We start from the raw sequence: 115,446 nt of genomic DNA, 5'->3' as shown, positions 1-115,446 counted from the left end.
AGGGGGTAATATAATAAGGAATATCATGCAAATAAGAAAAGATCCTAAAAATGAAAATATGCATGAAAATGTAGTGAATATCACACAAAGATGAATCTAGCGCAAGACGACCTAAAGGGTCTAGCGTTGGACTAGCCCATTTCTAAAAGTCCTTACTAGCGTTGGACTAGCAAGTAAGCGGAGGGAGAAACCACAACTAGCGTTGGACTAGTGTGGTGACGTCATGCATTAACAATTCATAGTGAAACAAATAAAACATAAATTAAAACAAATAAACACATAAGAGCACGTAGCACATAACACGTAAACATAATATCTAGATGCCAAAATCCTAAGAAAAGCGGATAAAACACATAACACATAAACCACATAAACACGCAACCTATCTATTACATCGGGGAGCGCCTAACTACAATCTAGAAGGGAAAAATATAATAAAACAAATCTAATTATCCTATCTATTACATTTTTGAGGTATTTAAATGCCTCTTGAATCATTGTAAAAATTAACTAAAACATATATAAGAAAATTTGAATGAATATTTAAATCAAATAAATAAAGCATATAAAAATATAAACACATAGGAACACATAAGAGCACATAAGAGCACGTAATTGACATTGAAATAATAAAAATAGGGGTACCTCCCGTTTGAAGTGGTGACTAAATGGAGTTAAATTGTCCTATTTATACTCACAATGAACAAAAGGATCATGGCACCAATTTAATAGAAAAAGAAAATAATAATACAAGTACTAAATTCACACTAATATATCAGACGTAAAGAAATTTAAGTAAATCTAAAAATTCCAAATTAAGTATATTCAAAAGTAGCATAATTAGCTATTAAAGAAAAGAAACAATCATAATAAAGAGAGTCAAAATTCATCAGGGACCGAATTGCAAAAATTGAAAACTTTTGGGGGACAAAAATTATATTTTTCAAAGCTCAGGGGTCAAAATTAAATGAAAGATAAAATTCAGGGACCAAAATTCAATTAATTTAAGGACCTAGGTGAAAGGAATTTAAAATGTTCTGGGCCACAATAAAACTACTCCAAAGATCAGGGGCCAAAGTGCAAATCGTAACCAGATCTGGGCAAGAAAAAGGGCATCGGGCTACTCTTTTTATTTTATTTGGGCCAAACCTACCTAAGCCCAACTGAAAACCCAAGCTAAAACACACAGGCCAGCTCGTCTTTTTTATCCCTCAAACCCAGCCAAAAAAACACATGGGCTCCAAGCTCCTAGCCTAACTGAAACCCAAAAGAAAACATAAACCAAAGCCCAGCCCCAAAACCTAACAAAACTAGCTCTTGGCCCAACCGAAAAATAAACATTAGCCCAATCCCCTTTTTTCTTTTCTTTTCTTTTTCTTCTTCTTCTACCCTTCCGGTTCTTCTTTTCCTTGCCTGGCCGGCTGAAGCTCCTCGCCACCGCCAACCATGGCTGACATGGCGGCTGCCGGCGCCGCCACCGCCGGTCGCCGGCCATTTTTCCGATCACAAAATTTCACCAAAATACACCCCCTCACTCGATTTTTCGCGTAGGTTCCATTTCCGGAGTTAGTTTTTACAAAAAGTGAGCCGAAAGTGGTCAAAATGCCAAGAAATCAGTTCAGTTTTTATTTTTTCAAAACACCATATCTTTCATCAAAAATCATGAAAATTATACTACAACACTCTTACAACTCCTACAATACAAATATGATTTTATTTTGACAAGAAAAACAACATAAAAGGACTAAAATAAATCAAAACAGTCCCCTAAGATTCTTTCTTTTCATTTTGGTATTTTTTCAAACGGTTAACATGCATGCATAAAAAACATTTCCTTTTCCTCAATCTAGTTCATGCCATTTCCCAATTTTCAGCAATACAACAACAACAATAAAAACCAGCAAAAGCAAGATAAATTAAAATCAAAATGCATCTAATATGCTTAAAAAAAAAAACTGGAAAATACCTCAATGAAAGTGGAATTGCCTTGGCTGAAATTTTTTTTGATGCCTTTCTTTCTTTTTTCGGTAGAGAGCCAAGAGAGAGAGCCGAGAGCCTCCCTTCTTTTTTCCTTGTTTCTGTTTTTGTTTCTTGTCCTCCGTCTGTGAGAGCCGAGAGAGTAGATTGAGGAAGTAGTTTTTTTCTTTTTTTTTTCTTCTTCTTTTCGGTCCAGCCCAGAGAGAGCCGAGAGCCTTTTTTTTTGTGTCATTTTTTTCCTCCTTTTTTCAAGAGAGAGCCCAGAGGGATGGAGATTTTCTTTTTTTTTTCTTTTTGGCTTCCCTGTTGTGTCCTCTGGGAGAGAGCTGAGAGAGGAGATCGAGGAAGTAAAAGGTGGGGAGTTTTGTGTGTTGGATTCCCCAAAATGATGGTTTCTGCGGATGAAAAGAAAGGTCCTTGGCAATTGAGTGTGAAATGGGTTAAATGTATTTGGTGGGGAAAAAAAATGATTAGGATGATTTGATTTCTTGATTTTCTCCTTTTTTCCTTTTTTTTTTGTTGCTAGTTTGCTTTGTTTTTTTTTTTGTTTTGTTTTGTTTTTGTTTTTTTTTTTCTTTTCCTAAAATAAACCTGTAAAAATGAGAAAATTACACATTAAAATGCTAGAAAATAAATAATTCATTAAATAGAAAAATCTTGAGAAGATATTAAAAATTGACAAAATTTGGTGTCTACACAAGTAACACAGTAAACAGTCATATGTAAGACATAAAGGGTGAGAGTGATCAAGTACACCCTCGTTTGAACCAATTTCAACGGTGCAAATAAGCATTCAAGGCATCAATTTCAAGTGTAACAAAGTCACATAGTAACAAGCAAGTGAGTGGTACACTCACCAAGCAAGCAAATGAAATTTCATACACTTCCGCTCAAAGAGCGTCTTGAATCACCGTCACGCCCTAAAACATTCAAACAAGCACAATAAGACTCGAATACGAGTCATAAACCGAATCCACATACTACTAAAATAAGGTTCCATTAGAACGTATAAGTACCAAAGTAAGTTAGGGAAAGTCCGGAAATGAAAGTTAAGCCCTAAAATCCAAAAACAGTTTTGACGTCGTTTAGCGTATTGGACACAACCGGCGCTACGATTATCGGATGGATGTGCAATTTATGCCGCTTCGAAGCTAAGACAGAGGGCTACAACTTTGATGAAAGCTACTCAGTCCAGTTTACAATGTATCTAGGTCAAATTTATCAAAATAACCCCAGATTTTCCAGTTCGAAGTTTACTGTGAAATTCAATTAGCAGTTCTGATTCATTCAATCATATCTCAGCACATACGACTCCAATTCTAGTGATTCCAAAGCCATCTGAAAGCTAAGATACAAGGCTATAATTCTTAAGAAGACATCGACAACCAAATCAGTAGTATTCTTGGTCAAACTAACCAATTACAGAAGCTGATTATCAGTTTTGGACAGAAACAGGGCAGCAGGGGTATTTTGGTCTTTTCACAGGCTACGTTGCTCCGATAGCCTAAATTTTGCAAGCAACCATAAAACATAATTCTCTACAACTTTCATGTTTTACATTAATGTCAATTCGGCCTCTAATTAGAAGAAACAGTACCGGGCAGAGCAGGGGAAATTAAAACCCTAATCTGGAATTTTCCGCAATTAACTACAATTTACGCACTATGGCTTCATTATAGACTATCCCAAGCCATCATCCATAGCCACACCATACTGAACATATAAAAACAGAAAAAATCAAGAATAAATATAAAATTCACCCATCTCTACCAAAAGTCAAGAATTCTTCCACAAAATCACTTATTCAACTACTATCAATCACTAATTGAACATTATCAAGATCAAAGGAAAGATTCCTTAACCACACATCTTGTAAACTCAAGAAAGGAAGCAACTTAGTCCCTTTGCTCCTCAAACCACTTCATCACTCATCTTAATCCTACCAAGGGAAAGGTTTTTATGGAGCAAATCAAAGTTTTAACGGTTGGTTTGTGAGATCAAGGCAAGAAATTGAAGAAAGAAGTTGGAAGTTTTCTCTTCTTTTTCCTCCAAGAAAGTCGGCCAAGAGAGGGAGAAATAAGATGATTTTTTGATCAATTTTTGGTTAATTAGTAAAGGTAAGTAAGATGTCAAAGTCAAGAATTAATCACAAGGTGACACTTGTCACCCTTATTTAATGCAACTCTATCCTTTTGTCTCTCCAATGATAATCCATTTAGGTAACTTCTAATTATCTCTTAACACTTGATAAATTAAACTCGGTATACACAACTTAATCTAATTGACCGAATTTTACCGAACTTTCCGCACTAGCGGGTCTCACGTCCGGTATACGCTCTTAATTTCTCAAAAACTAACCGATACTAGAAAAATCATTTAAAAACTATATTTACTCATAAAAATTATCTAGAAAATTTTCCTAATAAAGACAATGTAGAAAAGCATGCACTTAAATAGAATAAAACCTAGAAAATGAGAAAATTTACGGGTTCTCACATTTGATGTATATGTTTGATGATGTAACTTCTGCCATTAGTGTACATTTTAATGAAATTATGATATTTTATTAAAAAATGTTAAAATAAACAAAAAAAATCAAAGTTAAATATAAATATTTGATGGCCTATATTAAATATTTGGATACTTTATTATTTATACAATTTTATTTGCTTGTATCATAAATATATTTTTCAATCACTTTTTTTTTATTTCACATACATCACATGAAAAAAGGTGCTATAGTATTTTTTTCAAAAAATTATCCCAAAAAATCTCCTATCCAAACACAATTTATGATATCCTAAAACTTCTCTTACTATAAATAAAGATAGATTTTATAACTAAGGGTTGTCGTTTTTCATTTTTGATTCCTAGAATATAGGATTAAGGACCATTCTGATGGTAAAATCGAGGCATATTTTTTGCCCCTTAGTATAATTATAGAAGCTTGAAGTAATTCTATCCCATTCTTCAATGTTAATGATGCACCTCTAAGATAACTTTTTGTCTTAAACCCTTCTTAACAAGAATGGTTTAACCTTTCAACTTTCAGAGCCAATTGAGCGAAATTTCAAAATAAAGGAAAATTTGAGAGCAGGTATTTCAATTAAAAAGAATTAAGGGGTGGTTCCTTGAATTATAGTACAAATGTAAAATAGAGGTAGTTTCAAGTCCTAGTATTTTCTTCTCAGCAAGTTTCTCCCATTTCCTGAAAAACAGAAAGCTCACCCAGACAAGCAACATCAGCACTAGCACAAAGATTGACAAAAGACAGCATCTTTAATCTAGTTAAACCCCATTTTGTGACAGATGCAAGATGCCTTGTACAATTCTTCCCTAATATCCTATGTAAAATAACAATTGAAAAAAATTTCAGAAAGTAGGTGGAGAAGATTCCTCCTTCATCGCCTTGTCCTTTCCCTTTCTTTTTTATGTTTCTTTCTTTTAAAGATCGAATTTTTGGCATACCCCAGAATAAAAGCAAGTTATAGACTTGAAGAAACAATTGTAACCATTGAAGGATTTTCGCTGTTTTGGTTAAATTTAGTGTTTAGAGAAACAATGGATGATGAGGTGATGCTGAGAGTTTTTCAAGAAGGTGGAAGGGATTATTATCAGCAGGCACCGTCTACTTCATCTTCTTCTTCTTCCATTCTTCAATCTCTCCCTCTTCATGTGGTATGCATTCTTCCAGAATTGCTACGCTACTCTGGTTTTTTGTTTTTGTTTCGTGTTTTTCCTTTGTGGGTTTTGCGAATGCATTAACTTTTTTTTTTTGTGTTATAGATTTCTTGAACTGATACATTTTAGGCTGGCATGGTAATTTATGTTATCTAAGTTCATGCATGTTAAAAATCGATGAATGATCATGTTTTTAGTGAACCCGTTTAGGTTTTTTTTTGCTTTTTGTTGGTACATTACAAGTTAGAGTGCTTGGAAAGCCTGTGATTGATGAACTGAATTAATTTTAGCTTTTGGATCCTTTTGAATTTGATGTTGGAATTGGAACTGCGAATTGGATGGGTGCATTGTTCAGCGGTCTAAGGTTGGTTGGTTTTGAATTATTTGTAGTCATTTGATCATGGGTACTACTTGCTAGTAAAGTCCATTCAAGAGCTTAGATCAAAGAAAGATGGCCTGGTAACTGTTGGTATTGGTGGTCCTAGTGGCTCTGGTAAAACAAGGTACTTTCTTGTACTTTCATCTAGCAGTGCTCAATTTGCTTCACGGAAAGTAGTTCTTAGCAGGGTTTAAAGTTTTCTTCTGTTGAACATGTGAATCTGATGGTTTTTGAAGCTTAGCTGATAAAGTGGTATCTGTGATTGGTTGCACCATTATATCAATGGAGAACTATCGCACTGGATTAGATGATGGAAATGATTTGGATTTCATAGATTTTGATCTTCTCGTTCAGAATCTTGAGGTATGCTTTCCTCTCTCTCTCTTTCTCTGTCTGTCACTCACTCACTCACACACATGTACTGAACTTGTTTGGTTGTGTTTACCTGAGTTCTTTTTCCTTCTTGAAAACAAAATATTCACAGACATCAGAACTGATCGTATTTTGAAGTGTCTAAGAAATATTGTCTGCTGCATATTCAACCATCCTTTGCTCCTTATTTATGGTTATAACCATCGTTTACTCTGTAACCCAGATAATGTTCATTTCTATAAAAGCTACTTAATATAAATCAGGAAGATATTTCTTTTTAAGAAAGAATATAACTGAATAGAAGTAGTGAGCTTTATGGGAATAATACCAGATCTTAGGGCTGTTCCATTCATCCAGATGTGTTTCCTCAAAGTTTTGTCTGGACAAACTGTTTGCTGACTGATATCATGATAATGTTTTTTCAGGATAAATCAGCTATGTGTTTACAAGTACCTTTAGAACACAACTGGATAGATTATATGCTTGTTTTAAATGTATCGTGTTAAAACGCTTGACTCTTCTCAAGTATGAGAGCAAGGTACCTCTAATGAAATGTTTTGACTCTGTGGTCTTTACTATGTTCTTATGACAAGTTCAGGCAGTGGATGTTCCCTTGTATCATGATAATGCAGATTTAGATTTTACGTTGATCTCCTGAGCAGCTCATGAATGATTAAGATATTTAAACTTGTTAAATACAATTAGTTTCAATTTGCTTACAACACTCCAAACTTGCCTTTTTCAAATAGGATTTGATAAGTGGGCGAGATACATCAATTCCATTGTTTGGTTTCCAAGGAAGGAAACGAATTGGTTCTGAAAAGATAAAAAGTATTTCCTCAGGAGTTGTGAGTATCTTTGTACTATCTTCCCGCGTAAAGGATTAAACAGAGCATTCTGTCCTTATACTTGTGTTCGTTGCAGGTGATAGTTGATGGTACTTATGCACTACATTCAAGATTGCGCTCTTTGCTGGACATAAGAGTTGCAGTGGTAAAACTCATGATGCTTCAAAATTCATATTTTCTTGTTAATCGTGACATACTATTGCAACTTGTGCCTCTTCTTTTTATTTTTTTTATTTATGCCTTGTTGAAGATATAGTTTGATCAGTTTTGATGTGAACTCATCTGCTTCACATTCTTTAATTAGGTTGGTGGTGTCCACTTTAGTCTTCTTTCAAAGGTCCAATATGATATTGGGGAGTCTTGTTCACTAGACTACCTCATTGACAGCATATTTCCACAGTTCAGAAAACACATTGAGCCAGATCTTCATCATGCACAGGTTTGTTTCTTTGTGTCCTTAAGCTCAGCATTATCAGCTTATTCTTGACTTGCTCGATGATTCTGCAGATCAGAATTAACAACAGTTTCGTCTCATCATTTAGGGAGCCAATTTACAAACTCAAGTGCAAAAGTGAGGTAATGAACTACAATTTAAAGACAAGTAGTCACTGATAAAAAATTTGATATTGGTAAAACTGGTTTTGCATGGGGGATTTGTCTGTCTGTACAAGATTATGTTGCAAGTTTTAGCGTCAAATGGTCATTTTACTCCCTCAATATAGAATTTCAGGCTGTTGATTAGTGCTTTTTGGGACCTAGCTCAAAAAGGGTGCATCTGTTTACCTAAGACCTGGCCCTTGCCCTAATCTTCCTTCAAAAGAAAGAAAAGGAAAGAGATAAAGAAAAAAAAAAAGGCAAAACAAGGGGAGGAGTCTCATATACAGTTAAGTGGAATTATCTTTGCACTTCACTAAAGTGTTGGGTTTCATTGATTTGTTCTTGGGTGGCAGCTTTAGTGATGTCATATACTTTTTTTTTCGGCAGATTTTAGTGATGTCATTTACAAATTTCCTCAGATTGCCCTGATGCTTGCCACAGTTTTCTGTGTTCTAGCAGTTTATTGCAGATATCTTTTTGTTTTTCTCTGGTAATGGATAAATAATGTAAAAAGTAGTGGTTGATAACTTCTTAAATGTCTTTCACAGGTGCTCTTGAGGTTTGAGTTTTTTCCACACTCTTCTTGTATTTACCTTTATCTCCTGTTTCCAGTGCAATAGTGCAATGCCAAAGGACTTTCTTTCCTTATACTTGTTACCACATTTACTTCACCCTTCTTCACCAATACACTAATTTTGTATTTCAGTCTCAAAACGGACATGAAGATTACTTTTTTCATGGAAAGGAGAAAATACTGGATAAGTAAGTTCTAGAAAACCATTTTCCCTTCTCTAAAAATTGAATTTGTGCAGAATTAATCAATTATCTCAGGTTAGTTTTTCTTTCAGTTCTGATTCTCTTCTTTGTGGAACTTTGCTCTTAGTTTTATTGAGATGTATCTGAGACCTCCATCTGCCAGTGAAGAAGCACGAATAATTGATTGGATTAAGGTGCGGCAATCGGGTATCAAGTACTATCTCTCACTAGGCGACCAAAGGATTGTTGACAAATATTACATTATCCGGCCAAAAGCTGAATTTGAGGTTGGTTTTTTTTTTTTTGGGTTCATTTGGTATAAGTGGTCAAGGGCATTATTTCCAGAGTGTTTTTCCCTGGCATCTTCAAGGGAAAATATTTCTGGCAGCTCTTGGTTATTGGTTTAACATATTATCTAATAGCAGTCTTTGTACCTGAAGCTTTTATGTTAAAGATAAACCTCTTTGACTTGATTTCTGGTAGTTTCATCATGGAAAATTGAATAATTTTATCATTTTAGTTCCTTAATACTATACTGATTACCTTTGAGAAAAAGGTGTTTCTTATCTACCAGCATTGACAGCTTACCATAAGCCTTTGAGTTGTGAAAAGATATACTTTCATGTTGTTGAAGCAGTGGGGAGCTATTATGTCACTCTAAAATTTCTTTAGAAAATCTGCAATGCCTGTGAATGACTGCAGAAGTTTAGACTATGTTTGTGGGTACTAACGTATGCCAAAAAAATCAGTCTTCTTGTGACTTTTGAGCTCTGAGTAACATGAAAAATTCAAAATGTTCTAATTGGTCATTGACGTCTTCAAGGTATTAGCTTATGAATTTATAGTTCAGGTAATAAAATTTTTGACCATAGAGCTGGCAGTTTCAGAAAATTTACAGAGAAGAAAAACTCCCATGTAGGAAAAGCTAAGATTTTGGCAACACAGTTCCTGAATCAAAGTAGAAAAGGTTAACCATTTCTATAACCCTTAAATTTTTTAGTTGATTAGATTCGCATGTAGCATATTGTCTGCAAATTTTGTTTCTAAAGAAACTCACCTTATCTAACCTTAAAGGTTGGATGAAATTGATATGCAAAATTGTGGTTAAAGATTGTTTTTTCGATTATACACATCATTTCAGTTTGGAGTTTTTGATTATTGGTACGATAATGATATTTGACAACTGTTTTTCTTTTTGTCAATCATAATAGGTTGGAAGGATGACCCTGGGTGGACTTCTGGCCCTCGGTTATACTGTTGTAGCAAGTTATAAACGAGCATCGACCTCGGTCTTTGAGGGCAACCTTTCAGTTTCTCTTGAAACAATTGATACCCTTGGGGAGACTTATATGGTGCTGAGAGGCACAAATAGGAAAGTATGGATTCATCTTGGTTCAATTTCCTCTATGTTTTTGTTATTTACAAGCTGGGAGGTTGAATTGTTATTATGCTCTAGAAGTATGTTTGGATAGGAAATCTGGCCAAGATGATTTTTGATGAAATTTGAGTTGTATGAAATTCAATTCCATAGTTTATCAATAATTGAGTATGTTTGATTTGGAGAACAGGACCAAGGTTTCTTGTTAATCATATTTGAATTGTATGCAATCAAATTTCTACTCTATCATTAATAATAAGAAATAGTGCTATAGCTATTTGGTCTTGTTTATCAGTCTCAGTCTCAGTCTCAGTGTTGTTTGGTTGTTGATGTCTTGCTGAATAACAGTGCTCCTGTACTCGACTTATATTTCTTGAGTTAATTGTTTAAATAAGAACTAATACCTGTTACCTCTCTTTTACTTTCATTTTGTGTAGACTTATAAGTTATCTAGATCTCTTTCTTTTGCATCCCTGTTTCAAACCACTATTCTTGGTTGTAAATAAATTTGTCTTGGTATCTATGGTGTTTTGGAGAAATTTGTTGTAGTCGTAAAGTCTCATTCAATTGGACAGTTGTTGACCATTACTTACTTTGGCTAGAATGAAATGTTATAGATGGTTGGAGCTGAAGCTGCAAGGATGGGTGTCAGTGGGCCATGGATCACTAAATCTTATCTGGAAATGATACTTGAGAGAAAAGGTTGGTTTGGTTTTTGCTTCAATTAACTAAACAATTAATGTTTACGAGGAAGAACATCAGTTTTCTTGTTATAACTCTTTAATCTCTTACATGCTTGTGGGTAGAAATAATACCACTACCTATCATAAAACTTGTATTTGTCAAGCCCTGTCCAACTCAATATGTTGAACCGCTAACCTGTTAAGCCTGTGCATTATCCAGGCCTTTTTGATCTGGGAAAGCCAGATAATTGTGCATAATCAAATTAGGCCTATAAAGGGGCATTTGGATCCCTGAACCATTGATTGCTCTGTTAAGCAAAACAAGTTATTTGTCATCCACCAATTGCTTTTGGTAAAAGGCACATAGATTGTAAAATTTTGTAGACGCAATTACTTGCTATGACACTTGGATCAGCTATGCCAGACTCTCCATCAATGTATGAATTTTGATTGTATCACCTTAATAGTTTCTGCACTAGTCTGATGCTGGGAACACTTACATGTAATCCCAGGAAAGAAATAACAGGACTCCTTGTGTGCTTTCAACAGTAACTTAAGGCAGGATTTGTACTTTAAGAATATAAGGAACAAATCTGTTGATTGTTATAGGTTTTATTTACTGAAAGAGGACAATACTAGCTGTAATTTGGTAGGCATAAGTCAAAGATAACAGTGTTAAAGAAACAAAGAGTAACTTAAGGAAGGATTTGTACTTCAATAATATAAGCAACAGATCTTTGGACAATTACAGGTTTTATTTGGTGAAAGAGGACAATATGAGCTGTAATTTGATACGGATAAGGCAAGGATAACAGTTTTAAAGAAGAAACAGGATTTTTTTTTTTTCTAGCGGGAAAAGTAACTTCGGGTACTCTTTTTGATTTCAAGATTATTGGGAGCAATTTTGTTGAAAGATGTAGGTTTTATTCACTAAAAGGAGGACAATATCACCTGCAGTTTGATCAGAGTAAGGCTAAGATACTGTGGTATCATGCCTTTGGTGAGTGGGGAATACCAACTCAACTGGCATGGGACTACTTGAAAAGAAGCTTCAAATGCTTAAAAAATGATTTATGCTGTTGCTGTCAAAATAACTCATCAATGCTGCTGTACTCCTTGACCATTTGCTGCAACAATGAATACTGTACACCGTCTTCCAAAACTAATTCCACGACTTTGATTCTTAGTTCTTGCCATTAAAGTGCATGGCACCATGCTATAGTTGTAGTAATTGCAGTGATTGCTCATTAATAGGAATTCTCGTCTTTCCATCTTCTGTCCGTCAGTAGGAGATGAGATATGGATATAAGTTGGCTGATTTATGGTTTTGTACCTTCACACAGCTGACCCATAAATTTAGGGATGGCAATGGGGGTGGGGAATATAACTTGAAATAAATAATTTGGTATTTTGTTGTTCTGAAATGGTGTAATTTTTAAAGTCAATTTATTTTGGTAAAATGATTATTTTGTTCTGTTAGTTAATTTTTTTTCACCTATTGCGTGTTGTTTATAAAGAAAATGGCAACTGGTTTGATTCGATGTGGTATCAAAATAGAGAATTGAGTTCAAAACATCACAGTGGTTTTTAAACTTTATTTCATGTTCAATTTTTGGCTAAAAATTCAAAAGAACATTTAGTAAAGCTATTTGTGTTATACATATAGACAACAAAAAGGTCAAATAAAAAATAAAGGTGATAGTGGGGCAGGGCAGGGTTGGGGAAGGGGGGGGGATTTTGTAATGTGGGGCGGGGGACGGGAGGGCTCCCCCACCCCAATGCACCCTGTTGCGATCCCTAGACGCATTACTCCATCCTGCCATAAGTAAAAATTGGATACATATACTGCAGGATAATACATAGAAACAGCCAAAGTTGTTAGATCTGCATGATACCTCGATTAATTAGACAAGGGAACCAGAATAAAATCAAGAAAGTTCTTTTCTGTCAAAGTCAATACACAACTCAAAATTTCTGGTGGAAGCTCCTGACCTGGCTCAACTTGTAATTGAGCATAAGTTTTCAAGTATATGCCCATGTTGGAATTGGATTGGGTGGTCTCAAGTGGCTGCTCTCCTTTTTATTTTTTATATTTTAATTTTAAACGTGTACATGGTGACATATTTAGCAAGTAATACAAGTCACTGTAAAAGATTGGTGACGAGTTGTCAGAACAGTAAAGCTTGGTTTAGGAGAGTGGGTTAGAATCTCTACTCCAAAGTGATGTAAAGGAGAACTACAGAATTGTTCCTTTCTTTCCTGTAACAAAACTCTGAAACATTTGGCTTTGGGATATGAAAAGGATGGGGAATTGTTACCAAATGACAATATACAAATTTCGAGATCCCTCTACTAGATGATCTTCAAGCTTTACCTGTCTAATAGATGCATATGTTGGTGCCTCACCTCAACTATAGCCATTTTGTTTTGACTCTATAATTTCACTTGCAGGGGTTCCCCGTCTGAACACACCTCCTCCTTTATCTAGTGCACCATTGGATAGTTCTCAAGTGAGGTTGATTACAGCTCCAAAGCCTGTTCGTATCACTCCCAACCTGATTAACCGGCTTGAGGACTTATCTCAGCCATGGACTCGATCCCCAACGAAGTCCAAAATGGAACCTGTTACAGCAACGTGGCATTTCATCCCACGGGAAACTCCACTTGCTGAGGGCGCAATTGTTGGTACACTGCTTTTAAATCTTGAAAAAATTTGCCATTGTGTCGTCCAATTAGTAATTTTGGCATTTGCAAAGCTTCATTATCCGACTCCTTTCATGAAACAACCACAGATCCTTCTTCTTCCAGGGCACCTGTACAGCTTGCTCCGATCCCTGATATATTTGACTTGGATAGAGGATTGCTTCTTGCTGTTCAAGCGATTCAAGTTAGTACTGATACGTTCTGTGACAGAATATTTATTAGCTCATAGCATGCTGAGCTCTTCAACTTTGTATTTTATTAGTTTTGGCAAATATAGTTATATACAATATTTAATCTTACTGCAGGCTTTACTGGAGAACAATGGCCTCCCAGTTATAGTTGGAATTGGTATTGTATCTGACTCTGCCCATTTTACACATGAGATGCATAATTAGAATGGGTATTCAAGGAATTTACGTTGCATTAGAACATTATTCTTCTTGATGTGGAGTGATTAAATTGGATGCTTAAACAAGATAGATCTTTTTGTCACAAATAAGGCTGCCAAACTGGGTTTTTAACTTGCTTGTATGTTTTCACATCTGCATAAGCTGCTTTTCTTCCATTTCAACTGGCCAAGAACTCTTGATTGTAAAGTTCCTTCCATCTGCAGTCTTTTTGTATTCTTTTGCTTGGCTAAAGATCGATCCCTGCTACATGGATTTTATAAGTCTAGTACTCCATAATTCTTCTCACTTTCTTGGATAAGAGGGGACTGACAATAACGTTATATGAGGCAGAGATTATTCCTCTATATTGGTAATCTGCCAGACAGTTATAGTTTATTGCCATTGGGCCACTTGATTTTTTCTAGATATAGGGTCAACCAAGGTTTTTCTTGAAAGTATGCGGGTGATGAATAGTCGAGGACTTGAGGTATTCTAAGTTAGCATAGGACCTCTTATGGATTTTAGTGACTTTAATATGTATACATATGGAGAATGTGTTTGTATGACTTTCTTACATGGAGAAATTACTTTAATTTTTATAGAATACAATAGAGGATATTAATATCTAGTCGGTCTCTCTGCAATTGCTTTATTTATGTTGAGGATGAAAACTTGTTGCTTATATGCTCTTTTTGGCTTGTTCTTGATCTTGTAGGAGGTCCAAGTGGATCTGGAAAAACAAGTTTGGCTCGTAAGATGGCTAATATTGTTGGTTGTGAAGTGGTTTCCCTTGAAAGCTATTACAAATCTGAACACGTAAAGGATTTCAAGTATGATGATTTTTGCTCTGTTGATCTCGCTCTGCTTTCTAAGGTATGGGCATTTTGGTTTGTTTATCTGGTCCTTGCGCTTTATTTCTTGTCTTTGTTTAATGTACTAGTAGTTAAATTGTCTAGAAACTGGTGGATGAAAGTTTTTGGAACAACCAAGATGTGATAATTGCTTTACAAGATGAATTTGGGGCGCATAAGCCCCAAATATTCTTTTGTAATAGCTGCATATAATCTTGGAAAGAAAGAATTATAGCCTTCAAAAATTAATAGAGTCATTACATTGAAACCTGCATGGTCATCCCAGATTGCTTTTGGCATCATGTAAGCCAGTTGAACTACATGCCATCTTTTTCTAGATCAATTTTCTACAATTTCTCCTTTTCTGCTTGATAAATTGATTGCTATGACTGCATGCAGCTCATGTATTCTGCTTAATTTTGTATGTTTGCCTCCCCTGAAAGCAGTAAGACGCATTACAGAAGCTCATTATTGTCAGTTTCTTAGCCTTTTTAGTGTATTCTATTCGGTGTTAGTTTACAGCAAAACCCAGAGAGTCATCTCTGTTTGCATATTAGCAATATGTAACCTACCCAAACTACATTCCATCTGGCTTTGAGATCATTTTTCAACAATTTCTCCGCTTCTGCTTTGAGAAATTAAATTGCTATTTGAGTGCACTATTAAAATCTTTGGCTGTAACCTGAGACTGTTGCTTATATTCCATATTTCGAATGAATTATACGTGCATTTAGAAGTATTATTGTGAATGTCAAAAACTGTTGCTTCAAAGCAAGATGGCATGCAGTCCAATTAGTTATATAAGTGGCTGGCCCTTGAAGGCAGTAAATGGCATCATAGAAGCTCATTATTGTCATTTCTCAGCGTTTTTGCTTCGTTTAATACTGTGTTATTTCTACAACTAATGCATGGTTAGCCTTCTTATGAAACACAATAAAAAGCCTTTAAGAGTATTGCAAAATGTCATTGTCGAATATTTGCTTATCTTCTGAAGAGCATTTTCATCTCTTTTTTCCCCCCTTTCATTTCTCTGCTTTTGCAGAATATTGATGACATAAGAAGTCGACGAAGAACAAAAGTTCCGATGTTTGACCTTGAGAGTGGTGCTCGAACAGGCTTTAGGGAACTCGAGGTTTCTGAAGATTGTGGAGTGGTATGTCAAGGAATGTCTTTATTCTGACATAGGGGGCTAGCTTGCTTCCACTGGTGGTTGGTGTGAATGGTTTATTTTACAAATATTCAGAAGTATTAGAGCTAAATATGATGTATAGGAAAATTGAAGGGGTAAAAAATTCTAAAGAAAACAGGTGGTATATTTGTTTACATGTGGGAGAATTTCATGTATGCTTGCTAACCTTGCATGTTGAAGGGACAGAAGTACGGAAAATTTGTCCTTTCTTTTTGTTTAGTAAATTGGATGTTAATATAGAAGAACTGTCAAAAGTAAGGTAGTTTGTTTGATTTCAAGACTTTTCTACGTGGCCGGACTTATGTGAGTCCTGCTGCTTCATTTGGCTAGGTTATCTTTGAAGGTGTTTATGCTTTGCACCCAGATATCCGGAGATCACTGGACTTGTGGATTGCTGTTGTGAGTATAATTTGGCACATCATTTTCTATTTGTTTGTATTGTTAATTTGCTTGATTCTCAGCTCAATGCCACTTCCTTATTTTACAAGCTGGGAAGTAACTGCTTAGTTGGAAATAGGTTGGTGGTGTTCATTCCCATCTTATTTCCCGAGTCCAAAGAGACAAAAGTAAAGTGGGCTGCTTTATGTCTCATAATGAAATTATGACAACAGTGTTTCCAATCTTCCAGCAGCATATTGAGCCACATCTTGTTCATGCCCATGTAAGTTCATTTAAAGCAATTAAGAAATTTCTTCTTTTCTTTTTTTTCCCCTGTTGTTTTGTCTCATAAATGAGTGTGCTTTGAGTCGCATCATTTTCTCAGCAATGTAGGAATATTTAGACTGAGCAAAGACTCAGATCTTTATATTCCTGCCACAATACCATGAACTCTAGGTTTTGGGTTTAGAAAATCTTCTTAAAATTCATTATAAATTATCTCCCAAGTTTATCATGATGTCATAAACAGTTTAATATTAAAAAATAAAGTCTATTCACATTGTGTCTTCTTTGCATATGCTTGCTACTTGATGAAGGAAATTTGCTTTGTGGTTCTTTTCAGTGTTAGTTAAGTGAATGATCTTATATTTGTTGCTGCATTATCAACAAAGTGGTAATCAGAAAAAGCAATCATGCAATATGCATGAATTGATTGTGCATGAATTGATTGTGGATGAGAAAGCTTTGAGAATATTTAGGTATCAAACTATTAAGCATGAGACTACATGATATGTCAGTGTAAGATTCTTCAAGAAATTTCAAAAATCAAGAGGAGTGACTATTTCAGCAGTAGATTAAAGGGACACGACTTAGAAGCATTTCAATTTTTGTTCCATTCAACGTAATGGAGATACTAGTTTAACTTGTATGTATGTAGTTATATGTGAATTGAAATATGCAACAAACTTCTTCATCTTCAAATTGACGTAGATAAGGAAAGTATAAAAAAAAAAAGTTTGATTCATATAGATTTTTAACTTTTCAGAAGACTCTGATTGTAGAAAGTATTTTGTGGCCTAAAATGATGCCGTATTCTTGCAGCACTTTCCTAAACAGCATTGATTGAAATTCTGAAATTTCCCCATTATCATGGTGACTTAACAAATATTCTTATTCTTATTGTAGGCTACAACTTTTCCTGAAAAGGGGATAGGCTTAATGCATGACTTTGCTTGCATCAACAATTGCTTGGAAACAGCATAAACCTGTTTTTATTTGCTTACAAGTGCTTTGAATTTTGTATCTGATTTTTTTATATATATTCTTGCAGCTTAAAATTCGAAATGACTTCGATCCAGTGCTTTCCCCTGAGAGCTCGCTGTTTGTATTGAAAACTAATAAGCAAGTAAGATAAATCATTCTGATGCTTTTTAGACCTTTAAAAGTTAGTTCTTGTTTGATGGATTTCTGTTTAATTTGGTAGGTTGCTTATCAAGATATTCTGAAGATTCTTGATCCTAGCAAATTATGCAGTTCTGTTCAAAGTTTTATAGATATATATATAAGGCTTCCTGGATTACCTGCTAATGGCCATCTAAAAGAAAGTGATTGTATACGAGTTAGAATATGTGAAGGAAGATTTGCTCTGCTGATACGAGAGGTTTGTCATTTGCGTGCATTTGTCTTTCTTATCCTTCCTTTTGCTGAAAAATCGTCATGAATTGGCAGTTCTGATTGAATGCTTTTTCTTTCCATCTCAAGCCCATAAGAGAAGGAAATTTTATCATACAGCCAAAAGTTGACTTTGATATCAGCATTAGTACTGTTGCTGGGCTTCTCAACCTGGGGTATGTAACTGTTCCCCAACTATCACAAAAGACAATTGGATGTATATTGTGCTATTACTCTAATTGTTTCATTAGATATTGGATCTTTCAGTTTACTGAACTCATTTATATGATTAGAGGTGGATACGTACTCTTTTAGGTAGTTTTTCAAAACTTGTTCAATAGTCTAATGAAGATGCAAAAAAAGAAAAAAGAAAAAAAGGAAAAGCCCGTAGTTCTTTCTACAAGGATCATTACCTTTTGAACACTATTTTGGTGTTATAGGTGATGCTTTAGGATATTAATAATTAACTTCATCATTTGTCTGACTGCTGAGATCCATGTGAATTTAAGATTCTCCGTTTACTGGATACAATATTTTGATCATTAATGGACTTGTAAGGGCAGATACTTATATGACCTTCATGTTTTTTTGTCATTTATTTGCAATATATGATGGGTTGTCATTCTGTAGTACAATACCATATGTGATCTTGGCAACTGGATCTAAGTAGTTGCCTGCATAAAATTAACACTTCCATGGGGTCTAGCCTGGCTGTTTCTCCACTTTCTAAGTTTGAGTTTAAACTCAATATAGATCTGTGTGATGATAACAAAATTCAAGATCAACTTAATTGTGGCCTTAAATCAACAGTCAGTATAGCTCTCTGTACTTCTTGTCTCATAAATTTGGTTTATTCTGATTGTCATTTTCTGTTTGATTCCATTTCATTCAGATATCAGGCTGTTGCATTTATTGAAGCAACTGCATACATATACCAAGATGGAAAGGTATATCTCTCCCTTGAGAGCATTATTTAGCTCAAACCTAATTTCAGGTTTAGATAATATTTCAAAATACTTAAGTTTCTGATTAAATATTCAGTAAGCATGGAAGATCTTCTGTTACTTTTTTCCTTGTGTCCCTGGTTTTACTTATCTACCATGCAGATTAATTTTATTTGACATGGGCTGTTACATAGGATCTATATCTTGATCATAAGATTGATGTTTACATCCTATCCTACTGAATAAAGACTTAATTGTCACTTCTAGGAGGTATTGCTTCCTGTGTCTTGTGAGACATGACAAGCAAATTCATAGTCTATACTTCAATTTTATTCTGCACAGAAAGTGATGCAGCTCTTGGATATTAATCCCTAGTACTAATTGGTGTGAGCTTCTCCCCATTTGGTCAGGCCAGGCTAGGTATCCTGACACACTAAATGGTCAGAAAGGCATGTGAATGAATTTTAAAATACTCACAATTGATGGCTAGATCAACACGAAAAGAAATCCGATGAATACTATGGTTGATGATCTAGTGAGCTCAGCTTGGGCAAAACTTCTGACTTCCTTATACGTTGAAAGGAAGGACATTTTTAAACTAGCGCAAATTTCTTGGAAGTTATTACCAGGATTATTTTTCAAGGTTGGATTGTGAGCAAGCACTTCATTTTTAAGTTCCTACTTGACAGAGGAAGAATCCCATTAAGGTCGACTAGAATGTGTCAATGTGCTTTGAGCTGTTAAGTGTAGAAGTCTTGGGTTGTCCTAGTGGGTGGTTTTCGTCATTCGCCAACTATAGAGGTTAAATATAGAAATAAAGAATTAACATGGTATGGTTCGCATGCAATTAGGAACTTTTATGGTGGTTGTTAGTTGTCAATAGCGTTCGGTTTGTACCTAGGAAATCTTTTGCCCAGTAATAGATATTTGTATCACTTGGTTAAAGCCTGAAATGTCCAGAATTTGGGTGATAGTCTGTACTTGGGAAAATCTATGGCAGGCTGAAATAGCCGTCAACTTTTAATAGACTTTGTTCCCTTATGATTTAATTTTGTATTATATCTAAAGATTTTCAGTTTTAATTTGCTGATTTATGTCCTCAAATAATGTGAATTGACAAGCATGAGGAATTCTGAATTAAACTTGGGCGATGGAATTATGAGGTATCCAAAACTTTAGAGGCAACACGTGTGGGAAGTAAAACACAGGATGAAACTAGGAGTAGCTCCTATCGAGGGGGGTCTGTACTGCAACTTGACTTACCTCAGTATGGGAGATCATTTCCAATGCTAATGACGAGCAAAGGCTCTAATGGAGTTTTCGATGCTTAACATCTTCAGTATTTCGGCAACTATATTCCAAATCTCATTATTTTGAAACTAAGGAATTTGAGTGGAATTGAACAAAATTTGATGCTGATTTCATTTTGTATCTTTCGTTAACTATCTGCTATCTAATTCTGTATTCTCTGTTTCTGTCTTGGATTGATGTTTTCCTACCTTTGAGTTTGTTGGTGTGGAACAACTTTTGAAAGTAACAATTTGTTATCTAGATCCTTATTGAGGTTGATCATCTACAAGATGTCCCGAGTCCTTATATACAAGTAAAAGGTGTCAATAGAGATATTGTTGCTGCTGCTGGTTCTACCCTAAAGCTGGATGGTTCATATACCACAAAGGTTTGCTTCTTCAACTTCCCTCTCGTCTTAGTGTGATTCAATAACAGTATACATATGAATTATATAGAACATATGCCTCACACTGTCTGCAGTAATGATCATCCTTCTATGTTCCTTCTCAGAGTTATCTTGAAATAATTCTGGAAAGATTACCGGGAGGTTCAAGTGGGATACACTCTCAGCAGGCGGCAAAGCTGCAAGAACTTCTGGAATTTATACAGTCCCAGGTGCTTCATTTAAAAGTTGGCTAACGTGTATTGCCATGCAAATCTGGTTCAGTTAACAATTCCTTTGCAATTAATAATGTTACGCGTTCGTACTGGATGAAATAGGGTTGCAATTCAGTTTCTGAGTCTTCGCCAAGCAGAGAAGTTTCTCCATTAGAAGGCGTAATAGAAGATATGCAGTCAAGGATCAGAAGACTTGAACGATGGCATACAATCAACACTGTAGATTCATATCATGAGTGAACTTTCATTTCTTAAGAATGAGAGAAATCCCTTCTCCGTTTGTTAACGTATTCAATATCATGTTATTGCAGGTGCTGTGGACATTTCTATTGTCCGCTTTTGTAGGTTATTCCCTCTACCAAAGGAAACGTCAGTAGGTCTCTTGTCGAATTGATTACAGAGAGTGCCTTTTCTGACAGTAACTACTTCGAGACTGACAGACTCCTAAAATCTCCGGCTACTTTCGAAAATTATTTGAAGAGGCAGCAACTGCGATACAGCCTTTGGCTTACTGATTCAGATGGTACTGAGTTCATTATGGTTTAGCAAACTACCTTATCTGTATCTGTAAATCCAGTTTTTTTTTTTTTTTTAAAGATTTTTAACAGACAACCCAATAAATTTTTAGACACTAAATTTTATGTATTGTATTTAATCTTCTCCATTTAATTTTATAATATCTCATTTGTCAGCATCAACTGCACCTTAAAATCACTAGCATCAACTGCACTCTACAATTACTTCTATGATTGTAGAGAGGATCCGAATGCCCCTCATAATCTGGTTTTGTAAGGGAGGTGTAGACATGCAAAGGAGAACAAGGAAATAATGTGTTTCTTTTATGGAAAGGGAAAAAAATCATTGTTTGAACACGTTTAATTTTGGGGAAAAAAAAAAACAATTTCAATCTTTGTGGCAGTTAATGGAACATAATTAAGCTCACGTCCATAACCAAATATAACTTGTCAAATCTCTCTCGTTCCTAATGATTTTCTCTTAGCTTGGAGCTATGAATAAAGAGATTGAGATCAACAGATACGAAAAAGGGGAAAAAAAAAAACCAAAATTTCAGCATAGTTACTATAGATGACAAAATCATCCCACTACAATCACCATTCAAAACCACCTTGGCCATGCAAGAGGAACCCGTAAGGAGCCAGCCCTTGATAATTAGACAACTGGTACGTAGAATCAAGAATAAGAGAGATGCATGCAATGTAATGGGCTTTCAGTAGATTGCAGACAACACTATAAAAGCAGCATCATGTGTACTTTGACGTCTCAAAAGATCCTGCTATCGAAAGAAAAGATTGCAACTGTTTCGTGAATGAATGAATTTTTTTGTGAACCATGTTGGGATGAAGCAAAAAAGAATGTTCCTAGGGCTTTAAAAGAGCTTTTGTCAGGTTTTCGATTGGACGTAACTGGAATTGGGATGGCATAAATGGTTAGGAAGCATTTCTTCTTTGTGTGATTTGAACGGACGAATTTGAAATTTATTAAAACAAGTTAATTTGTTTATTTGCCGAATCAAGTCTGAACGAGTTTTTATCGAGTTTGAAAGTTATCAAAAATAAAATGTTATTTAATATTGTTTGACTAGTTAGCAAATCAAATACAAATAAACTTTTACTAAGTCGAACTTGATTTGAGTATCAAATAATTTAATTCATCTTTCAATTCTAATGAGGGAAGAATTCTATTGCAAGTAATCATTCGGAGGTTGGCAGGAAAGATTTTGGGTGGAAATTGGAATTCATGTTGACTAGTGAAAACATCTTTCGAAGACAAAAATAATCAATGAAGAAAAGCTCTTAGTAGTCTAATAATTGATGATATAGATAAATCTCTAATAGGGTTCAAAGTACTAGAATTTATATTGAGTATTGAAAACATCCTTATAAGACAAAACAATCAATAAAGAACAGCTCTTCCTAGTCTACTATTTGATATGGATGAATCTCTAATAGACTCAAATTTTTTTGGGGTTAAAAATACTAGAATCTATATTGACTATTGAAAACATCTTTCTAAGACAAAATAATCAATAAAGAATGGCTATTACTAGTCTACTATTTGATATAGATGAATCTCTAAAATACTCAATATTTTTTGGGTTAAAAAATACATTCATGCTGACTATTGAAAACATCTTTCTAAGACAAAATAATCAATAAAGAAAAGTTCTTTTATGTACGTCACAGTTTACACTTGAGACTCCCAAGTTAAGTTTACGGTTCAACAATGAGAGATCGAAAGGAGAGATCGAAAGGGTACGAGAAGAGATGGAAGAGTTTAAAAAAAAGAAAAGAAAATTGATACTCCATATTATTCTGCTATTATAGAAATATATTTTGATAATTTCCTTTAGTATTAGGAGATTGTAATGTTCTTGGTAAGTAACTTCCTAATCTCAATGTGCGCGGGATTCCTCCGCGCACATATCATGCTTGGGTCAGGTTGGGGCGCCTGGCCGGGCCACAGGGGATTAGTCGGACCCCATAAGGATTGATCCGGATACCCCTGTTTAGACCAAAAAAAAAAAAAAAAAAAAAAAACTTCCTAATCTCAATATGATTCTGAATCGCAAGTACTACCTAATTAAATCACTACACTATTTAATAACTTTCCCTCAGATGAGTTTCATTGGTTTCCTCCGCCCTTCCTGTTGAGTTTCTCTATTCTCCAGCCATTCATGGAAACAAAAATAGATATCAAAATTGAAAGAAATCAAGAAGACCAAAACTTCAGCACAATCACAATCGATGACAAAACTAACCCCATAATCACCGTCCAAACTACGTCGGTGGATTCGGAATGCCAAAGAGAGGATGACGTTTTGGTAATCAAGCAATGGGTACGTAAAATCAAGAACAATGGTGATGCATGCAACATTATTGGACTCTCAGTAGATTGCAGTCTACATTACAAGAATGGCACCAATATTTCCTTCTACTATCCTAAAAAAGAGGATCATCCCATCGAGATACTGCAATTATGTATTGGCAACCAATGTCTTATATATGAAGCAGTAGATAGCTACCATAGTTTCTTGTCCAAAAAAGATGTACCTAAGGCTTTGAAGGATCTTTTGTCGGACGCTCGTTTTGTTGTTGTTGGAGTTGGGATGGAAGAAGTTGCTAAGAAGCTCGAGAGTCAACTAGGGTTGAAGATTTCGCAGCCGAGGGAATTGAGGACAATGGCCGGGTTTCAGGCAAGAAGTGTAGTTTGGAGAAGCTGGCGAAGAGGGTTTTGGGTGGAGATTGGAAGAAGCCTAGTTCTATGAGTTGGTGGAAGGATGGAATAATTGGTGGTTTATCGGATGATAAGATCAAATATGGAACAGTTGAAGCTTTTCTGGCTTATGAGATGGGCAAGAAGTTACTCAAAAAATAGTTTTTTTTTTTTAGTCTGTTAGCTCTTTTCGTTCTTTTCTTTTTTTTTTTAAATTTTTTTTGGGAAATTTGATTTTCGCGTTCTTTGCACTTGGTTGATTGATACAATAATTGTAGTGATATAATCTATCTCCTGGATACAGTGAGAGGTAAAAACTGACTATGAGTCTCTCCCTGTCTGTGTTGTTAGTTCTCTTCTTTTGTGTGCGGATAGGCAGCAGTTTGACCATGTTTTTTGGTATTTTACTTGCTAAAGCATAGAAGTTAGTTCTATAATTTTTAGTTCTTGCTTAATTAATTAAGTTGTGTTTTGAGCAGTTTTATTTTATCCAAATTAGAGAGAGAGAGAGAGACTAATTTCCTTTGCAATAATCAATGCTTGAGTATCTCGAATTGATCCATAAGATACTAATCAAATTTCAACACATCATTCCTATGACTTGCATGGAATCCTAGTACTGATTGATCAAATTTCCAGCATAGCATTCTGTAAACTAGGCGCAAGATCAGTTAAATCAGGATTGCGATTTACATGAAAATGTTTCCTAATCACTTCCATTTCCCTCTTTTACTTCCACATGATCCAGTCAAGCTTATAGCCTTTTTCTTAGCCTTGGTTTTGCCACAATTTGTTGCAATTAAGCAAGAAAGCCATGGAGACTGAGATCAGGATTGAAATCAGCAGAGACGACAAAATCATCTCCACAGTTAGAATTCACGACACCGTTCCTGTCGAAACAATGTTAGCAGTACAACGTTCAGAGCAAGATGATCACTTGATCGTCAAGTAATGGGGTGAGCGAAATCAGAAGTTCTACAAACAAAAACCAAACTTATAGGGCTTGTGGCTGAATCCGGCCACCATTATCGCAATGGGAACTATATATCCCACCGGGACTCCAAGAAAAAGAAAAGTCCCTTTTGAGCTCTTGCAGCTCTATGTTGGCAACTACTGCTTAGTGTACCATATACGCTGGCATGGACCTGCAAAGAGTATCCCAAAGGCCTTGAGGGATCTTTTGTGGCATAATCGAAAGGTGGTTGCTGGTGTTGGAATGGAGGCAGTTGCCAAAAACTTGGAGGATCAACCGAAGTTGAAGATTTCGAGTCCAAAAGAAGTTGCTGAGTACCAGGTCATGGAGTTTGCCGATCAGGTTTTGGATGGAGATCTTCCATGGAAGAAGCCTGATTCCATGAGTTGGTGGGAGCCAAGGGAAATAAGTGTGGGAGGATAATGTTCTTTCCCGTTATAAGGTGAAATGTGGTGGAACTGTTGAAGCTTTTCTGGCTTATGAGATGGGCATGAAGTTGCTGGAATTTTAGTCGTCTGATCATTTAATTTAGTCTCTGTTTTCATTAGTTTTGATTGAATAACTGAAGTGTTTGTTCCTTTTCTTCAGTTTTGGAATAGAAAACTCATTGTTGTTCTCAGACATCAGTAGTAGCTGCAGTGATGAATTTGTAATTGATGGGTAATCCATGCGATTTTATGGATTTAAAGTTCTCCTTAAAAGGATTAACTTGAGGAACTTGAGACAGTAAAAGGCAGGGTCCAAGAGAGAGAATTCTCAACCAGGAAAAAAAAATAGAATCAATAAATAATCTTTCTTCACTTTATTTTCCCAAACAAGGCAGTATTACATGGCAAACTATAAACCACATCAAAAAGATATACTAATTACTTCGTAATAACAATTTCAATTTAGGTTGGTTGAATTTGTACACAAGACATTCTTTCAAAAGTCAATCCCAGCCGCCGAGGGCTGTTGCAAGCCGCTGTTTAACAGTAAGCCGTTGTGGACTATCATAGGTAATGTAACATCTCATACCCTCTCTGTAAGCATTACCTTCCAACAGTAATCTAGTCATACAAAATTTCATCCATGTACAGACTTCAACTCTCTAGTACACCAACAGTCATAATCTCTTCACAAAATCAAGTTGCTGGGGCAGCTTGCTGGGGCAGCAATTCTTTGTTTTTAACAAAATATGCCGCTATTGCAAGCAATATCATTAACAAAATGATCCACAACCTCAAACCTGCCAGGAAAAGAAAAACAAGAAAATGAGGATAAAGTCCAAGAAGTCATCATGCTAGCACATAGACATAGAGACATGACATTGATCATGAAGATTACAGCATTTTATTTAAATGTTAGGTAGCAGAACTCTCATGTGAGACTAGCACTGATATGATTCTGTTGATGGGATGACTTGGCCCTCCACTATACACAGATGAGTACACACACAGGGGGGTACATATATATACACACACACTAATGTTACTTATACATGCATATATACCATTTTTCTCCTCATCCTTTATTTGCGTCACCCTAGCACTTGAATCCATGGATGCAGAGAGCAAATATCTGTTCAAAAAAGAAAAAAATTAGTTGTTTTTGTTAAAAGAGTAAAGGATGTCACTAGAAGAATAACATATATAAGAGATTCAACCTTGAATCCTTTGAGAACCTCAATGCTGTTACAAGGCCTAGATGTGCCTTCTTTACCACAGTTTGCACACTCATGCTGTTGGAACTTAGAACCCAAATGTTTCCTTCGATTGTTCCTCTAAATATTGAATTTGTGTCAGAGACAAGTAAAACAATGAAATTACATTTGGAGGAACACAAGAAAATGACTAAATTTCTACTACTTTCATCATAATAAGTCCTGAAGTAAGTAAACTTATGCATCAAGGGCAAGTAATCGCAAGCCTTGCCTAATCGCGAAAAGGTTACTCTTATTGCCAGACATCTTAAAGAGTAGACTGGAAACTGATCATTATAAGAATGTAATACTGAAGCATCTACTATTACCTTCCATCATCACAAGAGGAGGAAGTGATGATGCAAATCTACCCATTCAAATTGAAATTCGTGAGTTATTATATTTGAAGACACAGTTGATATTTCAGGTGATAAAACCACAAGATGAGCAGCAAATCTTTCCATCCAAACAAATCACCATATCTTGAGTTTGGAACAAATTTTTATGGTTAAGCAAGCAGTAAAAACAAATACAGAGTGCTTACACTGCTAGGAGTTTGCCATCAATGGAAACATCGAAAGCAGAAACTGCATCCCGGACAATGCGTTTTGAGCTCATCTTCCTCCATGTAGTAGTGTTCCACTTCAAAATACAAGCACCCCGATCTGGAGAATTCAATAAAATGCATTATGGATATCCATTTGCTTTGTTGGAACCCTTGTTGAAATTAAAAGCACAATTACAAAAATCAAGGAATACCTTTCATTGCTATGATGTATAAAACTTGATTACCATCTCTGCCTGGAGAAAACTTGCAAAAGCAAAACTGCTCATCCTGGAATGTTACGAAATGATCTCATCAAAACAGAGTCCGCTAGTAGAAATGGTATAACAGGGTCCTAGGCCAATGAAAACTCGAAAGTTTTAGCTCCATCGGATGCAGATCACTACATGCAGTATTTTAAAAAGTGAAGATGTCCATCCTCTCTGCTCTAACGCACTTTTAAATAAAGCACGTACTTTAAACACCCAGTCAAAGAGCTTAAAGAAAATAATCCACCGACTATAGTTCTACTTCACCTACAATTGGGGACCAACGAGTGGGGAGTACAAAAAAAAAAAAGAAGAAAAAAAATTCCACAGTAATGATGACAACAAACACATAACTACAAGAAATTGACACAACAAAAAGTCAAATAATATATCTTTACCCCTTTTGAAAAATGAATTATGTGCATCCATCTCAATGCATGGGGAGGTCCTCAATTTTTGGCCCACACCTGTCATATTTATTATTTTTAATTTTTTTTGGGGGTCACAGTTTACCAGCAACTCATTCTAGTGGCTATCGTAACCATATTGTACAACAAGGCCCATTTACATATTTCATTCCTTCTTCAAATCAGACTAGGAACAATAGTTTAAATCAGGAGGCTTAAAATTCTGATTCATATATTTTCGAATTTGGCCTTGGGCCCATAAAGAAGGCTTGTCTCATGTTTGGCAAATCAACTAAAACATTTATTAGGGAAATCAATTTTGTTAACTTTGCTTTTACTATGAATGGTACTTTACATGATTAAGAAGTCACATGCAGAACTTAAGCTGATATTTGTTTAACCTTTTCCAACTTTTCCTTTGGATAGAGCAATTTAATTACATAAAAGAAAAATAATGGAAAGATAGATTAATCTTACATTTTCCTTTTGTAAAGCGGCTATAGCAATTGAGTTAGTGACATCCCAAACCCTAGCAGGTCCACTTCCAACAGATACCAGAAGCTTCCCATCCGGGCTGCATAAAAGTAACCAAGACATCTGTCAAGGTTCTTTTGATGAATTAATGAAAGCCTTCTCCCGTGCTCATGCCAAAAAATTAATTTTTAGCAAGCTTTCATTACACATGGGTGAAACTAAGGTGCAACAATTGATACGAACCTGAAATGTAAGTCCTTTACAGAAGCATGCGCGTTGGCTTCGTTGAGTGTAAGTTCCATGGCTGGCCACTGGAAAATGCGTAATTTACCATCCTGCAATGCATCCCATTTGGATATTAGAAAGGCAAAATAATAATTCTGTTACTGCACAAAGTGTACGGTCCTTTCACAAGTTGTCTAATTCAACAAACTCATCATCTTACTCTCAACAGCTCATTCAGCATTTTTTTTTTTTTTTAAAAAAGCCAGAGAGTACAGAAGGAAATAGAGTTCAATAGACTTGAGTAAAATGTGCTTAAAAGAAAATCATGTTCCTTTACAGGACTAACCATACATGATATACCCAATCAAACAAGAGACATATCGCTATGGGCCCAGAACATGATTAGTACTTCAATAGTTGCCAGAATTTCATTTCTGACAATGCATTGTCAGTTAATCTTGGAGGAATAGAACAAGTATTGCCAATGCCAATCCAGACTTTCTAATCGAGGAAAATTCTGGACCTCCAACTTGCCAGAACGTTTACCACTGAAGACTGAATATTTTCCTAAAAGATGATCAAAGACAACTAAAAGATCGATTACTTATCCTAAGATGCAATTTCATTCTACTGGAAATTGGTTTAAAAAGAACAACCGTTGGTTATCAAAAGCATAAAATACTAAACAAGCATTGGACTATGCATCATTAAAAGCATGTGTCAATGAAATACGACATATAATGCACTTTCTTTCTCCTAATGCATCATCCGTTTCCATTAATTTTCCACAAAAAGAGTCCAAAAAATGCTAACTACCTCACCACCAGTGGCGAGTAATGTACCCTCATTATTAAATGCCAGAGATAATTGTTGACCAACATCTTCCAAATGCTCAAGAGCTCTCTCAGACGATCTAAGATCTAAAGTAGAGTCATCTGCCTTCTCAACTGCAGCCCATTCATACAACCTATATTAAAAGCAACAAAAAAAAAAAATCTTTAAGCAAATTCTCAAAAGCACAATAATAATTCAATCATTTGAAAGTTATAAATAAGAATCTGAATGCACCAAGAAGAAGTACAACTTTCATCCCACAAAGTAAACTAAATACAAAATTTACTCCATTGTTACACCGCTGCATCAAAAGTGACTTTTCCACCACAACTGAATATCAAGTTTGCAAGTTTGAGGAATAAGTAATCAAAGGCCAACATGGATAAGCATGCTACAGTGTATTATCGCCAAGTCAGTGAATTTCACTGGAACGATTTCAGCCAATACATGCAAAATGATAGTAAAATTTACCTGCAACTTTTGGGCAATGAACATATCACACCTTCCCCTCCTGGGTGAACAGCAATCCTATAAGGTAAATCTTCTCCAGTTGACAATCTCGCAACCTATCAATAGTAAAACATTAAAAAATAAAAACTCATAAGAATTTGATCAAAAAAGACTTCTTACTTTAAAACCTCTAAATTGAACAAATAATTAAACTTTTTTTTTTAATCAAATTTACCAAATTTACACCAAATATATAAAATTGGACAAATTTCACACTGACGAAAAAACTAAAATCCTACTAAGTGATCTTACAGGTCGATCGGAGAGAGAATTGGCTTCAAAATCGAACTTTGCAACTAGGAGAGCATTAGGTATACCGCTGCTTCCTTCTCCACCTCCTCCGGCAAGGACAACATGGTTTTCTTCGGCGGCAGGCGGAGGCGCCTTTGAGTCGTCGCCGGAGTCGGCGTCTTCTTTGGAGAAAATGGATCTAATAGCACTCGGTGGAACCCAGCCGGCCCCATAAAGGGGAACTCCATACTTCTGGGAATTGGAAATTTCTCCCATTCGAAATTTTTTTCCGATCTGAATCTCTGGTCAACGAATTTTTTTCAGCTAATCTTAGCTTGGTGGCGTTGGCATGTTGCAGAATATTTATGGGTAATTTTCATTTTTGGAGCCCCTAAGGTTTGGTAAAATAGCTAGTAGCCGCCAAGCATTTTAAAGCATTGGCAAAGAGACCCATCTGTAATTTTATTTTTTAAACAAAAAAAGGGAAAAAGGAAAAAACCAAGTTGAAAAAACTCAAAAATAGTTTTAGCAGAATAGGAAAAAGGAAAATGTGAAAGATCTTATCTGATCATCAGTGTTTGGATTGATCATTTTTTGAATTCAAAAATATCAAAAACAATATCAAAAACACAAAAAATAACCTAAAAAACAACTTCATTTACAGTAAAAGTTTTTCACCTGCGTTGCTACAATAAAATATGTCAAAAACACTCCTACATATAGGTAATTCAAATGGAGTGCTATTTTTCAAAAACTTTTATAGTAGAATATTTCAAAAACACTCTAAAAAAAACTAATCCAAACAGAAGTGTGAAAGTACTAATTAAGTGAGAGTAGAGATTTAAAATAATCTTGAATAAGGATTGACCCGGACATCCCTGTGTCGAAAAAAAAAAGAGAATTCTAATTTAAATAGGCTAGATTTAATTTTTTTTAGATTTTGCTAAAATTAGAACTTTGATTCTTATAGTAGTCAAAATGTGTTCAGACATTAGCAATGAGTTTGTCTATTTGGCGCCCAAATAAGAAGTAAGTTAACTGTTATTTTTTGACAAAAAGATAAAACATTACTAATCGATCCATTTTCTTTTTTTTTTTAATGTACTTATTGGTGCCCTTAGCATCAAATAGGAAAAACTATATTAAGTTAAATGATTATTGAATTCTTTTAAACAATTCCATTTATTTCTTGCTATTCTCTGATGATGTTTTGTGCTTGACATTGCGGACTACATTCAAATTGCACGATTAATGTCTCTATGAGCTGAATTTTGGAGACATGTTTATTTATTGTTTCAGTTATTTAAGCTTAAGACACAGGCAAAGGAAAAGCATGCAACTATTGTTCATCAACTCATGCATTTGATACTTTCTTGGTTGATAAATCACAGAAATCTATGTTGTCCTTGATTTCCTTTCGTATATACATTTTCCACCATCATTGAAGATTTTTTCTTTGGGACCTAAGATTATTGTTGGAAATAAGCTTGATTGAATGCTTCTCTACAAAATTACTAGCCTTTGAGCTGGTGACTACCACGAAAACATTCAAGTTTGATGGGATGGGAGGCAAAGATTTTGGTGGGGTGAGAGGCAAGGGTTCAAACATTACCTCTCACCAATTGTCACGTTAAAAGTGGCTTTGTTTAAAAAAATTCAGGCGGTGCGTGGTGAATCCGTTTGGTCTGATAGTGGTTTAGTCTCCTCTAGATTACCCCTAGGCCTCCTTAAGCCTGCCCCCTCCCTTTAATATAGGATAGATTAGGTTATACCACAGTTATCGTCTCTGGAAAAAAAAAATGCTTCTCTGCAAGGTTGCGAAAAGCATGTGCAGTATGTAGTGCAAATGCTGTCGATGGATTCATTTGTCTTGAGCAAAATTGCTTGTATTGAACTATTAGAAGAGATGGTTCACCAAGTTTATACAACATTTTTTTTTTCGCTTTTCTCTGCTATGAGCTTGAAACTTATTGCAGGGCAAAAGACCATTCATCATACATAATTTGATGATTGGCACTTACATGCTGATGAAAGCGAAGCTACAGCTTCTCCGACTGTCAAGAAAAGGCTGTCTGGTTTTGCAAGTTCATGTCCATCTTCTGCTCGTTGCAATTTCTCCATTACTTCTCCAAGAGGATTAACCAATACCAGCTGAGACATATTAATTTTTTTTTCTTGTTAGAATCAATAGGTAGCTGCATGATTGAAAAGGGATTGAAAAGGGCTAGCATTGAAGCTGTTGTTGACTTGCCTCTATGCCTTTCTTTTCTAGTACCATTCTCAATTCCTTGAAGAATGAGATTCCACTTGTATCAATGGCACTAACAGCTGCACATCAATTCAAACATGTCATCATCAACAGAATACGTAGATCTTATGATACAGTACAAGTACTGGTACTCAGATTCTCTGATTTCCTAGTACATCTCAGTGGTGCTTACCAGATAAATCAATGACTAAAAATCTCAGTCCAGATTGCTTCTTGGTTTTCTCTACTTCTCCTTCATAATCTTCTGTCCATCTTGTAATCCTTTTAACGTGATTAACTAGAGCAGGTTAGCTATTACTGAACATATGAAGAGGATCACAGAATTCTCCCAAGTGTACACATCTTTTACAAGTTATGAAGCAGCGACTAACCGTTCCTTGAGATAAGTTGTATTGGCGAAGTTAATTGGTGCTTCAATGCTTAGAATGAGAAAGCCAGGAATTCTGACAGCATCTTTGTATTGATGAAGATTGCGGTAAATATCTGTGCCTGGTATATTTCCCAGCATCACAGTCTTTGGCCTGGTAATTTGGAGGAGGACCCTGAAAATGGATATTCCCACCTGATAATAATCATAAGCAATTTAGCAATAGCAATGATAGAGAAAAATTCTGGAAGACTGCAGTTTACTCCTAGAAATTTTACTTTACAGAAACTTTCAATTCTCTGAGGTAAGTCAGCTTTTGGACCTCAAATATGCACATGAACAGAAGGAAAGCTTTGACATTGTTTAACTTACTGCAATTGCAAGCCCGCCCTGCACAGAGATGAAAAGAACTCCCAAGAAGGCACAAAGCAGTACGATGAAATCGAATTTGTCAACCTTCCAAGTTTGATAAGCAGCAGGGATATCAATAAGGCCGACAACAGCTGTGACAATGATGGCTCCTAATATAACATTTGGGGTGTATTGGAAGAGTGGCATGAGGAAGAGGAGTGTGACCATAAGAGTTACAGCCATTATAATGTTTGAAGCTGCAGTTTTGCATCCAGCATTATGATTCACAGCTGACCTAGAGAAAGCACCTGCAATAGGAAGATGCAATCGGTTGCATTTCTACTGACTAGGGTTCAATTGTTTGTTGGGATAAGACTGGAGATGTTAGTTTTAGAATTTGGAGGGCAAATGTACCAGTTGTAACGTAGCATGAAGTGGATGAGCCAACTATATTCATGACTCCAATGGCAATCATCTCCTTGTTCCCATCCACCTGATAGTTCTTTAGAGCTGCAAAAGTCCTTCCAACAGCAATTCCTTCCTGTTTAAGCAAAACTATTGTAACTATATGATGAATGAAAGAAAAGTCTACAAATGTAGCTTCTGAGAGCTGTGTAGGCCAGGAACTGCTACAAAAGAAGCTTTTGAATTACTTAAATTAGTGAGATAGACAGAGTAAAAGGACATCTTATGCATTGCCTCCAAAATGCAGCCTTCAAAATCCAAAGCTAGCAATTAAGCCACTGATACTACTGATCATTGGTATTCCTCAGCTAGATTGAAGTCAATTGCACTTGATGAATTCAATCTAATTGACGTCTGCTACATTCTTTACTTGATTCTTTACTAACTGTGCCATAATTAGTCCTTTTCACCTAGTGCCTGTGTATCTTATGAAGAATAGCAAGATCTCTGAACTTCGCTAAAAGGACTAATGCTCAGATCAAGTTTATACTGGATTTTCGTGTATATCTGATACACATTCATCTTTGAGAAAGCAGCATATCCAAGAAAAGTCTGTAATAATTAAGCAGAACTTACAGTAAGCGAAATGATTCCGGTGATGAGTCCAGTTTTCATTACTAGTCCCAAGTGGCTTCCATGAAAATGCAACATATTCCATGAAGGAGGATTTAATCCTTCTTGTAACTTCCCAATCTAAGACAATAACCATGAAAAGGATCAGGTAAAATGTGGAATCAGAACAGGTATAGACAACAAGGAATTGCAGAAACTTACTACACTGATGCCATGGTGTTGAGCTTTTGATGCAAAAACCACTAGAGTTGCAAGAATTACTGAGACAAGAGGAGCTCCAGCTGACACCCAAAATAGCTTAGGTTTTTTAATACCCTGCAGAGCACATATTCACGGAAAAGCTTTTTAGTTGTTGAATTTGAACACAATGGTTATATGCTCCAAATAAGCATTCCATTGCAGGAAGTCGATTAAGCTAGCCACATCTCCTTGGTGAAATTTTAGCCCTCTTACTTAGTAAATGAAGTCATTGCAAGCGTTTGGCTCTCTTCACTTTCTTATTTTCTGTTACCGCACTGGCTATTAGCTTTAAGATACTGTAACCTTAATTCTTCATCTCATCCCAAGTGATCAAGAAAAAAACAACCTGAAACTGAATGTCGAATTTTACATGTCAAATTTTATTCTTTTCCAGATCACAAATTGAAGGGTCTTAATTTGTTTTTACATGTCAAATTTTAGCATGTTTGACTAAATTTTCTTCCTACTTTTAACTATGAAGTTGGCCAGCCAATTAACCTTAATCATGACTAACTTTCCGTTCATATATTTGAACTGGGAATGGAGATAAAGCAAATCTAGAATAGGGGTCAAATTTCAAAGCAATTCAAGTCCGGCCATAATCATTTGTAAATTTAACAACCTTACTAATGTTTCATCCAAAAAGGAATAAATGGAGCTGCTAATGCAAGGGAAAGGTCCTCTCCTTTTACTTTGAGAGAACAAGGAAAAAGCATTTCCATTTCACCAAATTTGGACATCATCCCAAAGGCTCGAATCTCCTATCTTTGCTTGAACAAGATTTAATCTATAAAGCTAGTTATCCCCTTTACAAACTTGCATTATTTTAATCACACACTATAAGTCCCACTTAAGCAGAAAGAATAAGGCCTTGTTCTCGGTTGTTTTAAATTTTACAAATTTTGATTATAAAAACTGATTATAGAGAATAATCACAGTCAGTAAAAACTACTCTTTAGGTAATTATAGATTTTAATTTTTTTTGTCATTAAAAAATCTATAATCAGAATACAAAAGCAGTCGAGAACATCACAAAAACTGATTATTCAAAATCAGAATTTATAATCAATTAAAATAATCAACCGATTACACTTCATATTTTTTTCACATTTGAGTGTGCCATAGAGTTTAGGATTGTCATGCGAAAATAGGTAAAAATAAAAAGATGAAGGGCACCAACCCAACTCAACCAGAATAGATTCTCGTAATCAAATTGTCAAAATCAACTCTTATTTGGGGCCCTCATCGTGATTGTTAAAAGTTGGAACTTACCAATATTCTTTAATGACACTTCTTAAATATCTTAAGGTCATTGGCGAATATTATACTCCAGTAAATCGCCTAATCACCAAGTTTACTTCTTTAATCACGATAATGATTACGTAATGAAACCAAATCGTTTTAAACTCGTGGAACAGATATGCTAATTACGTATCAGTAGTATTTAAACAGATAGGTTCAATTAACGAAGTAAATAATACTGAACTTTCTAGTTTTTAGGCAAAAAGTTGGCACCAAAAATATGGTCAAAAAAGAATGATGAAACAAAGACAGGACGTCCTAGAAAATCTATAGGTCCGATTTTTCCATCAAAGTAATCATTTTGGTCCGTCCTGCGACAGATAAATTTCATAATCAAATTGTCAAAATCTGCTATTCCGTGGGACGCTTGTCCAAGGTTGTAAGATACCAACAATTTTCGCATTGGACCCAGTTTGGGGTCGTGATTGCTTATAAAAAAGAAAATATTTCTGACACAAGTATATTTAATAAAAGTGTTTTTAAATTATAAAAAATCGGGCTACTTAAATTACGGGAAATTGTTATCAAACACCCCATGAATACTTTTAATGTTTAAAAGCACTTTTTTTTCGATAAACACGTCACAACTTCAAACGAAAAGTTACTCTTGTTTGTCTGTAATTCAACTCTCGATAACCCTTTTTTCTGTTTTTATTTTTGGCTTATTATCTAAGCAAACTTTTAAATGAACCCACCTAATACTTATTAGCCATTACTTGAAGAATTACTTGGAAAAATTTTGATGAAGTAATTCCTAATTTTTCTTCTTTTGTGGGGTAATTGATTTGATTTGAAGCGAAGGTACAACAGTTAAAGCACAGCGTATCCTTCAGAGTTGTGGTAATTACAGAGTTGGTCCTCCCTAAATGTTACAGTGAAAACGAATGAAGAAACAAAGCAATTTCAAGAAGAAACATAAAAATTTAAAAGAATTAGGAGAATCACGTACAATATGTCGTGTGAGAAGAAGGAACGCCAGGAAACTGAAGCCCATTAGTATTGTTTGCCATGACCACTGCCCAAATGAAAACAATGCTTATTAACACAACAGTAGTATATTTTTTATATTACTTTATATAAAGAAGTATTACAAAAATATTCTTTCTTTTTTTATTATTTTGTTGGTTTGGTGGCATTTCATATTTGTTCTTTTCTATTTAGTGGTTAAAAAAAAAAAAAAATCCGAAGTAAGTCACTTTGTTCTATAATGGACAATTTCAAAAAGTGAGAAAAGTGTAGCAATGATCTGCTTCAGCAATTATGTCGGAATAATTTCTGCATAAGACCAAATGTCTCCACATGCAAAATTCTGTTTGCTGGATATAAATTCTTGATTTCCACAAGAATAATTAACCTCCATTGACTAGTTAACAATAATATAAGTTGAATTAGAATCCGGAGCTGTTAGAACAGTACAAAAAAGGTACAAATTGGAGATTATATTTTGATTAGATAATTTACAAAAAGTTAAAGAATTTTACACATCGTGTTATTTTATGTATTTTGTCTATATTGTAGATTTTTGTCATTTGGCCTGAAAACATAATAGGAGGGTTCAGAAAACAAAGAAGGTTTGTGTACATCATTACCTTTGTAAATTATCCCTTATAGCAAAAGTCAGTTTTTACCTCTAGCTAGATTTTGTTTGTCTGAATTTTAGTTGTAAATGTGACACTAATCTCATTTGTCCTGTGGAAAACAGAACTCAAGACAGGAACTATGCCCATTTGGTTGGTGAAATTTGTTATGCCAAGAAGGCTTTTAAGTTGTTGAAGAGAAACTATGATTGCAGCTCCAGCCATGAACCCAATCAGTGTTGCTTTTGATAGAAAGTCAATGATGAAACCGAGTCTGCAGATACCAAACAGATACATATAGTTTTTCTATCTTGAAAAGGTAGATTAAATTTCCTCCAAAAGAAAAAATGGAAAAAAGGGCAAAAAGACAAGAAATGAAGCCTCATGCATTTATGAAGAAACACCTTAGGAAGCCTAAAGAGGCTTGGAAAAGACCAGCAAAGAAAGTTGAAGAAAAGGCAAGCTGAAGAAACAAGAGAGGGTCTGTGGCTGGAGAAACTTCTTGTCTCAGCATTGATCCCATAATGAGAGAAGCAATTGAAACTGGACCAACTGCAAGATCTCTTGAGCTTCCAAGAACAGCATATATGAGTGGTGGAACAAAACTTGAATCTACAATTTTGATAAATTCAAGTTGTATGAGAAAGGTGACAGCAAAACCAACCGAGGTAGTTCAAATTTGCAGAAGTTGCATAAGCAACAAATAACAATATGAATAGTGTACTCACATAGTCCAACAATTGGTGGCAAGCTTGCCAACTTAGCATAGCTAATGCCCTGAATAACAAAACCAAAATATTAATTTACAATTTAACAGAACAGAAAAACAGACAATTTCTGGTAGAAGACAAGAGAAAAGCAGAACCTGAGGAATGGCAAGACTAGCAATGGTGAGACCAGAAACAATATCAGACTTGAGCAACTTGAGATCATAATTAGGACCCCACTGAAGTATGGGAAAAATGTACTGAGCTCCAAGAATCCATTTAGTTTTGGTGGATTTACCCTTGAATTGGCGTAAAGGGTCATCAGGAAAGAACGTTTCTTTGAATCTATTCTTGAGTTTATTGAAAGTGCTCATGTGAGGCGGTGGAACAACTTGGTGTACCTCCATAGCTATCTCCAAACATTCTTGACGAGAATCAAAGTTACTACTCATTGGGGCAAGGAAGCAACTGCTAGTTTTCTGTGGTAAGTTGTGACTTGTATGGACTCTGGAGATGTCCCTATATACTTAGGTCCAGTGGGTAGGAGGGGTTGGGGGGTGGAACCCATGGTCAATCAACTTTCAAAAAGACTGCTTCTGTACAAAAATCAGTACTCGACCATTCGAGTAAAGGAGAGGGAGATATGGATGAGGCATAGCCCATATCATGGCAGTATGTAAACTGAACACAATCTTGGAAAGATAAACAGGTTTATTTGTAGTAATCCAACGCGCCAGTACCATAAAGAAGTTGATAAATTTATGCAAAACGTGCACGAATTCTTGAGAATTATTATTTTTGCATAGGTGGGTTGAATTGCTTTCCCTTGTATGCAACATTTGTATATCTAAAATTCATTAGAATGTTGTCTTTTTCTTTTTCATGCCACTTTTTAGACTGCAAAATTTCTTTACAAGTTTTAATAGTTGAATGAATGTAGTATAAAAGATGACTGGGGTAGAACTCCTCTAATTTTGTCAATCTTTTAGTTTTCGTTAAAGATGAATAATGGAACAAATTGTGGCATAACGTGACAGTCAAGCAGCAGAGATATTAAGAAACTCGATAAAGAATGCATAAAGAATACATTCTCAGTCTTTCTTCATTGATGGATAGGTTCACTTCTCCAGGCTGGTCATGAATTGGGATAATTTGAGAAACCTCCCTCAAGGTTTCTTATAATACCACTTTGCACTCTTAAAGTTTCTAAAATCTCACTTACTTTCCCTAAATTGACATTTTTGCAACATTTTAACCCCTTTGGGGGGAAAGCAAGAGACATAAAAATTTACTTCCAATACTATCCTTATGTTATCCTATTTACCAAACTTACATCAATAATAAAAATCAAAATAAGGCTAAAAGTAAAGTTGAAAATATCTAGAAATTGCCTATGTTATTTTCACAAAAAAAAAAAAGCATAGGCAAATTGTTGATATTTTATCATGAGATCATTTTTTTATTAATCTTTTTAATATTGGCTTATTTATAAAAAAAAATTTATAAGTAGGCTTTACATGCAAACCACACGTATAAAAAAGATTATTTTAATTTTGAGTAAACTTGAATTACATCATATATTAAAACATATTTCCTAAAAACATTGCTTGACTTCCTTAAATTGGTCCTGCAAAATTTTCTAAGGTATAAATTACTTACCAAAATCTTTTTAAGTGGTTGATGCTACTAAATTTAACTTAACCATCTCCTTTACCACCCCCACCACAACATGGATACATAGAAATATGGACTACTATTGGATGGCCATTTGGTTTTTTTTGGGTTAAAAATTCTTTTTTTGTTTGAGAATTTTTGTTTAATAATTATTAAGAATGCAAGGATAATGTTATCAATTTATGACTGTTGACACAGACATTTAGTTTGCCAAGTTGATAAGTATAGATGTCAAAGAAACCCATTTAACTAAATTTACCCATATCGGTCTATGAATAGTTGGATATGGGTATCTGAAATTTATACATATATATATATATATATATATCCCTTTAGTAAATGAGTTTAATTGGGTAACATACCAAATTCAATTAATCCATTTAGAATTGTTTTCACAATCACATCTATTTCAAATTGTCTTCGGCAATCCTAATTTCTTCATTACCTTTGACCAAATGTAGCCTCAAAAAGTAGAGAACCTAATGAAAAGATGGGAGAATTTGTTGACTAGTTTTCAACTTAAAGATAAAGAATAACTATACACTTGGAGATTTTTCTATCCTTTTTTTCATTTGTATTTTCTTGGTATTTAGTTTCAAGTTCATAAGTTGGTCAATCATTGTTTAATTTCTCTTTTTCATGGTTCCAAATCCTTTCCCTATTGCACAGCAAAAATATTCTTATTATTCAATCATTAAATAGTATGTAATTTTGCGACATAGTGCACAGATGAGAAAAAAGATAATTCGACTTATTGGACATTATAAGTAAATATTTAAAATTAATTATGGGTGCAAACTGCAAAGAGTGGTATAAATTGATAATTTAGTTTACAAAATGAATTTATATGAGTTTGTAAAAAGTTAGAATAAATGGATTGTAAATGAGTAATTGGGTTATTCAACTCATTTTTTGACTTACCTATTTATATTTATCTAATTAAATGGGTATAAATGAGTTGACTTACTTATATCCATTACCTATTTTAACTCGTCCAAATCTGGTTAAATCACCCATTTTGACACCTCTGATAATAAGGGAGGTAAGTGATATTTTATAAACTTTAGGGGTGTTAAGTGATATTAAGAAGAACTTCATGGGATGTCTTAAATGTGCTTCAGCCTTTCAGGAAAAAAGGGGGAAAAAATCATGTCTATTTACCTAATCCCGTTTTATGGAAAACTAATAGTTGGTATGTTAGGCGCCATACGCGCGAACCGCCGAAGTGCCAACCCTGGTGACCAATTTAGCCTTCCTGAAAAGTAATGCTCTATCCACACGCCTAGCTACATATGGAAATTATTTCATTCTAACCTTAGATACTCAGGCAAATACAAACATACGGATATATTGTTATAGAATTAAGAATTGAAAGGATATAAATATTCATTTATTGAGACGGTTGTCAGTTTAATTGTTTCAAATACAAAATGTACTGTTCTTCTTTTTTTTCAATATGTAAATCACTTTGAGCACAAAGTAAATATAATACATAGCACTAAAATTATGTACTTGATACAATTTGAGACTACATATATATATATATACATACATACCTGCAAGTATGTATGCCAATGCACTTTTTTTTTTTTTTTTGTAAAGGTGCTTGACTCAAATTGTCCATCGAATAGATTTTTAAGAAATTGGAAAGATATTTTTGCTTTATAACTTTAAGAAATAAATAGGTAGTGAAAAACCTTGTACTCCTTCTTAAGAGAAACTATTTTGCATCTTGATATATGCATATTTGGTCGGATAGTTATCAACAATCAAAGTATCCCGAGAAAAACAATTATGTGTATATATAGGTACATATACGCGTGTATAACTATGCATTAGACAGCAGTTTTGTACTTGATGTATAGGCCATCTGCCATATGTTCTTGTTGTTGAATATATACTCCAAAAGGTAATTGAAGAAAGGTTTTCTTAAAAGATGAACAAATACGTATATTGCCTCTAAAAAATTCGAAGAGCTAGCGTATTTAGTTCCAAAAGTTTTCCCCAAAAAACAACTCTCCTTGAAATAAACCAAGAAAAGAAATACTTCGAAATAAATTTTAGCACACAAAAATATGAATCGAGAAAAGCTCATTTCAAGCAAATAAAAAGGAAGACGCAAATACATAATTCATTGTGTAGGAACTTTTCAAGAAATCAACTTATGTATACTCCTTCAACACATATCCTACTTTTTGTATACTTCATCTCGTGATTATCTGTTTTCATTGAAACAGACATCTAGTTTTGTCAAGCTGATAAGGAACTTTAGGGGTCATATTAAAAACTTTAGAGGCGCTAAGTAATATTAAGAGAAACCTCAGATGATGTCTTAAATGTGCCTCAGCCTTTTAAGGAAAAAATCATTGAGCAAAATGGCCAACTGGGTACTGCAGAAAAAAAAAAAGCCTAGTTTAATCCAGAATACCACATGACTTGGACCCATGATGTCCTGTTATTATTTGGAGTGCCCCAAATTTTATTTATTTCCAAATTTGGCAGTATTGCAGTCGTACAATCAAGAATTATACATGAATTCCCGAATGAGTTCTGCCGTTTCCTGCATGATGAATATGTGTCTGCGGCTAATGGCTTTGGCCGGAAACAGATGGAAAGTTGATATGTTAGCCTGTAACTATCCCTACTTTTTCTGGAATTGTCTGAAAGAAAAAAAAATGATTTGGGTTTTCTAATTTTTAATGATAGATGTAACGGGGTCAAGCACATATTGTCGTATGTTGTCCGCATATATAATATATTCCTTGCCAATGTGTTACTTTCTCAATTCATGATAATCCTTCTGAGAAATGACTCAGTTAACACCTACGAATGATAGATGTCCAATGTATAGAGAAGGTGGTCATGAAGATTGAGACTATTTAATTACCTAAATTCGTGTACTTTAAGCACATGTATGTTTACAAGTGAAGAGTTGCTTAAAGTACACGAATTTAGGTAATTAAGCTCTCATTCTCATGAGATTCTTTTCCCAAACAATTTGATTACCAATAATGTTGGTAATAGTATTTCTTTTTATCATATCCGGACTTTGACTAGCCTACCTCCTTGATGTAATCATACAAAAATCTTAACCTCTTAACCTATCTCCTTTAATCCAAACACATAAAAATGATATAATGTTGGGTCTTTTAAATCTCTCAAAGTTGCAAGAGGCAGTGCTGCATCTGAACATTTTCAGAGTATTTCATTCAAGAAAAAAAAATTGAACATTTTGAGAGAGAGAGAGAGAGTAAAAAAAAAAAGAAAAAGAAAAGAAGAACAAGAAGGACTTTCATCAATGATACTTAGTTACTTGAACCAAAAGGTGGGGGAAAAACATCAATAGTAGTTGGCTTATTGGAGATCAAGTAGTAAACTTTTGCACATTAACCATCTCTTGTAGTTCTAGAGGGGAACAAGGTTCTCTAATGTAGGATTAACTATTACGTAAAGTAGGTGGATAAAAGGTTTTCCACTTGGTACTTTACATTACCTTCAATTCCCTGTAAAGTATTTTTGATTAACCTAAAAAGTCTATATATTGAGGACATGGTATTGAACACAACTGTTGAAAAAGTCAAGGACCGTGGAAAGTAGAGGGAGCAAAGAAGATCAAAGCCAATACAATGATTACTTTGTTCGAGTTCAGAAGAAGAACGAATCCAATGTAAGACAAAAAGAAGGGATAGAAAAGCAGAATGCAAAAGAAGAGAGAGGATTATGATTCTGAATTCTGAGAATGCATATCTTCAAAACTAGTTGCACTATTCTAGCCACTCAGCTTCTTAAAATGGCCCACCAGCTTGGTTCTTATGTGCATTCACCACACAGCTAGATGGTGCATTTTTTGCTTTCGGTTCCAGGGAAAGGACCCTTCTGGTTATTCAACCTCCAGAGATGTGAAGACCAAAATGCTTCTAGGGTTTTTCCCCCACCTTGGCAGTACATAACAAGCAAAAGGGCTTCTATTTTCACTTGTTACAAGAAATGAAATACATGAACCAACACCCCTAAGGGAAACAAATGGATTTAGAGTTGTACAAGAAATGAAACACTGTTGATGTTTTGATACAGTAGCGTGATTGTTGTATGTTTTATGAAAGAGTTGTGTATATTAATAACATGTTATAGTATGCATAAATTTAGTTTATGTATACTAATTAGATATATATAGTACAATTATGTCTGTGAGCGTACATCAAAATTTGAAGAAAATACTATAATCAGACTATTTAGATTAAATAAACTTACCTAGATTATGATCCTCTTCAATTGATTTTGACCAATTCAATGTTATTCTTGCTACTTCTACCTAAATTTGTACGACTTAGATGTAGTGGTGACCGGTAAATTAGAATTTGAGTGGACAAAATTTACACCTACATCGAAAGTTTCAAATTACACAAGAAGTTGATAGATTAGAGAGGCCCTGATCTAGTAAGGATTGATCCGAACACCCATGTGTCGAAAAAAAAAAAAAAAAAAGAAGAGAGGCCCTGATCCAACTTACCTGCTCAATCGCCACTACCCATCCTCGTTCCGAGAGCCCTTATGTGGCTTACCTAGGCCATTAATGATCATCAATGCTTTTCATTCATCATTCTATTGATCATGCCCCGTCAAGGAGCATATTGATTTCAATACACATTCAAGTGGTACTCAATAGAAGGTTTCTTCACATTCTTTTTTTTTTTTTTTTTATAAGTGAGAGGACGTGAACTCAAACTGTTTGTTAACGCTCGTATCAATCAAAACTTGATTTGAAATCGGTCAACATCGAGTTCAACTTGAACTCGAGCCAGCCAAGTCAAACTCGAGTGCAAAGAAACTCAACTCGTTAGTTTACGAACTGGTCAATTATATATATATATATATACACACATTATTTTAATAATGAAATTATATATTTTATTATCTATTAAGAAAAATTACTATTTATTCATTTTAAAAATAAAATAACTATTTCTTATTTTTTTAAGCTCGACTCGAAACCTAATTCAATTATGTTAAAATTTGATTCAACTCGATTTATTTACAACCCTAAATTCATTACTATGATTTACAATCCCTCACACCTTGTTACCTAACCCAACCCAACTCTCTCCTTCTTTCAATTCTCTCGAGAGTTGAGAATCATGCAACAATCATCCTTTTTTTTTCCAATAAAATGCTTGACTGCAGCACTTACTTTCAATTTAAAGTGTAATTTTAAACGGTTTTGCTGCCCCTCCTTAACTTTTCGCAATGATTCCCCTTCAAATGTTTATATCCGTAATTTGCTACAAAATTTGTTCAAAATGAGAAAAATAAGAGAAACTTTCTTTAGAATTTATAGCTTTCAAAAATGCTATTAACACTTAAAATGTAGAACAGCAATCCATTAACCCGTGGGCGGCAGGATTCGAACCTGCGCGGGCAGAGCCCACATGATTTCTAGTCATGCCCGATAAGCACTCCGGCACGCCCACTTGGATGACTGTTCGCTCTCAACTAATTTGCCTATCTGGTATATCTGTCGATTTTGATCACTAAGGGCCCATAAGAATATAAATTATGGCAAGTGCCAAGAGTGGAGGGATCTATTTGCATCTTCGTATCTTCAAAAGGAAAAAGAGATGAATCTGCACATCCACTCTAGTCACATCTGACCAACAAGTATGAGAGCACTAAAGTTGAGGATAAAGCTAAAAAGATTTTTTTTTTTAAAGACAATGTTGATTTAACGGCAGTAAAGCAATGTTGAACATTACTTCACATGTGCATTTATCAGCTAAAATATGAAAGGACCTCTAAATTTGTAGATCAGTACCTATCTCAACCTGATGGACAAAGATTTCAGTGGCCGGAAACTTTTTTTTTTTTTTTTGGGTGGTGGATGTTATTGCAAGTGGCTGAAACTTTTAAAAAAAAATTAATGACAACAACAAATTTTAGTATTTTTCACCCTCATAATAATGTAGAAAAAGTATTCATTAAAAAAAAGAAAAAAAAAGGGTTCTATGCATGCGCGCATTGCTTGTGATAGTAACCTAGTAGTAATAAACCAAAATTAGAGAGCAGGAAAAGCTAGTAGGGGTGATAATTAGTGGTAAATTAAGGATCCCATTCTCGAGTTGAACATGCTAAATCTGCAAGCTTCTATAAAACCTCCAATAGATTAGGAGTTTAATTACAAGCAAATGATACATATCCAGTTTTAAGGGTCGGGTTCTATAATCTGTGCTGATGAGTTTGTTATAATTAGTTCTCACATGATACGGTTGACCTTTTGAAACCCTAAACCTATTATTAAAAGTAATGGATCACCAGTCATCTCTCACACTTGAGAAGTCAGATAGAAGTTTGATCAAATGGTCAACCAATTCCTCAAGTAACTTCTAGAATTGAAAAAGAATAACGTGCATGGTTGCAATGGTTAGGAAGAATACATGAAATGCATGCATTATCGCTACCATATTTCTTTCTTTTAGTGGCATGACAAAAAATGTGGCACAAATTGGATTTAGTCTTAGGGTTCGGACATCACTAGCTAGGCATTGGACTCACTTGCTACTTGAAATTTCAAACCAGAATGATGAATTCCTTGGAGGGGGAAAGGCATCTAGTTGACTTAGTTGCACTCCAAAGATGTCGTTCATGCAATTTAGAACTAAGGGAAATGCTGATACATCCAGGCATCTTGATAACTAGTAAAAGTATGTAGTTCATGAGCACTAGAATCTTCCCAAGAACTTGTGTGAAAGAATAATCATTGCGTATGGAAATGAAGGACGAAATTACCTTTCTTTAATGTTATTGGTTTTGATGCCTTGATTGTTTTTACGAATCAAAATATATGATGATTCATGTTTCTTTAGTCATTTTCTGGACCAATATTTGCATCAAACTTTTATGCGGATGAACTACTCTTTTTTCCGCATAAATTAAAGTTGGCCGAGGTCATGGAACAATTCTTTGTTCGGTATACATCAATCTCCTATTTATGCCAACCTCAAGAATTGGGAAGTCCGTTTAGAAGACACCAAGTTTTTCTGCACCCTGTTCTTCTAAGAATATGCTTGTGATGGTCCAAGTTTCCAACTTTTGAGTTGCGTTTCTTGAACTACCTTTGGTTTTCAAATACAAGCCATATGCTCGTAGCATGGCATGAAGAGGAAATTGAGGACAAAAAAGATGATTGCATGAGGAAGTGGTCCAAAGAATGTCAACCAGATTTCAAAAGCAGATAGGATTTGATCAGACCATTTTTCCCTAGTATCTATGAGGAAGTGGTGGGAGGTCAAATATTGTGGCTCTCCATGTCTTGGTGTTAAATCACCCTTTTTCTTAAGAGTGTTAATGTGGTTGTTAAGATAATGTTTTAAGTGGTTGTCAATTTTGATCTGATAAAAATGACTAGTAACTAAAGTTTAAAGTTTCTTATCTTATTGCTTGCTTTTGTTAAAGTGCAATTTTTCTTGTGACAAATGAACGGCTACTCTTTCAAAGTGTTTAAAGTATACTCATCAAATATGCATAACAACTTACGAACCACAACCATCGAATAAACACATTGAAAATATGTGTGTGGGCTTGAGAGAATAACAACAAAACCATAAAGTGTTGATTAAATGATGTGATTTCTTAGCTAGAAATGACAAATGATTCATGGCCAAAACTCCAAAGGATGCTAGTCATATTCAGCTTATAGTTTGATGGAAGTTAATTTTCTTCATTTTTTTAAAAAAGAAATAATGGATGTTGATATGATAGACACGTATTTTGTTCACTATGGAGAAAGTGCAAGGTGTTGTAGAATAATTATTGTACGCGAGGATGATTAGTTTTAGTGCGCATAACTTGACTAGCCATCACCTAACCATCAAAGTAAAAATAAAAACGTGTAATAAATGAAGCATGTGTGTTTAGATAGTAAAATTATCCCAAATATTATTTTGCTTGTATGAGAAACATGATTTTTAATTAATTTTTTATCTTTCCAGCCACATTTTTATTTTACATACATTACTTCACAAAAAATGCTATAATAATTATTCTAAATAATATTTTAAATAAACTCCTATCAAATAATGCTCCTTGATTAATTGTCATTAAGAGAAGTGCTTAGCATACTAAATTTTCAAGGATTTTCCTAAAGAGTGCTTGAAGGGCACACGTGCAGTGTACACAATTTAATACATAAATACACACTCAAATTCATTAGTTTTGTGCTCCAAACAAAAAGATTGTAAAAATGGAAATGTCCCACAGAGAGATCAAAGGGAAAAAAAAAAAGTTTGCTCCGAAAAAAGGAAAAAATATTTAAGAAAAGAAGATTAACTCTGAAGTCGACTGACATAGAAGAGTTCGCAAAGGATTGGCAAAAATAAGTTCTTGGACTATGTTGCTTCATTTGGGTTTACCAATGACCCAAAGATTCGTGTTCTCACAATCTAAAATTGGCCCACAAAGGTCACCTACACGGCTACACCGCCTCACTAAACTGATCTACTTGTTTAAGAAAGCAATCCAATGCCAATGATGTATTTTTTTAAGTATAAGTGGGAGGGTTCGAATTCAATATCTCTTATTTACACTTCTTTCTTTCAAATCATTCAATCCATCCCTCCTCCAACCCAACGATGTATTGTCATTTCCAAAGTTTAAAAGTTTTTATTAAACTTGGTTTACTTTGAAATGTTTTATTTCTCTTAATTCTTCAAGAAGCCAAAAAAAAATAAAAATATCAGCAAAATAGCAATTGGTGTAGTAAATAGTAAAATCAGAAAAACATGTAATTTATTGATTAAATAAATTCTCACGAATGTCACAACACATATACATTTTTTTTACAACAAAATAGTTTCACGCTACAAATCTGAACTAATAGTAGAAAATACGTCAAATATGCAACAAATACAAATAAAAAAATAACACATACAACAATTGTGAAAAATCAAACAAAAATAGCACTATGAAACTCCAAAAACCTTCCAACATCAAAAGAATTACCAAAACCCTACATCACAAATACATTAATGGCCAACGTTTCATCAAATTCCCAATAATTAGAGCATCATAGGAATTATAATAAAGTTTTCTCAAAGAAATAATTAAACAAAATATTCACCTACTCTTGGATGAAGGCCATCGTCGTGAAGCCCAACTCAAATGTATATGAGCCCAACCAACCAAGAGTCATCCGCACTCATAATTCGGTACTTCACAGCAGCTGCAATGGCAAAAACCCATAAACCCTTATAAAACCCTAAACCCCTCTCCAAGAAGCCTAGAACCTTCTACTACTACTGAAATCCTTCTACCCGTTTCTTTATCAAGCCCTCCTCACTTCTGTGATCTTCTACCCATTCCCATATATCCAAAAACCAAAATTTCTGCAGCATTTTTTTTTGTAAACCAAAAATGGCCAGGCGTTTAATCCCAACTCTCAACAGAGTTCTGATTGAGAAGCTTGTCCAACCCTCCAAAACCACTGCTGGTATTCTTCTCCCAGAAAAATCCGCCAAGGTGAGCAAAAACAGCACCGTATGAATTTGATTTTTTCTGTCATTTGCTTGATGATTCTTTTTTTTTTTTTGGTTTCAATGGAAAGCTTGTTGTTTATTTTGTTAAATGTTTGTTGAAATTTTTTTTTGATAAGGGGTATTCAATTTTACAAAAAAAAAAAATGTTTGCTTTCATTGTAGAGTAGTTTCTCTGTCAATATTTTGATGATTCTGTTTGGGTTTTTGATGGGTTCGATCCAGTGGTAATTCTTTCCCTTTTGTTGTCAAACAGCTGATTTTTTTCCTTTTTCTTAAACTGGTTTTGGTTAAGGTGACTTGTCATTCCAGTATGCTTTTTTTGGTCATATTTTAGATATTGTTGTTATTTTTTATCAGTACGGGGAAAATTGCTGATTTTTCCGGGTTTTTTTTGGATGGGTTGTGTTTGGAATTTGTTACAGCTTAACTCAGGAAAAGTGGTGGCAGTGGGGCCAGGGTTGAAGGATAAGGCAGGAAATACAATTCCAGTAGCTGTTAAAGAAGGTGATACAGTGCTTTTGCCTGAATATGGTGGCACTCAGGTCAAATTGGGTGAAAAAGAGTGAGTCCCATTTTTTTGTGTTATTTTTTCTTCTTTCATTTGAATGAAAGAAATTTTGAGTTTTGTTCACCTGTTTATATATCTTTTTTTTTTTCTGGTTTTGTGTGGTGTGTGCAGGTATCATTTGTATAGGGATGAGGATATCTTGGGGATACTTCATGATTGGTTAGTGAAGGATTAATAAATCTGGATTGATTGAGGTTACTTAATGAGCTAAGAAGATTGTGTGTCTGAGATTACTTTTTTCAAGTGTAACTCTAGTCATGTGATTGGTGGAAACTACCATGTTACTTTGATCATTGATCCAGTGATTAATTGGAGGACCTTTGATTCCACTGCTCTATGCTTGCTTTTCTTTATGAGTTTGATCTTTACTTACTTTTTTTCTGAAGTTTATATCGAAATTTGTCTCTCTTTTTTGTGCATTATGCTATATATTGGGTGCATTAATGAAAGATTCCGCATTAGCTGTTTACATTATGCTAGTGATTGAGTACTTGATAATGGTTGAAGTCAGAGGTGTATATTTGGCTTGTTTTGTAGAATGTTTGTTCTTCCTGAACTGGTATATCTAAACAAAATTTGCTGTTATTTAGCTTTTATTGAAAAAATAGTACAACGGGAGGGGTGGTATCTGGGACAAAATTTAATGTTTGACCTATGATGAGGAACTAAGGTCGTGGTCATATTAATGAAGATTGAGTTTTGTAATTCGTCTGTTTCCTCTTGTGCGTTGATTGATAGGCCAGTAATAACGTCGCTGAAGAACATTTTTTGTAGGAAGCAACAGAATAACAATATGAGAAATATAGGATGATGTTTAGGATGATTTTGGATGGCAGAGAAAGTTCCTCCCTACCAATCAAAAAAAGAAAAATGCGCCCTCTGACAAACTCTTCCAGTGTATGAATTGAGCCGTGAAAGTTAAACGTTGTGGACAGATGGTACTTGCCCATTTTTTTGCCCTTACTTGTGTTCTTTAATGGTTATATGGAACAGCACAACTTGAAACCAAATTATAGTGGATGTAAATTAGGCCAAGGAGTAGTTAAGTTGACATGAGGGTTGGGAAAATGAATCCTGGAACATCTTGTCAAGGGTGATGTTGCCTCTCTTCTTGCTAATTGATTTGGTGAAACCAGGTTTGAATGTGTGGAGGAGTGACATGGAGAAGTAATGATTTTCTCAATTGCTAGTGACATGGAGAAGCTTGAGTGACTTTAAATGGATAATTGCCACTGCCAGAAAAAGCAGTGGAGTAAAAATATGGGAAAAAAAAAGTCAGAGGAAGATCATTCTCTACCACTATGTTTTCTTGATGAAGTACATGGGCATATCTTCTACTTGCACTAGTATTAGGTGTTGGTTGTGATTGTGGCACTAGTAGTTAGCTAATAGTTCCTCCATCTTGCACTATTCCTGAATTTGAGAACCTGCTATAAATTTGTGACACTTGAATCAGTTCTGTTGTTGAAAATTTCACACTTTGGTGATTGATTTTAAAATTTGGGAGTCCTGCCATCTCAGATTTGGCTACTGCAGTTGGATCTTAAGATGCAAAATGTAAAGATTGTTAGTTTAACTTTATGTTGTGCTTGGATGGCCATTTTTGTGGAAAAATATCACTTTGGGTTTTGGTTGAAAGATTAGAAAACATGTTTGGATTGAATGTAGGTACTCTGGGGAGAAAATTTTTTGTCCTTCTAGTTCTGGGGGCAAGTGGGGGCAGAAATCTGTTTAGATCCAGAATGTCAATGCCTCCATAATTTCCCTGTTTACAGACCTATTTCTACCGCCTGTTTGGCACGATTCCTCCATTTTCTTTGTTGGTTTGTTTAACATGTCAAACCATTTTCTTCCTGATTGTTCAAAGGGGCATTTAGACGTGACATGAGGCGAAATGTATGTAAGAAGAAATGGAAATGGAAATTGTTTGTTGATCTGGGCACACGTCTGACCACTTCTTGTATAATCCGCATCCTCATGTGACTGCTTTCTTTTTGTCTATTGAGTGATTATCAAACAATAAATTATGATTTAGCATTTGTTAATACAAATGAAAGAAAAAGAGTTTTGTTTTACTTGAGCTGCAATCAATTATTTCCCTTTGCCTACACGGTCCAATTACGCAGTAAATTTTGGAGTAATAATCGGCCTAAACTTTGGTGGTGGATTCTATGGATTTCACGGACCTTTGGTACGAGGCTTTCTTTTCCATTTCCCCGTTCTGTCGGATTTGCTGCGGTTGGCAACTCGATATCATCTCCACATCACGATTGTCAATTGAGCATCATGACTTAGGTTTTCGGCTTGTCAATTGAGCTTCATGAGTTAATTTGACAAAATAAATGAAGCTTTTAGGCTTTTGGGTTCGGACTTATATTAGAAGGCCGGGTTTTGGCAAGTTCAAACGCATCCGACAAATTAAATGAAGTTTTTAGGCTTTTGGGTTTGCATTTATATTAGGAGGTAAGGCTCGTTTACACTTTAATAAGATTTTCGGGTTTAAATTGGATTTAGTTCAAACTCATAATTAAATATAGAATTATATGTACTATATGTTTAATTTTTATGAATGATTAAAGTTGTATATAAATTATTAATATTTTATACTATAATGTGTATAATTATAGATCACACACACATATATATATATATACATGAATCGGGGCTTAATCGGCCTGAACTTAGGACATAAAATGCCTAAATTTGTCATTGTCATCTTGAACTAGAGTTAGAATATGAGACGGAGCTACTTAGTGCCGCCCATTTGAGCTTAGTCTCTACAAGAGCTAACTCAACATTGGTTTGGTTTAACAACCAATGAAATTGAGTTAAACAAAAACTAATTAGAGAGTAACACAAAAAATGTCAGCCGGAGTAACACAAAAACTAGATAGAGTTAGACACAATTGAATAATAAACAAATTAGTTTTAGACACCATTTCAAATTTCATTACAAGAATCCAACCCGTAAGATTCTGCTCAAACTAAGTTTTAGACACAAATTCAAATTTATTAACGAAAGTAACCCTTATTCGAGTTACTAGGCTGTGTTTGGATCGAGGGATTTTGATGAAAAATTTGAAATCCTCTCATTTCCCTCTAATAGTTTAGATTATTTATGAGGTATTTGGATTTATAGATCACTAATTATTCTATTGTTTGAAATGTAATTTACACTAGAGTAGTTATTTATGAGATTTTTGGATTTATCTACCTTGCTTTGTTATTATGCTCTTGAAGCAGATTTAGTATGCTATTAATAAAATTTACCTCTCTTCCTATTTAAAGAAATGTATTTAGATAATTTTGATAAATTACAAATCCAAATGCATTTTAAACAATTCGGACTAGACCAATTTGGATAAATTTTAAATCTATCATCAAACTCCTTGATTCATACAAAATTCCATTGAATGATTCTTAAATCCTTCGTCAAATTCCTTAATCCAGACGAAGTCCCATAGATTAAATAAACTAAAACTCATAGCTTACACCCTCCTCTTTCCGACTCTAATCTTTTCATTTCCCCAAACCCACAATAAAAAGTACACAAAAAACATACCATTTTCTTCCTTCCAATGATCAAGTGATCAACAATAAATACATGGTCGATACCTTTTTCCAGCCCCAACATTACCAATTTAAGTATTCTTCCCACCATCATACTCTGTCTCTGTTCTCAGCACGTGCCCTTCTTCCTCCATCACATACCCCACCTTTTCAGGTCACGTGCGCCCTCCTGTCTCCTCTGCTCTTCTCCTCTTTCCCTCTTCCACTCCATGAAACACGCACCAAAAGCACACACAATCTCCTTCTCTTCACTCTTTCTTCTACCTGTCCCAAAATAAGGAAAAAAAGAAAAAGAAAAAAGCAACCCCCAAAAAATTGGAACGAAGAAGACAGCAATAAGAGAAGTTTGAAAATTTTTGGGGGAAAAATTCTGTATAATGTGAAGAAATCAAGAGATGCACGCAAAAGTTAGGATCCCAAGTAGCGGACACAGCAGCCCATCACCTCCACAATCCCCACTTTCCCGTTCGCCCCGGCTCCGACGCAAGCAGGGGCGTTTTACTCCGGGTCAACCCGGCCCGAAAACCGCCGCTCAGCGGATTGCCTGGCTCATTCTCTCGCTTCTTCTACGTCGACAAGGGATTTTCCTCTTTGCCCCGTTGCTGTACATCTCCGGAATGCTGTTTTACATGGGTACGGTGTCGTTTGATGTAGTTCCGATTATTAATCACCGGCGCGCACCCGGGTCGGTTTATAGAAGCCCGCAGCTCTATGCTAAGCTCAAACCCGAGATGGATTCCGATAACTCTTCAGCTGATGCGGTTAGTTGGTTGAATTGTGGAAAACCCATTTGGGATCTCCTTTTTTTTTGGTTTTTTAAATTTATTTTAACTTAAATTAGCTTTTCTCTCGGTTCTAAAGTTTAAGCCTTTTCTGTTTTTTATTTTTTCTTATTTTTTATTTTTTGAAGTGACAATGTAGATTGTGATTGTAATTGATAGTGACACTGAAAAGGGTTTTATTCATTGATTTTGACATTTGTTTTAGTGCTGTAATAGGAACCAAGTTTCAAACAGTTGAGGATCTTTCACTTTTACAATTTTTTCCCCCATTTCCCTTTGTTTGGTGGGAAGATATGTTTGGTATGAGTTCTGTAGTTTCGCTCATTTTGCATGTCAATAGATAGGTTGTAATTTGGTAAGAACTAAAGTTCAAAATTTTATCAGAGACCAGAATATCGGTGAGGGTAGATCTGGAAAGAGCATAAAACATGGGTTGGTGCTAAAACAGAAAGGAAAAAAAAAAATTTTGGGTTTTTTTCCTCAAAACTGGAAGGTTGATGGCTTTTTAATAGTAATCGTACAATTCTGGGCTTTTGTGGACAGAATCGTGTAATTACTTGTGAAACAAGTATCGAATCTTTTTAGTTGTCTAAGCGGAAAGAGCAAGAACAAAGAGCAAAATGCAGATGAGAATCCGGGAGTTTGAATGCTGGTTTGGAATTTAGAAATGAGCTCTTAGGACCAAGTAAAGGTATCTGTTCTTTATAATTTTTGAGTAGGCAATTCTTGGTAGCTTGATGAATGCGTGAATCCTGATTCTTTGATACAGTATTTTCAACTTGAAATTTGTTGCTCTTACGTTGGATGATTCTTGGATTGTTGGCTGGCCTTTTTATGAAAAGGCTTTCTGCCCTTTATCTGTTGTATTACCTTGTCCTTATGATAGGAAAATAGGCTAGTTTGGACATGCATATGCAGTTGCCTCGGTAAAAACAGGCTACTTTAGATATTCCTATGCTTTTGATGAATAATTTAGAGCTAGGATCTAATATGAGACAAGGAGCAAGTGTGCGTTGAAAAATAAGAAACTTTGAACCCTATTCACATAGTCTGCTGCCATAACCTTGGATCTTGTAAGCTGAATGTTAACTATGCTATTGGCTAACAAGAATTGTTGTAGTTGGTAAAGAATTACACGGAATGCAAAAAGATGTAAATCCTGTCTTTGACGTTTATCTTGCATTTTAGCTTTGGAATAAGATAAGGTTATAAATGATACTAATAAATTTACTGACTCTGTGCAGACAGATATTGGGTAACCTGCTAATTTTCTCTTCAGGCTTTTTAATCTTCTTATATGCTTGTCTTTTGTTCTATTTTGTAAAATTATTTTTATTCCAAAGAACTTGTGGGATTATATGGCTTTTTATCAAGATGCTTTTTCATATGGTCCAAGTAATTGAAGTTGAAAAGTGCTAAAAAGTAAACTAGTGATTTTTTTCCTTATTTTAGTTGCTGTGATTATTCATATTCAAATTGAACTTTGTCCTTATCTGCTGAATATGATACATTTTAATGCAGATATCATCCATATGGAAGCACTCCTATAAAGTCGGTGAGTGGAGACCATGCATAAACATGTCTTCAGGAGGTACACTACTGTGTTAGTCATGAATAAATCATGATTATCATATTCTCTCATCCACCCTATTATACATTTTTTTTTTTTGCCCTTTTCTTTTTCAATGCTTCTGCTAATGACCTGCTGATTCTCTCAAATTTGGAAATTCTGGAGATCTTTTTTTCTTGCAGATTTAGGTTTTATGATATCTGTATCTTCTTTGGATGTTATATTTTCAATGATGTTGTTATACTTCCAATGATCTTACAGCTATTAGGTTTTATGATATATCTTTGGATGTTGTTATACTTTCGATGAAATGAATCACGGTAATGACTTTAACTTTGTTACAATCAAGTTTAGGAAAGAGAACTTGTATTTTTGCTATATGAACATTAATGGACCTTAATTAGGTGCAATTAAATTTAGGAAAGAGAACTTGTAGGAGTGGACTTCAACTTACTAGCAGTCAAGTTTAGGAAAGAGAATTTGTATTTTTGCTATACCAATGGCATGCATTGTTTTGTATTTGATCTCAAGGTTCCTTGTTACTTTTCTTATTACTTGGATTTTGTGAATTTGACTTCTTATTACTTTTCTTCCTTATTTATTTAGCTGAACATGAATTATATATTTACTTTTGTCTTGCCATGTAAGCATATTGGGAATCTAAGTCATTTTATTTCTCATTCATGAATGTTTATTTCTCCCAAGATGTTTGCCTTGTGATTGTTTTGCATAAATTTTGACATAGTGGTTTACAACTGCTATTTTAGGCTTACCTGAGTCCAATGGATACATTTATATTGAGGCAAATGGTGGCTTGAATCAACAGAGGGGATCGGTAATTGCATATGTCTTGAGTTATTTATTCACTCTTAGTTAATGACTGTTGAGTATTTATAATGCATTATCTGCCTCTTGCTTTCTCAGTTTGTTGATTTCATGCTTCCAGATATGCAATGCTGTTGCTGTAGCCGGTTATCTTAATGCAACCCTTGTAATTCCCCACTTCCATTTTCACAGTATTTGGAGAGATGCTAGGTGGGTTAGCTTTAATGTTTCTTTAATGAATTATTCCTTGTGATTGACATACTCCAAGGATGTCACTATGCTTGCGATTTACATACATGGCTATGATTATATTTCAGAATGGGCTAAAACTTGATTTTTAGTGGATTAACTGCTGACATCGTGTACTTGGGCTCTTTGGAACACTTTAGATTAAACAGAAAAATAAATCAGCTTATTCTGCCTCTCTGGTTGTGCTGCGGGACCTTCACTGCTAGGAGCATCAATAATCATATAAAAATATATACATACACACACGCATTAATATACTCACAAGTAAACATACTACAAACTATGCATACATTTGCGATACATGGATGCACAGTGTAGTTTCTAGGTTGCTTATGCATATGAAGCATGTTTTTGCTTGTTCTTCAAATTGTTTGTAAAAGATCTTCTGTTGTATGTGCATACATATGCTTGCTCAAACATATATGAACATCAACCTATAGACTAATCAATGTAGTTTGTCTGTGCATATACAATGTTTATATTTTTGAGTGTGTGTGTATATACACATATATGAGGGTATTATGGGAAAAATCCTTTGATTGGTCTTGGGATTACTTGTTATGAGATTTTGGAGAAAGCCAGAACTTCCATTGTTCACAGTTGTTTGGTTAGTGTTCTGAGCAGGATGTTATGGATTCTGATTTTGGCTTTCATGTGCAGCAAATTCGGAGAGATTTTTGATGAAGACTATTTTATTAAAACCCTGGAAAATGATGTAAGAGTGGTGGATAAGGTTCCTGGGTATATAATGGAAAGGTTTGACTACAATATGACCAATGTTTACAACTTTAGGATAAAAGCATGGTCATCCATCCAGTTCTACAGAGATACTGTTCTGCCAAAGCTACTTGAAGAAAAGTGAGCTATTATACTTACTGTATTTTCTTTGGGAAATGCTTGCCTCTCAGTGGGCTTTGGTCATTGATGATGAAATGAGCTAAAGATTTTCTTTATCTTTCTGTACTAATGTTAATAGGTGTCACCTTTTTCTTTTCTTATATGTTAATGCTTGCCTTGCTAAGGGATGGATCTGCTGGTAGTGCTGGTGCTTTAGTTATTTTTGACATGCCGTTTGAATGACTGGAAGGGCTCCAAATTTTGTTGAAATGTAGCATTGTTCTCTTTGTGTGAGGAGTCCATCATAGGAAAACCATCTCTGGTAGAAAATGAAATTTTTGGTCCAGTATACCTGTCTGTTTTTGATAAATAATGTTAAACAGTGAAATCTTTTAGAGTTCCTTTTCCACCAATTCCATGAACTGCAATAAGTAAGGGTGTGAAATGTTTTAGGTTAGTTGCAGTAACCTTGTCTTTTTTCTTCATGTTGGTTTCCAGAGAGTTAACCATTTTACTCTTCTTTCCTGTTGCGAATTCAGGATCATAAGGATCTCTCCTTTTGCAAATCGATTGTCCTTTGATGCTCCTCCAGCAGTTCAACGGCTTAGGTGTTTGGCAAATTATCAAGCTTTAAGATTTTCTAATCCTATTTTGACTATGGGTGAAACTTTGGTTGCAAGAATGAAAGAACACAGTGTAAACAATGGTGGCAAGTACATTTCTGTGCATCTTCGGTTTGAGGAGGTTGGTTAAACTGTGGGAAATTATTTTCTGTCTTGCTGCTGAGCAAAGATAAGACTTTGTAAGAGTTCGGATGACTAGTCATATTGTTCTATGCAGGACATGGTTGCTTTCTCTTGTTGTGTATATGATGGTGGAGAAAGTGAAAAAAGAGATATGGATGCTGCTAGGGAAAGAGGCTGGAAGGGCAAATTTACCAAACCTGGTCGAGTAATTAGTCCTGGAGCAATCAGAGTCAATGGAAAATGTCCTTTAACTCCTTTAGAGGTACTAATTTTATTTTCTCTTTTGATGTTTCTAGTTGCTCATTCTTAATTCCTCCAATTATGTTGTCAGAAGTTGGTTTTGTTTACTCAATGATCAATCTATACTTGTATCCTCCTTTGCTTATGGGTTATGTACTTTCATGCTATTTTCTTTATCTAATGGTATTAGTAGTGCCATGTAGCCTCTATGTTTGTTTTTTGAATTTACCATTAATATTTAAGATTATGTGCTTGAATGTATGGAAATGTACCTTTCTGTGTGCTTTGAAGCATATTTAAGTAATCAGGATGCAAAATTTAATATCTTTTCATTTCCATTTGGTAAGTCTGAAGTGGCAAAGTACATCCTAGTTGGGATAGAGTCAAGATGGAGCTTTACAGTTTCAAACTGATTTTGTGCTTGAGGATGTCAGTTTTAAGTAAAAATCTAATGGTAGCAAGTCAGGTACCTGTGGTGGAACCTGAAGTTGAATGCAATTTGGTGTAGCATCCACTTATGAATTTGTTTCCAAGTCATGTCTGGATACCTAGACATGAATTCAATTCATAAAAGTTATACGTGAAGCAAATATACATTTATCATATAGGAATCAGTATTATCTTCAACAGAAAGAGCCTATATCCAACTATGAATCAAAAAGTTGATAAGAACCAAATCAAGTTTTATAAATCGGGAACAATTTTGACATCAAAGGAGTAGTTCTCCTTCCATCCACTTTTTGATTGTCCTTATGTCCTTTTCTGGTGGTTCGAGAAGAATTGTCCACTATCAAAAGTTTAAAGTCATCAACTACCAAATTCTAGGAAAGACTCTTTATTGATATGTTTAGTTGCAAAGATTTTTAATTCAAGTACATCAATTTAACTAGGATGAAGGGAGTTTGTGGGGACAATTTGAAATGAAGGTGACCCATCTAGCTTTTTATTCTCTTCTCATTATACTCTTCTAAAATGATTAAACTAACTATTGACCTTTGTGGTCTTCTTCCACATTGCCTCTTACCCTCCTAATCATTCCAGCCATGCGTCCAATTCACATTGGACGATTTTTCATTCTCCGTTTTGCAATGACTTAAATTATGGATGCTTCAATGGTGCGTATTTCTAAATTGTCCATCCACTTGATTGTGTCTGTATTATCATGTATTTGATCAGGTTGGTTTGATGCTACGGGGGATGGGTTTTGATAAAAATACAGCTATATTTTTAGCGTCTGGAAAGATATATGATTCTGAGAGGTATATGGCTCCTCTGCTCGAAATGTTTCCGCTTTTACAAACAAAAGAAATGCTCGCATCTGAAGAAGAGCTAGCACCATTTCAGGTCTGAATGATTTGATTTTAATTGTTAAAATTTCTTTTGTGGTACTATATTTTGTTTAATTGAAGATCAAGTTTTAATTTGAGTTACTGCTTTAAGAATTACTCTTCCAGGATGGCTGCTATAGACTACACCGTTTGTCTTCACAGCGAAGTATTTGTGACAACTCAAGGTGGAAACTTTCCCCATTTTCTTTTGGGCCATAGAAGATTTTTGTATGGCGGACATTCCCGGACGGTTAAGCCTGATAAGCGAAAGTTGGCAGTAATCTTTGATAATCCAAATATTGGGTATGATGTCTTTTCTGAGCTTTGTTTTTGTCTTTAATCACAGCATTTGTATGCTATAGTTTAGTGCCCACGTGCAAGGACTCCTTATGTTAATCTGGTTATGGTGCAAGAGAGTGTAAAGGCGGCCTCTAAGTTGGTTTAATAGCATGCTTCAGCTGGAGAGAAGCCCAGTTAGCGTATTTCTGCAAAATGTGAAAGCACTATGAAAGGCACCTTGGTTATAATATGCTGCCCTATTAACCTTCTTTCGTGTTGCCAAGCAACCTAGAGAGAACTATATAGCTTTCCTAGAAGGCAGGAAATAAGCTTTTGATTTTGGTGGGGGTTTTTATTGGATCAGTATATATGTTTGTTGTCTGAAGTTTTTGAGGGCAGAAAATGATGCAGCATTCATGTGTTCACCTATCATAATGACATCAATGGGTTTAAGTTTGCTTTTGATATGATATTAATGTATCTTTACCTATTTAATTATGTTTTAGTGACCTTGTCTCCAGGTGGAGGAGCTTCAAGAGGCAAATGCTAAGCATGCGAGCTCATAGTGATTCCAAAGGGATTGAGCTCAAAAGGCCAAATGACTCTCCATATTCGTTCCCATGCCCAGATTGCATGTGCCGACAGAATAGAACAGAAGATTCAAAATTGTCATCAGTAACGTGATCTCTCCCAGTAAATAGTTCAAGGTGTATGCCCGCTGTAATTTTGTGTGTGCCTCTTGCTGCTAACGTCTTGATTGTGATTCTTTCATTTTTTCCCCTCTCAAATTGGGAGAGGGCCGAAGTTTGATTCTTGGAATTGTTGGATGACTGATCGATTAGTATCTCCTGGGGACGTGTTGAGCGGTAAGTGCATCAATCTGCAAAATGATGCCAGAAGATCTTTCAACCGCACCAGTTTCTCAGGCATTGACTTAACATCAATTCGTCTTGCAGCTGTTGTATCTAACACGATGTAAATCGACACACGATATAGTGTCCCAGTCCTTTTGCGCCCTTTTTGTATCTTGTACATCAGTTAGATGTATTAGCATTGTAAGACTTTAGAATCAGAATGAAAAGTCCATATCTATAAAACTGGGGTTCCAAATTTTTCACTTCGGATGCCCCTTTTACCAATGGCACTGCTTTGGTTTCTGGTTTGATACTTGCCCTTGTATTGAATTTGCATTGCATAGCTCGTATCATATCATACTTTGGCCTTGATAGTTTTCAACTTTCTTCTGGGGTCGCAGGACTCTTTGGGGCACGAGGCTGATTGAGAATCTTGTTTATGAGCTTAACAATGTATGGAACAATGGTTCGAACACCTGTTGATCTTCTGCTTCTTTTGCCTTCTGACCTTGCTAGATTTTGAGTTTTATGATTGTCCAACCCTGGCATGAAAATTCATGAAAAGGAAATGAGATACTGTACAGGAATTCACCCTATCCTGAAAGGTGCTTGCTCATCATCTCTTCATCGATACTCCTAAATTTTTGTTTTGTTGAACAACATCGTGCTTCTGAAGGCTCAAAACGCACAAAACATTGGGACTTCTTTCATTGCAAAAATTAAGGCTTACTCAAATGTAGTTCAGATCAATTAAAATTTTTATCCTGCAAGTTCTGAGTTAACTTCGTGAACATGATTTCCGATTGTTCTTACTTCTTGCTAAGCAATAAAAAAGATTTCTTGGCTTTTCTTTTTTTTTTTAAAGAAAATAAAAGAAAAAGGAAGAAAAAAAGGGAAGGCTCATCAATAGTTGGACTTGTATCAATTAACTTGCAGCCCTAAGGTTTACATCAAATCTCACATTGACGCTATGCATTCTTAAGTTACAAATTGTATCCATATTACTCCTTACAATTTTATTCTAGACATGTTACCCCCTATCTACCAGTCACCCCATGTACCCTAATCTTTTATATTGTCACTGAAATTATATGAAGAACAAAAGCTACCGTTCCTAGCAAAAGTTGGCATCGAAACAAAATAGATAAGCACATATGTTTTTCTATACTTTCACAAGTACCATGAGTGTAAATAGGCTAAAAAACCAAACTACGAAAAACATGAATAGAAGGAAAAGGAAAATAAAAGAAGGGTAAGACCACGAAACCAAAACAAAAGGAACACTATAAATAGATGCAGCTGATGCTGGGATTTTCTACTATTCGCCTGACTGGAGCAGATAACTATAGCTAGTAGTCTAGTGCATTTTTCTGGGATTCTCAAGCCTGCCACGAAGAAGAAGAAGAAGAATAAAACAAGTCAACATGGGCATCCATGGAAGCCTCAGCTCAGACCAGCTTAACATCTTCAATACCCAAGGTAATAATCCCACATCATCTATTTTGTTTTTGGTGGTCTAAGTAATAATTTATATGGGCTTTTAATTTATGAACAATAGAGCTGATGGAAGATTTGATTCTTGATTAATTTGAATGCTGTCTGATACTAACAGGATACTTGGTGATGGAATCATTTTCAAGCCCAGAGGAGATAGAATCCATGAGGAAAAGAATGGATGATTTGCTTGATGAATTTGACCCTTCTACAACTTCCACTATTTTTTCCACCAAGACCCACGTAAGAATTGTTAAAACTATGATTGGCAGCTAATCAAGTTTTGATTTTTTTTTTTTTTGGGTTGCTTTGATTTTAATTGATTTTTTTTTTCTGGGATTTGTTTGTTTGTTTAGCAACATGCTACAAATGACTACTTCTTTGAAAGTGCTGAGAAGATTTCATTCTTCTTTGAAGGTATTGTGGTTGTTGACTCGTGAGCTATTGTCCTTCTGTTGATCCACTAATTCCATTTTCGTCTTTTATTTGAATTTAATGTGTTTGGGAGGATAAACAGGAAAATCGTATGTGGAATTGAAGTAAAGTAGAAATTTTTTAAGTTTAGATGCCCTTTTTTGGTTTGTTCCGATTATTCCTGATGAAATTTATACGGTTCACAAGTGGGCTACTTACCTAATTATTCATGTTTTCATTGGATATTGTAGAAAAGATACTGCTGGTTTCATGGAAATAGACTTCTCTCATCCTACTGTTTTTCCTTTTCTTCTCAAACTTTTTCCACCCCTCCCTTTCCTTCTCCACAAGTCTCTTCTCCTGTCCTTCCGACAAAAAACCCACTGACTTTTGATGCACACCTACCAAGGCCCAACACTGGTGATTTGCCTGTTAAGGGTATTAGATAATCAGATGCAATTTAAACGTTATAAAATATTTTTTCTTTGCTTTCAATAAGTCTCTTGATATCTGCTAATGGGTATACTGTACTTTGCAGTAGTCTTGATAGAAGTGCCTTGAACTTGACTTGTTGATTTGCATTTCATGTGTTGTATAGTATGCTGATAAAAGTTGCTTTGCAGAGAAAGCATTTGATGAGGATGGTAACTTGAAGCAACCGAAGAAACTCTCAATCAACAAAGTTGGACATGGTATGCTATGAAGGAACTTTGTGCTTATTTAATTAATTTATACTGGCATTGAAAAATATTTTAACAATAAGTATTGTTTTGCAGCCTTAGATGAGCTTGATCCGGTATTTAAGAAGTTCTCTAGGTCAGATAAGCTGTCTGGGTTGTTGCTTTCATTGGGTTACAAAAAACCAGTTATTATCCAATCCATGTACATCTTTAAGGTATTCCTTTCATTGTTATTATTGAAATGCAAGTAGCTTTCATTAATGGTATTAGCTTCATTGTGAATGAAGAATGCATGCTGTGCTACTTCCAAATTCCAATAGTTACAAAAGGAGTGAATCTTAAGTTTTTGAAAGGTTTCTTGTCAAAAGTCCTTATCTTTCTGCATTTATATTTGGACAATACTAGGATATATGTTTGAAAAGTTCTATACTTTAATGTGTTTCAAGGAAGAAGTCTTCATGCAGTATCCATCGTTTTTTCTGACATTCCTCTCCCGACCTAAGGCATAACTGAAATGGATGTAATTCTCAGTAAATGATGCACAAACTTTGGATGGCTTATATTTTGAAGACTCAAAAATAACTTTGAAGCCTAATTTTTTCACTGGTAATGAATAGTTAATTTTAAACATTTTTAATTAACATGGAAGTTTTTCTGTTAAAGTGATGCCAATTGACCTGATGACTTTCTTCGATTTAGATGCTGATGTTATCGTGCATGCTTGGTTTCTCGTCATAACATTTTAAACTTTAATTTCAGCAACCAGGTATTGGAGGTGAAGTAGTGCCGCACCAGGATAACTCCTTCCTCTATACTGAACCATCAACTTGCACAGGGCTGTGGCTTGCTTTAGAAGATGCAACACTCGTAAATGGTTGCCTTTGGGCCATTCCTGGATCCCATAAAAGTAACAATCTTCCTCTATTTAGTTTTTATTTCTTTCCCAGAAGCATACCAAATCAAGCCATAAAGAATATTTGATTGTTTACAGATGGCCTTGTGAGGAGATTCATTAGAGATGAGAATGGTGTACATTTTGATAAGCCATCTCCATCCTATGACCAAAAAGATTTTGTTCCTGTTGAAGTGAAAGCAGGGTCTTTGGTAGTCATTCATGGAGATCTTATCCACCAAAGGTAACTTTCTCAGGAACTTGAACAATGATTAGTGGTTAAGTAGGAAGAAAATTCTGATCTTTGTTGAGTATAGATGTTTAATTAACATAGTTTATTCCATGCCTTCATCATGATTTTTTATTTTAACTTATTTGGTCTACAGTTTTGAGAATCGGTCATCACAATCAAGACATGCTTACAGTTTACATGTGGTGGATACTGATGGTTGCAGATGGGCACAAGATAATTGGTTAGTGACTGCAGATGCCCGTATTTTAATTCCTTACTCTACCATGACTGTGATTTTTATCTGGGCACACCTTTAGTGTTGATTGTTTTGATTCTTTGCTTTACATTCCAGTCTAAAGGTTTGGAAGATCCAGGTTAAATTTTCCTGTAATGGTTATGGAATTCAAGAATAATTATAATGGCATGTCTTCTTATAAAATTGTATATTAACAGCATATAGATGAGAGCTACAATCAGTTAAAGATGGCTTTCTTACCTGTGTTGCCAGTTCTAAAATTCATTGGGCGCTTTATGCTCTTTTTGTTTTTTTCTCTGTTAAATTATCATGTGGTCCTTCTTCTTGAAGTTAATCTTATCGATCAATATATCTTAAGATATTGAGTATAGAGCAGCCTACAGTACTTATACGGGGAGAACAACATTGCTGTTGGTCTGAAAATAGGACTTGTGGTTCAGTTTGTGAGGCAATATCAAGAGTAGGACTTCATTGTCTTTCTTGTATTTTTATTTAACAAAGATTTGTTAATTGAATACTTAAGAAAATGAAGGTGTTTTTGATAGTGTACAGAGATGTGAAATCCAGAAACAGGTAAGCTTTAGTAGCAGAACACTAGGAACAATCCTGTGGTAGTCTTTCTTTAAGAATTTATTTATCCACATTCTGTAGGCTCATAGATGTCCCAGTATATTCCTCAGAAATAATGATTTGCCAAGTAGTTGGAATCTTTTTGAATAAGACAAATTTTGATTATTTCATTCTTCTTTAGCTCCTTCTCTTCCTTCACATTCCCTTTCTTGCTTGCTTTGATGCCAAGCTAGCTCATGATTAGCTGAAAAAGAATTGATTTAATGTCCATTCAATACATAAACTCTTAACTTCACACGCTATTCTATCCAATGACTATAGACTAATGCCTTGTGGAAGTTTTGGTGAATTTTTATAAACATCCTGATAATGCTTTTTAGTTTTATTTATGTGGGATATAAATTGTGCTAACTCCAAGACAACCCCCCCCCCCCCCCCCCCCCCCCCAACAAACAAAAAAAAAAAGAGTAAAAGGACACTTTACAGAGCATCACTCAGTGATATCATAGGATGATGCATGAGAAAAAACTAGGCGTGTCACTAGATGATGTACAATTAGAGAACAAAAAGCTTTCTTGCCAAGCTCCAGTTTCTTAATATGCTAATCATCTTGACATAAATAGATAATAGTGAAACAAAAACCAAAATTTGAGAGATGATACCAGTAATGTAGGAAGGGGCAACTGCACACTTCCCGTAGGTTCCCTGAACCTTTAGAATATGCTAGGTGATTTGCTAGAAATTCTAATTGGTTCCCTTAGTATATCAAAAGAGTTCTATTTCTGATCCACAATGCAAACTCTGGCTCCACTTGCTTTGTGATACTCTGTGATTGTGTAAAGAGTGCTGATGTACTTGCCTTTTATTAGTGCATGAATCAGAAATTTTGCAGTGCATGTGGATATTTTACACAGAATGTACAATTCAACAGTTTTGGTAGTATTACCTCTCGTCTTCATGTAGATATTTATAAATACTAGACCTTGTGAATTTGCTTTTCAAGCCTCGTTGACATAAACCGTCATGAGTAGTTTGTATTAGTCTCATGACACTTCACAAAAGGTTCAAGTCGGGTGCAACTGGCTTAAATAATGTGCTGCAATTACTTGCCCATTTTTAGTAATATATCTGAAAGTGTAGTTACAGTTGCACCATATCTTATTAACCAAAGCTCCTGACGATGTGATGGAATATTTGCGCAATTTCATTTCAGAAAGATGACTACATCTTTTCGTGGTTTTGGACCAATTAGCATAACATTAAGACTTTGTGGACTTGAATTCTGCTAACAACTGTTACTCTGATCTTCTTTTGTTTATCGGTTTCAGCTCAACTAAAAGATTAGAAGTTGAAAGTTGACGACCACTACTTCAATTACTTGCTTTCTTTCATGTGACTTTCTGTTGCCTTTCCCTGTCCAGTAATCTATGTTAGTATGATCAAGTCATTACTGGCTGTTCACACTAATAGGAAAATGATCAAGATATTCCATTTCAAGATCTTACCCTTTTTCCTTAGCAAAGTTGAGATAAAACGGTGTTTATATCTGTAATTAGTAATTTGTTAACTACTAGTGCCATTTTTGGTCCTGATAGCCTGCTGAACTCTCAAAATTAACTTTTACTGGCCACTTTACGTCCATCCTAACATCCCTTCCTTTGATAATTGATACTGTAATTTGCCTAACATTTGCTTATGCAATTGTTCCTTTTCAGGATAAGGAGAAAAGTAGATCCAGAGCCCATTTATGGATGATGGATTTTGGCCTGACTGAACATATTTGCAGTTTGCATAATAATCTGAAGCCGGCCTGTGTATTATTAGTTGTAACCTCGTTTAGTGCTCCCATGGATGTAAGATGGAGTCATTTCTTGCACAATGCGATCTACACTTGACTTTGGTTGATTGTCTGATCTACAATAGAAGAACTTTTTTGGAACAGGACTCTCTGCAATTGCACCATATAATTAATGATCCGGATGGAATAATCTGAATTTGAGTGGATGGAGTTAATTGTCCAAAACTACCTTCTGTGAGTAAACAAATTTGTTGTATTTTTTGGGGTAAAAAACAAAAAAGCCCCCTGTGGTAAGTCTAATACACAGAAAAGCCCCCTATGGTTTCAAAATATACAACACGATACCTCATGCTTTGAACTAAATTGTAAATGTGACGGAATCCGTTAAATTTAACGGAAATGACTTATTGGAACCTAAAAAAAAATTTTTATACTTAATTTTTATCAAATATACCTATTCTACCCCTTAATCCTCAATTCTCTCTATTTAGAGAATAAAACAAATGATTTTTTTGAGCTGTCTTTTGCTTAATTATATCAGGGTATTTTGGTCATTTTGTCCATTTCCGTTAACTTTAACGGATTCCGTCACCTTTACAATTTAGTTCAAAGCATGAGGGGTCGTGTTGTATATTTTGAAACCATGGGGGGCTTTTCTGTGTATTAGGTTTACCACAGGGGGTTTTTTTGTTTTTTACCCTATTTTTTGTACGTTACTATTCTAATGTCTATACTTACAGTCTTAGTATTTAGATATATTGTGTGTGAGTCTAGTTATAGTCTCCTCAGTGGTACCAGAAGTTACCGACTTTTGGTATTACTGTGGGTTTAAGGTTAGAATTATTCTTGTTCAAATTTGAAAAAATAAAAAAAGATATATTGCGCACACATAATATAGTATAATTGAAATTGACAATTGCAAATGTCTGCAGCAGATTTGTTTCGAATCTGGGTAGAAAAGGAACATCACATAATAGTAAATAGTACACTTGTGGCAGATTGAGGACTATTGTACGATGCATTATTATCACAAAACAAAATATTTAAGTTAGGGTGCCGTTGATAAAACTGTTAAATTACTATATTGATTTTAGAGTCAGAATATGTTAAAGTTACTAAATTGTTAAGTACTAAATTTAATACATTTGAGTGTACATCACATTAAGTAATAAGTGAAAAGCTTAGTTTGTCACTTGTTTTTTGCTATGTTTTCAGACTCAGCTCAAGTATTGACTCTGTTAAACTCAGGGATCAGGAATTAATGGGTTCAATCGGGGATCGATTCGAATGATGTCATAAATATAATTTATTTAAAATTTAAAATATTGTATGTATAATACCTAAGAGCATGTTTATATCAATAAAGGCATATTCATATATATTTGATGTTTCAAATACTTTTAACAAGAAAATACAAAAAAAATTAGAACGATCAAATAGCAGTTTATATTATTCAATGAACATTAACAAGTTTAAAATTAAAATTATGGACTTGATTAAAAATAACACCAACTTTAGGGTAACATTTATAAAGTATGAAATATTTGACGTATATTAATAGTTTTTAATAACTTAGAGGTCAAAACATAATATTCAAAATGCTCTGACCCCTCATCATACTTTCCCATTTCTTCCTCTACTCCTGACGCATTCCATGGGGCACAACTATCGGAGTTTCATTTCATCCTCCTTTCACTCCTGCCATTTTGCAACTCCTTTCTTCTTCTTTTTTTTTTTTTTGTTAATTTCATTTTCATGCTTATTTTGTTAGTTATTCATTCTCAAACTCATGAAATATCAAGCTTTTATCTGTTTTCTGGAACTTTTCTCTTCTCCACGCCCTTTTTTGCACTTTTTGGATCTTTTCTTCTTTTGAATACAAGATCTAAGATTAGATCTTGTTTAAAAAAAGATTAAAGCATTGATTTTTGATGGTTGAATTGAAGTGAAAGAGTGAAAATGGATTTACAGAGGAGGGGAGAGGTCACAAGAATTTGGAGTTAGAGGTAAGGAAGGGAAAAAAAAATTGGGTTATTATCACTTTACTCCCTTAACGTTTGGTGCTACTATCAATTTCCCCCTTAACGTTATCTTTTAGTCACTTTACCTCCAAAACTAACTGTCAAATTTGATGGAGTTTGTTAATTAAAGTGAAAAGACATGTTTAACCTTTAAAATTATAATCACTTTACCCCCATAAAATATAGTCTCATTATCAATTTACCCCATAAAGTTATTTTTTAGACAATTTATCCTACCATTAAACCAATTTAGCAAGTTAAAAAACTTCAGAAGAAAATACCCTCCTCTTTGTATAATAAAAATAATAAAAAAATTAGAGTGACTCTTCTCCTTTTTAGTATCAAGAAAAAAAGTCAAAGTATTAATTGCTTTTTTCTTGGCAATCTTATTAATATTGAAAAAAAATAGAAAGATGGAGAGGGGGAGGGGAAGAGAGAGAGCTCAATTCTTTTTTAAAAATTACAAATAAGAAAGAATTAAATACTTTTATTATTTCACTTTTTTGTTTACGACCAAATTTCAATTCTAATCTCGACAATCTTAAAGTAATACGATAATGTTAGACTTTTCTTTATTTTCTTTTTTTTGCAAAATCTAATTTTTTGTCTCCTTCTTTCCTATCGCTTTTTCTTTTTCTAGTATTAATAAGTGTGAAAAAAAGAAATTTGAGAAACCCCTTTTATTTTTATGTTTTTCGATCTCTTAAAGTGAAAAAAAGGAAGAATAACCATTCCAACTTTTTTATTTTTAATTATATATAAAAAAGGGTAAATATATTTAAAAATTTTTTACCATACTAGTTTGATTAATGATGAGGTAAAATACTTAGAAAATAATGTTAGAAACTAAAGTGATTGTATCACTATAATCCAAACGAATAAAGTGATAATAAAAATGTAGTAATGTTATAAAATAAAAGGGTATTTTTGTCCAAAATTTCTTAATATGTTGAGTTGAATTACTTATGGGGGTAAAGTGACAAAAAGATAACGTTAGGGGGTAAACTGATAGTAGTGATATAGTTTAAGGGGGTAAAGTGATAATAACTCAAAAAAATTCAACAAAAAGGAAGATAAGAAAACTCGATTTTTACTCGTTCTTCCGATTTCCGGTCAAACCTGATTTTTTTACCAAGTTTGATTGAGTTTTTACCACCCTAAGTTTTTAAGATAACTCAGACAGGACACTTGGCCGGTTCTCAATTTAACTGGTTGGTCTAGTCCGAGTTTAAAACATGGGTTTTTTTGGAGTAAATTTTAATTAGAAAATTCAGTACCACTTAATTCGTTCAAATATTTTACTTTTTATTATCAAATACGTCTGAACATCTTAAGATTTAAACCTGTTAAATTTAAAGGGATAATTGCAGAAACCTCCCCTGAGGTTTCTGACATTTGCATTGACCTCCCCTGTAGTTTGAAAAATTACACTGACCTCCCCTGAAGTTACTAATCCTTTGCAAATTCAGTCCAAACGATTAAAATATTGTTTTAGAGAGTGAAATTAGAATTTTTTACCAAATTTGTCCTTTGTACTATATGTCCAATGAATGACAAAATACTACAAATCAATTAACAATTAATAAACTTTAAGGAGTATAGTTTATAGGCAAATATGCATTACCTATTTAAAGTACCGACTCTTTATGGGTATTTTACTTTCAAACATTTAATTTAATACAAATATTTACGCTCAAATACATATTTGTATTTACTTTCAAATATTTAATTTTTGTTAAATACAAAAACTACCAATCTCTCTTTCGTAAAAATATTAATATAACACTTTTTCAATTTTAGTTACAAACATTTATGTATTTAATATAAATTAAATGATTCAAAATAAAATACCCATAAAGAGCTAATACTTTACTCATGTAATGGATGAAAGCCATAAAGAATTAATACTTTATGGGTCATTTTTTTTAAAAAAATATTTAATTTATATTAAATAAATAACCTATCGATTTCCTTTTTGCAAGAATATTACTGTAACACTTTTTGAAATTTACTAACAAACATTGATATATTTATCATAAATTAAATGTTTGAAAGTAAAATATCCGTAAAAAACCGGTACTTTAAATGAGTAATGCGTGTTTGCCTATAAAGAGCCGGTAACTATTTAAAGTACCGGTTCTTTAAGGGTATTTTACTTTTAAACATTTAATTTAATACAAATATTTACACTCAAATATAGATTTGTATTTACTTTCAAATATTTAATTTTTGTTAAATACAAAACCTACCAATCTCTCTTCCGTAAAAATATTAATATAACACTTTTTCAATTTTAGTTACAAACATTTATGTATTTAATATAAATTAAATGATTCAGAATAAAATGCACATAAAGAGCGAATACTTTATTCGTGTAATGGATGAAAGCCATAAAAAATTAATACTTTATGGGCCATTTATTTATTTATTTTTTAAAAATATTTAATTTATATTAAATAAATAGCCTATCGATTTCCTTTTTGCAAGAATATTACTATAACAATATTTTAATTTTACTTACAAATATTGATATATTTATCATAAATTAAATATTTGAAAGTAAAATACTCGTAAAGAACTGGTACTTTAAATGAGTAATGCATGTTTGCCCATAAATTATACTCTTTAAAATTTATTAATTGTTATTGTTAATTGATTTATAGTACTTTGTCATTCATTAGATATGTAGCACAAAGGGTAAATCTGGTACAAAATTCTAATTTCACTCCCTAAAATAATATTTTAATCGTTTGGACTAAATTTGCAAAGGATTAGTAACCTCAGGGGAGGTTTCTGCAATTATCCCAAATTTAAATGATGAATTAGGTTATTCAACGGGGCTTTACATATATCATACCCTCAAAATAAGAAATAAGAATAAAAAAACAAAGAACTGAACATACGTAACAGGATTCTGAGCAGTATCTGAGATGGATGGATGATATGGCAGAAGATAAGAGCTCACTGGATAAAGTTGTACTAATCTCATTTTGCACCATTCGAAGTTTTGAAGGTACGACATAGAGTTTTAGGTACTCGGTTATTGCAAATAGAAAATTAAATGGAGAGATTTACAAATTGAAGGTGCAAAATGAATCCAGGCCACAATTCAGATCTTTTGACCTAACGCGTCATCTTTTCTCCAACTGGAGCCATAGTTACCCCAGAAATCTTTTTAGCAGCATTTGCTTCCCAACCTGAAAACCAAAGTGCAATTAGGGAGAACGGTCCACAAAGGTACAATATTGAGTATGTGGTTAATTAAGATTAGCTTTTGATTGATGTCTGGAGCATTCGAGTTGGTGAAAAGATTATATAATAAATAATTCACACAACATGTACCTCAACTCAAGGCTTAATTCTAACTTCTAATGAGAAAGAATGAGATTATTGAGATCACTAAGATATCAGAGATTTTTTTTTTTCTAATATGAACACTAAAGGCACAAGATAAGCATACAAGAGAACGCCAGATAGATTCGCCTCACCTTTTACTGAAAATGTAATATCAGGCCTACTTGTCCAATAAAATTAGAATTTGAGGTCAATAGGGATACAAAATCACTCAAGTTAATTGAAGAACAATTTTAACACATTGGTAATCTTGCTGTTTAGTGATGCACTCTTTTTTAAGGAAAATAAGAATGTTATAGAACCTGTGACTCTGAAATTACACATCACTGTTAGTCACTGAAATTCCTAAACATATCATTATGCTATCTCTTAATTCCTATACTTTATTTAGGTCTTTAACATCCTGCATCTTAGACACTTTCAGGGGTATTTATCATCCCAAGAGATATAAGTGATCGAGTGAATATATGCATGTAACTCGCCTGTGATGCTACTGGAATCTATTCTTTTACAGAGACTCGCATCTGCAAGTTTCTAAAACACCATCCAAAATTGTTCTAGAATTTAAAATATAGAAAGGAGGAGGACATGGGTAGCAAAATGTTCGTACCAGCAGAAACATCATATCCTTGGAACTGAAGTTCACGGTACTCTTGGCACAAGGCGCAACGCTCGCAACAGAAATGAAGGATACAATCATGGCATGAGCCTCCCATAATACCGTATTGTTGCCTTATCTTGGTGCGATAGCCCATGCTTACAATCAAGGACGCATGATTCAACAGGAGTAGACCTAGCAGACAGAAAATGCACCCCATCTGGCAGCAAGCTATATATCAAAAAAGAAAAAGAAAATTAATGATCAATGCATTTCATATCTGATGATAGCTAGCAAGATTAATGATGAACAACTATAAGAAAAGTTCTTGTTTTGCACTTAACAGGATTGGCCTCTATCCACGATCTCAGCAATCCTCCCAAAGGCAACACAAGGGCACCAGCAGGCAAGGCAACCTGTCAAGCCAAAATGTTTATGAACATGAAGCATGGGTTGCATTATAATAGAACAATTAAGACCCTCAGAAACCTTATAGAATGGTATCTATTGGGCATTTGAATTCTTGGAACTTACAGGAACGGCAATCTTCAGTGCAGCCACAGAGGCCTGTAGACCAATCGTTGTTCCCATTTCCAGAAGCCATGCTTGGAAAAACTAGTAGGGTTGTGGTAGTAATAGGAAACTAAAATTGATTAGCTATTAGCTAGAATCTGTATTGAAACACAAGAGGAACCTCGAGTGCACTTAATTTTGCAGGGAATGCTTCCTTTCATTGGCGTTATATATAGAGTCAGTCTAAAGAGAAAGAATCATTTGTAATCCGCAAAAAAAAAAAAAAAAAAAACATTTGGCTGTACGACAAAACCATTTACAAAATGGGGTCGTTTCAAAAACTCATCAACGTCCTTGCGAAGATTTTAAGGTATGCCCATGAACGTCGGATTGAACATCTACAGCATGTTAAACATACATAGGCCGTTGCAGTCACCGTCACTACCCAGCTTATTTCCCATGGTGACAACATAACATCATGTGCAAAATGACCCCTTCTAGCTGGTGGAACATAATGGAGAGAGCCAATGGAAACTTTACAGCAAGCGATGCTATGGAGATGAAAAGGAAGTGTAATAGAGAGACAATTTTATGTGCATTGAAAGGCACCTGCAATAATGGTATAGACAAGACATCAATCAAGACAAAGAGGATGCAATTAGTGTTGTTAAATCAAATGAGAAGCTTGAAAGCTCGAATGGGCTCGGCTCGATAATGCTCGAACTCGGCTCATTAATTTTAATAAACAAGTCAAGTTCGAGCTAAAAATATGTTCGATTAATTAACGAATTAGGCCAACTCTCGTTTGTTATTCAAGCAGCTCGTTTGGTTCAATAAGAAAGGACATATATGTCATTTCATAAAACTTTTGTGATTGAATTGTGGCATTTATATGAATATCACAAAAATTGACAAAAAAAGCTGTTTGAGATTTTGAGTTTGAGTGAGCTCAAGTCATATGTGATAAACGAGTCGAACTCAAGTCACAAGTCCTATTCATCGAACCGATCTCGAACACATTTCAAGACTCATCCACTTAGTCAAGCGAGTTCAAATCTGGCTTGATAGAGGCACGAGTCAAATTCGAGAATCAAATACTCGACTCAATTCGACTCGATAACAGCACTAGATGAAATCCACTAGCTACGGTGGGTTTCTCACCATTTGTCTTTCCATTTATTTATATTCAAATTACTATATAATTTTTTTGAGAATCATCTGATTATGTTATCTTTTCTCGTTTTGATGGTGAATATTGAAAATCGATATTTGCTTTAAGAATACTTGGGCATTCAATTTGCTTGAAATATTTAAATGCTGAAAAATTCATCACATAACAAAGTTTTGCAATGATTAACCAACGAATAAAATTAAGTCAATTTAATATGAATTTCTGCATATAGTTAACATGAGTGATTGAAGTATATTTTGAACGTTGTTGATTTCAAATTCATTTGTTGTAATGTAATGGAGTGGAGAGAATTTATATCTAATTCAATAATAGAGAGGACCTGAGTCCATGCTAAGAAAAGATTCTGATTTGGACAAGCTACCTACAAAAGTGGATTTGACAAGGGAATGTATACTTGCCACTCATCTATTTGCACAAGCCTCCCTCTTCCACCCACCAATTTATACATATACATACCTTGCTTTTCAGTACGAAAAGCAACAAAGTTAATATCTACGAGAATTCCTTTTGTTTTTCTGGACATACAAATATGTGGAAATGTTGGGTGTCTTCTTGTCATTTCTTGTTGTAACTTTTCTGTGAATCTCTAATGTTGATATGAAGATGTTTGCTATCGTCTATGGTTAACTAGGAACTTGTAATTGTCTAAATGCCTCCAAGGTTTTCTCAAAAAAAAAAAAAAAAAAAGGAAGCACAAAAACTGGAAAGAAACATAACTTAAAAACAAAAATAAAGATTCTCAGTTGATTGCTACTCATGTTTTAGGGATAATTTCAGAAACCTCCCCTAAGGTTTCTGACAATTTCATTGAGCTCTCCTGAAATTTGAAAAATTACACATACCTCCCTTGATTTGATAGTTTTAGTAACAAAACCTTAAAATAATATTGACTTGATCAAATTTTTAAATGAATACCTAGAAATGATCTTGTGTAATGAGTTAAATTTACTTCCCTATAGAATTATAAAATTATCTAATGTAATTATAAGGAAAAGGTGCTGAAATTTTCATGTCCATACCTACTATTATTTGATAAACAACTATAATAATAATTTTATCACTATGATAGGATACTTTTGATGGTATTTTATTATGGATTTATATTTATAAGATAGAAAATAAAACATTGAAATAATTGATTCAGAATTTATGAATTTTTTTAGTAGTGAGATTATCATAATTTAGTAGTGATTTTGGGCAATTTCTTTTTGATTTATTGTTAATTTTAATACCAAAAAATAGAAAATAAAGATTAGCAACAAAATCAGGTTACATATAAAACTAAATCATTAAAAAAATCATTAGTTCGACATTTGGTTACAATAGAAACTAGAGATAATAGTGGTAATTTTACAATTGTATTGGCAAGAAATGAAAATAAAAAGGAATAAGAATGAAAAAAATGAAAAAATAATTTTAAAGTCATTCTAAGTATAACCATACTAAACAAAGGAATTTCATCAAATTATTTAAAGGTAATATTGTTATTTTAAATGACAAGAAAGGTATGTGTAATTTTTCAAATTTCAAAAGAGTTCAGTGAAATTGTCAGAAACCTCAAGACTGAAATTATCCCCATGTTTTGATTAGCCCGTATTGACAGAGCAATGACGATGGCATTACGTCATCACCGTAAAAAAATGACGCAAGTAAGTAGTAACTTTGTGGTTAAACGAAGAAGATGAAATTTTTTTTGGGAATTGCAGCTTTAGTCCCCTCGCTTTTACTTTGTTTTTTGTTTTGACCAATGCCGTAACTTGAGTTGTTTTTCTAATTTGACCTCAATACTATGTTGGTAGTAAAATCCATGGTATTAGAAAGGTAAGAAGTTAGTCTAATTAACATTTATATTTGTCATATTAGGTAATAATTAGTTTAATTAGTCTTCCCATCCTTTAGTTAGGACTTGTATAAGCCCAATGTAACTTTTATTTACCAGTATTACTTGCACATGAAAGCTCACTTTCTAATATGCAAATCTTGATTTCTTCTTTTCATCATTTTAATTTGTGAATGCGAAGCATAATATATAAAATTACATTTACATTTACGTGGCAAAATCAAATGTTATTTTAAAGGCCATATATATAATCATGTTTATGCAGTAAAAGTGGTTGATTCACCTAACCGCATTAAATCTTAGCTTTTTTTCCTGAATTGAGACTCTTACAATGATTCAAATCTAATTCATACTTAAGAACACAATGAATGATCAACTTAAATTAGTTAAGTGTGATATACTTTCATTACCGACTCTCTATTTTAACAAGATTCTCTCTAATGTTTTCTTTTATATGGAAATAATAAAGTCCTTAAGAAAAGTAAAATATTAAATGGATTGGTGATGTTTTGATTCACAAGATCTTGCTTTATTTATCTGAATTCATCTAATAAAATATTAAAGTTCTTATTAATTCATATATGACGCATGAAAACTGAATAAGTTTGATTCAAATTACTCTTAAATAAGTAATTTGGATAGCAAAAGAATTTTACAATTACTTATATTTTGTTATTAATTAGCACACTAGACTTCAAATTGATGTTGCACTAGTTTATGGGCTCGAAGCATGCATGAGCTTGCCAAGACGAGTTCCCGGATTCTATAGCTGCGTTGATAATAAGCCTGTACCAATAGCCTGGTTACAATGTGGTCTTTGTCTCAACGACTAGGAAAGCTATAACAATAGCACGAAGCAATGAAGTTTTGAAAAAGAAGCACGAGGAATGTAGTTGAAACAGCCAGATTTTTTTTTTTGGGGTTGTAATTGAAACAGCAAGATATCATACATTACCACAAATTTTTACTTCAATCCTCTTACTTGAAAGAAGATGATAACGTAAAACCGTAGTGCAGTGGAAAAGAATAATATAATCATATATTAACTTTGTTTTATTTCAAGATTAATTGTAGAGCTGTGAAAGCATTTGTTAATAAACACAAATTTTCATTTAAATAAACACACTCACGTTTATTAAACTTTGTTGGTTTGATACAATTTCCTATGTTTATATATAAGAAACTAAAATTTGGGCGTAACTTTGTAAGCACTAAAAACTATTTCTTTTTTGTATGAAAAAATTTGAGTGAATTTGACTGCAGTTATCATCACGGCTAGAAAATCTCCAAGACCATTGGTCACTTATAGAGATTTTCACAGATCGCATCAATAATGGAATCTAAACATATGATTTTTTTTTATGAAAAAGTGATTTATTCTTATCAATTGTTGTTTTGATTTAATGTCCATTAAGTACATAAACTCTTAACTTCAGAGCCTATTCTATCCAATGATCATGGGATGTTCTCAACTGATTTTGATTTTGTGAGGGATGATTTTGTAAAATTGATTCTTAAAAATCAAAATTTTCAAAATAACTCATGTGTTCTCATTTACTGTTAAAAAAAAGTCATTTTAATAATGCATAGCTGTTCTCGAAAAAAGTTAAAAAGATTATTTTGATAATAAGATGACTATATCATCCTTATATGCTATATAAATGAATTTTTGTACTAATTAAATAATTTTAATGTAATTAATTACTTTCTTATGAAGATTAAATGATGGAACAGAAAAACAAGGGACATATAGATGAATCTAGAAGTGAAATAAGAAAAGAAAGAAAATATAAAGAGAGCTCGGATCGAACCGGTAGAGCCCCGCCCTTGCAATTGGGTCGTTAACCAAACTCTACCTTACGTAAATTTGCGTGGGACATAATTTGTGCTAACTCGAAGACTCTCTGAGACTGCGCCCCCCCCCCCCCCCCCTCCGCCCGCCGCCGCCACAGGCAACACAAAAAAAAATGTAAAGGGACACTTTACAAAGCATCACTCGGTGATATCATAGGAAAAAAATCCAGTAGGCGTGTCCCTAATGATGTACAATTTGAGAACAAAAAGCTTTCTTGCCAAGCTCCAGTTTCTTAATATGCTAATCATCTTGACATAAATAGATAATAGTGAAACCGAAACCAAAATTTGAGAGATGATACCAGTATATAGGAAGGGGCAACTGCACATTTCCCTTGGGTTCCCTGAACCTTTAGAATATGCTAGGTGATTTGCTAGAAATTCTAATTGGTACCCTTAGTATATCAAAAGAGTTCTATTTCTGATCCACAATGCAAACTCTGGCTCCACCCGCTTTGCTATACTTTATGATTGTGTAAAGAGTGCTGATGTACTTGCCTTTTTTTAGTGTATGAGTCAGAAATTTTATAGTGTAGCTGGATATTTTGTACTGAGAATGTACAGTTCAACAGTTTTGATAGCATAACTTCTTGTCTTGTTCACATAGATATTTAAAAATATTAGACCTTGTTAATTTGCTTTTCAAGGTTTGTGGACACAAACCGTCATGAGTAGTTTGTATTAATCTTATATATGACACTTGACAAAAGGTTCAAGTCTTGTGCAACTGGCTTAAATGATGTGCTGCATGCAATTACTTGCCTATCCATAATTTATCTGAAAGTGTAGTTACAGTTGCACCATTTCTTATTAACCAAAGCTCTAGACGGATGTGATGGAATATTTTGCGCATTTCAATTCAGAAAGATTACTATGAATTGTTCTCGATTAATTATTTTAATTGATTATATATCCCGATTTTGAAGAGTCAATTTTGATGATGTTCTCAGTTGCTTTTGTATTATAATTATAGATTTTTCAATGACCAAAAAAGTTAAAATCTATAATGATTTAAAGAGTAATTTTTGCTGATTTTGATTATTCTTCATAATCAATTTTTAAAGTTAGATTTTGTAAAATCTAAAACAATCAAGAACAAGGGCTACTTCTTCTGGTGGTTTGTGACCAATTAGCATAAATTAAGGCTTTGTGTGGTTGAATTTTGCTAACATGCATGTCATATTGTTACTGATACGAATCTTAGGAGCTGCCCAAAAGCTATTACGTGGTCCATTGACGGGTCATTGGGGTCCAATGAAGAGAGCCAAAGCCAAGCATTCAAAATTCAAGGATTTCGTGTGCAATGCGTCGAACTGATTTAGTTGTTTTAGCAGTTTCCGTTATTTCCAATTATTTCCTATTTTTATTGCTTCCAATTGGATCTTGTAAGCCTACTAAGGCATATCTAGTATGTTAAGGAATTAGTTATGTTTTGGTTAAGTCTTTCAATTCAATTAGGAAACTTACCTCTTTCGCGTAGTTTTAGGTTAAGTTGTTTTGTAAGCCTATAAAAGGCTGCTCAATTCCATAGAGAAGGGACCTTGTTTTGGGGACAATTTCAGAAATTAAGAGAGTTTCTCTAACTTCTTGTAAGCACCCTTGAGCATCTTTAGAGGATCTAAAGTGTTCATCGACTTTATCAATCAAGGAACACGCTTGATTGTGGTGTCTTCTATCATTCGAAACTATCTCGCGCTGCCCTTGATAGTTTAGGACTCCGTTTACCACAAACTCGTTACCTTGGTCTTGGGCTTGTGGTTCGAATTCTGGCATCCTCGGATCCGGGTTCGTATCAGTTGGCATCAGAGCATAGGTTAAGGTATCAAATTATATCCCTTTTATTTTGTTGTTGTCGTATTTGTTTAGAGTTATTATTAGGGTTTTCTTCTTAAATTCTTTTGTGTTGTCGGTCTGCCGCAGTTTTGTGTTGCTAATTGTCAGTTAATCGTGTCTTTGTGTTTGGGTTTGTGGAAAAAAAAAAAAAACTCGGAATCACTGTTCACGACACTGTAGCGCCGTCACTGTTCACGGGGAACTGTAGCACGGTATTGTAGTAGCTACTGTTCATCATTTCTTTTAATTAAAAAAAAAAATTAGGTCATTCCAGTTATCGAGGGTTTTCCTGAGTCGCCTAGCGCCTAACCACGTTTTTGGAAACCCGAATTTTGGAGACTTCTAAATTTTAGCCTTGACTTAAGATTGGGTAGAATTCCTTTTCTTGAGTTTCCAAATCTATAGTCACTTCGTAAGTTCTCAGATTTGTTATGCACTTTTGTCAAAAAAAAATTTTGTGAATTTTTGAGTCCTTGAAATCACCCAAAAAAAAAAAAAAAAAAGGGAGCCTAGCTGCACTTGCGTGAATTATTGGTAGTTGATTGTTCATCTAAGGTCACTCTAAATTTCCTCAAGGTGGGTGATCAAGAATTTTGAGAAAATTGGTGAGAATTACTGGCGCGTGCCAATTTGAGTGACATACACGAGTGTGAGAGAAAATTGTGAGGGAGTGAAGTGAGGTTCTTTGTTTGTCATTGATCTCCCGCAGGTTTAAAACATGTCAAACGAAGGTGAATCCCAACCTTTTGATTTAAGACTTCAAATGGAGGATATGATGGAAGAATTCAGGTGCATGCTTAGAAGTTCCATTGAACCATTGCACGAACGGATGGAACAATTGGAGTCATCCAAAAATCGAGCTAGTTTGAGCAGAGGAAGGTCGAGGCGAGTTGAGTCGGATGCGTCTAACAGTGAGGATGGCGAGTTTGATCTACAACCAAGGGTTGCCCGAGGAAGGAGAAACGGCGGGAATGAATCCATCAAGGGAGTTAAGCTCAATATCCCATTATTCCAGGGTAAGTCCGATCCTGAGACATACCTCGAATGGGAGCGCAAAATTGAGCTTGTCTTCGAGTGCAATAACTATTCAGAGGAGCAAAAGGTGAAGTTTGCCGCCGTCGAATTCACAGATTATGCATCCGCATGGTGGGATCAACTTCGAACTTGTAGGAGGAAAAATGGTGAGCGAGCAGTAGAAACTTGGGGAGAACTTAAAGGAATCATGAGGAGACGATTTGTCCCAAGCTACTATCATAGGGAGTTACACCAACGGCTACAAACTCTCACTCAGGGCGACAAGAGTGTGAAGGACTACTTCAAAGACATGGAGATGCTCATGATGAGAGCCGATGTGAATGAGGATGCTGAAGCCACTATGGCACGACTCTTCAATGGCCTAAAATCCGATATTGCTGAGATAGTTGAACTCCAACATTACATGGATATGAGTGAAATGTTAGATAAGGCTGTGAAAGTTGAAAGGCGAATCAAGAGGAGGGGTACTGCTAGATCTTCGTCCCATGTAACTCCTTTAAGTTGGAGCACCAATCCCGGACCTAAAGAGGAGAAGCCTGCAAACTCAACTCCTCTACTCCAGCCTAAAGGGGACCAAGTTGGATCGGGTACAAGTAAAGAAGCGCCAACCCCATTTAATGGTGCTTCTAACTCGCGCAATCGGGATCGAAAATGCTTCAAGTTCCAGGGGTATGGTCATATACAATTCCAATGCCCTAATCAACGCATTATGGTTATAAGGGACAATGGTGAAGTGGCCACAGATGACGAGTCTGATTATGCAGGGATGCCGCGTTTGACGGGTGATGGGGACTCGGAGGAAGAGATTGCACCACTACCTGGGAATGTAGGATGTTTGGTCGCTCGCAGGGCGTTAACCATGCTTGCTAAGGAGGATGAGGGGTCTCAACGGGAGAACATCTTTTACACCCATTGCAAAGTTAAGGATAGGATTTGCAGCTTAATTATAGATGGGGGAAGTTGCACCAATGTTGCAAGTTTACTCATGGTAGAAAATTTGGCTCTCCCAACCAAGAAACATCCACTACCTTATCGACTGCAATGGTTGACAGTTGATGGGGATGTGCGAGTGTATAGACAAGTGTCGGTGCCTATTTGCATAGGGAAGTATGAGGATGAGGTGATCTGTGACGTCGTTCCCATGCAAGCCACTCACATTATTTTGGGACGACCATGGCAATACGATAAGGATGTATCCTTTTAAGGTCGAACTAATAAGTATTCTTTTGCTCATGATGGTAGGAAGATTACTTTAGCCCCTTTATCCCCCAGCCCAGTTTATGAAGATCTAGAGAAGTTGAGGACAGAGAGTGAGCATGAAGATGCAAGGAAAAAGGAAAATCGAGTTGCTAGCCATGAGAGAAAGCAAAATCTCTTGATGCGCTTTACACCTGAGGGCGTTGCTTCGCGCCCCTCACCTCTAACATTTGCTTTGTTTAGTGTCCACTCTTTTGTGCAGGTTGAGCAAGGGGCAAAAGTCTTGGTCCTGCAATATTCTATGCCTCCTTCCATTGGAGCTAATAACCGAAGTACTGTTAGCCCGCGCCGCCAATTCTTGCGTTCCCACGATTTGAGGACAAATCTTTTTAAGAGGAGGGGAATGATACGAATCTTAGGAGCTGCCCAAAAGCTATTACGTGGTCCATTGACGGGTCGTTGGGGTCCAAAGAAGAGAGCCAAAGCCAAGCATTTAAAGTTCAAGGATTTCGTGTGCAACGTATCGGACTGATTTAGTTGTTTTAGCAGTTTCCGTTATTTCCAATTATTTCCTATTTTTATTGCTTCCAATTGGGTCTTGTAAGCCTACTAAGGCATATCTAGTATGTTAAGGAATTAGTTATGTTTTGGTTAAGTCTTTCAATTCAATTAGGAAACTTATCTCTTTCGCGTAGTTTTAGGTTAAGTTGTTTTGTAAGCCTATAAAAGGCTGCTCAATTCCATAGAGAAGGGACCTTTTTTTGGGGACAATTTCAGAAATTAAGAGAGTTTCTCTAGCTTCTTGTAAGCACCCTTGAGCACCTTTAGAGGATCTAAAGTGTTCGTCGACTTTATCAATCAAGGAACACGCTTGATTATGGTGTCTTCTATCGTTCGAAACTATCTCGCGCTACCCTTGATAGTCTAGGACTCCGCTTACCACAAACTCGTTACCTTGGTCTTGGGCTTGTGGTTCGAATTCTGGCATCCTCGGATCCAGGTTCGTATCAGTTACTCCGATCTTCTTTTGCTTATTGGTTTCAGCTCAACTAAAAGAAGAGAAGTTGAAAGTTGACGCCACTACTTCAATTACTTTCTTTCTTTCATGTGACTTTACCTTTCCAGACCCTATGAACTATGTGTTGGGTTTTTGGGAAATAAGGCAGCCGAAAATTTCATAAATTTTCCCAAAAACCACTCATGATCATCCTAGTTTTTGTGTATGGTTCAAGAAGAAGGGAAAAAACAGATTACCTTAATCCGTATGACATTTTTCTGATGTATTGGAGAAGACGAATGACCCCTTGAGCAGTTACGATGTCCTGCCTCTACCGAAATTCACGCGAGAGTGATATCTGGATCGTTTCTATAATTTGTGTGTGAAAGTGATGAAAGTTGCCAGCCTTTTTTTCACTTTTCTTTGTCTGTTTTTCTCTCTATATATGTCTCACATATTTTTCCATTCTACGCTCTCTATTTGGTAACGAAAACTTGATACCCCATTGGAGTCAGAGGTTTTTTTTCATACTAATAGAGGTAAGATAGAGAGAAAAAAAAAAGAAGAGATAGGATCTAATTGTTTTATTCAAGATCAAAACGAAAGATATCCAATAACAAACTCCATCTCTCAGCTATCTGATACATAGGAGATACCTTTTTTCTCCTATCTGCTCAGATAGTTCTGGAATTTATTTTCTTTGTAATTAAATCCCGAAAGTATCTTCTACTTTATTTCCAAGTCTTCACTCGGACACATAATTTAATCCAGAATTAAATCTCCAATGTGTGTGATCCAATAGGCTCCAAATGCATTGGCAATAATTATGACTTATAATTCCCAAAAAGAATTAGATAAAATAAATAATTTTATTTTATCATTAATTACAATAATTAATTAATTTATAATTATAAATCATCAGCGGTGTTTAGCAACATATCATGACCACCCAAGTACTCGGAATTAGTCAAGGAAATCTTGACCTAACCTTTCCATGAAAAGTTATCATGTAATTATTGTCCTTTCACCACCGATATCCAATTAGTCAGGGAATAAGGAATGAATGCCAATTTCCTATTGACTAATTAAATTTGCTAGTTCTCAGAATTAACTCTAGGTTAGGTTAACTTAAAAATACTCTTCAATATAATTAACCTAACACAGTCGACTTTTTAGGGTTAATTTCCCATTGGTGGCTATGCAGATATCAACTCCTACTATCGGAGTAGTGAATCCTATCTTAATCACTCATTATCTTTCCGTGCTTCACGCTGCACCCAATCTCTATTCTCTAAGTCACTCTCAGTGAGTAACAAGCAATAGAGTCAAAATATAGTGATTCACACTCAAGATACTATGGTGATCTCAAGTCGTGGGATCATTTACATAACTTTCCACAAGAGATACAACCATTGGCACTAGATAGATATCCCAATGGGATCTCTAAGCGGATCATTCTAATGTATTTGTACTTTATAAATCATCTACACATTAGCCTAGGTCTCTATATACCATGATTAATGAGAACAACCACTACTTACATTAAGTAGAGGTTAATTGTGTACTAGTCTTTCCGTACTAATGATGTTCTCTCTCATTAGTACTATGACAATTAAAATTTAAGAATATTACTATAAATGTGATTGATATCTCATAGTCATCAATTCTTGTGACTACCATCGCATTAGTAAGTATTTTAAGGATTTTATCGATTATATCTAGCATGTAACAGATATAGAAAAAGTTATTAAAATACAAAACATAATAAGAAATGTATTAAATAAAATCATTGTTTTAGGGCATACATTCCAACACGATGTTTGTATCATCGAGTCATTACTGGCTGTTCAAACTCATTGGAAAGTGATCAAGATATTCCATTTCATGGTCTTACCCTCTTTTCTTATCGGTAAATGATACTAGCACTTCTCAAAAAATCTCAAATAGTCCTTTTTTATTTTGCATTAGGTGAAGTTTAAGCAGTACTTGAGAAGCGCCAATATCATTTTCCTTCCTTATCAAATTTGAGATAAAAGGATATTTTATATCTGTAATCAGTAATTTGCTAACAACAACAGGGAGTTAGTAGTAGTGCCATTTTTGCTCCAGATAGCCTACTGAGCTCTCAAACTTAACTTTTTCCGGTCACTTTACGTGCATCTAAATATGCTTTCCTTTGATAATTGATACCATAATTTGCCTAACATTTGCTCGTGCAATTGTTCCTTTCAGGATAAGAAGAAAAGTAGTTCCAGAGGCCGTTCATATATGGATGATGGATTTTGGCCTCACTGAACATATTTGCAGTTTGCATAACAATCTGAAGCCGGCCTGTGTAGTATTAGTTGGAACCTCGTTTCATGCTTGACGCTCCCATGGATGAAAAATGGAGTCAATTCTTTCACAATGCAAACTACATTTAACTTTGGTTAATTTAGATTTAAATTTACTTTTCTTTTGTGTTAGTTCACAATTGAATAATTCCTACTTGAAATGTACATAAAAGTTTGTATCCTGATATAATAAATCTAGTCTAATCTAATCTAATCTAATACTATGTAAAAGTATGATGGGAATTTTACCTAGCAAACTTTATCAATAAATTCGAGGTTTTGGTGATGGTGTTTTGGAACAAGGTATATCCAAGGCCGAAAATGCTTGATGTTTGATCTACACTTGGAGATTGAGTCTGCATCAGATTTGTTTCGAATCCGGGTATAAAAGAAACATCACACAACGTTAAATAGTACACTTGTGGCAGATTGGGGATTATTGTACGATTTATTATTATCACAAAACAAATTATTTAACCTACATACATCATACACTCCAAAAAAAAAAGAAAAAAAAAGAACTGAATATACATCACATCAGATGAATGATATGGCAGAAGACGAGCACACTTGATAAAGTTGTACTAATCTCATTTTGCACCTTGTTGATAAAGAGTTTTATTAGGTACTAGATTATTGCAAATAGATAATTAAATGGAAAAATTAACAGGATAAGGTTTTCGAATTGAAGGTGCAAAATGAGTTCAGGCCATAATTCAGAAGATCTTTTGAGCTAACGTGTCATCGTTTCTCCAACTGGAGCCATAGTTACCCCAGAAATCTTTTTGCCAGCATTTCCTTCCCAACCTGGAAACCAAAGTACCTCAATCCAAGACTTAATTCTGACTTTTAATGAGAAAGGATGAGGTTATATATTGAGAACATCAAAATATCAGAAAATTTTTTTTCCTAATATGAATGAATACTCACAAGATGAGCATACAAAAAAACGGGATGGATTCGCCTCACCTTTTACTAAAAATGTAATATCAGACCTACTTGTCCGATAAAATTGAGAATTTGAGGTCAATAGGGATTCAAAATCACCCAAGTTAATTGTAGAACAATTTTAACACTTTGATAATCTTGCTGTTTAGCGATGCACTCTTTTTTTTAAGGAAAATAAGAATGTTATAGAACCTGTGACTCTGAAATTACACATCACTGTTAGTCACTGAAATTCCTAAACATATCATTATGCTATCTCTTAATTCCTATACTTTATTTAGGTCTTTAACATCCTGCATCTTAGACACTTTCAGGGGTATTTATCATCCCAAGAGATATAAGTGATCATTGAGTGAATATATGCATGTAACTCGCCTGTGATGCTACTGGAATCTATTCTTTTACAGAGACTCGCATCTGCAAGTTTCTAAAACACCATCCAAAATTGTTCAAGAATTTAAAATATAAAAAGGAGGAGGACATGGGTAGCAAAATGTTCATACCAGCAGAAACATCATATCCTTGGAACTGAAGTTCACGGTACTCTTGGCACAAGGCGCAACGCTCGCAACAGAAATGAAGGATACAATCATGGCATGAGCCTCCCATAATACCGTATTGTTGCCTTATCTTGGTGCGATAGCCCATGCTAACAATCCATGACAAGGACCCATGATTCAACAGGAGTAGACCTAGCAGACAGAAAATGCACCCCATCTTGCAGCAAGCTATATATCAAAAAATTAAAAAAAAAGAAGAAAATTAATGATCAATGCATTTCATATCTGATGATAGCTAGCAAGATTAATGATGAACAACTATAAGAAAAGTTCTTGTTTTGTACTTAACAGGATTGGCCTCTATCCACGATCTCAGCAATCCTCCCAAAGGCAACACAAGGGCACCAGCAGGCAAGGCAACCTGTCAAGCCAAAATGTTTATGAACATGAAGCATGGGTTGCATTATAATAGAACAATTAAGACCCTCAGAAACCTTATAGAATGGTATCTATTGGGCATTTGAATTCTTGGAACTTACAGGAACGGCAATCCTGGGTGCAATCACAGAGGCCGGTAGACCAATCGTTGTTCCTATTTCCAGAAGCCATGCTTGGAAAAACTAGTAGGGGTGTGGTAGTAATAGGAAACCAAAATTGATTAGCCAGCAGCTAGAATCTGTATTGAAACACAAGAGGAACCTCGAATGCACTTAATTTTGCAGGGAATGCTTCCTTTCATAGGCGTTATATATAGAGTCAGTCTAGAGAAAGCATAAAGCTAGTGGTACTATGATGCAGAAAGCAAATTTGACAAAAGAAAATGCTGTTCTATAAAACAAAAGACCCTACGCGATAGAAGAAAAAAGGAAAAAACGGCTTATCTTCTATTTTTTAGCTATTTTCTACGTCTGTTGTCTTTTTTCTTTTATTTTTGGGTGGCTGAACTGACAAACTAATCCTCGTTTTTAAAAGCACGGTCTTCCATCTTCATTATACGATTTTTTATCCGTTGACTGGACCACAAAACCATTCACAAAAAGGACTCGTTTTGAAAAACTCATCAATGTCCTTGCGAAGATACTAAGGTATGCCCATGAACGTCTACAGCGTGTTCAACATAGGCCGTTACAGTCACCATCACTACCCAGCAGATTTCCCATGGTGGCAACTGGCAACTGGGGGTGTTCACACTTTGCAAAAAACTCAATTACCGGCTGATCCGTAAAACAAAATTCGGGAAAAACGATTAAGATCTAATCTTAAAATTTGGTAAAATAAATTGAAAATAGATGTTGAAATTCGATTCTCGAATTCTCGAGGCTGATGAATTAGCGAATTTCATATTTTAATTAAATATTTTATGTCTATTAAAATATCATATTACATATTAATGTATTAGTCAAATAGTGTTATAAGTTATAATTTATGATTATAAAAAAAATGTGATCTTAAAAGCATATTAATTAATTTATTATTAATTTTTTATTATTAATTATGCTTTAAATATACTTAACTAATCTATATTAGAAAACCAATCTACAACTTTGGATATTGTAACGAAATATCGATTGTTTAGTCCAAAGCCAATTACCAAATAAAAGTTTGAACGGTAATTAGATGTTAACCTTATTAAAAATAAAAATAAATAAATTTTTTCTACCGAATTACCGATGACCGGCGATCAACACTCCTAATGGCAACATACATTATGGCAAAATGACCCCTTCTACCAGGACCCTTCTATGGTGGAAAATAATGGACAGAGCCGATGGAAACTTTACAGCAAAGGGATGTGATGTAGATGATAATAGAGGGACAATTTCAAGTGCATTGAAAGGCACATGCATTAGGGATGCAGGCAATACATCGAGACAATTGTCTTTCCATTTATTTATATTCAAATTTCTCTATAATGTTTTAAGAATCATCTGATTATGTTTTTTTTTCTCATTTTGATCATGAGTAGATCAACACATTAAAAATCGATATTTTTTTTTAAAAAAGAATACTTGGGCATTCAATTTGCTTGAATATATAAATGGTGAAAAATTCATCACATAACAAAGTTTTGCAATGATTAATCAACGAATAAAATTGGGTCAATTTAATATGAGTTTCTACATTAACTAACATAAGTGATTGAAGTATAAATTTGAACGTTGTGGATTTAAGTTCATTTTCTGTGATGCAATGGAATGGAGAGAAAATATATTTAATTCAATGGAGAGGAGCTTAGTTCATTAGGAAGAAAAAATTATGGTTTGAAAGCAAGCTACATGCATAAGTGGGGCTTGTTTGACAAACAAGTTTTTGTCCAAATTTGCCTGCTACAAATTTTTTAACAATTTTGCATATAGTAATCTCAAAAAATTTCTTAAAAATTTTAAACTATAAACTTTAAAATATCCAAAAATTTACACAATTCAAAAATTTTTCCTACAACTTCCACAGTAAGTTACGGTAAAGTTTTAGACAAATATCCAAAAAGCTTATTTGACAAAGAAGGCTGTGGATTTGAAAAGGACATTTTAAAAATAAGGCATATATGTAAGGTAAGGGAATGTATACTTACCACTCTCCTATTTGCACATTCCTTCTTCATCCACCCCACCAACTTATACGTATTTTTCTTTTCAGTGTGAAAAGGATCAAATCTAATATCTAAAATTCCTGTTGTTTTTTCTGGACATACAAATATGTGGAAATGTTGTTCATCATGGCAAAATGACCCTTCTGGCAGGATCCTTCCATGGTGGAGAATAATGGAGAGGCCCGACGGAAACTTTACAGCAAGGGATGTGATGGAGACGAAGAGAAAGTGTAATAAAGGGACAATTTTAAATGTGCGGATTCTGTAACGAATCTTTTGTCTCACACTTTGTGCCACTCTCTGTCCCATTTTTTATTGTATTGTTATTTCTTCTACATAAACATCATATTTTAGTTCTTTTTTGTTTCCTTAAAATTCAATAACTATTAATTGAATAAAAAATAAATACAACAGGTTCTAAAAAGCAATATATAATAGAAAATTAAAAAATACAGCAGAAAATTCATAAAAATCTCATTTTTTAGGCATTTTGATTTTTTGAGTTTGTTAAATTTTGTGTATTACTCAATTAATAGTTATTGGATTTGAAGGAAATAAAAAAGAAATAAAACATGAAGTTTATGTAGGAGAAATAGCAATATAATAAAAAATGGGACAGAAAATGGCATAGGATGTGAGACAGAAGATCCGTTGCGGATTGAAAGGCACATGCAATTGTGGCATAAACAAGGCATCGATCGAGACAAAGTGGATGGAATCCACTAGTTACACTAGGTTTCTTTCCAATTGTCTTTCCATTTATTTATGTTCAAATTACTAGTAGATCATTTTAGGAATCATTTGATTGTGTTATTTTTTCTCATTTTGATCATGGGTAGATCAACATATTAAAAATAGATTTGTTTTTTAAGAATACTTGAGCATTCAATTTGCTTGAAATATTTTCAATGGTGAAACAATGGTGAAAAATTCATCGCATAACAAAGTTTTGTAATGATTAATCAACGAATAGAATTGAGTCAATTTAGTATGAGTTTCTACATTAATTAACATAAGTGATTGAAGTATAATTTGAACGTGGTCAATTTCAAATTCATTTGTTGTGATGTAATGGAGTGGAGAGAACTTATATCTAATTCAATGGAGAGGAGCTTAGCCCATTAATAAGAAAAAGCTACCTGCAAGAGTGGATTTGATAAGGGAATGTGTACTTACCACTCTTATATTTGCACAATCCTTCCTATTCTACCAACCAATTTATACATATTTTGCATTTTTAGTGTGAAAAAGATCAACATCAATATTTATGAAAATTCCTTTTGTTTTTCTAGCCAAAACAAAAAGCTAGAAAGAAACGTAACTTAAAAACAAAAGTAAAGATTCTCTGTTGATTGTTATGTTTTAACTAATTGGAGTGCCCTTGTTGACGGGTCTAAATGAGAAAACGGTGACGATGGCATTACCTCGCCGCCGTAAAAAAATGACTAACTTTGTGGTTAAACGAATAAGATAAGTTTGCTTAAAAAAATCCAGGCGGTGCACTGTGCACCCGCATTTGTTCGATAGTGGTTTAGTCTCCTCCGAATTATCCTTGAGGCTCTTTAGATCCGCCCCTCCCCATAGTGTAGGATAGATTAGGTTATACAATAGTTATCATTTCTGAAAAAAAGAAAAAAAAGAAGAAGATAAGTTTTTTTACTTTTTTTTTGTGGGAATTGCAGCTTTAGTCCCCTTGCTTTTACTTTGTTTTTTGCTTAGACCAATGCCGTAACTTGAGCAGTTTTTCTAATTAGACCTCAATACTATGTTGGTAGTAAGATCCATAGGATTAGAAAAGTAAGAAGTTAGTCTAATTAAATTTTATATTTTTCATATTAGGTATTGATTAGTTTTAATTCCCATTCTTTTAGGACTTGTACGAGCCCAATGTAATTTTTATTTACCACATTACTTGCACATGAAAGTGCACTTTCTAATATGCAAATCTTGATTTCTTTTCATCATTTTAATTCGTGAATGCCAAGCATAATATATACGAATACATTTCCATAGCAAATTAAAAGAAATTTTTATTCTAAGGGTCATATATACAATCACGTTTATGTGGCAAATTGATTCGCCTAACCGCATTAAATCTTAGCTTTTGTCATGAATTGAGATCTTACAATGATTCAAATCTAATCCATACTTAAGAACACAATGAATGATCAACTTACACTAGTTAAATATGATATACTTAAATATATTTTAGGTGTCATATTTTGGAAATATAAGATTAAGGGATAATTCAGAAACCTCCCTGAAGTTTCTGACAATTTTACTGAGCTCTTTTGAGGTTTGAAAAATTATACCTACCTCCCTTGATTTAATAGTTTTAGTAACAAAATCTTAAATAATATTGACTTGATCAAATTTTTAAATGAATACCTAAAAATGCCCTTATATAATGAGTTTTATTTACTTTCCTACACACTTATAAGATTATCTAGTATAATTATAAGAAAAGGCGCCGAATTTTTTATATCCATACCTACTATTTAATAAACAACTATAATAATAATTTTATCACTATGATAGAATATTTTAATAATTTTTTTATTTTGGATTTAAATTTATAAGATAAAAAAGAAAATATTGAAATAATTCATTTAGAGTTTATGAATTTTTCGAGTAGTGGGATTATCATAATTTAATAGTGGTTTTGGGCCATTTCCTTTTGATTTATTGTTAATTTTAATACCAAAAAATAAAAAATAAAGATTAGCAAAAACTTTGGATTGCATATAAAGCTAATTCATAAAAAAATCACTAGTTTGACATTTGGTTACAATAGCAACTAGAGGTAATAGTGGTAGTTCTACAGTTTTATTGGCAAAAGATTAAAAAAGGAATAAGAAGGAAAAAGAATTAAAAAATAATTTTAAAAGTCATTCTAAGTATAAACATACCAAACAAGAGAATTTCATTAAAATATTTAAGGGTAGTATTGTCATTTTAAATGACAAGGGAGGTATGTGTAATTTTTAAAATCTCGAGGGAGCTAAGTGAAATTGTTAAATACCTCAAGGGAGGTTTCTAAAATTATTCCTAAGATTAATTAGAGAAAGTAAATAAATACATGAGAAGGTAAATAAGATTAAATAGGCAATGTATATAAATGTAATGGAAGATTATAATTGTTAGTATGTATATTTACATGGTAGGTTAGGTAATTTTCAGTTGTGCTGATGAGTGCCTACTGAGCGGCCATTAGAAAATTTTATTTTATTTTATGAAGCATCAAAACTGAAGAAGTTTGGTTCAAATTATTGTTAAATATGTAATTTGGATAGCAAACGAATTTTACAATTACTTATATTTTGTTGTTAATTAGTACATTATACTTCAAATTGATGTTGTACTAGTTTTTGGGCTCACAGCATACATGAGCTCGCCAAGACGAGTGCCCAGATTCTATAGCTACGTTGATATTAAGTCTCCACCAATAGTTTGGTTACAATGTGGTCTTGATCCCGAAGACTTGGAAAGCTATAACAATAGCATGAAGCAATGAAGTTTTGAAAAGGAAGCACGAAGAATGCGGTTGAGACAGCAAGATTTTTTTTTTTTAATTGAAACAGAAAGAGATTATTGGCAAAAAAAATATTTTATGGACAATTTGTTAGAGTCAAAGGTGAAGTTATGGAAAAAATAATCAAATCTATATTTGCAATTGAGGCTTTGCTACAAATTTTTCATTACTAGATAGATGGTCCATTTTATAACACTCAAGCTGTCTTCCCAATCCAATTTTTTACCAATTTACATTCGAAACCGCAAATATAATCATTTATTGAAAAATAAAAAAATTAAAACCAAATATATGCTAAAAACTTATCGGACTTCACAATATACATTTGTTCATAATTTCTTGGTAAAAATAAATTCAAAATGAGATATGAACTAATTTATACTACTTAAATTGCATTTCAATTATTGATTGGACTTTGAAAATTACTTTCAAATTTTCATTTAGAGTGCAGAATACTGCTTTAGAGTGTGTATCTCAACAAAAGCTTGACCAAATTTTCCGTTTTCCCACAAATGCATGCGTACAGGATAAGTCTATGGTGGGAACTTTACGGAAGTTCCTACTATAGGAAGTGAGTGCGTGTTTGGACAAGAAATTGACACGGAATGTGATGTCAAATCTCTGCTAGTTTGTGGTTAAGTCCCAAATGCTTTGCTATACAAGCCAAATTTCTTTTCAAAGCCAGCACAGAAATGGAACAGTTCTCTACTGTTTTTCTATTTTAAAGATTTTCTAACCAAATAAAACATTATGCCTCAATATATGTATATGCATTTTTTACATTGTTAGCTACATAATTATGCCTCAATATATGACATGCTACACATGTAAACCCTATGTTATTGCAAATATTTAATATTCTTAATTTCTATTTTCTTTTATTTCCTTTCCATCTTTTCATTTTTCCTTTTTCCTTTTTCTTCATCACTTGCGTTTCGTGTAAATATATTTTTTATTTGCACTTAAACCCTATTTGCAGTTGTTGTGGCTTATACAGAAATACTTCTGACACAAGTGCTTTTAACAAAAGTATTTTTAAATTATTAAAAACTGAGATCCTTAAGTTAGGAAAATTTAGTTTCCAAACACGGTAGGAGTACTTTTAGTGTTCAAAAGGGTTTTTTTTTGGGAAAATGTAACTAGACCTCAAAAGGGGCCTTAAGCACTTATTAAATACTTAAATGCCATTACTAAAAGCTTTATTAAATGAAGTAATTGTCAATAAGTTACCATAATCCCCTTATTTTATATTACAAACTAGCACCCCATGTGTATTTATTTGATTATCGGTCAACCCCATAACCATTTCCTAATTCATTTGTGCTTTTCTTCTTTTTACTTTTTCATGCATAGTATCTAACCATGCCCGTGGGTCTTGCCTGTGCAATTTGGAATGCAGGTGCCCTGAATTGACAAGCTCCAACGTGCCAGGGTCTCCTTCCACTTCCTATGGTGCGCACAGTCCAGAGTTCCCACAATAGACGAATCCTTATTACCGCGTGAGTAAGCATTCTTTGGAGCTAGGTTTAGCTGTGAAGCTATGATGTTTTAGATATCATTCTTCCAAATGCAGCTAATTACATAAATGATCAGATCACAGCAGCTTCTGCACTTATTTATTCATCTGTCCCGGGAATTGTATCAAATTTCTGCAGTGGTCTTTGATCCTCTTTATGGGTGCTCAAAAAGTTTCAGTACAGACCTGGAATATAGGTCTGGTAAAACCTAGGTTTGATGTGTCAATTCCCCTTATATATAGACTAAACAAGCACAGCTAGCTAAACAATGACTCTCTAATCTAGACTCCAAAAGGACAGCCTATATAAGATTGTCTCTTATGTTTCTTTTTTCGGTGCAAAATGTTGTCCTATTTAATATATCTTCAAACATTATGCTACCGATTAAAATTTTTGTTTGACATAAAAATTAACCAATGACAAAAAAGTCAAACAAGAAAAACCAGTCAGCATATATAAATGTAGATAATGAAATGACGATCTGGATACTAACATAAATTTTCGGTACAAATTTGAAGAAGTGAGAAAATTTGTTGTGTTACTGTTTATATTTGTTAGTATTTTAATATTTACACTTATTCTATTAGTGTATATATTATATGTTACAATTGCCACTGACAGTCGTAGAAGCCAATAGTATGCAATGAATAAAGTACCTTGCAAGAACTCAAGAAACCAATAGTATGCAATGAGTAGTGAGTTTGTTTGGATAGGAGTTTATTTGGATGATTTATTTCAGATAATTATTATAACACTTTTTGTGATGTGATGTATCTGAAATAAAAATGTGATTGAAAAAATAAAAAAATGATTAAAATTTATGAAGCAAATTATTTTTTTCAAATGATCTCAAATGATCTCAAAATGTATCTGAGTGTGTTTGGATTGCATAGTTTTGAAATAAAATAATTTATTTCACAAATTTCAATCACTTTTTTTTATCTTACATACATCATATTACAAAAAGTGCTACAGTAATTATTTTAAATAAATCAAAAGTCATCTAAGGCATAAAATTTCTTCAGGGTTGGGCTTTTATTAGTAGGAATGAAAAACTAAATAGAGAGACAAGCAATTGCTTGTGCTAGTCAAAGTCTTCATTTTGTATTCTATGAACTGAAACTTTGCTATTTATAAAATGGTCATGAATTAGCTCTTGTTCCTTAAATTAAACTAATTTAGTTTTCAAGTTTTCTCAAATGACAATTGGTATCAGATTATGATCGTGATCTCCTCAATAGTCAAATGGGTAAAAATTTCGCTGACTTTAATAATCTTTTGATACTGTTAACAAGAGAAAAATCATTGCAGTATGATGCATGAAATTGACTTTCCAACAAAAATCGACAAGAAAATTGAAAACAGGTACCAATTAGTTGAATCGAAGCAACAGAGGGTACAACATGATTTTAAGAAGGGAGACTTGAAGAAGCAAGAACCATTAATGGGGACTACAAAGTACACACTGACTCATTGGGTTGTTTGGACTTTGGAGGGTTTTGCATAAAATGTAAAGTGTATTGTCTTGTTGGGACTAGGCAAAGCAGAATAAAAGAGAGCAACCAATCCAACCAAAGGCAGCAGCCTTTTTAGTCCATGGAATTAAATATCTCTTCCCACCTTAGATTCGGTCTAAGATCATACGGTCGGTTCCTCGGCAATAGGCTCCTTTTTTTGTTGTTCAGTACATTCTTTTCTTTCTTCTCCTGTCTTCCATAGCTTTTTATCATATCTCTACATGCATTTACCAAACATTATTAATTCAATGCTCCAAAGCTGCATGGGTATTTTGTAGCAAACAACAATATTTTGGGAGATAATCAATTTAAAGAGCTCAACATCGCGGGTTTTGAACTAGTGACCATTGTTGAGATCTCGAATCTTTGATTTTCAACTAGTGACAACTATTGAGATCTCGAATATTTGAGAATTGTATTATAATGATTAAGACATAGATATACACGATTAATTCATATATAACATCTTTAAAGTGTGAGGACTTCAACCTCCATTTTAAAGTAAAAAAGAAAAAAAGGATAAAGTGTTTGAGTTTTTTTTTTTACCTTAATTATATGGATTAATCTTTTTACACTGACAGTGTATACGATATCAGCGTTGGATGAATGACAATTATGTAAAATTTAAATTTGAAATTCAATTTTTGCACACATATCATGAATCAAAAGATGATAGTATATACACTGTCAGTGTATATAAGATTTACTCTAATTATATTTGGACCATCCTAACATTTGAGATTCTCAACCATTAGGAACTAACATTCACCCTAGTCAAGGACAGAGATGTATGCACTACTTTCGTCACTGTGATTTGTAGTCCAATTAAGGACAAGGGTTGATGTATATTTGCTAGAATAAATCCATATATAAACTAAATTGAACCATGGTACCTTGATGTAGCTAAATCCTGGCCATAAAATTCTGCGAAATGGAAAAGGGCCTGATCAACTGTTAAAGGGCCCCCTTGATCTCTGAGTCTAGTGTGTAACGTGCATGTCCACAGTCAGTTGCTCATAGTTTGTACATTTGCACAAGCCAGGACACATCATTGTGAATATCATTTGGAGGTTTTGAAATGCAATAATCTTTTTTTCTTTTTTCTTTTTTTTTGGTGGGCTTTGTGTTTGTGGACAACTTTAGTTCTCATAGCAGTTGTACTAATATTTTGCGTGCCCTATATACAACGGGAATGACGCTAACACAGAACCTAAGGCCAATGCTGCAGCAACAGAACCAGTGGGATTGGTTATGCATTTATTTTGGTAAACATATTTTCTGACTAACTAGCTGTAGAGGGGTTGGCCTAATTTCCCTGGAATACAGAAGCAAATGAGAGTTAGCAATACAAAATGTCTTTTTGTATTAATGTCTTTTTTTTACTCTAATATCTTGGGCATTCTTCCAACATTTTTTACTAGTTTTTATGTTATGGTTAGGGTTGAAAAATGAACCAAACTATTCAATACTCAAATTGTATCCGACTTGATAACAGTTGATTCGAATACTCAAATTGTATCCGACTTGATAACAATTGATTCGAGCTTGATTTGCTAACTAATCAATCCAAACTCGATCAGCATTTTATGTTTGATAATTTTTAAATTCGATTAAATTCTACATAGCCAAAGGGTTGACAAGAGTTTTATGTTCACGTTTTAAGGTCTCATATCTTTGAAGTATGAACCACTTACTTTGCAAATACTTGAGTTTTCAATTTTTTTTGTTGTTTCCTCAATAATGGCTTTGTAGTTAAGTTCATATGGGTAATGGGATGTATACTTGTTAAGGGATGTCTGCTTGTTAAAGTATTCGAAATTTAGAGTATGTCCTCCACCTATGTTTACTAGTATTCAAGGAACACAACAATGCGTGTGCAATTAATAGAACAATATTTATAAGATTTTCTAAATATATTTGTTGAAATCATTTTCAAGAGAACTGATTTTATATTTGACAATAGATATGTAGAAAATCTATCAAAATAAAAAGTATAAACAAATAATTATTTGGTGGTAAGGCATAATTATAGCTAGTAGTTGCTAAAAAATAATATTTATTAAATAAGTTAAGAAATGGAATAAAAAGAAATATATGTTACTTTTTTTTTTGTCAAAAAAAAGGACCTGATCCCACTTTAGATCCCAACCCTTATTTGGGTTGTTGGGTTATTCCCCATTTTTGTTACAAGGGTCGAACTCTGGTGGATGCCCTAACTAGGGACTACACCACCAGGTCGGCTACCTTGGAGGGACAAGAAATATATGTTATTTGATAGAAGAACATGTTGACAGTGGGTAATTATTAATGATAATTTAGAAAGAACACTAGGAGACATAATCTGTATGTAATATAGATATATTTTTTAACACGTTATCCTATTATAGCCTAAATCTCTTAAACTTTAACATTAACTAGATTGGCAAATTAGCTTAACCCATTTTTAGTTACTTCAAAATGTGCATTATGACTTGACCTGTCATAATTGTTTAGCCAGTTAGAACAAAGTCTATATAGGTATTAGAGAAATAAAACACTGTACAACTCAATATCTTAGTCAACTTCTTCTCAGTTTTATATGGATCTGACTGTAAAACGTAAATGCCATATATAAATAGTGAAATTTCCAAAATAATACGCATGGAAAATGTAACATTCTCCCATCCTTGGTACCAGATTACATCACATCAAAGGTATTTCACATCAGTCCAGAGTTTCTGTCGTTTTCCTCTCATATCAATTACTACTCCACAGTCTCCATTGGCTGCTACTGACTAGCTAGCTCTCCATTTTGGATAGCTTGTTAGATTCAATTTTTGGCAAACGCTAAACTATTCAGTGCTGCAATCTTACTAGTAAGAATGCACCTAAACATTATCAGATGAACTTATTCATTCTAAGTAGCACATAAGATAAGCATCCTTATGCTGCTCCTAGAGGAACTCATAGAACTGTTTTGGAGGAAGTTTGGAACTTATCGTTGTCCTAAGCTCTTTAAACTCTGTCTCTGATGCTTTAATGGAGCAATGATCGTCGCTTCGCAGTGGAAATAGCTGAAGTGTGTGATGGTTTCTTCTTCCATCTTCATAGTTGATCATATCTTCACCGCAGGATGGGGAAACTACGCTGGAATTTAATGCAGTTATCTGCTGATTTTCCCCTGAAGATTCAAGTGTGGAAGGTGCAGTTATGGTGTTTAATAGGTCAGAGTTGGGAGCCATACAAGACATATCCATCAGGGAAGTTGCACCCTTTGCTATTTTCCTTTCGCTCCTCTTCTGCAGTTCTCTCTCATCCAAATGAGTCCATCCATCTGTTCCACTTTCTGTTACCATTGATCTTTGCATTGATACAGACTCCTGAAATGAACAAGTATTCAAGGCCCTGTCAATTTGCACTATCCCCAATAATACTAACACCCTTTCAGGAATTAGACCAACAGGCCTAACTACCAGAAAGTATAGTATGCAGCTTTTCCAATTTCAACTCTTATTGTTTTTCCCATCATATAAAAGCTTTCCTCCCTCTTGCATTTGTCACTTTTGCCCTTTTGAAAAATTAATTGACCTACTTTTGTAAAAAGAAAAGAGAGAAGGAAGAAAATGTTCCCTTCATTACCTCATAAAATATCTTCTCTTGTTTTTGTTTTAAGACGAGAAGAAGAAAAAGACACAAAGGCCTATCACTCAAAGGAATGGATACAGACCTTTGAAGTTGAACTGTATGCTGGAATTGTAGTAACCAACTTCTTATTGTGTTCACCTTCCAAAGCTTTGCAGCTAAATCCTGTAAAGAAAATAGTTAAAAGAAGAAAACCCTATTTCATGTCAAGAAAAACTGTTTATTGCATTAGCATCATGGTGCGATACAAACCCTACTTACCTGTCTCTTTTGCATCTAGGGTTTCAACGTCAGTTGCATTTTTGCTAGAATTTGAGTCCGGTTGGCGACGTCTTTTCTGTCGTTCTCTTGCTTTGTGGTTTTGAAACCAATAGAACACATTCTTCCCTTCAATCTTACCAAACTGGCGAAGCTTTGCAGCAATGAGCTTGATCTCTTCAGCTGAGGGAGTTCTTACTCCGCGTCGATACATTTCCTCTAAGGCCATTAGCTGCTCCGGTGTTGGATTCCACCTTGAACTCACTATGGGTTCCATGTGGTTCTCATCTTTACTTTCTTCATCATGATTAACGCAAGCTACAAGACATTCATAACTCATCACACAAATAAGTAAAACAGAAGAAAAACTAACAAAAAATTGTGACATACTTTGATGGTAGTTCATGGGAAATCCAATCCCGTTGCCAATGTGACTGGAGTAATTAGATGGTATCAAGCAACATGGAGCACAATTGCTCATTGAAGCATTAGATTTTGGGAAGATATGGCGAATTCGTTGATTGTATAATGCATCATATCTAGATTCCTTGACACTATCCTCACAATTTTTCAACCACATAATAGGTTGTTCACTAGGTGTCCGAAGAAGGGATTGGAAGGTGAAAGATGGGAGAGATTTATGGAGCAAGTACTAGTTGACAATATGGTCCAGTAGCATGCTGCTGAAATGAAAAAGCAAGCAAGGAGGAAGGGCCAGGGTTGGGGATGGGTGGTCTTATGCAAAAATGCTAACATATGTCATGAATTTAATGCATGTGTTTACATGTACAGATGCAAGATTAGTGCAATTATTGAATGCTCTTTTCTGTGTTTGCTTTTCTTGCTTCTCTCTCTCGTGGGTCGGTTATAAAAGCTTAGGTGAAAAAGGAATTCTGCAGCCCCAAGGTTAATACTGTACTGGAAGGGACATTGAAATTCTTGAGTTTCAGTGATAGAGATGGAACGAGGGGGAAAAAAGGGATGGGGGGCAGTGAAGTAAAGGAGAATGGTTTTTGTTTATAGAAGAAACAACAAGAGATAAGAGTACTTCATCAATAGGTAGACCATGCTATGCAGCTGTGCAGTGTGGTCAGAGAAAAAAGAGAAGGACAAAGCAAACTAGGGAGGATTGAAAAGAAAGCGTGAAATTCTGGGAGATATTGGGGGAAGAGATGTAAAAGCGACATGTCAATGATGAGAGAAGTGTCAAAACTCAATAAGACTTGATTTTTGCATTCCACATTCTACTACTTCAAACCATGCCATCTGCCTCAGCCCCTCATCACACTTCATTTTCTTTTTCCTTCTCGTTTTACTACCTATTCATGCTCCAGTGCCTTTCACACTTCTTATTTCTAAACTGTCTCCCCTTTGTATGTCTTTGATTTTAAAACAGCCTCAATGAGTTCAGTTTATCACTTTCATAAGTGATATACTCTAGTTATTAGTTAGCAGCAAATTGATTCACAAGTGATATACAAGTCCATAAGACTTCTTTGCAGCCTTCGTTGGACCAATTATTGCTTCATGTTCAAAATAGAGCACCGAAGACTTTTGAGCAGAGAGCGGTGTGGTTCAATAGTCAACTGCTTGAAATAGTTTTCTGCAGTTCCACAATCGGTGATCCACAACCTGAATAGTGCTGAAATCAAATTGCAAGTCAGATACTCATTCATTTGATTGAAGAAGCTAAATAAAAGAAACAAAACTTTTAGCTTGGTGCTTGTCCAATGCAGTGCAATCAACAAGATATATTAGTTGATTTACTACTGTCTCTGCTAGCTAGGACCCGAATACTAAATAATGCCTGAAGATCGAGAAACACGTTCATTTGGTTGCTTTTTTCGGCTTGCCACAAGTCTTATGTCTAGACTCTAGAATTCCTAGCAAACTAGCTTTCTGTTTTGGCATTGAGGACAGTCCTTCCAACAGTGTTGCATTTGGACATGTTTATCCTTTACCCTCAATTAGGTTTCGTACCCTTATCATGTGAGAGTGAAACAAGGAAAAAAAAATATACGCAAGAGCAAAGTTTATTCTACTTTTCTTTAATTCTTTAAAGCAACTAATGTGAAAGAGATAAAAGCAATACGGGAAGCAGGTGAAGAACTCTGATTTCAAATCTTCATTTCCTTATTTCTACTTGAATAGCAAAAGAACATAGCCACAGACGCCCAGAAATACCTATTTATTTATATTTTCCTGATCAGTCTCCAAAGGATGCTTCTACATTGAAGACCAAATAGCTGATTTGCCCAAAGAGTTGGACAATCTTTTCTCAAGCGAAACGTACAGTTAATTGCAGAACATGAGAAATCTTACATGCTTCACCAAAATACAAACAGAAGGGCAAGTACAAATAATTCGTTTCTTCAATGAATCCACTGATTTTGTAAAGTACAAGGCAACGAAGATTGCCACCGTTTTAGACTATAAAGGCATACTACAGAACCCACAGCTGACGGTACCCCTAACCTAATAAATATATTATTACATTTTAATCTGAAGATTATGGGGATATTGAACAAGTTTCAGCTTTCTGATCAATGATAAACTACGCTCTATATCAGGAATTGAAGTATTTTCGACAAATTAATTTATTAATTCTGAAGTTGCTCTAAAAGCTTGTTACAAGTGCCAACTCCAACAGCAGCAGCTAGATGCCAACCAGCATGAAGGAAGGGAGTTTCAGGGAAGACATCATCAGCAATGAAAAGTGCACCCCCCAAAAGTGATGACATCTTATGTACATTGTGTGCCATCCTCAGTTCTGGATCTTGAAATGCTCTTTTTGCAAAAGCAACCTGGACAGATGCATGGGGAATAAAAAAGGCACCGTTACCAATTTGTCTCGGCTACTTGAGTATTTGAGATTGGACCGGTTGGATAAAAATGGAAGGGTGGCTAGGCATCTTTAGTTACACCAAGTTTAGAAACTAAGGTAGGATAAATGAGACCTCTCGAAAATGGATGAAGAAGTTCAAGTGTTGTGTATTACATATAGTAAACTCTCGAAAATGTATGAAGAAGCTCAAGTGTTGTGTATTACATATAGTAAACCAGTGCATGCTTTTCTCAATGTTCTCTTTGGTGTGTTTTAACTCGCATGTTGCAAGCTATGGAATCTCAATGGATCCAGGACAGCGTGTGCAGCAACTGAGAAGGCCCAAGCAAGGTTAATTGTGGACAATATTTTATACTTCTCAGGTATTATGATGGTAGGACTAGGAAACACATTTGACAGATCACTTGGGCAGCTAACTTGGCTTCATCTTTTTGGGTTCTAAAAAGGATGCGGAGGTCATTGATGATGTAAAGACAAATTCATGAATCAATAATCAGTAGCATATGGATATATTGTCTCCTAATCAATTACAGTTCAACCAAATGCTAATATAACCTACTTTGGACAATATTAGATTTCAAACAAGTGAGACACTTTAGGTCAAGCCAAGGCATGAGCAACATTCCCTTTGCCTTCTCTCTCCTCCTATCACCAGAAGAGCAACAAATCTTCAATGTGTCTCATGCTAGATGAGGACATGAGCATAAACAACCAAGAAAATTAAAGCACGACAAGCTATGTAGTAAACTGTGTTTCAGCTTCCACTAATTCCAGCTCTATAATTAGCATCCGTTTGGCAAGTGAGTTTCTTGAGTGTTTGTCTAAAACTTTATTGTAACTTACTGTAGAAGTTGTAGAAAAAATTTTTGAAGTGTGTAAATTTTTGGATATTTTGAAATGTATAGTTTAAAAACTTTGAAAAGTTTTTTGAGGTTACTGTAGTTAAAGTTATTAAAAAACTTGTAGCAGACAAACTTGGCCAAAAACTTGCTTGCCAAACAGTTGGTCTTCAAGGAACTACAACTTCAATCTTGCATACCTAACTGGCAATAGTAAGCTACATATGTATATTATGCCAGTCAAGTAATAAGTATAAAGATAAGACTTGGAACACAGAATACATGCCACAACGGAGAGGATTGGGTCTGAACTCTTTTAGCTCGTTCCTAAGGCCTCCCAGGCCTCAGTTACACTTAAGAGAGTCAAAAGACTAGACTTAGAACAGACTGCATTCTGGCTTATGAATCAACTCATAAATATGCATGTACGTCTATTACCTCCATCATCCCAGTATGTACTGCAGAAACCATCAAAGGCTGGATTGGCAGGAATACAGCAGAGGCTGCCATGAGCAACTTTGGGTTCTCAGCGCGCAGTGCCCTTGACAAACACTACAAAGGAATCAGTAATAAATGTCAATTAGAAAACTAAAAGAGTAAAATGTAATCCAGATCTAGGTTATTCAATGAAGGTTTACTGGTTAGCTAGCATCTAGAAAATGCTTGGGATAAATACTATTGAGAAAATCTTACAGGTATTGAATCAACCTAACTGAACTTGTAGCAGAAAAAATACAAACTGCAATCGAACGCTACTTTTTATACAACAGGAATATCCTAATCTTTCCATTTCCTCTGTTCCTCATGCTAGAGATAAAGTGAAAAGCAACAAATCAAACAATGGATGGTGAGCTGCATTAAACCAATATGCTGTATGAGTGGACATATCTAAGCACAAGAGTTCTCTTTTCCTTTGAGTAACTTGTCAGCAAAATGGCAAAGGTCCATGAAATCGATGATTAGATATTTTTCAGTTTTTAATATCTTTCCCTTTCCCTTTGTGAAGCAAATTGCTCACCCTATTTAGCTGCTAGACGAGTGCAGAATACCTGAGTCAAAAGCTTCTTTTCCAAATAGACACACAAGAAAGTCATTGTTACATATTACGTAATCTGATAATTTCTGTTATCACCCTTACTCAGTCAAGTCATCATTGCAGGATACAAGCTTGTCATTATATGTTAAGACATTCAGCAAGGTATTATAGTACAAAAATAAGAGATAAAAATCCAGGATAAATTAGAGCATACATGTTCTGAATTCACAAACATCCAGAGATGCATATTTAGAAAGTTAACTTTTTTAAACTGGAGACACAGACAGGCTGAGCAGATACACTCAATCAAAAGGACAAATTACAATAAGTAGAAGAAATGGTCATGTTGATGCTGTTGCAAGCCAGTAATTCTTAAAATTAAAGAAAAAAAGACAGAAAAATTTAAAGGCATGTAACTTAAGGGGGGGAATAACTGAGGGATGCTGTGAATGTCAAAAAATTAGTCTGTCAGAATTTTTGATGCCCCTGACAAAGGCAATGGCACATAGAAAATATCCAAGGACACTCCAAAGGTTTCAAAACATCCACTTATTACTTTCTGATGGATTAGAAAACCAATCTGCCACAATTTGCATGTACTTGTCCACTATGTTTCTATGCCAAGAAAATTTTCTTAGATGGAAGTATTGATACTGAAGGCTGAACAACAATTTATTCTATTTGATTCAACTTACGGAACTCTAGCAAATATAATGCGTAGATGGAAGTATTGATACTGAAGGCTGAACAACAATTTATTCTACTTGATTCAACTTACGGAACTCTAGCAAATATAATGCGTACATCCAAAGACAACTATTCATTCATGGCATACCACTGTTGTTGTGGCTATCATTGTGTAGTCAGCCCATCTCAGATATTTCCTTAGTTTTCCTCTCGAAGCATGGTACAAGCTGGAGGAAAGCCCTACTCCAATTAAGGAATTGGCATAAAGTTTACAGTTTAGATTCTTCCTGCATCATCAGCAAAAAGCATTTAGGCCTCAACCATTATCTTCAACCTCCCAGACCCCTCACTGTTTCTGTTCTGTTCATTTGGGGGATGGATTTTGTTGTAACATCCCAAAAGCCGAATTACTCACAAAATATAGTATACACATTTATCCACCAAACACATGCAGGATTAAGGGAAAGCCTCTACCTTGGTGCCTGAAGTCCAAGAGCAATAAAAGGAAGTGATGTAAGCACATTAGCTATCCTCTCTACAATAGTCTTATCACCTAAAATACAGAAATGAAAGTTTTAGAAAAGAAAAAAAAATCAAAGTTCAAGGAAGCATGCACCACAATACCATCGATTAAAAAATACACATGAAGTTCTAAAATTACCAGATGCGCAAGAGTGAATAGGCCTAAGACAAGGAGGCCTTTGCTGCCATGCTCTCCTGATAAATAGATTGCTGTTGTCAGCTATATAATGCTTGTCAAAAACAATTATCAGCTCAGCATTTTAAGTTGAATTGAAAACAGAAGCATATATTGATAGAGAACACGAATTCTTCTTGACTTACTGCAATATTAGCTGTTGGCTAGTCCCAACAGTCAAACTTTCGCAGGTTGACTGCTGTAAATCCTCATGTTTTATCACTTCAAATGTAAATGGTGAATTAGGAACCAGTTGTACTCCGTGTATACCCTCCAAGGCTTTGATAGGCATTAATGCACTTTGGTCACTCATGTGCTCTGTTGGCAATCAGTCAGTTGACTGATTGCCAGCAGGACATGAATGTCCTGGTAAAGAAAGAGCTCAGGATGCAGCAGAAAACCTATTCCCAATTCCTGTAACAAATGTAATATCCATTATGTTCAAGAATGTCTAAATGTAAAGAATAAAGATCCAACAGAAACAACTTAGAAAACAGAATTCAAAAATCCTAAAGTCATTAGAAATTATGTCACTAAATCATCACAATGAGAGTTCAAAACACCGGTGCTGATCTTATACATATGTAAAGCATACAAAAGGCTTCTGGACCAGCAGCACTGCATGTAAGCTTTCACCAATTCATTTCCATCTCAAGAAAAAGGAGAAAATAAAAAGAAACTCATATCCTTAAGTATTACCTTGTATTTTATTTCTTTATTAATTCCATTTTTCAGTTACTGCTACAAATTCTTTTTTTTTTTTAAAGGTTACTGCTACAAGATTTTAATCTAATTAGCGAGAACAAACAATAAAAAGCAGTCTCTAAATCCAGCCAAAAATTACCAAACTAAAACTAGACTAAATTTTACCACCTGATCAGATATATTTATGCAAAATCAAACATTGCTTAAAATATCCCGTAGAAAAAACTTAAATCCTAGATATCCTTCTGCACATTGCATTAAAGATTTTCTGAGCTACTTCCTGCATTGTACTAAAAACTCTTAAATAAAACTGATTCTTTCGTTTGATGATAATAAATATAAAAAGGTAAACTTCATATCCATCAAGAACTTCAGGCAAGCAATGAAATCCCTTCAACAAACCAGTCTTGCAATCGATTAAAGTCTTCAACCTTTTCAAAAAAGCGCCCATGATCAACACACAGAAAGGAATAAAAAGATGCAAAATCCCATCAGGGTTCTCAATTGAAAACAAAACCAAGCAACACAAAATGAAGAAATCACCAGAAAACATTAACGGAACAACAATCAAGAAAATCAGTTACTTAAATGAAAAAGGAGATTGCTTAAAAAGCTACAAATAGGTAAAATTAAAGAACCTGGAGAAAAGGGATTGCAGCAATCTATCTGAAGTCAGCTGGGATTTTTCTTTTTTTCTTCTTTTTGCTGTTTTCCTTTGAAGCTGCAGATTATGGTTTGAAAAAATACAAGGCGAAAAGGTGCAAGGGATATTGAAGGAAGATTGAAGGGTATTTATGGAAAAAGGATATGCGAATGATGGGGGGAATCTTCCTCAAAAAAACAGGTACTTTCTTACAAAAGTATCAGCATATTCGGGGTGTTTTTTCCAAGCATACGCAAGTCTACTTTCCTACAAAATCCGTTGATTGTGTTGTTTTGTTTCTCATTTTGGCTTTTGATGGCTTAGGTGTATTGTTGCCTTTTGTCTTTTCGTGTAATTTTAGAAGGGTAATGTTATTTGAGCTCTCCTGTGTTATTTGCATTTTTACTATCCTGTTTATTTTGATAAGACCATATTACCTCTACTCTAATTTTTACTCTTGTCCTATATTGTGTTCACATTGCCTATATGCTGTTCACATATTACCCCTACTCTAATTTGTGCTCTATCACTTATAGACAACTTTGGAGCAGCAAACATCAACTTCACTTTCTTTTCTTTCAAAAGAAATTTTAAACTCCACTTTTTTTCCCTTTCATAAAAAATTTTAGGGCTTTCAAACTATGGAAAACAATTCTCCAGAAGAGATTGATGAAATATACCAGAAAACTTCACTTCCTTTATTGTGGTCATATGAGATATTCCTAACGGATTTTTTTGAAATATTAGTATCCTATTTATGAGACATTATAGTTGTACTCAATTTTTTGTCATCTTTGAAGTTTGGGATTTATTTATTTATTTATTTATTTATTCATATTATATTGTTAGATTGATCTTTGGCATCATATAATTTCGTGAAATTTTGTAGAAAAATACATAATACATATTAGTGACAATTTTAAATTAGCCATTTTAATGTGTAATGGAATAATTAATTGGTTTTAGAATGTAAGAGAAAATTTGGTAAAATTAGCTCATGGACAAGGAAAAGAGATTAGGACAGCAATAATATGGTTTCATCAAAATGAAAATAGAATAATGAGAATGCAAATAACATTATCCTTTTAGAATTTCGAGTTGGACTCTTTTGTCTGACAATTTCAGCTTGTGGAACCAACTAGAGAATTTTAAATTTAGTCCTATTTTGGCTAATTATGAGATGATGATATATTTCTCTTGAACCTTGAAGGGGCAAAAATCCATATTTATTAACGTTTAGGCAATCTAAAACATTCGTGGTAGAGTGAATACAGGAGTTTTCATATTTAGAATAATTTTTTGTTGAATTAGAAACATGCGTAACATTTTTTTTCTTTATAGATTTGTATGTTGTTAATGATTTCTTTTTTTTTTTTTTTTTGCAATACCAATAAAATGTTGAAAACAAAATCTCAAATTTCAATGAAGTTTATGTATCATGCATCCAAACTCATTAACGTAAAAAAAATTTTATACCAGAAATGTAGTAACAATTAATCAATAGTTTATTACCAACTTTTCATAGTAAAGTATTTTAGACTAATCGTTCTTACATTGTTAGTATAGATTTTTAAAAAAAAAAAAAACTAGCACATGGAATGCATGAGACATAACTTCTATTTAGATTTGAAAGTTTTCCTTGCACGTATTTCATGTATTTATATTTACTAGTGTAAAAAAATTCCTAGACTAATTGTGTAAAAAAAAGCTTAATCCGAGTGTTTTATAATTTTAAACTCAATAATATGTAGAGTGAAGTTTCTTTTATCTCATTTTGATTTTGTACGTGAATGGTATTCTTGAATATGGACTTTCCTGGGCCCAAAAGGCATCCGTTCTATATACGGTTTTTTCCAAGCCCAAAGTCGAAGATTAAGACCAACCCCACTACAATGGATTGTCATGAAGTAACGTTTTTATTAGACCTTTTTTTTTTATAATTATTAGACCTTATTTTTTTGTATTAATTTTTTATACACCGACTAACAAAATACATACTAATAGATATGAATGCATGGCACATTTGCAAGAACTAAAATTCAAATTCAAATTCAAATTAGATAGTATGAACCTATGTCCACTAGTGCATAGATTGTCAGTGTATGCAAAATTTATTTTTCATCCTATTAAATTCATCTTAGACATGCTTCAAATTCTCACTTTGGTTTATATGCTAACAAATTAATGTTGATTGTTCAAAACTTATTTTGAGAGCAAAAGATGGGAACAGTGCAAATATCCCATTACCCGTATCATATAGAATTTGGTAATCAAATAAGTACCAAAGCGACAAGCTCAAACAATTTAACTTTGCGTGAAATAGTTCTGAAGAGTTTTTCATTTACAATGACACCACAGTGCAAAACTCGTCCCGGACCATTTCGTTTTGAAAATAAGTGAATTGCAGTTGTAATTGCACGTACACACAACAATGCAGCTTCACTTATTGCCAAAAGATTCATAGCTGATTAATTGAATACAATGATCTGCTCGATGGCAGTTCGAATAGCTCTCCTTAGCCATGTCCATTGTCAAGCAAGCAATTGTAAAGTGTCCGTATTTACTTATTTAAAATTTTTCAAGGCCTAGATAAGAGAATACTAGCTAGGGAATGACACAAAAAAGAAAAAAAAAAAATCAAAGGAGGACCCTTTTGTAAATTCCTGTAGTGTACCAAATGAGCAAGGTGATGGAGTAAAAAAAAAAAAACATGCATGATGGAGTAATATATATTTGACTGCATTGATTCATCGACGAAATTTTAGCTGTCATTCTCATTTCATTCGTCTGAACAACACTGTTCTAACAGTGATCTCAAGAATATGATGTCGGTACTTTGTAATTTTGCATAGGGACAAATATTTTGTTGTTATGGAAATGCATGACAGTCGGAGGAAGACTTTATGATGTTTTAACGTAGACAAGTTCTGAGTTTTGGCATGGTCGAATCAATGATTTCTCAGTACTTTTCTACTAAGGGCTAGCTAGGGTGGTGTTCACAAGCTGGTTCACGAAACCATTTTTAGTTACCATTGCCTGTTCGTTCTAGGGCTAATTTTAGTTAGTATGGCCAATTCTGTCTTGGACCATCTGAAGCAAAAACTTGTTCCTTTTTTCAACTTGGGATCCACTGAGTAGTCAGAATCAGATCAGGGAAAGTTGGTTTTATATTAGACAAACAGGAAAATTATCCTATAAAGAAGTCGAAGTAAAACTGGCAAAAATTTGTGCAAGCCTAAGCCAGTTAGCCGTCTAGGTATATGTTCTGGACTTGGTAAAGGCTGCTTCATATTTGCATCATCAGACTCTGACCGACCAAGTTTTCCATGAGAAGTAAATATAGGTTTGGGCATATTCTTTTTGTTCTGGATGAAGCCAAGCATTAATAGACCTCGATCTAGAAAAATTTCCTCAGCGAATGGCAAAGATGTTGCTATTTAGTTCAATAATTCGATGGATTAACTCATGGAAGTAATTGTTGAATAGGTGATTACATGATAGTTCAAGGGCGTGAAGTGTATTTTTCCCTGAGAAAAGAATGTTAAACTAGGCATAAGTGACAAAAGTTGAGAGATTGGTCAACTCCAAAGCTTTCGATCCTAGCTAGACACTCCAATAAACCCATTCAGGACACTAGTATCATTGTGTTATGGAATAATTGCAAGGTTTGGACTTGAATTTTATATTAAAAGTATGAGATTCTAGTTTGTGATGTATTTCTCCCACTTCAATGTTTAGCTTTTGAAGTAGGTTTGTTTCAATGTTCATATAGGTATAGATTAGTGTTAGAACCATCCATCCCTCTCAGTTACAATTGGTCGCCCTTCTTTAGATTACCATTTTTCCCCTCAATATTTTTATGTTTTTCGTGAACACATTTTTATTTCGTATACATCAAATTGCTTGAATATATTTTTCTGTAAAAACTCCAGAAAATAGTAATTCAAACGGAATTGTGGTGAGAAGTTTATATAACTTTGGTGTTTCTAATTTAACAACTAGCTTTTGAGGTGGATTTTCTTAAAAGTCATGTCCCGTTTCGAGCAAGAGGATAAGAAAAGAAAAAAATTGGATGTAGAAGGTGAATAAATTGAACAAGGAAAGATGTGCAAAGTTTACCTCTCCATTGGCACAAAATCTACCACGGACTTCCATTTTTGAAGTCTTACCTGCACTTTCCTTTCTCTTCTTTTCTGGTTCTTGTTGCATCTAATTAGCTCCAATGTAAAAATTTCTGTGAACCACGTAAGATAATATATTGGGACTATGAAATATGGTAAAACTTTTCCTTTCCTCTTTTCCTAGGCTTTTTTGTGAATATAAAAAATTGCATTGTGAGGAATTTACTCCATGTTTGCTAATGACAAAGACTATACATTTGTATTCCCTCTGTCTCACTTTGATAGTCCTATTTCTTTTTTCACACAGTTTAAGAAAAAGTAGTTAACTTTGTTGGAAAAGTAAATTTAGATTGCTATTTTCCTAAAATACCCTCACATTAAATATGGTACAACTTTATGGGAACTTGAATTGATGGTAAAAAAAGAATCAACTCTCATTAAATGGAGTAGGTTTATAGTAACAACTACTTACATTGAATAAGGGTATTTTAGAAAAATTAAAATACAACTATATTCTTCAATTGGAAAGTGGACTATAATTTGGGACAAATAAAAAAGGAATACAGGACTATCAAAGTGGGACGGGGGAGTATATCAATATCTCTTACTATCTCCTTTATAGCTTCTCAAGTCAAGTCAAAAGTCAGAACTAAATTATTGCGAAATTATGCATTTTCATTAGCAGTGCCAGTACAAATCAGTGAAGTAATTAACTGACTATTACAGAAAAGCACATGATAATCTGTGACTGCATTAATTTGTCAACGCATCTCAAGCTGCCATTCTTCAATTCATTGGTCATCCTAAGTAACACTACTATTCTATATCTGTTCTTCTGCTAGGAAGCTCTATTTTGCTAGTAGTATTTTGTTTGTATCTACATGTCGTTCACTCATAAAAGTGGGACAGTTTCTGGCAAAACCTCTGTCTGTAATTCATGACGAAGCAACTCCAGCTAACAGAACAAGCCCTTAATTAGGCTTTGCCTTTCTTCCAAAATGTCTACTAGAACTAAAACTAAGGGTCTGTTTGGTTCGAAGTAAAATATTTTCCTTAGGAAAATATTTTCCGTGGAAGTAATTTTCCATGAAAATCATTTCCCTTTCATCATTTTCAGGTGTTTGGTTAGCTTATTGAAAATATTTTTTTTACTTTATTTTTCTGGTGTTTGTTTAACTTTTGAAATATTTTCACTTTTATCTCTATCTTAACTTTATACACATTATAACTACATACTTCTTCCCATGCAAAATAAGAAAATTTATCTCATTGTTTAACTTTAAAAAACCTTGGAGAAATGTATATATGAATAAAAAAATATCTCCTTAAGCAATAAACAAATTGCTGGCCATTTAGTGTCAAATATCAATCACATGCAATGCTTATTATGACATATATCTTGCACTCTCACTGCTGAAAGTTTCTCTAGAAAAAGAATGTCCCTATTATACATAATTAATTACTAGCATAGGATGAGCAGGATGAGGTTTTTTTTTATTTTGAATATACTAGGGGGAGGGTTGGGTTGGGTTGGGTGGTAGGGGGGAGGGAGTGTAAGGAAGAGATCTTAGGTTCGAATCCTCCTGTTTACATTAAAAAAAAAAAAAGAACATACTACAAGATGTTTTCAGTAAGTTTGGAACATGTTACAGGCGGGATGCATGCATTTCGGAAAACAACTTCAGTAAGTTTGGAAGGGAAGTTGTTTTCCATAAGATGAGTGAAAATATTTTACATAGGAAAATATTTTCAGTAACTTTTGTGCAACCAAACACGAGAAATTAAGAAAATATTTTCCTGGAAAACATTTTCACCCGAAACAAACGGACCCTAAGTCTCAAACCTATTTTTTTTTTTTTTCAAAAGCAAATTCTCAGTGTACATGGTGGTACTTTTGTAAGTAGATTATTAATTTAAACTATTTTTTCTAACTTTATGGGTCTGGCAATCTAATTTAATATTTGAGATAGACTATTGTTTTGGAAACTTCAATGTTGTAAATTTGAAATTTTCTTCAAAGGATGGAATCATGCACTTGACTTTTTTTGTGGCAAGGATGCCTAAGCTAGGAGTAGTATATATGAAGAATTCGAAAATCATAAGAGTGAGGAGATAAATTCAGCACAGAAAATATATGGGGAGATCAATTTAACACAGACAAATACATAAGAACGACTATTTTAATACGTACGCATAAAACTATGTAGAGGAGGAGAGAAATAATATCAGTAATAAGGCTTCCAAACTTTCACTCTTCTCAACTTTCAAATATCCTGTATATAGTCTATATGATGAGGTAAATGGGAAACAAATACAATAGGAACTTGCCTAAAAGGCTAAAACAATAAGAAAATTACCAAAAAAAAAATTGACCAAAAAACTGCTAAATAATAATATAGGAAACTTCTAAAAGCATTACGGCTGACTTAATATGCCAATAAAATATCTCCATTACTCCACCGATTTTGAACTATAATAGTTGGAGGTAAGTAGGACTGTCAATGGGGCTGGGCCAGCCCGAGCTCGACTCGTTTGGCCCGACAAAAAGCTCGATGAGCCCGACTATTTAGTGAGCCGGTCTGAGCCTAAAAATTAGACCCGAATTAAATATAAGCCGAGTTTGGGCCTTATTAGGCTCAAACCCGATATAGGTCCGGCTCTTTAATCACCTATATATATAATATTTATATTTTGATATTATGTATAATTATATATCCAAATATTATTATTACTAAATACTAAATATATATATAAATTACAAAACACAAAAATACATCTAAAGACTCTTTCATGAGCTTTCTTGAGAGCCAATATTAGTATTGCATAACTAAATCTCTAACTTTTCTTATTGTTTGAGTAAATTTTTGTATTGGCATAATATTGGTTGATTTCTTTTTAGTCTACAAACACAAAAATCATCAAGCATATTTGGATTTAAATCACAAGATTATAAAAAAGTTTCAACTTTTAAAGATGTATTGGCTTATGATCGCATGTTTTATTACTATTTTTCATGCATTTTGAACGAATTAAATATAAATATTGTTGAAAATTTTTTGGTTTATATACTTTTTAAGAACTATTATTTGTTCATGTTTAGTTTTAATATTATAGTCTTGTAAATGTTAAATTAGTTTTACAACTTAATAGTTATAGTAATTATATTAAGAAAATTAAGGGGTAATAAGTGAGCTTGGGCTAAACCCGATTAAGGCTCACAACCTGAATATTATGTGAGCTGAGTATGAGTTTTACATTTATGAAGCCGAAACTCATAGCCCGAAACCTGAAAATGTTTCAAATT

The 115,446-nt window shown here is 34.3% G+C and overlaps 10 protein-coding genes and 1 non-coding gene across 20 annotated transcripts; 4 read left to right on the top strand and 7 right to left on the bottom strand.

Moving 5' to 3' along the window:
• The first annotated feature begins 5,145 nt into the window (after window positions 1-5,145).
• Window positions 5,146-21,364, top strand: LOC113717812 (uncharacterized). 4 transcript variants are annotated; one of them, XM_027242626.2, is made up of 26 exons: window positions 5,146-5,655; window positions 6,049-6,161; window positions 6,274-6,400; window positions 7,159-7,257; window positions 7,334-7,402; window positions 7,562-7,696; window positions 7,765-7,833; window positions 8,561-8,616; window positions 8,738-8,897; window positions 9,822-9,986; window positions 10,606-10,690; window positions 13,123-13,356; window positions 13,464-13,558; window positions 13,680-13,722; window positions 14,479-14,636; window positions 15,657-15,767; window positions 16,134-16,202; window positions 16,321-16,464; window positions 17,512-17,586; window positions 17,665-17,841; window positions 17,943-18,028; window positions 18,745-18,799; window positions 20,349-20,474; window positions 20,597-20,701; window positions 20,807-20,923; window positions 21,016-21,364. In XM_027242626.2, the coding sequence occupies exons 1-26, from the start codon at window positions 5,539-5,541 to the stop codon at window positions 21,079-21,081; spliced, it is 2,856 nt and encodes a 951-aa protein (XP_027098427.2). In that variant the 5' UTR covers window positions 5,146-5,538; the 3' UTR covers window positions 21,082-21,364. The 4 variants fall into 4 exon arrangements, with proteins under 4 accessions (XP_027098427.2, XP_071928828.1, XP_027098428.2 ...); XM_027242627.2 differs by having other exon boundaries at window positions 5,526-5,655; window positions 5,949-6,161; window positions 6,279-6,400; XM_072072728.1 differs by having other exon boundaries at window positions 5,526-5,655; window positions 5,949-6,161.
• A 4,321-nt stretch (window positions 21,365-25,685) lies between these two features.
• Window positions 25,686-30,488, bottom strand: LOC113717576 (SEC12-like protein 2). Its single transcript, XM_027242324.2, has 10 exons — window positions 30,108-30,488; window positions 29,817-29,911; window positions 29,328-29,478; window positions 28,530-28,621; window positions 28,290-28,386; window positions 27,352-27,427; window positions 27,137-27,257; window positions 26,557-26,673; window positions 26,404-26,471; window positions 25,686-26,139 (listed from the first exon to the last, which is right to left on the bottom strand). The coding sequence occupies exons 1-10, from the start codon at window positions 30,360-30,362 to the stop codon at window positions 26,036-26,038; spliced, it is 1,176 nt and encodes a 391-aa protein (XP_027098125.1). The 5' UTR covers window positions 30,363-30,488; the 3' UTR covers window positions 25,686-26,035.
• A 1,462-nt stretch (window positions 30,489-31,950) lies between these two features.
• LOC113717766 (probable sulfate transporter 3.3) lies at window positions 31,951-38,645 on the bottom strand. Its single transcript, XM_072073076.1, has 13 exons — window positions 38,096-38,645; window positions 37,959-38,007; window positions 37,635-37,842; window positions 37,327-37,504; window positions 36,603-36,668; window positions 34,313-34,426; window positions 34,115-34,231; window positions 33,488-33,614; window positions 33,095-33,381; window positions 32,727-32,917; window positions 32,528-32,616; window positions 32,338-32,414; window positions 31,951-32,237 (listed from the first exon to the last, which is right to left on the bottom strand). Exons 1-13 carry the CDS (start codon window positions 38,387-38,389, stop codon window positions 32,079-32,081), a joined length of 1,956 nt encoding a protein of 651 aa, XP_071929177.1. The 5' UTR covers window positions 38,390-38,645; the 3' UTR covers window positions 31,951-32,078.
• A 6,352-nt stretch (window positions 38,646-44,997) lies between these two features.
• TRNAS-AGA (transfer RNA serine (anticodon AGA)) lies at window positions 44,998-45,079 on the bottom strand. Its single transcript has one exon. It is a non-coding gene; the product is annotated as a tRNA-Ser (tRNA).
• Window positions 45,080-48,796: 3,717 nt separating this feature from the next.
• LOC113719332 (10 kDa chaperonin, mitochondrial) lies at window positions 48,797-50,038 on the top strand. Its single transcript, XM_027244543.2, has 3 exons — window positions 48,797-49,118; window positions 49,558-49,697; window positions 49,815-50,038. Exons 1-3 carry the CDS (start codon window positions 49,014-49,016, stop codon window positions 49,876-49,878), a joined length of 309 nt encoding a protein of 102 aa, XP_027100344.2. The 5' UTR covers window positions 48,797-49,013; the 3' UTR covers window positions 49,879-50,038.
• Window positions 50,039-53,245: 3,207 nt separating this feature from the next.
• Window positions 53,246-61,268, top strand: LOC113719331 (protein ESMERALDA 1-like). 4 transcript variants are annotated; one of them, XR_011825098.1, is made up of 10 exons: window positions 53,246-54,034; window positions 55,577-55,646; window positions 56,393-56,460; window positions 56,572-56,660; window positions 57,360-57,557; window positions 58,076-58,280; window positions 58,377-58,544; window positions 59,699-59,866; window positions 59,977-60,153; window positions 60,636-60,827. XR_011825098.1 is itself a non-coding variant. In XM_072071885.1 (10 exons), the coding sequence occupies exons 1-10, from the start codon at window positions 53,669-53,671 to the stop codon at window positions 60,811-60,813; spliced, it is 1,701 nt and encodes a 566-aa protein (XP_071927986.1). In that variant the 5' UTR covers window positions 53,250-53,668; the 3' UTR covers window positions 60,814-61,268. The 4 variants fall into 4 exon arrangements, 2 of the variants coding, with proteins under 2 accessions (XP_071927986.1, XP_027100343.1); XR_003454855.2 differs by having other exon boundaries at window positions 53,248-54,034; window positions 60,651-60,827; XM_072071885.1 differs by having other exon boundaries at window positions 53,250-54,034; window positions 59,963-60,153; window positions 60,636-61,268.
• Window positions 61,269-62,217: 949 nt separating this feature from the next.
• On the top strand, window positions 62,218-67,460 carry LOC113717906 (phytanoyl-CoA dioxygenase-like). Its single transcript, XM_027242750.2, has 9 exons — window positions 62,218-62,462; window positions 62,596-62,720; window positions 62,834-62,894; window positions 63,515-63,583; window positions 63,668-63,786; window positions 64,331-64,478; window positions 64,563-64,707; window positions 64,850-64,936; window positions 67,237-67,460. The coding sequence occupies exons 1-9, from the start codon at window positions 62,408-62,410 to the stop codon at window positions 67,274-67,276; spliced, it is 849 nt and encodes a 282-aa protein (XP_027098551.1). The 5' UTR covers window positions 62,218-62,407; the 3' UTR covers window positions 67,277-67,460.
• A 4,824-nt stretch (window positions 67,461-72,284) lies between these two features.
• On the bottom strand, window positions 72,285-74,019 carry LOC113717790 (cell number regulator 7). Its single transcript, XM_027242602.2, has 4 exons — window positions 73,827-74,019; window positions 73,637-73,708; window positions 73,305-73,523; window positions 72,285-72,537 (listed from the first exon to the last, which is right to left on the bottom strand). Exons 1-4 carry the CDS (start codon window positions 73,894-73,896, stop codon window positions 72,464-72,466), a joined length of 435 nt encoding a protein of 144 aa, XP_027098403.1. The 5' UTR covers window positions 73,897-74,019; the 3' UTR covers window positions 72,285-72,463.
• Window positions 74,020-85,814: 11,795 nt separating this feature from the next.
• Window positions 85,815-88,362, bottom strand: LOC113718814 (protein PLANT CADMIUM RESISTANCE 2-like). 2 transcript variants are annotated; one of them, XM_072071621.1, is made up of 4 exons: window positions 88,074-88,362; window positions 87,884-87,955; window positions 87,538-87,762; window positions 85,815-86,423 (listed from the first exon to the last, which is right to left on the bottom strand). In XM_072071621.1, the coding sequence occupies exons 1-4, from the start codon at window positions 88,141-88,143 to the stop codon at window positions 86,332-86,334; spliced, it is 459 nt and encodes a 152-aa protein (XP_071927722.1). In that variant the 5' UTR covers window positions 88,144-88,362; the 3' UTR covers window positions 85,815-86,331. The 2 variants fall into 2 exon arrangements, with proteins under 2 accessions (XP_071927722.1, XP_071927723.1); XM_072071622.1 differs by lacking the exon at window positions 85,815-86,423 and adding an exon at window positions 86,514-86,893 and having other exon boundaries at window positions 88,074-88,348.
• A 10,913-nt stretch (window positions 88,363-99,275) lies between these two features.
• On the bottom strand, window positions 99,276-101,622 carry LOC113719461 (uncharacterized). Of its 2 annotated transcripts, XM_027244662.2 has the most exons (4): window positions 100,960-101,622; window positions 100,573-100,887; window positions 100,397-100,476; window positions 99,276-100,049 (listed from the first exon to the last, which is right to left on the bottom strand). In XM_027244662.2, the coding sequence occupies exons 1-4, from the start codon at window positions 101,147-101,149 to the stop codon at window positions 99,624-99,626; spliced, it is 1,011 nt and encodes a 336-aa protein (XP_027100463.1). In that variant the 5' UTR covers window positions 101,150-101,622; the 3' UTR covers window positions 99,276-99,623. The 2 variants fall into 2 exon arrangements, with proteins under 2 accessions (XP_027100463.1, XP_027100462.1); XM_027244661.2 differs by having other exon boundaries at window positions 100,573-101,622.
• A 151-nt stretch (window positions 101,623-101,773) lies between these two features.
• On the bottom strand, window positions 101,774-108,293 carry LOC113719463 (uncharacterized). 2 transcript variants are annotated; one of them, XM_027244664.2, is made up of 7 exons: window positions 108,017-108,293; window positions 106,820-107,087; window positions 106,638-106,693; window positions 106,451-106,529; window positions 106,125-106,263; window positions 104,692-104,805; window positions 101,774-102,211 (listed from the first exon to the last, which is right to left on the bottom strand). In XM_027244664.2, exons 2-7 carry the CDS (start codon window positions 106,984-106,986, stop codon window positions 102,152-102,154), a joined length of 615 nt encoding a protein of 204 aa, XP_027100465.1. In that variant the 5' UTR covers window positions 106,987-107,087; window positions 108,017-108,293; the 3' UTR covers window positions 101,774-102,151. The 2 variants fall into 2 exon arrangements, with proteins under 2 accessions (XP_027100465.1, XP_027100464.1); XM_027244663.2 differs by lacking the exon at window positions 101,774-102,211 and adding an exon at window positions 102,922-103,373 and having other exon boundaries at window positions 108,017-108,289.
• Window positions 108,294-115,446: the final 7,153 nt, after the last annotated feature.

The sequence above is a fragment of the Coffea arabica genome, chromosome 11e, assembly GCF_036785885.1.
Source record: "Coffea arabica cultivar ET-39 chromosome 11e, Coffea Arabica ET-39 HiFi, whole genome shotgun sequence".
NCBI lineage: Eukaryota > Viridiplantae > Streptophyta > Magnoliopsida > Gentianales > Rubiaceae > Coffea > Coffea arabica.
Note: the sequence above shows the minus strand (reverse complement) of the source record. Positions and strands in the feature narration are given on the sequence as shown.

Coding starts and splice junctions, on each gene's coding strand:
- LOC113717812 (XM_027242626.2), top strand. CDS start 5,539: ATGGATGATGAGGTGATGCTGAGAGTTTTTCAAGAAGGTGGAAGGGAT. Junction 6,401..7,158: donor TTCTCGTTCAGAATCTTGAG/GTATGCTTTCCT, acceptor TTTTTCAAATAG/GATTTGATAAGTGGGCGAGA. Junction 8,898..9,821: donor GGCCAAAAGCTGAATTTGAG/GTTGGTTTTTTT, acceptor CAATCATAATAG/GTTGGAAGGATGACCCTGGG.
- LOC113717576 (XM_027242324.2), bottom strand. CDS start 30,362: ATGGGAGAAATTTCCAATTCCCAGAAGTATGGAGTTCCCCTTTATGGG. Junction 27,258..27,351: donor ATACATCATAGCAATGAAAG/GTATTCCTTGAT, acceptor TGAATTCTCCAG/ATCGGGGTGCTTGTATTTTG. Junction 26,140..26,403: donor AAAGGATGAGGAGAAAAATG/GTATATATGCAT, acceptor TTTTCCTGGCAG/GTTTGAGGTTGTGGATCATT.
- LOC113717766 (XM_072073076.1), bottom strand. CDS start 38,389: ATGAGTAGTAACTTTGATTCTCGTCAAGAATGTTTGGAGATAGCTATG. Junction 34,427..36,602: donor TTCTTCTCACACGACATATT/GTACGTGATTCT, acceptor TGTGCTCTGCAG/GGTATTAAAAAACCTAAGCT. Junction 33,382..33,487: donor TTCATGCTACGTTACAACTG/GTACATTTGCCC, acceptor TTCCTATTGCAG/GTGCTTTCTCTAGGTCAGCT.
- LOC113719332 (XM_027244543.2), top strand. CDS start 49,014: ATGGCCAGGCGTTTAATCCCAACTCTCAACAGAGTTCTGATTGAGAAG. Junction 49,119..49,557: donor TCCCAGAAAAATCCGCCAAG/GTGAGCAAAAAC, acceptor AATTTGTTACAG/CTTAACTCAGGAAAAGTGGT. Junction 49,698..49,814: donor GTCAAATTGGGTGAAAAAGA/GTGAGTCCCATT, acceptor TGGTGTGTGCAG/GTATCATTTGTATAGGGATG.
- LOC113719331 (XM_072071885.1), top strand. CDS start 53,669: ATGCACGCAAAAGTTAGGATCCCAAGTAGCGGACACAGCAGCCCATCA. Junction 54,035..55,576: donor ATAACTCTTCAGCTGATGCG/GTTAGTTGGTTG, acceptor ATTTTAATGCAG/ATATCATCCATATGGAAGCA. Junction 58,545..59,698: donor GTCCTTTAACTCCTTTAGAG/GTACTAATTTTA, acceptor GTATTTGATCAG/GTTGGTTTGATGCTACGGGG.
- LOC113717906 (XM_027242750.2), top strand. CDS start 62,408: ATGGGCATCCATGGAAGCCTCAGCTCAGACCAGCTTAACATCTTCAAT. Junction 62,463..62,595: donor TAACATCTTCAATACCCAAG/GTAATAATCCCA, acceptor TGATACTAACAG/GATACTTGGTGATGGAATCA. Junction 63,787..64,330: donor AATCCATGTACATCTTTAAG/GTATTCCTTTCA, acceptor CTTTAATTTCAG/CAACCAGGTATTGGAGGTGA.
- LOC113717790 (XM_027242602.2), bottom strand. CDS start 73,896: ATGGCTTCTGGAAATGGGAACAACGATTGGTCTACAGGCCTCTGTGGC. Junction 73,524..73,636: donor CGTGGATAGAGGCCAATCCT/GTTAAGTGCAAA, acceptor TTTGATATATAG/CTTGCTGCCAGATGGGGTGC. Junction 72,538..73,304: donor AGGATATGATGTTTCTGCTG/GTACGAACATTT, acceptor TTTGGTTTTCAG/GTTGGGAAGCAAATGCTGCT.
- LOC113718814 (XM_072071621.1), bottom strand. CDS start 88,143: ATGGCTTCTGGAAATAGGAACAACGATTGGTCTACCGGCCTCTGTGAT. Junction 87,763..87,883: donor CGTGGATAGAGGCCAATCCT/GTTAAGTACAAA, acceptor TTTGATATATAG/CTTGCTGCAAGATGGGGTGC. Junction 86,424..87,537: donor AGGATATGATGTTTCTGCTG/GTATGAACATTT, acceptor CTCCAAGTGTAG/ATCAAACATCAAGCATTTTC.
- LOC113719461 (XM_027244661.2), bottom strand. CDS start 101,149: ATGTGGTTGAAAAATTGTGAGGATAGTGTCAAGGAATCTAGATATGAT. Junction 100,477..100,572: donor CCTAGATGCAAAAGAGACAG/GTAAGTAGGGTT, acceptor TTTTCTTTACAG/GATTTAGCTGCAAAGCTTTG. Junction 100,050..100,396: donor CATACAGTTCAACTTCAAAG/GTCTGTATCCAT, acceptor TGTTCATTTCAG/GAGTCTGTATCAATGCAAAG.
- LOC113719463 (XM_027244663.2), bottom strand. CDS start 106,986: ATGAGTGACCAAAGTGCATTAATGCCTATCAAAGCCTTGGAGGGTATA. Junction 106,694..106,819: donor AGCCAACAGCTAATATTGCA/GTAAGTCAAGAA, acceptor TCTATTTATCAG/GAGAGCATGGCAGCAAAGGC. Junction 103,374..104,691: donor TACATACTGGGATGATGGAG/GTAATAGACGTA, acceptor GCATCTGTCCAG/GTTGCTTTTGCAAAAAGAGC.